This window comes from Phoenix dactylifera, chromosome 7, assembly GCF_009389715.1.
Source record: "Phoenix dactylifera cultivar Barhee BC4 chromosome 7, palm_55x_up_171113_PBpolish2nd_filt_p, whole genome shotgun sequence".
NCBI classification, from domain to species: Eukaryota; Viridiplantae; Streptophyta; class Magnoliopsida; order Arecales; family Arecaceae; genus Phoenix; species Phoenix dactylifera.
The window spans coordinates 13,504,849-13,608,531 of record NC_052398.1 but is presented as its reverse complement, the minus strand read 5'-3'; the positions used below and the strand labels follow the sequence as shown (position 1 = coordinate 13,608,531).

Below are 103,683 nucleotides of genomic sequence, written 5' to 3'. Positions count from 1 at the left end.
ATCATTAAATTTGTATTGCAATTCTTGTAGGTTTGAATTATTTTTAAGAATGAGAGATTTTTGTGGTTTTTTATCAAAATAATATTTTGGAGTCAGAGCTAAGTACATAGGAATTGGATAACTAATGTTCGTACATCGATTACTTAAATAGGGCGAGGATATATTTGGTGAAGCCGAAACCATGGCAAGCTTACCAAAACATCATTTTATATCATTTCAGTTGATATCTAAAGTGTCGATATAATAATCTAATATCTATCATATATAACTAAAATAAAGATTCAATTTGTATAGAGTTTGCCATGCGAACATCAGTTATTAATACAATTAGAGGTACAATTCTTTATTTTAGACTATTTAATAATATCATTGATATGATTCTTTATTTTGAATAATAAATAGGATTTTATTTAATACAGTTCACTCTACTGTATATCTAAAATAACTGATTATTCATCAAACTCCTTACTCCTGATTGGAACTAGTCATATACATCATTTTTTTATTTTGCTCTTAATAGATTTATAAAATTTTAATACCTTCAATCTTGATAAATAAATTTCATATGTATGACAAATGAATATCTTGTAAACACATTATTTAAGGTCATAATAGTTGGTTTCGATGTCAATGACAAGTGCTATTATCATGTAAAAGGTGATTAAAAAGTACTATAATTATTTATTATTATTATTATATAACTATAATAATAGTTATTATAATATTTAAAAATGTTATAATATAAATATATCTTTTATATAATAATAGTTGTCATTTGCTTTTAGATCTAAGCCTCCAATGACTACTTATTAATAGATCTGTTATAAATGAGTATAATCAAGTGATAGATAATAAAGTATATTATTATTATCAATATTAAATATCAATTATATACATACTAATGATATTTATATGATTAATATAAATATAATTGATGCTTGAATATATTATCTAGCTAAAATAGATAAATTTTATACTTATCTAAATCAATGTTACTATAACTTTTTGCCCCATTATTATTAAAACTAATTACTTAACAAGCAACAAAAATTTTGTGAAGTAGAGATGTCCATGGAGGCCAACAACCCGCTAACACAATCCAGAGATCGCCTAAAAATAAAAAAGAATTTGCTTATTTTAAGAGTTATATGAATTACTGTTTTTATAAAAAAATAAAGAAAAAAAAAAAATTTTGGGGGAAAGAGAGGGATCGGGAGAACACGTCATTACATACTTGATTTGGCCGAACCTCTTTATTAATTAGGTTACACGCGTTACGCCTTGTAGAAGCAGTGAGCTGCAACTACATGGTGGGGCCGGAAAATCTCGACCACTCCTGGGTGGGGGTGCAGAAGATGGTGCCGTTTCTGGTGCCGTAACCGAACGCTTCCCTTCTTTGTAAAATCCGGCGGGCCGTAATAATACAACCGGAGCAGGGCTTTTCAGTCAAAAGAAAAAAAATCCAGCCGTTCACTTACAAACGAACGGTCGAATCCAATCTAAAAGTTCGCATCCGGGGGGCTTTTGAAGCCCTTCCGGGCCTTCTGTTCGCTCTCCGACCCTTCCATCTCCATTCCTTCACTCTCTCTTCTGGCTCGAAGGGTTGATCCTTACGGATGGCCAAGGGGAAGAGAGAGAGGAGGATACTCGCGTTCACGGGTGCCGCGGCGCTCGTGGCCGTCGGCCTAAATCTCCTCATCTCAGCCATCAAGGCGCAGAAATCGAGGAAGAAGATAGGTGCTCTATTCTTCCCTTTCTTGAAATCTATCCCATCATCCTTTCTCATATTTATACATCTCTTTCCGTTTGTTTCTTGGAGAATGCGTGCATTTTTTATTTTCAGTTTTGCAAGGTTTGATTGATGTTAGATTCCCTGCTTATGTATGGGATTTTGGAGTATTATAAGTTTACTTGTGGGTTTTTCTAAGAACTTCAAGATGGCATTATGTTTTTGTTTCAAGATTTCATTTTTGTGCGTTTTACAATAATTAGGGCTGCTGGTTTTGGGTTCTACGATGATGGGTTTACAGTTGGTGAGAATGCTAACGATAAGGCACAAGAATTGTATGGAGAACCTAATGTCCAAAGCAGAACAAGTCAAAAGTCTTTGCAACAAATTGCAGGTTTTGAATCATGAAAGAATTCTAAAAATGATGCTGATTTGAAGAGCTCAGAACTCAAAAAAGAAAATCCTAGGTTTGAAATAATTTCAAGATTTAAAACCTTTGAAGCAACATACAAACTTTAGACTGAATCGAAATTTGAAAGACGAAGAAATCGTAAACTTTAAAAACTGATTGGTGTTTTATATAGTTTTAAAACTGTTTCAGTCAAAAAGACAAAGTAAGGGGTTGTCTCAGGGCAGGGAGCACACACGGTATCCTTTCCGGCGCTTTCCATCAAAAAAGGGCACTCCTCTCGTACTAGCTTCCGTCTTCTTATCTCTACTTCTGTCTCTTACCCAATTCTTCCATTTACATTTCTACTTGAACCAGAGGCGGGACCTATTTCATTTTGGGGGTTATCAAATGATACATAGTGCAATATGGTCAGAACGGGGTATGTATTATGTATATAATTACAGTAAGAAAAATATATATATCCCGCAAACAAAGGAAACAGGGGAGTCCAATCAACAAATCTTTTTCCTCTCCTTTTCTATCCAATTGGTCTTCTACTTCATCAACTACTCCCATGGGAAGAGGTATGACCATTACTACCTGTAAATTTTTTTTTAAGCAAGGACATACAGCTCAACATTGTTCATTTAGATTGAATCCTGCTTTTACCGGTCCCTAATCTGCCTCTTAAAGCCAATATTAGCACGGATCGTACGGAAATGTAACTCACTATTCAAACAACTATTCAGAGTGCCTAGAGCTCCTTGTAAGGCTTGTTGAAAAACTCGGCGCAGGCAGCCCTCTACCATCCATCCCATTGCATTCCTCTCGTAGAGTACTGTACCATAAGCATTGCTTCTTGCTTTGCTATGAGAGTGAAAGCTGCTCAGAAAGGTCTGTTTAGTGAGAGGCTATGCCTGTGAGGTTCCTCATTGGCCTTGGTGCAGGTCACCTCCTTCTAAGGAACCCAGACTAGTCCTACCTCTGCTTCTAACTTAAGGAAGTAGCTAGCCGCTGTTGCTATGCCGTGTTTGACGATTGTTGCTAGAATGAATAGCCAAATCAAGGGAATGAATAAAAGTTTTTTCCGGGTATAAAAGAGTTTTCAGTTCTGATTTATACTACGTACGAGGCATAAATTTTTGTTACCACGAGATGTATTGGCTGCTGCGGATCATTTGATCGGAATGAAATTTGGAATGGGTACACTTGACGATATGAATCACTTGAAAAATAAACGTATTCGTTCTGTAGCAGACCTGTTACAGGATCAATTCAGATTGGCTCTTGTTCGTTTAGAAAATGCGGTTCGAGGAACTATATGTCGAATAGTCAATGTTCAAACACTTTCTGCTTCTGCGGAACTGAATGATAGGTAGTTTTCTTTCTTTAAAAAGTGAGTCGGCTCAGCCTAACTGAAATAACAACACGAGATCCCAATCTTCTTACCAACCACAATTCTCTCAATAGTGGAAGTATATTTTCGAGTGGAACGTGCCCAACAGCCCTTCCTATCTGATATAAAAGGATCCCATGATCCTGAACCGATCTTACCTGGGATCGCAAATCCCAAGTTTGTCTATGAAGAGCTGATCTAATTGTATTTTTTTCTGCGCTATTTGTTTACACCCATTAGTTTGTAAGGGTTTCAATGCAGACTTTGATCCTAATCCATCAGTGCCGTAGATAAATGGGTCATTAGAAGGATTTACTCGGTAAAGCAGTCTCTCAGACGGGAACGAAGGGACTAAAAAATTTGTAATAAGTAATCTTTATCTTTACTATTAGGTTTAGAATTGGCCATTCAAAAGAAAACATTCCTTCAAGAACACAAGACATAATTCAAGACATGGAAAGATTACTTTAGAGGGAAATTATAGCTTTTGTAAAAGATGATTTTGTTTAGGAAAAGAGAGGTGCTCTATCCTTTCCTTTCTTGAAATCTATACCATCATCCTTTCTATATTTATACATCTTTTTCCGTTTGTTTCTTGGAGAATGCGTGCATTTTTATTTTCAGTTTTGCAAGGTTTCATTGATGTTAGAATCCCTGCTTATGTATGGGATTTTGGAGTATCATAAGTTTACTTGTGGGTTTTTCCAAGAACTTCAAGATGGCATTATGTTTTTGTTTCAAGATTTCATTTTTGTGCGTTTTACAATAATTAGGACTGCTGATTTTGGGTTCTATGATGATGGGTTTACAGTTGGTGAGAATGTTAACGAGGTAAGGCACAAGACTTGTATGGAGAACCTAAATTCCAAAGCAGAACAAGTCAAAAGTCTTTGCAACAAATTGCAGGTTTTGAATCATGAAAGAATTTTAAAACTGATGCCGATTTGAAGAGCTCAGAACTCAAAAAAGAAAATCCTAGGTTTGAAATAATTTCAAGATTTAAAACCTTTGAAGCAACATATGAACTCTAGACCGAATCAAAATTTGAAAGACGAAGAAATCCTAAACTTTAAAAACTGATTGGTGTTTTATATAATTTTAGAACGACTATTTGGTATAGAATTGGCTATTCAAAAGAAAACATTCCTTCAAGAACACAAGACATAATTCAAGACATGGAAAGATTACTTAAGAGGGAAATCATAGCTTTTGTAAAAGATGATTTAGTTTAGGAATACAAAACAATGCACACTCATATGAAACAGAAACATCAACCAGTTTAAATCCAAAGTTACATAGAACGTTTTATTTACAATTTTGAAATTGCTGGTTTTGAAAACTATCGTGTTTTCATATTTCAGTTTATCTCAAAACCTAATTTTTAAGGTTTAAAAAACACCATGTTTTAAATTCTAAGACAAGGAGGATAGTCACTTACCTTATGAGGCCAATAGAATCCTCAAGACCCTGTCCAAGTTCCTCCTTCTCCCTCTTCTTCCTCTTCTCACTCTCCTTCCTTTTCTGTCCTCTCTCTTAGCTTGTCCCCCTGCCTCTATTTATTTTTATTACTATTTCCATTTGTTTAAGATATTACATATAAATAAGGAAGTACTACCCATTCAAGTTCAACAAAAATTCCTTCAGGAGTAGAAGTTGGTTGCTCAGTTTTAGTTCAAACTTCAAATTTTTAGCATCGGGTCAAGATTTCAACTTTAGAATACTAAGCTATTTCTTAAAATCCAAAAGTCAGGTATATAAGTCTTATAGATTAGTCCTTAAGGTATATTATAGGGCTGAAAATGGATTGGATACTAGTATGTCCATATCCATAATTGTTTTATTTGACAAATACAAATATGGATACGGATGTTAGTCGGATGCAAAAATTTATATCCATATTTATTTTAAATGGATACGGATACAGGTCGGATAGTTGTCTATCCATATCCATTTCCATTTGTCTTTGACGGTTGTGGATACGGATGCGGATATTAGTCAGATGCTCAAATTTCTATCTATATCCGGATAGTTTCGGATACGAAAACCGATTCAAACGGATATTATCCGATCTACTTTCACCCTAGTATATCACATATTTCAGTACCGTTCAGCACTTAGTACATTGATAGAAGGTTTATATTTCAATTTTACACACATCCATATATCTATATATATGTGTCTAAGTTCAAGAGGGCTATTACACTCGAGGCCTCTTGTCATGAACTTTGGTGAGTAATAGGGCTTGCACAAGGTTATGCCCATGAATCACGAGTTATGGACCACAATATTATCATATTACTGCATTATCAAATCAAATCAACTTATTTCCCTGTTAGATACTTTTAATCAAAAAAATTGGGTTAGTTAAATAAGCTTTGTAGAACTAAAGGTGGGGAGACACCATTTGCCAATTTTGCTTAAGAGAACATGATTTTCAAGGGAAGCCCTCATATGAAATATCACATCAAAAACACAAATGTGTACTATAGTCTATAAGATCCATAGTTCTATAGTCTTACTAATTCTGAGATAGATGCTGGTCAATTTTGATGCCTTTTCTCTGCAAATTTCACTTTTGAACTAGTCTGTAATAATCTGTGAAGCACACCTTCTTGCTCATCACTGTACTTCCTGTATATGAAGAAGATAAATGATTTATCAACTTATTTATTGTGCATGACAATATATTGGAATAGTGACCACCAGATGATGGATTGTTATGTCATATCTGACATTATTAATTGATTATGTGGTAAAGTGAAATGAAGAAAATTGGGTTTGCAATGGCTGAATTTTTTGTGCTGCTCTAGTTCAATATTCAGTGTTTTAACCTGCAGTGTGGGAGAGTCCAGTTTATTCTTTATAAAAGATGCTCTAAGTCAACCTATGCTATGTGATATTAATTTAATATTTTTAGTGTCAGTTTTAATACTTGTTTGACATTTGAAAATTTTGGGCTGATATGGTTCTTCTGGTTATATAAATCATAATGATTCCTTTTGTTTTGTATTATGGCAGATGTTCTGGGATCAAGGGTCCGAGTCAATCTTTCTGCATCTGAAATTCACAGATTAAGTGACCAAATCATTTCTAAATCAAAAGAAATTCATGATTTAGTTGCTTCAGTTCCCCTTGAGAAAGTATGTGCTTGGTTTAAATATTTTTTTCATGCTGGTAATCATATGCAATGTAGTGACCTTTCCAGAATTTTGAAATCCATTCTTCATAAGTCATTATTCCTTTTTGTGAGTTTGTTTTAATCATGTGGAGAAATTAATTGTTCATCTTTTTGTATTTTAAATTCCTTCCATGTTGCTGCAATATATTTTATCCTATGCCTTTACTTATGACAAGGTTTTTTTTTTCACTTGATGTACTATTTTGAACTGTAATTATCTATTAGAGTGCATTCTAGATGGCCTTTTTGTGATAAGTGGTATTCTTGAGCCATATCTGATGCGTAAGCCCAAGCTTGAAATATGAACCCTATGGAATGGGCTCTCTTCATGTGCATATTTGACAGGCTAGACTCCAGCGGGGTCAACTTAGGACTTGAAAATTATTTAAACCATGTGGTTTGGCTGTCTAAATTCTGGCTCCATTCATTCCTATGAAGGTTGATTACCAGAATCACTTTAGAGTTCTCCTTGGTGAAGTTTATGCATAATCAGCTAAAAGTTTCTTTTCCATATGTTAATAATTTCATGCCTTGATGTTGATTTGTACATGTATAATCTTTAATGATATGTATGCAAACATGATAACTTGCATCCAAACAAATCGTTGACCATCAGATTGGGGAATGAGTGGGCTGCTTGGAGACTAGTTTCCAATTCCATGCCCAGTCTACCTTTGAAAACATTGTTGATAATTATGCATGCAAAATAAGCTTCTAATGATACTTTTTATTTTCTAAACAATATCTCGTGCAGGTTACATATGCAAATGTTATCTCACCTTTGGCAGAACTAGAAACTTACCTATTTCCTTTGGTGCAATCCTGTGTGTTTCCAAGAATGGTGTCTACTTCAAGTGATGTTCGCAAAGCCAGTACTGAAGCTGAGAAGCGATTAGATTTACACTTTCTGATGTGCAGGTCCAGTATTTTACCCTCTTCTTTTTTACCTATCTGCATGAATTAATTCTTAGTATGCCTCAGCTTGTCAGTCATGCTTTAAGGGATTGGGCCCTCCTATGCTGCCTCACATGTTTCTAGACATTATACTAGAGTAGCTACATGTTTTGTCATTCATCATTTTTGTGTAGGCCAACCCGTTATGTCTTACTATTTCCCTCTGTATGCAATGTCATTTTTCCTAGAGACTGACTGCCCATTATTTTTCTACAATCTTTGTGATCTAACTTGGGCTTAGGTTGTGTCACTCTCACATGATTGCAGTAAACATTGTATGATATATGAACTTTTGCTTTATGTTTACTTATTCTGTTATGGATTTGGAATAATAAGTTCTGTATTAAAAAAATGCTAATAGTAAATTTCTTGTCATGCAATCTATATGCCTTGTTGTATTTATAACTCTTTACTGTTATTTTTGATATACATGTTTTTTTCTTAAATAAAGGTTTGGAACAATATAACAAAGAAGGCCTCTGAGTTGTCTGGATGAAACAAAATAAAAATCATAATAAATAACTCATTACATATTCATGCATCTAAAATTGTGTTCTAAATTTCTAAACTAAATATGTTGGCTTTCCTTGCCAGAAAAGTAAGAATTCTATTCTTTAGAAACTTCTGCTAGTCAGGAGCTCAGTTTTCTGAATTTGTTTTGGTTGCACCTATGGTATAGATCTTTATTGTTTCATGCAAGGTGACCAGAAAGCGTGAGGATGTATATCATGCTGTCAAGGCATTTGCTGATAGAGGGGAATGGCTAGGCTCTGAAGCAAAAAGATACATTCAATGCTTGGTATAGAATTTCTGACAAATCCTTATGATACTTTTGCTAGCTAAATACAATGCTGTATACTTACCTGTCATATTTAAAGGATGGATCACTTAATTTTATCTTTTAAGAGATGGGATATCTATCCAATTTATCTTTTTACCAAGTCATTTTATGAACTGTCAGTATTTTTTTGTTTTGATTAATTTGCCTACAATAGCTTTTGCAAGGAAAACAAGAACATATATAACAAATTCCTATGTAGATGTGACAAGTATAGTTGATTGTTGTTGTGATTGTGAATCTTCTTATGGTATCTTGTCAAAGTTCACTATCATTGCTGAGCGCAATATGAAACAACTGTTTCATTTTTTATGTATCCTCTTTTTAATTTGATTTGTAATTGTCTATGATCTTCCTGTATAATTTGAATCTTTGGATATACATTGGCAGAATAATAATAAATTTCTTTCTTTATATGAATATTAATATTATACAATTAAAGTAAGTACCCGTCATTTAAAATAAGGTTGCTTGCTCTGTAAGGGTGTTAGATGTCAAGAAGCTGTTTGTATATGAAGGGAGGAAAATGGAATTGGATATGTTTACTTAGATTTGCTTCTTTTTTCCCGGTTATATAAATGTAAACTAGTAATACTTAAGAGCGAAAATTTTTAATTGATTTACAGAAACCATAGACGAACTTGATTTTTTGGCATAATCTTTACTATAGATGTATAATTCTCTTAGGTCCCATCTGCATATGATATGTTCATACTCCAGAACATTGGTTGTTGCAGTTGTGTCCTGGTATAAAATGTTTTTGGTATGTTGATCCTCTGGAACAATGAGTTTCACTGGTGTTTCTGAGTCCAGGCTGAAGCATCTCACCTAGTTGTCTTGGAGGATACCATCATGTTTAACAAAATTAACATTGTCTCGGTGCAAAAGTTCTATAACATTTCAACATGAAACCCATTCTTTCAAAATAATTTAAAAGGTTTCACCATTGACCTTTTATTCAACTTCTGCGATTCATCTATTTATAAATGTTTTTTTTTTTACTTCAACTAACCAAGTGTTGAAGTCTTATTTGTATCCACCTCAGACCCATTATTGCGTACTGCGCCCTGCCATGAGCTGGTAGAGCAGGGGCCTGTACACATTAGTATTGGGCGAAATTGGCCTGTATGACACCGTATCGAATAGTATCAAGACATACTGACCACATACGTTTGGTATATTTTTTTAAATTTTTTCTAGTTTGTACTGAGGTGTGCCACCAGTCGAGGATTATACCTTACAGGGCAACAACGGATTAACTATCTGTATGGTCAACAATGAATGTGCAATTCCCTATGTAGACGCTAGTGTACATATCAGGTTATATGCAAGGAGAATGTATGTTTCAATCATTCCCATAACCATACTAACTACTAATTCTAGTCAAATCCATATTATAAGTGTCTATATCTATCTGGATCCAAAATACCAATATCCAAGAATTCTTTTCTAAATTATCCTCTCAATGTTTGAGTGAAATTTATAGTACTAGTATTTGCAGATCTGACTGATTTTTGCTGTCCTCAGTCCATTGTTTCAGATGATAATTCTGTTGACCAACCTGTGTTTCCCATCTAGAAAACTACCTCCTTTCCAAGGGAATATTTTGTTGGACCTTTTGATTTAAATTTGTTCTCCAAGAAAGCTGGGGGAGAGTCAAAGCTGTTTCCTTGTTCTAGCCCCAGCTGCTGGCTTAGATGTTCAAGAACTGGCTGGAGGGGAAGACCTTACCATGGAAAGATATGTACCTATATAGGCCCTTTCCGGGACAGCAAGAAATTCACCAGGCACAGGTGGAAAATACACCCCTTATTGCTAATTGAATTATAAGCAGGAAAACCCCAAACTTGCCTACTTGACTGTCTTGCTAACCATGTCGCCTTGAGGCTTCTTTGAATTGAATAAAGTGAAAGAAGGTTTCTATATCCCGAAGGCCGATGACACTTGAGGGCTTAGACCACAGGAACTCATCTTTTTTTAGCTTAAAGATAGGCCTTCTCGCTCGAGCCTTTTTTGGTGCATCTAAGACTGATAATCAGAGTGATGGGAAAGAATGGCACAGTCATTCTGATTCTCGCTTTCTTTCCCGCACGGGGATTCGTCCGATAGATCTGACCGCTAGCCTTCCTTTTTGATTCAGAGGAATTTCTCTCTTCGTCTTGATGCCTGCTATCTTCCTAAACAGGAGAGAAAAGAAAGAAAGCCCCAACCTCTTCCTTCCTATACTCAGAGTCATCTTCAAAGGTATCCCAACACCGGCCCCATCTCTTAATCAATCCGCTACGCACCTTAAGCGCTAGAAGGAATCCGGAAGGAGGTGAATCCCTTAGAAGTTTCGATCTTCCCCCAGCCTTGCTATCGAGAGTGAAACTTTATCCAACTCTTGAATACCATTAGTGGAAAGCAGCAACGAGAGCAGCAGGTAATTGATTAAGGAAGCAAGAACTATTAGGCAACGAGGGGCGTAGCGCTTATCGTTTCAAAGGCGATTTCTCTTTCGAGATGCGAAGAAGAGTAAGGGTAAGGCAAGCAAGGAACTGATTGACCTACATATGCACATTCCTATTGGGATAACTTCATATGAATATGCCTCTACAATCTGGAAAGACTAATGCGTCAATAAGTGAGAGCGGCTCAGAAGGGGTTGAGAACGTGATGAATTCTAGTGACAACAATATTATCCACATACATGCCGAGTTTAGTTGTATTCTTTCTATTTGGATCTAAGAGTATAATCATTTTGCCATCCAGCTAGTCTTTTTAGCTTTTTAAAATGGGCCTGATTAGACTGTCTTTATACGCAAGTTGCCTATGCTGATTTATAGTCCTTTATATCATTCCTTGAAAATTGGTGAATGGCCAGATAGATGCCATCTTATGATTGCTACAATGTGGAAATGCATGTTTTTCACAAATATTTGATTAAAGCATGTGGCACATTAGTCTTTAGAGTTAACACCAAGGCATGCCAAATTGTGCCAAATCGGACCGGTCGGGGACCGGCATGATTCCGACTATATATTCAATGCGCTCCTCCCTTGGCTCATAAACATTAAGAGTAAGCGAGAGAGCACCCCTCTGGCTCGAAAAAGAGCGCGAGTGGGCGCCTCCTGCTTGCGAGCATTGCGCCCCCCTCCCGATGGTCCGCCCTCCCACCGATGGTAGGTCCCTCCCTCTTCCTACCCCCTCGCTCCCTCCCTTTTTCTTTCTCTCGCTTGTGTGTGCTTGGGTTAGGGTTGGCTGAGGCGGCCCTCTACCTTCCTCCCTCTCTTCCTCCCTCTCCCCCTTCCTTTCCCTCTCTATGAAAAAGGGAACGAACTAGTCTCTACATTTTTTTTTAATTTTTGAATTTTGAATTGAAGTTGGCAAACCATATATCAACTTCAGTTCAAAATTTGAAAATAAAAAAAAGTCCAAAACGGACCGGAACGATACAATATAGATCCGTACTGTACCGTCGGCTGACCAGTATGGGTTCCAGTACCGATTTGGCGGACCTTGGTTAATACCTAAATCTATTATCCCCTAGTTGTCTATATAGTTGCATGGAGAAATCTGTTGCTTTTAAAAGAATGAAAAGTAATGATTTGTATTATGTCATACATGCTATAACTTGGGGTGGTTGTTAGGAAATTGGTGGTTTCATGCACTACTTGCTTATGGTTGGGGTTATTAGTGGGCAGGATATGGACATAGCAAGTTGTAGAAATAAGCTCTAGTCCAGTCCTATAACAGTGTGTAAATGGGCATTGTGCCATAGAGTAGTTACTTGGGCGTATATGCATATTTTCATGTAATTGTATATGATGTGTTTATATGTGCATTTCTGTGTATATGTTTGTTTGTATGTATCTGTGCATGTGCATATATATTTAAAGTTAGTAAAAGCTACCACATCTTTGTATTTCGTCTTGAAATGTTGGTTTATTCCCGCTTCTTGAAATTATCCTAAGCTCATGCTTGATTAAATTTGATTTTCAATCTTGCATTTGGAGGTAGGAAAAATGCTCAACTTAAGGTTCAATCCATTAATTTAGATTTTTTTGGTTTTTTGACTGAAGCATAAAGAATATGGTTTTTCTTACATAGAAGTAATTATTTATGTTAAGGGAATATAGATGCATGGTTTTTCAACAAATTTATACCTTCTTGGTTCAAACAAAGCTAGATTTAGTTGATTTAGCACTTGAAATGTCAGTCTTCATATATCATGACAGCTAACTTCTTGGCCACTATGGTATACCCATGTTAGCTGCATTTTGCAACTATCTATTGCAACACCCCCAACATAGGTCGTGCTTGCCTTAATGGACATCAATTCCTATGGCTGATGCTATCATGAGGCCCGAACCGAGTTGAACCGTCCTGTGCCATCCATTTTTGACTTTTATCACCCAGTCGGTATTGTGGTTTGGAATGAGAAAAAAATGTTGATAACATGGTATGAGATGCATACTATTTCATACCAACCATACGATACCAAATCAGTATTGTACTGGTACAGTTTGCAGTACCGGTTTTCTGGAACTTGGGTACCGACATTTAAAACATTGCTTCTAGTAGCTAGTTTATCAATGCTCCTCAGCTTGTTAACTATATAACTTTTCTAGATTCTTTGCTACCTCCATTGCTCCGTCACTTTGCTTCACTTATCACACTTTTCAGTAGCTGCATGCCATCATTGATGTGTAGGGGGACTATTAACTTGTCTACGCTTTTCTTATAGTGTCCAATATCTTCTAGGATAGAGAAACATTTAATATTCCAGAGCTTTTTGTCGTGATTTAAGGATTGGAGTGTGAGTCATACTTTTGGTAGCTTAAAAGTCAGGCTGTCCTTTAAGAGCATTTCGCTGGACTTCTTTATTTATTTTGTGTGCTATTGCCACTCATTACCAGCATTTGACCTAACAAAGGTTGTTCAGTTGTTGGCTATTAATATTTGTTCTTTTGCATTTTTGAGTTCATAACTAGTATATGTTCATTGATGTAACTCAACAGTGTTCTTTAGCTCTAAGAATTCATTGTAGATACAAGGACAGAAATCATTCTTGATAATCAAATGATATATGCTGGCATCTTTTTCTATTTTCGGTTATCTGATGTCAGCAATAGGCTCATATTTATAATTTTCATACTGATTCTACGTTGTCCAGTGACAGGTTAGAGAATTTGAACGGAATGGTGTTAACCTGACTATGAGCAAGAGGAAGGAAATGGAGAAATTAAGATCACAAATAGATGAACTAAGTTTGCGGTATATTCAAAACCTAAATGGTGATAATAGTTTCATTCCCTTTAGTGAGCCAGAGCTAGCTGGGATGCCTCCCCAGTTCATCGAGGTTAGCTTTCAGACATTCTATCATCTTGTGGAGTTCATTTTGCTATTCATTCCATATCTATTAGCTTCACATTTGTTTTCCTTGTGCATCATTCATAATCAGATTGTTCTGCCAAACTTTCTCTTTATACTGGTAATAGAATATGTGTTTTGGGTTACATGGATTGGATGGAAGTAATTAAAAAAACAGTTGCATGGCATAACATGCTTGTTGCTTCAAAAGCATATATCAATTGTAAGTATGTTTCTTTGAAGTGTATAATTGTATGCTTCTTTAGCAAATATGATACAGTTAATACTAGTATAGGTGTGTTGCATGATGTGGTGATTTAAGATGACCAGAAAAGTATTGTATGCATCTATGCACATTGGCTAAGTATTAATTTGTTTGTCATGTATATTTGTCTACATAGTTGTATCCTTGAAGGCTTATGCATGGATAAAATTTCAGTCCATCTAGGGGGTGTTCTTGAATTGATCCATCAACCGAAGAATTTGGATTATTTCAATCTGTTCTAACAATCCAATGTTTCAATAACATGGCAACTCAGGTTGGTTTTGTTAAGCACTAAAGATCGGTTGTCCACTCTCATAGCCTGGTTTGCTGGACCTCATGGGAGAGAATAAGGGTGAGTTTGGTGATTGGGGTTCTTGCGAGATCCCTAAGCCCAAAGATCTCAACCTCTCACGATTGTCCTGGTGGTCATTGGGTGTTGAAGAAAGGTGGGTGGAAGAGTTGGAAAATTGGGAGATGGAGTTGGAGTAAAAGGCATGCTACATCTTATTAGGTTGTGGTCATGGAAAAATGTTGAGGAACAAAGATCATGAAAACTGAATGGATGGTGTTTTCTCGTTCCAACTTTAGGGACAGTAAAGGGAGAGTATTTCAGGGGGCTCTTATCATTTGGCAATGGCAAGTTGGCCATGAGGCTGGTGGGGATGGTTGGGCGATCCATGTGGATGCTGGGAAAGGTTTGTTTAAGAGATAAGGTTAGGTTTTCCTTGTTCCAAGGATGGGGACAATGAAATATATATTGCCCCTTAGAGAGTGCTCTTATCATTTGTCCATAGTGGATTCATTGATGGGCAGTGGATTGTTGGTGGTTCAGTGGGTGTACCTTCTCACCGTTGCTAGCTGGAATTTTCCATTTAGGATGGTGCACCTGCTTCTGGATCTCATTGGACGCTCGTCCCCACACTGGCTTTCTAAGTGTTTTTTTACCAATTTTCTTAAGAGACCCGCATCCTCGTACCCGCGCCCACGCGCTTTTGGTAACTAAGAGCAGGAAGCTTTCATTTAGGGTGGTGCACCGAAACATGGACAGGACTTGCTTCCTAAGTGTTTTAATACTATTTTTTCAAGAACCCTGGTTCCACATATCAGCACCTAACTTGCCTCCTGGTTCCACATACCAGCACGTAACATGCCTCTAGTAATTAAGTTCTCACCATGAAAAAGGCTTGATCCGCCTTGATGGTTTGGGAAGAACTCATTGGAGGATTTCTTAGTAGCTAGTTCTTTCCTTTATTACATAGGATAGCACCCACCGCTTTACCTTAATCTAAAGGAGATATTTGTAATAATTTAGAATTTTAGATTATATATAAACGTATCATTATATGATGCATGTATTACTTGGACTGGGTCGTTTTTGAATTTGATTGATTCTCATTTAGAATTACAATTTACCCTATCTAAGGCACTTCACTATATGAGAGATTGTCAAACTATAACCTTACCTTTCTAGATCTATGAAGGTCTAGCAACTAATTTAAGTAGGAATTTAGAGATAGAACTAAACTAGAGACACTTTCCATGAGATTGGAAGGAAAAGGAGTGATACTCCATTATTGCTTTCCTATTAAAACCTCTAAAGGAAAAACTAGGGGGGCAAGATGCTATGCTATGAATAGAAGCTAACTGCTATGCAAAAAAGACACTAAAGACTAATAAAAACCTATCTACATAAAGAGGAGAAACTTCCTTGAGATGCCAAATCCCATGGCTGTAGTTTTCTTCGTCTTGTTGACACCTTGTTCTTTGCTAGGCATCCAAATCAAAGAACTTTTAAATTTTATTCACCTTTGTCGGGTGATCCTTCACTTCTCTTGCACTTATTGCCCTAAGCTACTACTTTGGAATGCAATTGTTTGATGTCTTGGAGTTGGGGATGAAGGAGTATTTATAAGAGGTTCTTAGGGGTTCTTTATGCTTGAATACTTGATGTTGGACTAAAGAAAGAAAATTCATGAAAAATAGAGGATTGACTTATTTAGATAAGATTTGTCTAAAAGTACGCTGGACAATAGGCCAAATGCTGTACAAATATTCGATACTAACATATTCTGGTCCCTTCCTTTTTGCGTTATGGCATTGCCATTCCCTTTGGCAGCCCTGAACTTAATTTGAAAGCCATAGTTCAACCCAGACGAAGGAGGCTCACTACTTCAATTGAGATAATAGAAAATTATTTCGTTTTTTAGTTTTAGTTGGAACCTTAAGTGGTTCTCAAAAAAAAAAAAGTAGTGACATAGTAGTCCTCTTCATGTCGCATTATTCAATTTTTTTTTGTCTTGGGATGTAATAGAAATGTTCTAAAATATTCTAGATATCCAATACCTATTATTAATAACCAAACCGAAGTATTCTTACTTCTCCGTTGTTCTAGAATGACCCTCACAAAATGCGGATACTAATTTGTCAAGAATCAATTAGATTGAAGCTATAATATCATTATTGGCTGGAATCGAAATATCTGCGAGGTCTGGGTCACAATTTGTATTTGATTAAACAAATTGTCAGAATCTCCAAAATGGCACATTCTTGAAGAGCCGAATATTCTTCTTGCTAATCAATGATGATGAAATATGGAGATATGTATGAAATATAGATTTTATATGTATCTAGTTCTGCCATTTCTTTGGTTCTTGCTTGTGATAGGCGATGAAAACTCATCAAGTAAAGATCTTGGAGAAGTGTGAATCAATGGGTTTTAATAATTCATGAAAGATATTGCCATATTCACACATTTCAATTATATGCAAAATCTATGAACCTTTTTTTATCAATAAGATAGACCCTTGTTGTGAGTTGTTTTATGCCATAAATAAACAAGGACACTCAAAAAATCTGTTGGGCAAGCGGATTCACATCTCTTACAACCTACACGGTCCTTGGTTCTTGGTGTAGAAACAATTTGCTTAGCTTTGCATCTGTCCCAAGGTATCATTTCCAATACATTTGTGGGGCAGGTTTATACACATTGAGTGCAACTTATACTTGTATCATAAATTTGTACTAATTGTGACATTGGATCTAAAATACTTGGCCTCTAGGTCCTGAAACAAGGTTAGAATTCTAGCTCTTCGGAGGTGGTATCTCACTGATGGCTCGAGCCCTACTGGAAGGAGACCTTTGGGGTACTTGTTGATAATTTAGGTCCGGTATATACTCGCACAAGATCTCCTATTCATAAATTTGGATGCTTGGATCTCTCGAGTGAATAGAAAGTTAGATCTACATCGGACCTCACCTGAATCACCCCATCTATCTTCCCAAGGATTAGTTTGGTTTCAAAACTCACTCTTTTTTATGAAGAGTATTAAAGGATCAGAAAAAAATTGGTCCGGATCTACTGAGGGAATCGTTTGGAAGATCCAAAACTAAAAATGTTAGATACCTGTGACTCGATTGGTGAAAGTTTTCCTTTGGAAGATCCAAAACTAAAAATGTTAGATATCTATGACTCGACTCATGAAAGTTTCCCTTTGGAAGATCCAAAACTAAAAATGTTAGATATTTGTGACTCGATTAGTGAAAGTTTCCCTCTACAAAAATTATGTGCCCCCCCCCCCCCAAAATATATATATATATATATATTTTTATTGTGAATGAACGAGATATGGAATGCTGCCAAGATATCAATATCTTTGGTTTCGTAGTTTGGAGTATGATAAGTCAACTTGTAATCTTTAACACCAGCTTTAAGTTCGATACTTTAGTCTTTGTTTGTGATTCTCATTTCATAAAATTGATTGGATTCATTCTCGATAGTTATCTCCAGGTTTCCAGTTAAAAATAACATCGATGAAGACATTTTGGGTGATAGCGACATTACTGTTTAGTATGGGGAGTCAATAATTAGGACTTGAAAAGGGCTTTGCCCTTCATGTGCTAGAGTCCTTGGGACTCTTTCCCATACCATTTGGACGGCAAAGGTCTTTCGACCCAAATAACAAAATGCAAATTTTCCTTTTTTACCCAAAAAATACAAAATGCAACTTGACTATGGGAATACATAAATGATATGTCATTTTAAGGAGTCATACATTGGAATTAAGGTGTATGACATAAGTTGACACTTGTTAAGTCTTTAGTAGAATGTCAAAAGTCGAGGTGTCTACAACTGTCAACATGCTGATGTTTCACGCTTCTGCTAGTAACAAAATTCTTTCTGCCCTTTGTATGGATCACTGTGGCTTGTAATTAGAGCTCATGATTCTCTATCGTCATCTTTTATATTAATTATACTGGTATTAGTAGTCATGAGAGAAACAGTAATTGAGTTGGTGCTTAAGACCCTTTCTTTTTGAGGGAAAGGTAGGGAGCGTCACCTAGCAGAATTACCAAGATTCAATACTTGGAAACAAATTTCCAAGGTTAGATTGAGGTGACATACTCTATTGATTTGTGTACTGTTCTATAGCTATAAGATACTATTGTTGGTATACCTCTTGGTAACATATTATACTGAATCTACTAACTTGGTACTATATCTCACCTTTACTGTGGTGGCACCAGTAGTGTGAATAGTACCCTACTGGTCCATACTGGTATTGGTACTTAAGACTTTAAACCTTGCTCCCAAACCTCATTAGCGCTTCTGTTAGGTCCAACTAGTTTTCCTCTTTTCAGATTTTTACTTCTTATCTTAGAAACTCTAATTCTACATGTATACTTGACATTTCTATCCTTAATAGAAACAATAAGGCATCCTAAATTATTTACATGGCTTTCATTGAATAGGTTATCAAACTAACTCCTCCATCTTTCTTTGATCTTGTTCTCCTTGACCAAATCTTTTTGGTTTTCATCTTTGATGCAATCAACCTGAGTCAAGTCTTTAATTTTTCTCTCTTAGTCTCACAATCTTATAGATATCTTTTTTGCCATGCTTCATTTTGAGCTTGCGATATAACTCTTCATACTTTTTGAATCTAACCTCTCGTATCCCTTTCTTAACTTCCTTCTTTGCCATCTTATAGCTTTCATATACTTGTCTATTCCTATATTTAGTTTGTCTTCTATTGTACTCTCTTTTAGCCTTAATCCCCAACCGAGCTTTCTCATTTCATCACGAAGTTTCCTTACTGAATGACCCTTTTCCTTTTGGTTCTCCTAATATCTCTGTAGCCACTTTCTTGATATTATTAGCTCTCTCTTCCCACCTAGTATTGATTTCCTCATCTAAATCCCATTTTCTTTCCTTCAACATTCTATCGTTAGAAGCTATTTGTTTCTCTCCTTGCAAATTCCACTACCTAGTCCCAATTCCTTTTTTTTATTCATTCTCTTTCATTTCATAATACACACAACAAAAACTACCACTCTATGTTGGCTAGTTAAACTATCACTTGGTATAACTGTGCAATCTATTTGACTAATATTATACCCACTTGTAAAAGTTAGCAAATGATGAGAACCTTTCTTTTTAAAGCAAGTGTTATTTAATTCTAGGTCATTTGCTATTGCAAACTCCAATATAGTCTTTTCTTCCTTATTTCTATCCCCAAAATCATAACGTCCATGCACCCTTTCAAAACCTACATTATATTTTCTCATATACCTATTCATATGCTTTTCCTTAAATATTTCTTCTCTACTAAAAATGTCTTGAAGTCTATCTATGTCCACCCAAAAGCATTGGTTTGTAGCATCATCCGATCCTACTTAAAGGAGCATAACCACGATGATATTAATAGACTCTTGTCCCAACACTAATTTTATCAAGATTATTCTATCTCCTACTCTCTTAATATCTAAACTCTTATTTGCAAAATTTCTACTGTATTTTTATTCCTATCTTTCCTAGTATGAACCCATCTTATTAGCTTCCTTTGCATTTTCTGTGATTCACTTAGTCTCTTGGAGGCAACCTATGTAAATTCTCCTCCTAATTATTGTATTTATTAGTTCCATCAAATCCCCTGTCAACTATCCTATATTTCAAGTTACTAATCGTATCATACTTTCTTGGACTAACTTCTTTACCTACATCTATCCATTAAAGTGTTCATACTTTTGCCTACTTCCTATTACATTTGGGCGCTAAGATGGCATGTCGCTCTTGAGGAATGCCCTAGTTAATCCTTGCTCACTTTCTACTTTACCCGGCATTCAATGTAGTGTGTCGCTAGTAGGGGACGCCCCAATGGTTTTCTTAGTTGGATTCATATTCATAGGATATGACCATGGTTCACCGTACCGATATATATTGCCCCGTACCAAAAGTACCGACACTTTACCAGCATGGTACTGGTACTAAGACGGCGAATCTTTAGTATGACTGTAGTTATATGCTGGCCGTCAACCTACTATAATTCTCCTTTATCTGGTTTTGAGAATGGCTATGTACAGAACATAGGCGAAGTTTCTTAATTTTATAGCTCTTATGTTTCTTAGTTTGATATTGCTGTATCATATTTCATTGTTTGTTATAAGAAGTATAAATCAATGTCTAGAACTGCAGTCTGCAGCAGATCAGGAAATAGGCTGTTAGATATATTATATATTCATATATCTTCTGTTTTTTGAACCTTCTGCCAATTGTTGCAAATGAACATACTTATTCTTATAGTGTCAACTTAATCTTCTATTTATTCTTCATTTTCATTTTTCATGCATGTATTGTCTATCATTTGATAAAGTTATCTTTCTTTATATTTTCTATCATTTATTTATTATTTTCTTATTCAGAGTCTAGAAAAAACTGATAGCGCAAAACTGAAGGTTTTCTTGAAAAGTTATCATGTTACTCCAATACTTGAGCACTGTAAGGTAACATTTTAAGTTTAAGTGCTGTTCCTTTTGGTATCTCACAGTGTTCTCCGTTTTAGATCTGCAATTTTTGACTAGATATGTTACTTTGGATTACATAATTATAAGATCATGTGATGCCATTGATTGATCTTATTATGGCCTACAAAGTAAGTGCATTATCATTTTCCTAGATTGTTGTTCTGGTTACTTGCTGCAGTGTCCAGAAATCACATATTGACTCCTTTTCTAATAGCATACCTCCTTGGCTTTATGGTTATTTCCTGGTTAACTTTCCACGTAAGCAATCAAAACCAAAATGCCATAGTTTTGCTAGAAGCAGTCCAAAATAGGGGCCATTTTCGGAGTTTTCACCCAAACTAGCTTATAACCCAACTTAAGTGTATGTTTGAATTCTGTATGCTAATCTTTTGCAATTGCTTTGATTCTTTAAATGACACGAATAATTTTCTCTGTATTAAACTGGGCTTGTTATTTGAGCAGACTGTAAAAGCATTGCAATGTTAGATTATAGAGAGATTTAGAGGAAAGCAAGCCTTTTGACATAAAGTCTGTCTGTGCTATAACTCATATCTCATTAGTGTTTAAATTACTTTGTTAGATTGCTCTATTTGTTTGATATTTATTTTGATAATAAATTGATGATTTCAACATGATAATAAATGTTTTGGTGCCCCCCCCCCCCCCCCCCCCCCCCCCCCCTAAAAAAAAAAAAAAAGAGGTTTCTTTTCTGATTTTTTTATTATTTTTAAACTCAAGCTGCTTAAATGAATGTTGAATCATTGAAGCTGCTGAGACTGAAATTCGTTTGCTGCAGTTGAAATCAAAATTGGAGCCAAGTTTTCAAAGCTTGGATTGTAGAGTGATGGCCTGGCCTATTACTGTGTGAGACTTGGCCTAGCTGTTTTTACATGACTTTTTCAAAGCTTATATATGTTTATGGTGTCCATAATAGTCAGGGAGAATCTGGTTGAGATAATTCATTCAGAAAGTAACAGAAAAAATTGCTAGATTATTCGATTTATCCCGTGAAGTTGTCCCGCTAAAATTTGTTGGTAGTCTATCTTAACCTTCTGTAGTTGGTGCATAACCTTGTATTCAAGGACTCAGGTGCTGGTCTGTATGGCTCCATTCAGTATGGATATCAGGCATGGTAGAACCATTTGTAACTTTGTATCGTGCTTATTGATTTGTACCACCAGTGCCAATTTAGAGTAACCTACTCTTTTTTTAGGTTTGGAAGAATATTTAATAACAGGTCCCTTAGCATGTGACCTACACAACATGATGAGAACTCATTAGCTGAATAAAATGTCCTGTAGAAGTGCTGTAATTTGCAAAGTATATTATCTCTTACAAATGTATTATACGTGCTCTTTTTTTATCATCAAGTATTTCTCTCTCCTTTTTTTTCTTTTTCTACTTTCCTTAATTGTGTGATTTCTCATTTTTTTAAACTAATGCAAATACTGGAATGCTTTGCTTGCTATTTAGAATACTCAGATCATGATTGATGAGGCATTTGGTACCTCATAAATTGAAAGCCTGTTGATTTTTGTTGAATACTATGTTTAACATGTATTATATACATACATACATAGCTTTTGTTTGTGCCATTTAGAATACTCAGTCATGGTTGATGAGGCATTTGGTACCTCATAAATTGAAGGCCTGCTGTTTGTTAAATACTCTGTTTAACATGTATTATATCTATACATACATACATGCATGTATGTATGTATAGATATAATACATGTTAAACAGAGTATTTAACAAGTGCTAAATATATATAAAGTCCTTCCTTCTTCAATTATTTACTCAAAGTAAATCTTACTGCTGAACTACTAGAATCTAAGTAGCAAGTGTTGGAATGAATCAACTATTCTCATTGACGAATGTAGCATCGTGTATATAATTTCTTTGAGAAGAAGATGAGCAAGGACCATTGGAATTCAGTGAGATCATGAATTGTGGTTAAGGTGGGTCACTGGTATGAGTGGTGTTATTATGAAGGTGATGAAAGTTTCAATCTGCTTCTATAGTATCCTTTCTTGGTGTTGAGATTTTGTTTTCCATTTTCTTTAAAATTTCAGAGAAAAGATAGGCGTACATTCTGGGCATAACCTCATTTTATGTTGGTCAAATTTCTGGAGATGTTTGGAATGGAGTTGGTGACAACTTTTCTTAGTGTAGATACAAAAAACTCTGTGATTTAGTTTTGTCTTAGCTTTTGATTGTGGAAATCATTATAACCATGAGAAAGTACTTAGGCTTTTTCATGATTGTTAACATGGAATATCACAAGTTTTGAGTAAGCAGCACATTTGGGCTTCTTAGTTTTTCTCCTTCCCTTAAACCTTCTATTTTCTCAACCAAAACAATAACATTTTGCTAAGAGAGGGCATAATTTCTTTTAGACCAAGCTTGAAGAGTATGGTTGTAGGGTTGCATGACTAGTATAGATTAGACAGATTGGTGGGCAGGGTGGCAGTTGCTCCCATCATGGGTATTTTAATCTTATGAGATCTTGTTGTCTTGAAATTTGTATCAATTTCTTGGTCTACTACTTGAACTTTGTGATTTAAATTAAAGCTTTTCATACTAGGTTTCTTTTCAATAGTCTATTGGATGTAGGATACAAGTGAGGAGTTCATATTTTTAAGGTGCCCAAAGATAACTGGCAAGTAGTGACCTTCTATTTGTGTACTTGGAGTTATGATGCAAGGATTTCTGAACCATTCAGGGTCTGTTTGGGTAATCTAGTAGGATTGGGCTGAATTGTCTTCTGGATTCATGGATTGAACTGCCTATTTGAGCATGGATCATATAAACCCAACACCTCCCAGCTCGAATCCTGTGGGAAGAGAAAAAGGATCTCCTTGGGTCTTTTTTTTTCTTCTTTCAGACCAACAGCCCCACAGGCTGGGATTTAGGTTGGGACGTGAACAGGCCCTTAGAAGATGCAAACTGAGCGGCCAATAGGCTTAATTCCTGCAGGATGTTGCTGCAAGAGCATCGAAACAGGCCGTCGATGATTGTGTTAACGATCTCACTGTATTAGGTGCACTAGTCTGAGGTTTGTCTTATTCACTTTTCACATAGAATCTTTTCAAATCTAGTAGAATTTTTGGGGTCACTCTCTGGTTGCATGAGGTTTAATTGTGGTTATAATTTTTTTTTTTGAGGAAATAATTTAGGTTTTAGTATTCATGGTAAGTCCTTCTCATTCCTGAAGTTGCTTTTCACAAGAATTCAGCACCTGTTAAAAAAGGGTGGATGTTAAGCTGAAAGATGGTCTTTATATGATCTCATTTCTGACTGATTATACATGATTTTTTAAATATAATGAGAGAAAACTCGTTGCACAATGTTGCAACACCTTGATGGGGTGCAAAAATTACCTTATCCAATATTAGAAACTCACTCATGTATTCCAGAACCAATCACTTCTAATCAGATGGTAGTGAACTCACACCTGATTATTATACCAGGAGCAATCCCTATCAGGTGCTTGTTCAACTTAGCATCCAGCTATCTATTGTTGATTCTTTGTGAGCCATTCCATCCATGATGAGGGTAGTGTAGATTGGTTTGGTAGTTTCTGGTGTTTATTACAATCTTTCAAGTGCTGGACATTTTAGCAGAATGGTTGCAAGGGAAACTAAGAAGGTTGATTCACAAACAAGGTTAGTATAAGGGGGAATGTTTTGTGTCTCTGTAGAACAAAATATAATTATGCTTAACAAATTCTGGAGTTGGAGAGAAAATTGCACATATCCTTTTAAAATGTTTGATGCATGAGAATTTTCTGTGGGGAAACGGTTGAAGATTGCTTAGCTGAAAGAGGAAGGATATGCAAAATGCTTCCATCTAATGTCATTGTTGAACAAATGTGATGAGGATCAAGATTTTAGAACATTTCAGTACCTTGTTTATTTAGAATGCTTATTGTAGATCTGCTATTTTTCATCAATTCATTCCGATCATTGAGTTAGATCTTGAAGGGGTGGAGTTGATATTTTGTTTGATATTGATAAGGCCTAAGATGGAGACTCTTTTTTTTCTTCACTTTTCTAAGTCAAACATTTTGGATTTGCATTATGGGTGATGCTATCAAGTCTCTGCTGAGATCTGTAATGGTGTGTTGGTTACGAGGAGGTTTAATATGAATTTGATCACTTTAATCTTTATAAAAAAATCAAGTGTTTCTCTAGGGGATTTTTGTTGAACTTATTGTCTAAACAGCACTTACAACTTGATGACCAAAATTCTTGCTTGCAGGCTCGGTACAGTCTAGATCCAGCTTGCATTTAATTGTTCTCAGAGACTCTTCTTGATGTCTTCCTCTTGGCCCACAGATGTAGGACAGTCTACAGTAGGAGTCTATAGGGTCTAGGAAAGCAAGGCCGAAACCTATAGGCTGCTGTAAAATTCAAAATCAGTCCTGAGTTTTGCTTAAAATTGAACTATGAAAGGTGGAGTTTCAACACAAAATTGGTAATGGGCGAAGTAATGAATCTAGAGAATATGAAACTGGGCTCAATGGGGGAACAAGACAGTTTGGAGGTGCTTAGCAGTAGAGTTAGTGCCTTGCTGTCTATCGGAAATCAGATCTGGTTTTCATAGCAATGAACTAGCAAAGTTTTCTATAGAAAGAAGATTGATTATATAGGATGTACCGATGTAGCCTAAGGATTTGGAAACTAGGGTTTAAGTGATGAGCTAAGATCTAAAATAAAGAAATAAAAGGTTTGAGAGGGGCTGTTAAACAATCGATCTATGCAGTAAAATTTATGACTAGTTGATGGACTGGCTATTTAGGTATCAAGAACAACAATTTGGGATCAATAGAGAATAAGAAAAAAAGGAAATAGACGTAAAGAAAAAAGAACTAAAAGAAAATACAGATTGTCATGAAAAGAACAAATGGAAAAAATGGATGATATCGGACTTACTCCAGGACCTTGGAATCACACCTAGGGTTGCAAGCCTCATGATTGTTCTGCAGCATCAGATAATAGGTGAAAAAGAAAACTCTGAAATTTCATTTCATATTCTGCATCAAAACTTGATTAACTCCCATATTTAAAGTAAAAGAAAACCGAAAGTACTTTTCAACTCACTAAAATACCCCTCATGATACGTGGTTACTGTAGCATAAACAGTAACATGTGCAGTGCCTTTCTAGTAACGTTCTGATAAATGAAATCTGAGACCTTTTGATCTCAGCTCTTGATGTAAATTAACCCACAGAAAACTAAGAATAAACAGAAATAAATTAAAAAAAATATAGGAAATTGATAAGTAAACTAATTCTAATAAAAATTCTTAAGTTGCTGCACTATGATGCATTATGGCGCAATCTTAGCGGGAAATGGAAAAAGGATGATTTGATCGATGAGAGGTTGTCTTTCAAACATCAACACGCAAATAGAAGAAAACCGGATTGAAAAATCTTTCACTTGGTGAATGAAATTCTAGCGAAAAGAGTTGTGTTAATATCTCAAAGGCTGCTCTTGCAATGTATTATGCGCATATTTATAGTACATGATACCCTAACACTAATTCGAGCACTAAACCCAATACAAAATCATACTTGAAGTAGGACTCGACAATAAGAAAACATACTATAATTATTCTGTTACAAATATGGAGACCTAGCTAAAATTTGATAATGTCTCTAATGAAAAATTTATAAGAATTTTTATAATGTACTGCAGTTTTCACCTGCGAATCCACTGCCTCCTTTGACGCTTGGCATGGTTTAGTTGGTTATAGTACTTGTTGGTTGCACCTTGTGTTGCATCACTACATCATCCACCAGAGTAGAAAAACTGAGCTTGATATGTAATTTAATTTTTAAAAGTTTTATGATCATCACACGTGGTCATCTTTGTTACACATGGCGGAAAATTGAGCTTCCATTTTTTAGGCATTCTAAGGCATATGTTTGTTTTTGAATAGTAAAATCACCTGGTTTTGTTAAAGGGATATCCTTGGCTTATTTTTGTTATCTTTTCTTGTCATTAAAATGGTTTTGTCTGGGATGTCATAAAGTGCTTAAGATTTTGGTCTTATGAAAAGATTTTGATCAATAGGAAAAGTCCAATTATTACTTGCAATACTGTAGGCAATGCTCTGGTGCTTCATTTTACTAAAATGTTTCAGTGTAAATCTCTTAGTAATCCTCACCTGGTTCTGAATTCTAATAGTCATCAGGTAATTTTTTAACTCTTCATCTGGGTTATTGTGAATTTCTAAAATTTCAATTGAAGGTTCAGATTTGGGACGATTTTTGCCTTTGTTATAATCTCCTCTTGTTCATTAAGCTTTTAGTATCAGATTACTGTTTCATCTAGAATATGGAATAGATTTGCTGTTTCGTATTCACTTGTTACTTCTACTTTTACCTTTATTTCTTGCAGATAGGGTCCACCAGAAAGTTGGTAGCTGTGACTTATGGCCAGAGATGTGGAAAAGAAAATCTTGATATCTTAGAAAATTTGGTAATGCTTTGCTAGCTGAGGAAACCTTAGACCATAGTTTTTCTAATACATGTAGAGTAAATATAACTGTACATCTATACAGCTTATAATGTATTCATTAGAGCTCGCATGAATCTTTCTTATACAATTATACTACATAATTATGATAGAGGAATACTTGCATAGCTAGAGAATTAGTCTACAAATGATTATCATCTACCATGGTAGCCTCTGTAAGGTTCTGTCTCTTTGGCATCTTCCTTAAAATGACAGTTTTATGAATGCTTGAATTTTATAATGGTGAAAAGGATTCTTGCTTCTTGCATGTGGTCAATACAGAACTTGAATGTCGAGAATCAGTAGTTACCAAAAAAAATGTCGAGAATCAGTGATATTTATGATGAACACGCCATTGGCCACTTTTTCTATATTTTTGGAGTATTCTACCTGTTGTCCTCTGTAATTGATGCAATGAAGGATATGGTTTGCTTCTACGACATACTGTTATTCATCATTATCAATGTGACAAGATACTAATGGTTACGATAAAGTTTTCTTTATGATGTGTATTTTTATTGAATGTCTAGAGCAAGGAAATATAATTGAAGCAATGAAGGATATGGTTTGCTTCGACAACATACTGTTATTCATCATTATCAATGTGAAGATAAAGTTTTCTTTATGATGTGTATTTTTATTGAATGTCTAGAGCAAGGAATCATGTTTCGATAGTACTGGAATGTCCCGCTAATATATGGGTTCCCACACAATAGTCCAAATAAAGTTGGTCCTGATTGGATGACGTAGGCCTGATATTGATTATCTGAGCCATTGGATGTGATCTACTATCTCTAAATTGCTTATCCAAAAAAATATGTGATTGAGATCCTTAACTACTGGATCCATATGCTATGCATAGGCTAGGGATCACCAAATCACTTGACAGTAAGCCGTTAAGAGATGGTAAATTACATCCAATGGCTCGGATCATCAATACCTGGCCCTCGATTGTCTGGTTAGGACCAACCTTATTTTGGCTGTTGTGTGGGTGCCTCCATATTAGCTGATATATATATATATATCGGACACTTTTCAGACAGAAGTCGTCATTTTTATGTTTAGAGGTCGTTCTGCAAGGGGAGCTCGCTCGATTCGATCGGGGAGAAAGCACACACGCCAAAAGCGAAGGCAGCTCTCTGGGTCCCTACCGACGCTGGGGTGCGAAAGCATGGGGAGCGAATAGGATTAGATACCCTGGTAGTCCATGCCGTAAACCCGGTGCTTGGATCTTACCCGGTGTAAATATACTTCTTTCTATTCCCTTGTCAGCTTATATATATATATATATATATATATATATATATATATATATATATATATATATATATATATATATATGCGCGCATGTACGTACATATGTATTTATATGTATATGTGTATATCTGTATGTGTATGTAGGGATACATTTACTTGTTTGTGGTCTTTGAGGTGTTATAAATGATCTTTACAGGAAGTTAGCCTAACCATAGGAAGCCATAGCATGGATGGTATAAAGGAAGTCAGACCATCTTGGTGTTGCTAATATATTTCCACTAATGTTGGCAAAGGTGGCCGTGCATCATGTCTTTTGTGTAACTTAGAGTGCCATCTTGTTGGTGAAGTATTTTCCTTGAGAATTTCATTTGACAAGGTGACCCACCTGCTGTGCGCTTCATGGTGAATACTTGCTATTAATGTTTGCACGTGTTACATGCTCCATATTTGTCTTGGTTGATCATGTTATTATTATTATCATCATTATATTGCTTATTACCCATAATTTCTGTTTCTATTACTTTGTTGGTTTTTGCCTTCTCAAAAGTTGTTTCATGAGTCTCAAACAAGGTCCGTCGTACCGGTACCGGTCGGCGTACCGGTGGCGGCCCGGACCGGTACGAAACCGGTCCCGTACCGGTGGCATACCGGTCCGTACCGGTGGCGTACTGGTGGCGTACCGGTCCGAACCGGTCCCGTACCGGTTCTTCAACAATAAATTACCGGTACCGGTCCCAGGCCGGACCGGTATGTACCGGCCCGTACCGGCCGGTACGGACCGGTACGGCAGACCATGGTCTCAAAGTTATGTGACTACCTGAAAATACTTGAAGCACGCATCATTGTGCCCTAGTTTTATTACATAGAGCTTCGTCTCTCACTGATTTAATTATTGATTTTATCCTTGTTTTGAACAGTTAGTTGGAATATCAGTGAAATTGCCATCAATTTCCAAAATTAACAAAAAAATGATAAAGATAACTCTAGAATAAAGGATATTGACATGACTTTCAAAATATAAATGCAATCACATTCATGGTACTGGTTTTATGCAGGTTGCCTTTCAGTTTTTGCATAATAGATGCATGACCACATACCAAAGAAGTAACAGTTATTCTCCTTTTTACCTAGTGAAACATTATAAAGTGGGATTGACATTACATTATTTTTCTTATGATCAGGTCCAACTGCGGCACAAATGTGCTCGGTTGCTTGGCTACTCTAACTATGCAGATTTTGCTATCGAACCTAGAATGGCAAGGACATCATCGAAGGTTTCTTCTGTATATGGTTCTCTAGCTATTTGATTGCTTTCTTCAATCAACCTCTGATTTTAAGTTAAAATAGGTTATATTAGCATGTTTTCTTTACTATAGTTTCCTAAAAAAGTTTTGTGGCTATAATTTGATGCATTTCCTGGAGTTAGTATAGCTTATAAAGTTAACTATTCAATGGAATACTGATTGAGATGGGATTGTCATTTGCAGTTAGGACATGGCAATCTTGGTAAGTAGGGAGATTCCATCTTTATAGATGTCTGAAACTAGATGCATGTATCTGTGAAAAACTTTGTTCCAATCAAAGGATATAGTCTTCTGTTAGGAAGGAAAAATGGTGGATTCATGTGGTCAACATGAAGGGGCTTTTTGGTTGACTGTAGTTCCACTTGCATGCGATGGATCTTGCAGCAAGTAGAATGCTGCAGTTTTATTTGCAGATCCCTGTTTGGTCTGTCTAAAATTGCAGTTGCAGGAACTATTGTCTCCTGTTTGGATGCCTGCAACTGCAATTGACAACAACAAGAGCAGTTGCTGTTTTTGGTTGTCAAATGCCAAAAGAGGTGCTGTAACCCCGAGAATGACCTGGTATTTACCTCCTTTGGAGGCAACAAACTTCTAATAATTTTACGTTACTGCTAAAATATGGCTATATTTTTATGATATATTTCTAATTACAATATATGGTTTATTTCTATAATATTGTGTATTAACAAAGTATTATATCATTATAACATTAATACAATCATCATATGTTAGAGTTTAGAATTGTTGCAATACTACATGTTATCTTATCAATGTAATATATAATTGGGTTATTATAACATATTTGTTACTATATAATAACTCGTAAATTGTAAATATAATAGTAAAGAAAATGTGAATATTCTCTATATTAATTACAAATATTTAATAATAGAATGATGTTGCATAACAATATTATTGATATTATTTAGCTAATTGCAGTAAAAGTAATAACATGATGATATGACATAATAATAATATTCTAGTAGTATTATATTTTCACTGTAATACTACTAGAATATTATGTATAATATTGTAGCAACATTGATAATTTTGTTATATTAGGTTATATAATATTTATTTGTTATTATATAATATTGTAGTACTTTTAATGAACATGATAATCTAGAAGTCTTATCAAATATCGATATTATATATTATATATTGCATTGTGATTTGTGAATATTATATTTATTATTATATTATATTACTATTCGACACCTAAAATTGTATAGTACCGTTATAGTTGCATATATAACTACATATTCACTGTGGTTATTATATTATATACTACATTTCAAATTAAGTTTAGCTGAATCGGTATCAGGATCCATGTCGATCGGCTACCGGTTTAGTACGGGGTGTTCACCCTAGTTCAACAAACCGTTTTCAAGCCTTTGGAGATATTGAAAGAGGGGCGGGACTTGAACCAATTCGAACTTGTTCCAATCGGTGCGAACCGCTCAGTTTGCACTGGTTCTGCTCCGTTAACACCGGTTCGGCGTGGTTCAAGCTATTTTCAAAAAAAAGTGCCGAACTGTGCCAGTTCCATGTCAGTTCAGTTCGGTACGGGTTGAATTGGGCAGTTCGGCCTGGTTCGGCAGACCATGTTATAAATATGATATTATGATGTAATATTATTATACCGTATTGCTTATTTAGTATAATATATTCTTACATATTAGTGCAATAATATAATGTTTTTGCATCTAGTAATATTGGATGGCGTACTTAAAAATAGATGAGGGGTGAGGCCATGATAGCATGGTAATGCTAGTCAGGCCCAACTCCTAAGGCAAGTTCACAATCAGTGGCTATAAGCACACTAGCGACCAAATTTAGCCATGATCGAAGGACCAAAGTACCAAACATTGCAAGTCAGTTGCTGACTTGCAGGTAACCAAACATCTGCTAGTTTCTTGCAACAAGCTGACTTGTAGACTAGCCTACCTAGTTGCAGGGCACTGAGCATCCCCTAAATGAGTGCCTGACTAACAACTATGGAACTTTATCTCATTTATAATGAGTTACTAAAGAAGACTGAATAAGTTGAACTCAAGTTTTTTTTTTTTTTTTTTTGGGGGGGGGGGGGGGGGGGGGGCAATCGGTTCTGATTAATAACCTACTTTGCCCCCAATCGAAGATGATTTGCTTGATAAGTCACTACAAGGTATCCAATTTGACTCTGTTCATATCATAGGCTTTGCTAGAGGAAGAATAGCTTTGATGTAGGAGAGGCTGATACAGGACAACTTAGGGTTGGCCTGCATTGCGTAAGATGACCGTAGGAATAGGATAGCTTAGGGTTTAAAGAACAGGATAGCTTGCTGTCCAACTCCTGAGAAGAGGGCAGCGAGGTACTGATTTTAGTTTGTCAGACAAAAAGAGGTTATATAAGTGAAAGAAGGTATGAGGGTTGAGATCTAGGGCTTCTATGACTTGAAATCAATGGTCCAGATGATGTTCAAATCAAAAATAGGTGGACAGAGATGCAAAACTAGTTAACCTAGCAGCAGGTTGCACTAAAAGCATGCAAATAACGTCAATCTAGCATATGAATAATCACATAAATGGTCTAACAGTGATCGGATCAAATAATATATGTGATCGACAATATTGTATTCTTCAATTAGAGAAAGATGAATAATCTGCTGTTGTGTAGATAATAACAACAGCAAATAAATCGTAAACAAAAGAATTCAGAGGAGAGAATTAGTAAGGATGAGAGACAGATGAACAGGAAAACACAAAACAGAATAAGAAGTAATTGAGAAAGAGATCAAACAGACAAAGAAAGAAAGAACGGGGGGTAAGGGGGAAGCCCAACCTGACTCCTAGAAGCTCTTCTTTTGTTCAAAATATTTCTAAGTACATTTTTTTTGGATGCCTAAAGCGGTCCCGTAAATATGCAACCACCCAAAATTTCATAGTCATTAGACTCAGTTACATCGGCAAATAAAATCTATCAAAATCCCTTTAACTAACCAACTAACAAAAAAATAAATGACACAATAGCGATCATTGTTTATGCTATATGTGTGAATAATACCAGCCCCTTGCTATCTTCCAAATTATTCTGAAAACACCATATTCAAAACTAGAAATCAAAAGCTAATCAATCAGTGATAAATCCAGGGCCGTTGGATGAAGTTCCAGCTGTGCTTTGCTTCAGTGAGGTTCCTTGTAGTAGGGTGAGATCCTTAAAGACGTCTGTTGCTGCCCAACTTTGTGATCTCAGCCCTTTGTTGGCTTGAACAGAGATCTGATTGCTTTCATGGCTGCCTTCTGTAGCCACTGAGCTCCCTGGGCATCAATAGCTGATCTTAAATGGTTGCTGCATCACAGTCAATGGAAGAATGGAATATAGAAGGTCTGTTTTCAATAATAATGTTTTTGTAGAAAATAGGAAATGGATGACTATTATCTAGCCTGGGGTTTTGCCATTGAACAATTAAAATCAAGAGCTTGCTGGAATATTCTGGGAAAAATCTGATGTTGTATAACATAGAAAAAATCTGTGGGAAATAAAATATGCTTTTGATCAGAATGATTAGAAGAGGGACAAGTTACAACCAGAGAAAAGAGAGATGAAAGAATAGAGAACAGTTAAGTGAAGGGAAACGATAGTATCGGACTAGGCCTGCACCTCTATTGTGGAATCGCACCAAAAGAGGAAAAGAACCATCACTCATTCATATTCTGCATAAAGATCTGATTACCGTAATTCAATTCCCATATTTAAGGTACAAGAAAACCTTACTACTTTTACACTCCCTAATATACCCCTCATAATATGCCCAGTTACTGTTAGCATGAATTTATTGCATGAACAGTACTATAACAAAAATCAGGCCAATTAAGCTCTAAAATTGTTCAATCTTAGCCCTTGATTCAATATCATGCAGTAAAAACTAAAAAACAACCAATAAATGAAAAATACAATATAGTGACAACAAAATTTGAAATTAAGAGAAATCCGTAAGCCCCATTGTCCTTATATGCATCATGACATGATAGGATCTCCATCAATCTTGGCTTGCATTTTGTTTTGTAGAATGAATTCAAGGCGTGATTACGTAATACTTAGTTGTCGATTCTTAACAAGTATCAATTTTGAGGCGTTACTTTGTAATGTTCTTTTGCTGTATAGTGGGGTGAGTCATGATTGGGAAAGGTATTAAACTGGTTTTGATCTTTGAATGAAAAATTCCTTGGTGGCAGAAGATATGCCTGGCAGGTAAGTGGATTCATAGATTGATTTAAGGTGGAATGTACGTAGCCATCATCCTATTTTAGTCCGTTTTTTTGTTAAGTCCTTTAATTTGAAATGATGTTTGAAGTCCTAGTTATTTTCTTATTTTGCCAAGTCATTTAAGGTCCCAACCAAAAGTGGGTTGAGTTGGAGCTGAAAATATTGCATAAACATTCAAATTTGTCTGGATTAGCTGTTGTTTTTTATGTTTTCTACTCTATGGGACACCCAATTGAAATTGATGTCTCTCTATCTTTTTCCCTCTTTTTCTTTCTTTCCTTTATTGTTGTTTAGTGCAAAGCAGTTCATGTTACTTTCTATATTTTGTAATCTATGACATCCAGTTGCTGCATCTTTCTATATTGCGAATGAGACTTTGCAGCCATTAAAAGATTTTCTTTAAATGAGCAAATTTTATTGAAACACCGAACACCCATCTACATGTTAGTGTAGTATTATGCTTCAGATTGGTCGTACAGTATCAACCACCAATCTGCTAATCTCCACATTTTGCCATTCCATGATGTAACATTGATTTTTTCCGTTCTTTTTATTGTTAAAAGTAACTTTTAGCACGGGATATATATGCTATTGCCATTTTCTTGAATTGATGTTGACATATGTGTATTCCATGTGACATGAATACTATATTTCTCAAAATGATATCTTATAGATTTTCTGCTTGTGACAGTGATACATTTAGATGTCAATTGTGCGTATACTCCCAGTCATGTTATATAGGTGGTATCACAATATATTTTATGTCTTGTACTGATTTTATTGCTCAAACTCTGATGTGAGAATTTGGTTGCTTTTTAGTTCTGTTAATTTAGCAAAGAATAGAAATTTAATGGAAATTTCTTGTAACATTCAGGTTTTTGAATTTTTAGAGGATGTCTCTGTCAAAGTAAGCAACCTGGCAACTAGAGAGCTTAATGTACTTGGGGATTTAAAGGTTGGCATCGACTGTTCTATACTACTGCTGTTTTCTTTTTGTTCATGGAATTATAACTACACATCTTTTGGTGGCTCAGAGAAAGGAGGAAGGGGATTCTCCCTTTGGAATGGAAGATCTGCTATATTACATGAGAAGGGTGGAAGAAGAACAACTTGATCTAGACCTTGGAGAAGTTAAACAATATTTTCCTGTCAACTTAGTTCTGTCTGGCATTTTCAAGATATTTCAAGATCTGTTTGGTATTATCGTATTTCTTAAAGCAATTTTTGAACTCAAACGATTCTTGCAGGATGAAATAGGTTGATTGTGCTCTAGAAAATAGAAAATAAATTTGTTAACATTCTTGTTCTTTACATGACTATGTTTTGTAGGTTTAAAATTTGAGGAAATTAAAGATGTTGATGTCTGGCATGAAACTGTCTGCCTGTACTCTGTTCTGGATTATAGTTCTAGCGAGCTTTTGGGGTATTTTTACCTTGATATTTTTTCCAGGTTTCTTCTCTTTCTCCTGCTGCAATCTTTGCCTTTTGTTTCAATCGGCAGAATTAATCAATTGAGAGCTGAAAATTGCTATTCTTTGCTTCTTAGAGAAGGAAAATTTGCTCATACTTGTGTTCTGCCACTTCAAAATGGCTGCTTGTCTTCTAATGACACACATCAGGTAACTAGCCTTTGACATACAACAGTAATTTAAAGTATGGTGTCTCTGTAAATATTTGTTTATCTCAATCTTTAGTTATGTTTTTCAATTTCATGGAACTCTACCTTTTGGTTGATTTAGTCATGTAGGATTTATTTGCAAAAAAATATACTTTGGCAATACGTGCAATATTTGTATTTCCTCTGTCATAAGTTGGTCCTAACAAGCAAGTATTTGAAGTTGTTTTATTGGTTTGAGACTTCATTTTGTGGTTCTTCATTGAAGTGTGTGCATCACCTTTGCTTTTTGTAGCTTCATGTTGTGTCTAATTCAATTGAAGTTAAGACAACTATTTCCTGTGCAATGAAGATGGAATACTGTAACTTGATGTATTGGACATGTTTTTAAGATTGGTCTTGATTGTCATCGTGAAAGAAAATGTATGTAGATGTAGAGTTGGCTATTGCAATATGCTGTATTTCAATAGATCTTGTGCTTCATTTTAAGTGTACAATTTTGTTCTTTCTGATCAAAATTAATTATTTAGACCATTCTTTCCAATGAAGAATTGTATCATCTTATTGAATCACATTTAATTTTTTTTGTTTCCTTTTGGCTGAGTAGATTCCAGTTGTGCTATTAATATCTCAATATCCAAAACAAATAGATGGGAAACCAGTGCTGTTGAGGTTCTCCGAAGTTGTTAGTCTTTGCCATGAGTTTAGCCATGTGGTATGTTGATCTTTGTTAACGTTGCCTTTTATCTAAATGTTAAATTTTATTTACATATTTGATATATCTGTAATCATTGTTGCTGTATTTTTCAATGCTATTCTTAATTTTTGTATGGTTTGCAGTAATGCCTTTATCAATTTATTGGCCATTTTCCAGATATGCATGCCATCATTGAGCTTTATTGTCCATCTCGAATTAATACCTAATGTGTATGCCATTTTATCTATTTCCAAAAAAGATGCTAGATGTCATCAGAAAAAGTTCATGAAGAGAAGCTGGAATAATGACGTTTCTTTGAACGTACTATTTTTGAAACTAGGATGTAATAATGAATTACTTTAAATGTGTAATCCTCATGGATTTGTATCTATTGGTCTTAGCCAGTTCCTTTTGGCTTTTGTTATTTTAATCCTTTTTGTGAAATGAATTGTGATGCATTTATGAAATTGCGTGTCTAAATCTATAACTTCTCCCTCTACCATTTTTTGAGCAGTCACTTGTTTGCTCTTTAGAGTATAGAGAAATGATTTAGACTTGTTATACTAGTCTTTGCAACAATTTAAAACTTATTGATGGAAGCAATAGTTTCTTGTGTAACTACTTAATAGCTCATTTAAAGTCTAGATGGACGTATAAGCCATTGGCATCCATATAAAAACTATAATGTTGAACTTAAAAAGAATTCCATGAAATTGAGTGTTCTTGATGGCTTGCTATACTGATCCATACTAACCAATATGGGTCCTACCATACTGTCCTGTATGGGCATATACCGTACCATATTGGTAGGGTACCGAGACTCGGTATGCTCCTGTATTTAGTATTGGTACCAAGTTATGTATAGTATTGATTCTCAGTACAAGATGTATCAGTTGGGTACCGGTAAATGTTCTGGTGTCGATACTGCAAACATTGGTTTTCTCTATATATAGCTATGCTTATCATTTTTAGTAAACAAATATTGCATGACGTGACTCACCAATACTATCGTTAAGTGGCAGGTGAACCAAACCAACAACAAATAAGTTGTCTCAAGCAAGATGGTGGTGTTTGTTTAGCATTTTGATAAGCTTTTGTGAACTTACTAGTTGATAAAAACTCGTAAGTGATAAATTTTTTTAATAATGTTGCAACTTCACTCAACATTTGTGGAGCAAGCTTTTGGCCAACTTTAACTTTTAAAGCCTTCTTGAGACTTTCCAATCACTTCGGACTTGATGGAGATCTTCCAACATCCCTAATAACATCTAAGGGGCATCTTTGACCAATTATGTGCTACTTTCCTTTGGACTTGCTCGAAAGAGAGAAATGCAAGATTTTTTCCTGAACAAGACTACTTTAGACAAGGGAATTATATGCATTAGCCTAACTCTTTTCGAGGACTGGTCAATGTTGTGTAGGGAAAAGCTGCTTCTGCGTTTCTTTAAAGTTTTGATGTATTTTCTCTTCTTTTGTATTAGACAAAATCTAATCCTCGTCTTCTTTCTTCCATATTCCATGTGTAATTCTCTCTTCCTTTGAAAAAGTATAGGTGGCTTTGCCTCCATTTTCCTTGAAAAAATAAAAGCATTGTGTGCATGGCATACTAAGGCATGGCACCTCTACTGTGTTAGTGCATTCCTGTGATTGGTGTAAATGGAAGGTTGTATACATTATTTTATTACATATTTTAGACATTTATATGCAAAATTGAGGAATTTATTTGCAATAGCTACTTTTGATAATGGAGATTTACCTCAAGAAGTTGATTTGTGGTTCCATTTTGTCAAAAAACTAGTTCAGTGCCTGGAAGATATTGATGGCTTATCAGATCAAAAATGGTGTGATGGAAGAAAAATTTGATTCTGATTTTCAGTTTCTTCCAGGGAATATTGTGAGGGACGCTCATAGGCATGTGTTCCTTGGGGAGGTCTTTGGTACTTGTTTGAACGTAAGGTATTCTCTTAATAATCTAGTCACATAGTAGTTACTTAGTATGGTGATCCTTCTTACTATTGGAGCTGGATCAAAATTTAACACCTACATAATCTTCATACTTAATAAACCGAGACAAAATTTAATTGGGTATTTATATGGAAATGAAAAATAAATTCTCGTTGGGTATTATAACCGTTGTGACCGCTAATAATTAAACTATACCTCCATCTGAATTAAGTTATGTTGGGTGTGGAGCATCAACTAACACGAGTAATGTTGATAGATTTAAACAGGTCAGATTTCATGATCATATTCTAACAAACGATATCCGAAGGGATCTAAAGACATTAGCAACAGTCAACGTTTATTTTCCCTCTATTTTTCCCTTTCATTGGACTTGAAAATGATTACCTACATGTTATCAAAATTTTGGCAGCTGCAATGTATGATCATCTTCTGTTGAGGTTGTTACATTTGTCTGAGGCACCACATTAATCCCTCATTCTTGTAATACTTATCCATGACATTTAGCTGAGTCATGGAAGAATTAAATGAATAGGTCATACTAGATGACCGGCACTGTGTAAAAATACTTAACAAAAAAGAAGTACATTCCATGCTAATTCTTAATTTATATTTCTATGATAATATTGAACTTGATCATTCTACTTTCTTTCAAGTATTCTTTTCTCTATGCTGGAACCTTATTCCTCTTGATATCCAATAGCTACAAGTAGGATGAAGCATGCATTGCATAATGAACTATACTGAAAAATTCTAGCTGAAGATGTCAGTTGGGGGAATGACCACTACTTTCGGTTTTTGAGCTAGTAATACTCCACATAAGATGGATCATTTTCATTGTTTCCCTAAGCTTATTTGTCATCTTAATGCTAGACCAGAATCAAGGGGACAGGTTGTTACAGCCACTTTGACATTATGTATGCGACAAAAGAAGGTGAGATGTCTAAGTGCTTTTGCTTTTGAATCAGCATGATTATTTGTTTAGTGCATGGTTGCTAAACACATTGCTCTTGTTGCTGAGTCGGCCTTAGTATTCTCTACAGCAGTTATGTTTTATATCAGTGGTACCTTTCTAAATTAGCTGTTGTGGATGCTTGTCTTTCGCATAAATTTAACTTCTAGAGTCTTCATCATTTGAAATGGTGTTATAGCAAAAGATCTGCAGTTAGAATTTTAAATTCTGTTGTTAATATTCATGGCTGATGTATCTGTTGTGCATCTAAGCATTTGCTTTCTATATTGACCTTCTAAACTTAGGTATTGCATGAGCCTTGAATCGAGAAGCATGTGAATATTCAGATTTCAGTGTATCACACTTTGTATATCAATTATATATTGTTTCCAATTGTTGATTTTGATTGCTGCCTTGTTTATGTTGTTTGACTTACAATTAATGGCACATATACCATGACAATTTCTCAGGTCCATCATATATGCAGTCGAGCGACTTTTTCTAGGTTTTCTGCACTACGGGTCGAAGATGACTTTGTTGAAATTCCTGCTCATGTTCTTGAGAACTGGTAATTTTTGTTGGTGCCAATATTCTTTATATTGGTTCAATTGAATGTACTTCATGCTTAAAAAAGATTTTTCTCATAGGTGTTATGAGAGCATCTCCCTGAAAATGATGTCTGGTTTCCATCAGGTGACACATTTTACCCTTTCTTTTTCTTGAAATCCATAAATTTTGGCCTTTCATTTAATGTTTCATGCTCCTATTAAATGGTTGTACAAAAACTATCATTCCTTTGTAATTTCTATTGATCTGCTACTGGCATTTACACTCTTGACAATATAATGGACACAACACTCAAAATCCTTGGAATGACTTCAAGTTGAAGCGCATATTGATTAGTCTGATGTCCATATATTTTTCCTAATCATGGAAATATCAAGTTTATCATTTTCCACTTTTTTAGTTTTTAAACGAGATCGATAGGCCAATAAGGATTCACAAGTTGACCCCAAATAACTGGAACAGGGGATTTTTTTTAATTCATGGTTTGTTGACTTCAGTTTTAGCATAGTCAATGCATTTTTTTCTTTTTCTAGGGAAATATTGGAAAGTTACAAAGAAAATCTACCAATTTTATCTAGATTTTCAAATACTGTTTTGGGCTATCTTAATTTTTCATAGGCCAATCTTTCCTACTATTTTACCATAATTTTGCCTGAAACTAGAATTTAAATCCTTTTAAGTTGATTTGATGTCGAGATTAAATTACAATGGTTTCATGTGCAGTTTCTATATTAATGTCTACCTAAAATGTTCATTGTCTTCTAATTGATGTATTATTCCTTCCATCTTCCAAGATTTTTTCTCAGAGGTAACAAACGGTTGTAGAAATCTTATAATCATGGCCATGAGAATGCGTGTGGTGGGTGAGGATGATAATGAAATCCATGGAAGGTTAGACATCTAGTTGCTTATTAAGAATGGGAGTAGGATATTGATGAAGAAGAAAAACATTTATCGGTATCTGTAGTATATAGCCTCTAATGAATATTCCTCGATCCTTTCAAAATTCAGAATTTAGCATTCAGACTTTTGTCTACCATTTTGCCCTTCTGCTTTTCCTTAAATCCTACATGAGTCCATCCAACCAGGCACAATTGGCGCGAACTTGAGATTTGGGAAAGAATAAAAAACAACCATGCGATTCACATCTGCTGCCGGGCAAATGCATGTTCCCTATCCGGACTTGTGTGCATGGTATAGCTTCAGATTCATTTGCAATGATGGCCGTGCTCAAAGTGTGTGATCTCTTACAGGTGCTTAAAGTGTAAACTAAAGAGTGTGATCTCTTACAGGTGCTTAAAGTGTAAACTAAGATTCCGATTAGAGTTGGTGTGAATGATGAAGATGCATTCACTTGTCCACTTCCTTTCGCTCCTCTTTCCCTTTCTTGTTTGTCTGCTCTCTCTCTGATTTCTGGAAGCTGACTCTGTTTTCTCTAATAGTTCTTGCATATTCATCTTTCTATAGCTGCTATTGAATATGCATAGATTTGTTTAGTCTTTTGGTTTGAGAGACGTCATGCTGGGTGTGGGTAGAGTAGGGTTGTTGCCTCTTCCTGAGAGCTGGTGGATTAGGGTTGGGGCCTGTGCCTCTCCCTCCATGGCATGGAGCTGGTGGCTATGTTTTGTGTAGGGGGCTAGGGTGTGCATGAGTGCATGCTGCCCTTGGGCAGGCACTGAGGTTGATTGGGTTGTGCACTATGGATGGTCATGGTGATGAGTTCTTCTTTTGGTCCTTTAGCCCATCTGGTCTGTCGATATTTTCGGCATTTGGGCGGGGCGGTCCATGCATTGTGGTGGAGCACGCCTGCCACTATGTTAGAATTGGTATGTGGCTTACTTGCTGCCTGTTTGATGGAATGCTTTTGTTATTTTTTGCTTTTTCCATTTTCCTTTTTTTTTTTTTGCCGACAATGTCATGAGTGTTGGGCATTGCCGCTAGTCTAGCTGTGGTTGATGCTAGTTGTTTTTACCGATAGCTGAGGTATAGGAGTTGGTGTCTTGGAAGATGTGCTGTGTTCTAGGCATGTGATGGTTGAGCGGCTTCTTGGGTGCTCCCATTGCCATCCTTCTGGCCTTGGTTCTGGGATGGTGCTGAGATTTATGATGAGACTGCTATGCGTTTTCCATTTTGGGTTTTGGTTGTCCCATTGCTTGCTTGGTAAAATTCTTTTGGGGTACTGCTGGTTTTCAGTTGGTTTCTTTCTTCCTTTGGTTCCCCCACTTGTCTTTTCTCTTTTCATTTGGGGGGGTGGGGGATTTGGGGGGGGGGGGTGATAATGCTGTCATGTTGGATGCTGAGGTTTCAAGTTGTGGTGGTGAGGCCTGTTTTGGGTGGTTCACTCTGCCTGTTAGGTGTTCAATCAGATGTTTTGAATAGTTTTCTTTTTTTATTTCTTTTTTTCCTTTTTTGGCCAGTGATATTGTTACTCGGATCTACTGTTGCCCTTCGTGGTTTTTGTTGTCATTCATTTCGTTTGATGTAGGGGTTTGGAGTTTTATCCTATTTCATCTGCCTGGTTTTCTTTTTCTAGTATTACATAGATAAGCATAAATAACCTGAATCCTTGCTTTTACTGCCGGAAAAAACTTTGATACGAAAATAGTAAGTACAGCTTAGTCCTTCTATTTGTTTAGTATTAATTTCAAACTTTCTTTTTAACCATAAGCAAGCCTCTTACACCAATCTATAGTGTTAATTCTTAAGAAGATCCCATCTTTCACGAATGCGTTCAAATAGAAGTCCACACTGAGTTAAAGGGCTTGGTAAGGTAAGTTTATTCACCACAAATAGACAGACAGTGAAATTCATACAACAAAATCGGTACAATCTTGTATAGGTTTAGTCATGTATTTGTTTTTCCTTTCCGGAAGAAAATTTAGTGTAATTCTTTAGGTTACGAGTGTATGGCTAATCTCATATTATTTCATGGTAGCAGGAACCTTATTCGTTTGTTACTTAGACCATGTTTGGGGGAGCTGTTGGCAGTAGAGTTGTTGGAAGTAGAGCTGTTGGAAGTAGAGCTGTCTGAAGTAGAGCTGTTATAAAAAGTTGTTTGCTGTTTGGTAACTACATTCGTAAAGTGCTGTGGTACTTTGTTTTGTGTTTGGTAAATAAACTGAGAAAGTACTTTTATATGACAAAATTATCATAAAGGACATTGCATAGTATTATACAACATAACATAATAAAACATAACATAAATTAATACATAAATATACGATATAATATAATATTATTGTAATATAAAATAATATTATGTTAATATAGCATAATAGTAATATAATTATTAGAGTAAATTAATATTTGGTAATATAACATAATATTAAATTATTTAACATAACATATTAATGTATTATGATATAATGTAATATATATTATATTTATAGTATAATACAATAATAAAAGTATAAAATATTATAATTATTAGTATAAATTAATTTCTCATAATATAACATAATATTAAATTATTTAAAATAACATATTAATGTTATAATGTAATGTAGTATAATACAATATTTATAGTATAATACAATAATAAAGGTATAAAATATCATAATTATTATTATAAATTAATTTTCCATAATATAACATAATATTAAATTATTTAAAATAACATATTAATGTATTATAATGTAATATAGTATGATATTTATAGTATAATATAATAATAAAGGTATAAAATATTATAATTATTAGTATAAATTAATTTTTCATAATATAACATAATATTAAATTATTTAACATAACATATTAATGTATTATGATATAATATAATATGATATTATATTTATAGTATAATACAAAAATAAAGGTATACAATATTATAATTATTAGTATAAATAGTTTTCCATAATAATTTTTCGTAATTTTTCATAAAATAATTTTCCGCGGTCCAGGGGCTCTTCTTCGTGGTCCACGCTCGAGGAGGACCTCAGCGTGGGCCGCGAGGTTGATGATAAAAAAAAAAACAATAGATTGATTTTGGAAGGTATGGAAAAGGATTAAAATTTTTTTCTTCTAAAATGTGGTTCAAGAGATGCATACAAAAATTGAAAAGAAAAATACCTTTTCTTACGGAAAGGAGTCTGACGGCTTGGGTTCTTGGCTCCAGCAGATTTTTAGGTTTATAAAGAGATAAACTATGTAATTATGTTATTTTAATATGGGCATTTTTGTCAAAAATACAGCTTTCCGAAAAAGCTGAAACAGCTTCCTCCCAAAAGCTCCAAATTGGAGCTTCCTCCCAAAAGCTGTTTTCAGCTTCCCGCAAAAGCTGAAACATCTTTTTGAAAAAATTACCAAACAGTTTTTCATCTAAAAGTACTTTTGGAGGGCCAAAAAGTGCTTTATGGCCCTCCAAAAGCTCCCCCAAACAGGGCCTTACTCCATTTCAGAATTTCTTTCTTGATCATCAACAAGTTCCTGATGCTTTAAAATTCCTATTGAATTGAAGCATTTCTAATAGAATTACTAGCCATCAAAATCAACCCAACATACAGTATTGATTAGAGTTTGTACTGTTCTCATTTCCTGTGTTTTGAGATAAACATATCTCTTGTCTTGCATGCAGTTCTGTATCATATTCTCTTTGAAAGTTGTTGCATGCTTTTCATTGTACCATAAATAGTTCTTTGATTTTGCAATTGAGGTTATATGTGAACTGAAATGTTTCGAAAGGAACTCAGGGGAAACGTTTACAAAGAGAGATAATGTTCACATTCTTTATCCGTCTAAGCATATGACATATAAATGCACAGCTCATTTATATATATAGTCAGTGCATCTTACAGACTATATGACAATGCAAGTTACTTCTTAATCAACCGATTTATGAGATTTTATTTGAACCTATGTCAACAAGATTGTGTTGCACTTGTGCTATGCAGGATATCACAAAATCTGTCACAAGTGAGATGTGTAAATCCCTCAAGAGAAGGAGAGAGATGTTTTCTGGCCTTAAACTAAAGCAAGAAATTCTTCTTTGTAAGTGTTGTAACACTTTTGCATATGATATCGAGGATATCTCAATACTGTCACAGATGGGATGGGTCAATCATTACAGAGTAGGCGAGAATTTTTTAGGCCTAGAAAGTTGATTTTCTCTGCTTCTAAAATTTAATCTTTATTGCGAGTACATAGAATTAAAATACTAATGACTGCTAGAACGTGCATTTCTTTCATCTGATTTTGTTTACCAATTCTTTCGATCCAGAGTTTATTTATAGTCTTTATCGAAGTAATTATATTTTCTAATTTTTCTTTTTGTTGCCTCTGCGAGTTTTATAATCTTGAAGCTTGTAAATCATGGCTAGTGTAATTTACCTAACATGTCGTTGAATAGTACTGGTCCAGCATATCGAGTTGACCATGTCCAAAATCATAGCATATGCACATATATTGTTTGTTAATCCTATTTTTTGTATCACTGTGTTGTTGATGCCATATTCTCTTGAACTTTCATAAGTTCCTTGAGGAGTCCACCCCCCACTTTCCATTATGCTCTCCTCAAATACTTTTTTTCTTCCAAGGAAGATGTAAAAGCCAATGCTGGATTATGAATCAACAGCCATTATTCCAATTAGGTGAAATCGTTATTTTTCTACTTTAGTATTGTGGTGATAATTTGATTTTTACTCAGGTGTTAATCTAGCTTTCCATAGCTAGACAATGCATATTGAAATAAAACACCACATGCTATGTCTTCTTAGCAATTCTCCCAGTTAGCTTATCAACTTCTTTGATGACGCACTACAATGTGCTTTTTATATCAACTGGTCACATTTTCGACCCATTTATCTGTTGTTACTGTAATGGTATTATTGCGAGATGGCCTATAAATAGTTAGATTTGCTTTCTTATAAGTACCCTTTTGTTTCAGGGTTTAAGGCCTATTGTAAACAATACTTCTAGGATTTGCTTCCCATGACAGTGGATTAGCTGTTTTATTTCAACATTCTGACATTATCTTGTTTATACCGAAGATGAAATCATGATGTAAGATATGGAAACATCAAAAGTAGCTGAAAATCTCTTCCACTGCCCTTATCAGGCCTGGTTGATCAAATTATACATTCAAGTGAGAATGTGGACATAGTAGAGTTACTCAAGCATCTCCATCCTAAGGTATAGATCGATCTGCTTCTGTGTTGGGTGTATGTCTTTTCTGTTGCACTATATTGGCTGCTTCTTTCTAGGTAATGTTAGGAATACCGTTGTTGGAAGGGACCAACCCAGCATCATGTTTCCCTCGCATTGCTATTGGTTATGAAGCTGTCTGTTATAGTTACATCTGGAGTGAGGTTTGTGTTAATTTACATCTGTATGCAATTTAATGTTTAGCCATGTTTATCTTCTATTTGAAACTGATAGGAAATGACAATGTACTGCTGATTATATAGGTTTTTGCTGCCGATATATTTGCTTCGAAATTTCAAGATGATTTGCTAAACAAGTATGCAGGATTGCAGTTCAGGAATAAGGTAATAGACTCTTCTATATTTTTTTTGTTGAATCAAATTTGGAATAACTGTGTTTTGCCACCATGTTTTTGGTGACACCATTCTACGCTTTGTTGGATCTAATAAATGAATTACTTTTGAGAGAATTAACAGATCATGTTTTGTTTGGTGAGGTCAATAATCTGATTCCACCAATTAAACGTGCATGGGTTCTTTCTTTTAATTAATACAATCTGTAATTGAAGCAGTGGACTTGAAGCATTTATTGCGTACCATCATCATATGATGCAACATGCTGAATATGTAACTCCTTGCAATCTCAAAAGAGCCTGAGATGTAGACACCATATTCTCAGCTGTTTTTTCAGGTCTCAAGTCTTAAATTTAGCATTTTGAAACTTTTTCTCTGCATTCAAAATTTGAAAAATATGGGACAATTCAGACCTAACCTTCATCAAGTATAAGGTCTTGGATAAATACGAACATAAATAACATAGTGCTAGAAATTATGCACCAAAAGTTTCTGTTAAATCCAACATGTGGGCATCCTGAAAGAGATGTACTGAGCCGTTCTTTCAAGAAGGATTCTATGATGATATCAAAGTTCGCAAGATTAGTCATACACAGAAGAATCAAGTTTGGAGGAGCATTTTAGTGTGAAGGGGTCGCTAAAATGATGCTTGCTTTTGTTTTATCGTTAACACATTAGCAAATTTATCAAATGTGTCAATTTATTCTGTGATTGGATGATGCATGATGCGGGCATGATATTAAGTCTTTCAGATACTACAATGGTTTGTACAGTCCCTAAGGCCATCCGACAGCTTGCTCGTGGTACAAACCAGTACATGCTAATGATACTGTTAGTTATCGGAAAACACACTAGGTTTGCTCACCTTGTTCTCTGTACCAGATTATTCTGTATTTCATATTCTGGTTCGAAATGTGCATGCATGTGTCTACATGCATGTGGGTTTTGAGTCCCAATTATTTTCTTGGAAACTAGTGCACTGTGGATGCTTAACTTTATTCTTGCATATTCTCCAGTCTTGCTAATATTTATGCTATGCAGGTATTAGCCCCAGGAGGAGCTAAGGAACCCCTTGAGATTCTATCAGATTATCTTGGAAGAGAACCATCAATTCAGTCATTTGTTGAATGCAAAAGCAAGAATGATTTATAAAAGGGCATCTTACTTAATTGTGGAACAAAAATCATTCTAGAACCATATGTTACATTCATATATTTGTGCTAGGATAAAAGAAGTTTTGCACAGAGTATTTTCAATTTATTGGTTTGGAGTATTATTTTGCAAATATTTGCTAATCTTTTTATTGGCATCAAGCAAAAGACATAAACTACAAACCAAACAGAAGAACAAAAGGGGTTGACGAATTGTCTTGATGAGATAGCCCGTATCAAGGTGAAGACATGCTGCTGTTGATTCGGCAATTCTGAAAAGATTGACCAGGACCCTGGAAAAAAAATATATATGCTCTAGATTTTGTTGGTATTGGAATGGACACCACTGACTTGTTTGTGGATGAGATTGTCTCCAACTGAGCCAGGGAAAACAGTGTGGTGTGAATGCACTTGGTTGTGGTCATGTGGATCAGACATCTGCTGGTTGGAGATGTAGGAGCATGCAACATTTAAGTGGTTGCTGTGAAGACAAATATCTCTGGACCGACTAGCTGTAGAACAAGACACCTGAGCATGGCACAGGAAGAGTTCTATTCTTATCTTTTGGTTGGTTTATGTGATCATTACGTCTTTGGGTGCATGTCAATGGACATTCCAACTCTCTCTGGAAGACTTGTTGAAACATGCGAGTAGCATCAGATTCTTGAGCTTTCTATTCAAAGATGCTGACCGTTTATATGCACCTTGTTTTATGTAGTTGCTGCTTTTGGGTGCAAATATGCTTCCTGATTTTTATTCTAGATGAAGATTTATCTCCAAGCGAGGTTAATGCCTATATCTAAGAGTATCGTTGCACATTAAACTTGCTTAGTTAGCTAGCTGTGCTTAACTGTGTTTTATATGCGACTGCCTTAATTGCTAAATTAGAAGCATCTGCAAAAAAAAAAAAAAAAAAAAATTGCATGTCTTGATAAACTGAAAATATTTTATCATCATACTCATAATGAATCAAAATTAAAATTGATATTAAATAAATCAATAAGGAAAATGCTTAGTGGAACATCTTGTGGGATAGTTCTAATGAGACAACTGATGTGGTGTGTTTTTTGGTCGGAATGAGATCATAGCTGAGCCAAACATGAAATTTTGTTAACCTAGTTTGTGTTGCTAATGCAAAAAAAACATGCCATGTTGGCTATTCTCATTCTACTTTCACCTTATTGAGAATTTGATATTGATTGAATAATAAAACTGTTGTATCAAAAATAATAAAACTGTTGTTCTACGATCTGTCCAGCACATTTAAACCAAAAAAAAGAAGGAAAGGAAAAGAACCCATCTGATCATAAAAAATAAAAAGGAAAAATCATTTAAGATAATTGGCTCAAGACACTTCAATCTGAAGCCACTTTATAGAGTCAATGGTTGGCCATGATCCCTTTATTTCCTCTTCGGTCCTGGCATCCATCCTTGACCTGGTTAACAGTTTATACTGACCCAAACAAAAAAATACAGCTCGGCAGAATGTTTCCAGAATGAAGTAACATCGAAGTATAATACCCATGAATCTTGGAATGGTCAAAGTTTTAGTTGGTGGTTGATCTTTCTAACATTTTGTGAGGAAGACAAGGCTACGGTTCTTATCCCTCCAGATGCGACAGCTCTTTTATGTCGGCAAAAGGGAACGATTTGTTCCACGAGGTGCAGAGTGGCAAGCTGAAAGGCCAACGCATGGTAAGATGAAAGGCCAACGCATGCTTGCAGGCGCTTTGAAGTTGGAAGTAGGGGGATGAAAGCAATGGGTGCAATTGTAGTAGTACGTCTGGCGACTCACTCTTTTCACTCCAATATTGTGAGAAAATGATGTGTCCTGCAGACATTAATTGTCCTGAAGAATTCTATCTTCATGATGCTTTCATTCAGAGGATTTCTTTTAGTCAATTGATGGAAGACTTCCCTCAAAGGAAAAGAAGAAAAAAAGAAGAAAAAAGAAGAAGTTTTCTTGCTTCATAGAATTTCTAACTCACTCCGTGGAGCTATTATTAACCATATCTCGGTTTCCACAATCCAACCCCATGGTTGAGAGATTTTAGTTGGACTTTGTGAGGAGGCCTGCTGCCCTGGTCAGATGTGGGAAGCCGTGTTGCAAGGACCGTTGGACTTGAATTCGAATGAGGATGATTGGTCTAGTTGTGACTTGACTCGGTGGCAAAGACCAAAGGCACCGCATCATTTGACTCCTTCCTTCCTTATCAGTTGGAAACTTCATGATCTATGGTGACCCATTTTTTTGACATACGTTGAGCTCATCTTTAATTTCTGTATAACAGTTTGGTTAATCCCAGCAGCATAGATTAAGATTTACAAGTGATACAAGAAGATGAAGGACATTAAATTAGGTCCCAAGTGAGCTTGTAATGAACTTAGATTTATTAAATCAGCTCGTACGTAATGGGTGTGAATGCGGCCAACAAAATAAAAAAAAAAGAGGTCATACAATAACCCAGGCACGGACCCGTAGTTGGCCCAAAAAAAATCTTTAAAATGGTGAGTTGCAAAGAAGGCAATCCAGTCTGCGATATCGTATATATTCCTGTAAATACACGTGGTCTAATAAGAGCTACACTCTTCCAATAGTATACGAATGTCGAAGCGGTATTTTTCAAAAAAAATACTATCAAATATATATATATATATATATTTTAAAAAATTAGCTATAGATAATATATATATAATTATATATAAGACAGTATAATATATCTAAATAATAGAAAAACAGAAAAGGAAGAAGACATTTTCCAAGCCATGTGTCTGACCATACATATATCAGGATGATATCTAAATAAACAAATAAAAATATGATGATGATTGTTATTGGTAGGAGTAGTTTAATTAAGCATACAAATACCAAGTGAAGGGAGAGAATCTTCCTTTGGTTCCGGGTACTTTCCCTTCCAACTGCTCGAGCCGAGGAGAGGGGGGTCGTCTTCTTCTTCTTCTCCCCATCTCGAAGCAAGGAGATCCGGCAGCCTATCAACGGAGAGAGAGCGGGAGACCGCTTCGTAGGTATCGAAAGAAACCCCCTTTTCCTCCTCTTTTCCGCATCGGATTCCTCCGTCGATAGGGAAAAAAAAGCTCTTTTTTGATCATTCTTTGGCTTTTCTCCGTCTTTGACTTCGACCTATTGGGTAATTCTTTTCAATTTTCTCCTTAAAAAAATTCAATCTTGATCGTTCTAGAACGTTTTGGTTCCTCGATTTCGCCCGAAACCCGTCGATTTGGAGGCGGAAGATTTCGGCTTTAGATTCTGCTGGGCTTTAATTTGGATCGATCTTGTTTTCTGGGTTGCGGGTGGGATCATTTTTGTTGGGTTATAAAGAAGAGGAGAGGAAGATAAGAAGTAAAAAGTAGCAGCCTTGATCATTTTTGCCTTGAAATAAAAGCGAACTCTGTGGAATGGCCTGAATTTTTGTTCGTTTTTTGATCTGTGCCTTATGATGCTTCCCTGTATCTGGAAATCTCTCTTTTTTGGGTGCTGGTTTTTCTGAAAAACTGTGTCTTTAGATGAGAACGAGCATCTTTTCTCTTGGTGTGGAAACTGACTTCAGAATGGAAGACAGGTTCCTTCAAAAAATTTTAGCTTTTGGGTGCTGGTGAAGATCTTTTGCGCTGGAATTGGTGAATATTTGGCATCATAGAAGCATTTTCCTATAAGAGGATTCTAAGTTCTTGAAGTAGTCCTTTTTTCCCAGTTTGGTTGCCTTAGTTAAAGCATGATTAAACAAATACTAGGGCGGCTTCCTCGGAAGCCGTCAAAGTCTGCGGATAATCGGGATTCGAGTGGTGGATCAACTCCTTCATTGCCAAATGCTTCTACCAGTTCAAGAAGTGGGGATTTGTTGAATAGTAGTGTGACAGATCTGAACAGTCAGGTTCTTCCTGGCTTGAATCCGGGGTTAAATCATGGAAGCAGATACCCTCCAGCAGTTAGCTTGAGGCTAAATGGCAATTTAGTCTCCCCCCCATATGAAGCATTGCCAAGCTTTAGGGATGTCCCAAGCTCTGAAAAGCAGAACTTATTCATAAAAAAATTGAACTTGTGTTGTGTTGTGTTTGACTTCACTGACCCAACAAAGAATTTGAGAGAGAAGGATATCAAGCGACAGACATTGTTAGAGCTTGTTGACTATGTTACTTCAGCAAACGGGAAATTTCCTGAGAATGTCATCCAAGAGACTATCAGGATGGTATCAATAAACTTGTTCAGGGCCCTCACTTCCCCTTCCAGAGAGAATAAGGTTTTGGAAGCCTTTGATTTGGAAGAGGAAGAGCCTGTAATGGACCCAGCATGGCAACACTTGCAAATTGTTTATGAGTGCTTTTTAAGGTTTGTTGCATCTCCTGAGACTGATGCCAAGTTGGCTAAAAGATACATAGATCATTCCTTTATTCTTAGGCTACTTGATCTCTTCGATTCTGAAGACCCCAGAGAGAGGGAGTACTTGAAGACGATACTTCACCGTATCTATGGAAAATTTATGGTGCACCGCCCATTCATCAGGAAAGCTATTAACAACATCTTCTATCGTTTTATCTTTGAAACAGAAAAGTTCAATGGGATTGCAGAGCTTTTGGAGATTTTGGGAAGCATCATCAACGGATTTGCTCTGCCACTGAAGGAAGAGCATAAATTGTTCCTTGTTCGAGCATTAATCCCCCTTCACAAGCCAAAGTGCATAGCCATGTACCATCAACAATTATCATACTGCATCACTCAGTTTGTTGAGAAGGACTGCAAGCTTGCGGATACTGTTATAAGGGGTCTGTTGAAATACTGGCCCATCACAAATAGTTCAAAAGAAGTAATGTTCTTGGGGGAGCTGGAGGAGGTCCTTGAGGCAACTCAGCCTGCAGAATTTCAGCGATGTATGGTTCCACTTTTCCGCCAGCTTGCCCGCTGCTTGAATAGTTCACACTTCCAGGTAACATGCATAGCAAAGTTCCAATTTGAACTGGAAATAATTTAACTCTTATCTACTCGTTTTGCCCAGAAACATCTTTCCTGCTTCTGAATTTTCTTTCTTTATTGTGTATGCTTCTTTTGTGCTTAGTAGACATGAATTCCTTTACCTTAAAAAATAGTTTCCTTATTGTTCAAGAGGTTTGAGAGCAATGAACTATTTTAATTTGATTCTGTGTTTATGCAGAACTTTTTCTTTTGTTCAACATTCAATGCCATCTGAATAGCTATAGTTGTATGGGACTTGTAATGTACCTGTGATGTCTAAATCAGGTTGGTTTTTGGGATGAATTATCTTTATCGGGGATATTTTACTCATATAGAATGTCTTAGTTTAATTATAAAGTGCATAAACAAACAAGACTGTTTCTCTAGGAAGTTGGAACATTTCGAAATAATGTTATTATGGTTCACAATGTTTTATTGGCTTAACATGTTACCATTCTCAATACGTTAAAGTTTAAATGCATGTTTTGAGTGCAAAATGCCTATTAAATCATCTTGTCCCATCTCTGATTGCATTTGCTGCCGATATGTTTTTTGTTTTAAATCTTTTCTCTGAGTTTTAAATGACTGCATGTTGGCGAGCGTGCTTTTTCACTCAGATCAAAATTTGTGCCTTAGAGATTAATTTGAAGTCCCAGTAGATCTTTTCTTTTTCCACAGTGTGGACACTCATGTTAAAGTAGAGAAATCTTAGAGAGTTGCTTTTGAGTTGCACGACCCAAATTGCATGACGGAAGAAGGAAGTCTCCTCAATTGCCAAGTGGCTTCCCAAGCTTTCACGGAAAGCCTCCACTCTATCAATGCCTTGGCCAGGAACTAAGCACTAACTCAAATTGTTGACTGTAAATTGAGAGTCGCTCTTATAGCATTTTCAAACTTTAAAAATATGTGCATATGTATATATGTGTATATGTGTACATATACATATACACATGTGTGTGTGTGTGTACATATACCGGATGTGTTTATGTGTCCATATACATACTTACAACTGCATGCTCATACTACATAAGTACATATATATGCGTGTATGCATGCATATATGTAGACAAACTTGATACAAATTGTGTGGTGCTGCAGAAATACTCTGGGAATGATAGATTGGTAACAAATACCATCATGTTCTGATGATATGAGTATGCTAATAATGATTGTGTTGCACTGGATATGGAGAGGGGCTTAAATTTGTCTCAGGTTTGAAAAAAAGATAGAATGACCAAGACCAAAGATAGAATGACCAAAGACTACTGAAATGGATGCTACTAGATAGGATTTCATTTGGGTTGCTAGAGGTACAAGACCAAGATTTGTAAGTACTCTTGTTGGCTATGGTTTATTGTATTTAAATATAATTTGACCAATCTGAAAGTCACAATTCAAAGTTCATAGTAGTATCCATTGCAGCTAAGCGATACAAAATTCTCGCTTTCAAGTTGGTTGGTTGACAGATAAAATGGTGTGGGATCCATCTTCAATTAAATAATTGATTAGAAAGATTATTTATGATTAAAATATAATGAAATGGAATCTTGTTTTCTTACATCTGATTGATATGGATAAGAAAACTTCTTTGCTTCACTGCAAATTTATTTAAGTAGCTTGGATTAATTGCAATAGTCCATTTCTTTGATCCTCGTCAATTATAAACAGATCAGGTTTATATATTCTTATTAGCCTATTCCACATATATATGAGAAATATTTTCTTGGGCGGTTCAAACTCTCAGTTGTATTCACTAAATCTCTCCATGTACAATGTTGATTCTTTCCTTTATCTGCACAATTCGCTTTACAAGAAGATACTGCTTATTATCTCTCAATCCTCTCTCCTTACTTTGCTTTGTTCTATTGTATCGCCCAGATGACTTTATCCACTTTTATAACCTCTTGGGATTCCTTATTGGTCTATGTACTAGATCCACTTATATATTCAATCAGCTTTAGCAGTTGAATTTTTCACTTGAATCTCGTCAGTATTTCATCTCATGTATGCCTTATTAGAGCAGGCATAGTGAGGCTTACCACCATATATATCATCCAATTCATGTCATATTAAAGCACATAAGGTCAGGCTTGCCACCATAGCTGTCCTTTTATCCCCTTTGGGAAAAAAGTTATCCTGAGTAACCTTCTTTACTTAAGGGCAAACTTTTGGAGAAGCTGATTTTGCATCTAAACAAACTAACCCAAGGAATGGGTAAGCCATTTCCTGGTTGCTACCTCCCAGCTTGCGACAATATGCTTTTAAAAGTCATCTTTACCCACGTAAAATGTCTCACCGGCCTGCTTGATATACCAATAGGATTAGTAATTGAGATCCAAGGTCATGTTATGATGCAATGGAAGGTTGCAACTTAGGTTTTTCTTCATATGTAATTTTAGTTATTAATTCGGTATGTATTCCTTTCATTTCTGTTTATTTATTTTTCAGAGGGTTATTTTGAATCAGGGAGTTAGATTAAAAATCTCAGATTTTAATTGTTTGCTTGATGAGATACATTAATGTAGCAGTACTGTTCATGCTACAGGTAACCATGAACAGTAACCAAAAATTATGAGGATTGTTTAGGGAGTTAAAAATTCTACTTAGGATTTTATTTTCCTTTAAATATGATTTTGTGTAATCAGTTTTTCTTTATATAGGAAAATTATAGGTTCTCTTTTCTCCAGTGGTTTAGTGCTGTAGAACAAGCGTGATGCTTGCGGCCTTGGGCGTAATTCCCAAGTCTCAGAATTAGTCCATTTCAATCTTCTTTTTCTGTCTGTTCCCTTTGTATGCTTCTCACTCTATTTCGCCTTGTTTCCTTTCTTTTGCTTTATTTCTCTCTGCAGCCACTAGCACCCGATCAAATCTGGTCAGGTCTAGTGAACTGCTATTAGATCTGGGCCCATCAGGCTCTAAAAAAGCCTTTTTGCTAGAAAGTCTGTTTGCTGCAGACTATCTTCCAACAGATTGTTGGTTGATTGGCAGAAAATAAGTCCTAACTAACTTCCTATATAACCTAAGCTGGAATCACCAAATGTATAAATTATTATTGCTTTGCAGAAATGACTCCGTGCATACCATATCTGAAATATATCAGTTTTTGTTCACTTGTTGGCTTTCTAAACCAACGACTCTCATTTTTCATCAATATTATTCCAAGACTTGGCTTCCACCTTCCTTCCAAAACCCTATTTTGTCCTCTTACACAGGCTGTCCTGCATCTGTTGGTGATTTAGGGTTAGATATGCCTTTAGATTTATAATTTTGTTCTAATTTCTCCTAATTTTGGAAGTAGTTATTCGTTTGGTTTCATATCCGTAACTTAAGAATTTGAGATTCGCGATTTGGATGCTCATTTTAGGTCAAATTATATAATATTGGGGTGCAGAGAGGATGCATTGTTTGGATGGGTTAGGTGCATCGAACAAGGTCATTAGAAGCAAGTTTTCATGGTTTGAAAGGGGCAAAATGGGATCGGTAACAAGGTTTGTCATTTTGATACTGGATCCTGTACTGGTACAATGCTAGTATAGTATTGGTACACTCGGTACGGGGTCAGTTTGGCATACCGATTCTCGATAGGGACCCCCATACCGAGTCTCGGTCCAGTACAGATACAATATGGTATGCTCAATACAGGGCGATATGGGTTGGTACAATAAACCATGATTGGTGATAAATTTTGTGTTTGTTTTCTATAGTCATGAGTTTGGTTTAATCACTAGAATTAGTTTAGGTAATTTAATGTTTGAGACAGCATCTTGCTATTGATGGTTCAAATCATCATGAAAGGTATAGTAGGGTTTAGTTCATCCTTGAGAGCCCAGATCTGTTGAAGTTGATGGCATTTCTATTCTTTTTCGTTGTTGCCTTTTGCTCTTGAGGAATCATCCCCTGATCACGGATTTCAATCCCAGCAGATTTGTGATTTCTCGGCTGGTTGTGCTTGTAGCATGATCGTTCTGCCCAATGTGATCATGGCTGGTTGTGATTGTGGCATGTGTCGTGAATGTCTCAGACATAGAGCCTTATTTATTATTTTAATCCAAAAAAGTATTTTTAATATGAAAAATTTTATGATAAACAAAAAATTCTGATTTCTATGGCATTGGGTAAATTATCTTTAAATCTACAACATATTATGAAATCATGCCAAAATACTCCCCTCATTTTTTTCCTTTTTTTGCCTTTTTAAAGCTTCAAAAAAAAAAAAAAAGATGGGAGAGGGAAGGAAAGAGGGAGATTTACATGCTTAGAGTTAGATTTCGGATGAAATCAACAATGATCGACCTTTCTCTGGCTTTTCTTGCTAGAAAATGGGGGAAAAAAAGGTGTGGGAGGGTTGAGAAGGCACGAGAGGCCTTCTCAGTGGCTCCCCGCAAGTATTAAGGGTGGAGCTAGCCTCAACCGGTCCGAACTATCCTGAACTGAATATAACTGGGTGGTTCTAGTCTGTTCGTGTCAGTTCAGGTCAGTTTGGGACAGAACTGCAATCCTTGGCTGGGAGGATATCAAAGGAAGCACGGAATTGCGCGACTTTCTATAGGGTGGGGTGTTTGCCTTAGGATCTTATGTTTAAAAGATGGGCCTCATGTTTTCACTGTTTTAAGAATCTGGCTTTGAATGTTCAACTATGAAATTTTTTTTATATATAGTAGATCATACTTTGACATAGATGTGCAATCTATCAAAATTGTACCGCAAGTTTTAAAAATAGCCTGAAAATTTAAAGTAATTATAGTTTTACACATTGTACAGATCGAAAGTAACAAATTGAGTTAGAGGAAATCCAAAATCAAAATGGAGGGATGGATGTAGTTCGAATTGCAGATTTTCCAGAAAAAGGGCTTGTTTCATATAGTCAAAGAAATTTATAATAATGAACGATCCTACTATTACAAAATAAATAATGGAAATTTCCAATTTATTTCCTTAGTCAGGTAATGTAGTTGTCTCCATGTTAGTCTTGACAGTAATGACTATGATTATTGGACAAACAATAAAAAAGTGGGAACTATTCATCGAAAATGAAATAATAAACACATCCCGGCACACCCACTATTCAGAATTTATGATTATTATAACTTGGGCGAGATGGGAGCTATGCTACCCAAGGCTATAAGGCAGAAGAAGTAATTTGCACTTTGTTGTCATATTTCTATCAGAAGTGAACTGAATCTCAATGTGTAGCAACCCTATTTGGTTCGTGACTCACAAATTAGGATTATACAAAGTTTTGAATCATTTGAACATTTAGAATGTTGCAGAGACTATTAATTATACTGTTGCAAAAGTATCATAACAAGAAAAGAATTGTCAATGTAATATGAGCATGAGGGAACTTACTGTAGGTAAAAATGTGATGAAGTTTCAACAGAAATTATTGGGCCTTTAGTAATAATAATGATACTATAGGACACTCGTGCAAGCATCCACATGCATGTTATGTTGATTGTAAGGCCGTAGGTGAATTTATTGTAGGTAAAAGAAGGGTGAAAGTTTTCAGCTGAAAGCATTAAGTCTTAAAAAACACTAGGGTTTGGGTGTGTAGAATTGGTCGACACAATGAAACGTTAGCAATTTCTATGATCAACCTCTTTTGGCTCACGAATCTCACTAGACATTGGACTCACAAATCACAAACTTATTATCTGTTTATCCCCATGTGAATCCATCATATGACGGGACTACCGGTGTAGGGCTCCCTCCAACTTTGCATTAAATATATGTAAATATATGATGCAGTGAACAATATAAGATCCAGTTAGACCTCATCACTAGTCAGGTTCTCTCTTTTATTTTAGGTGTTTAACAATATTTTCTTTCTTACATGTGTGTTTGCATGGTCTCAACTCCTAAAAATAGGATACTATATCATAACACTTATCTCAAAGAGTATGTGTACATGTATATCCATATTTTTGAAATTTATATTACCTACTTGGAGGAAAAATCTGATGCTGTTTTTCTCAGAGTATGATGATGGAGGACAAGAGAGAGATTGCATATGATTTATGGAAAAAAAATCATCTTATTAACCTACAAATTTAATGAGTCTTACAAGCTCAAGTGACCTGTCAAAAGGATGATGGTCCAAATGAGTACATGATCTCAAGAGCATCCTTTTGTTGTATTTTGACTAGATTCATTGTGTTCATAAGTTTGTTTTGCAACCTTTTGAGGATTTTGGTTAGCAAAAGGACTAATAGAGAACTTCAGACACCAGATACTTTTAGATTTGTTTTTAGGAGATGGAATAATTGTCCTTTTCATTGAGGGAAACCCAGAAAATTCCTACTGGTATCATTTCTAGCACCAATATCAGGATGCGTGACGCTAATAAGTTAACCAGGGTAACAAATCTATCACTATCAAGTATGAGTACATATGGAATTGCACTTTCTATTTTTGATTGCCTATTGGAAGCTGATGAAGTTTCATGATTCATACTACTGCTTTGAGATAAATAAGAATGATAAAATATATTGTGAGTTTTGTTGAGAACTTGTAATTTACTAAGAAAATTAATGCTTATGGTGATAAAGGTGAACAAGCTTTTACATGGCTACTTGAAATTCGAAATGCATGGGTATTCATATATCCTATCTTTCATTTGAAAATTAAAATTTTCATGTGACATGCATTTGAACAAATTTTTGGGGACCATGATGATGTGCTTTACTTGTTTCCTTGCAAACAGCTTGTTAATAAAATTATGCAGGAAGCTTCTTGTGGTCCTTTTGCAGGTTGCAGAGAGAGCGTTATTTTTATGGAACAATGATCATATTGAAAACTTAATCAAACAAAACTGTAAGGCGATTTTACCAATCATCTTTCCTGCTTTGGAGAGAAATACAAAGTCTCACTGGAACCAAGCTGTTCAGAGCCTCACGCTAAATGTTCGCAAGATATTTTCTGATCATGATCCTGGGCTATTCACGGAGTGCTTGAAGAAGTTTGAAGAAGATGAATCTAAAGAAAAGGAGATTAAGTCAAAACGTGAAGCTGCATGGAAGCGCCTAGAAGAAATTGCCACTTCGAAAGCTGCGAGTAATGAGGCTGTTCTTGTTTCCCATATCATGCCCCATCAAGTCTCTTCTGGTTAAAACCGTCTATTTGGTAGCTCAATATATCCAGTCATCTGACAACATTATGATCATGGAAACGGGTAATATTGAATACCTATGGATTGTTGCTCACCCTTTGCTTCTGAATTCTTTGGGTTGCCAGGTCCTCAGAGATCCATGAACACTGTACAGGGTTAAACTGTATATAGGAGGTATGAAGGATGTGTAGCAACAAAAATGTCAAAAACTTGTTGGAGATTACAACTGTTCGACAACCACAGGAGAACAGAACACCACCTGTCAGTTTCGGCATTCTGGTTGACATGCAAAAGGGCGTTATATTCCAAATTTGCGGATGACTGCTTTACCTTTCTTTTCAGATTTTGGTTATGATTTGTTGGAATATTAATTAGAGCAGTCCTCATTTATTGATGGTTGTCTCTTTTTCCAAGCAATTGATCCTAGATGAATGCAACATTTCTTTAGCATGAGTCATGAATACAATTATCATCACTTCTCCTTTCTTTCTTTCTTTCTTTCTTTCTTTCTTTTTAATGAAATGAACCAAGAGCACCTTTATTCCATGGATCTAAGTTTATGCGAAATGCTGCTTAACATGGACACTGAACAAATAATACTACTGGAAGCATGGAAATTTCTTTTTCCTTGCTATGCCATTTTGGCAGTATTCAGCAACTTTTATAGGGGTTTCAGGATTGAAAATATCAATTAATTGTAGAGAAGTTGAAGTTACCACCTTCCTCTGAGGTGAGCACTTTATCTGCTTATGTTTCTTCATTATCCAGCAATTGCTAATTTCTACTCCATGGCCTGGATAAACAGTCCCTGCAAGGGATGAAGTTTATTATATTGGTCAATGCATACCAAAGATATGTCCACATACAAATGTAGCAGCGATTATGAGTGAAATCTACACCTCCCTTGTAAGCACTGCATTATCTATATTCTGTGTATTTGCTTCTGTAAGTCTTGTGCATACTTTCCCCCAATTTTTGAGGAACAGCTTGCATTTGATCATCTGCATTATTGCCAAAACTATACTCATGACTGCTTCACAATCGCTAGGATGAGAATATCACTACAAAGAAATGAAGCAGCGATGACAACTAGTCTGCATTAAAGATGGTGATAAGAAGCATGAGGTAACACCACTTGTGAGATTGGACTAGTTTGTCAGTGGGTATGCGAGGATGACCCTTAGATGTATGTGATGCATCGATCCGCCAAAGTTAACCTGGGAGCCCTAGGAGTCGTCCCTTTCTCTTCTTCAGACCATGAGATGACCTCTCAAGTATAATCTACCATATCGTTCCGTACTATTTAGTATGAGGCATATCGTTTCGTAGCAGATGTGAATTGATACAAAACTCAAGTTCGGATTGGTACAAACTTTATACTATTATGTATTGAGATGTACCATGTTGTATCGAGATATATATTGATTCATACTGACGCATATTGAGATAAAGTTAAAAATATGGGGAATTCTAGTTCAAATAAGAAGTGATTAAAACTAGGAGGAGCACGGCGGGTGTACTCGAGATAGAGATTTACCTTGTTGCATGGCATTAAGGTTGGAAATAGGCTCGGGTCGGGCCAACTTCGGCTCGGATTTCAGGCTAAGTCCGAAAAAGTTCTAAGTGGATTTGGGTTTAAATATTGAACCCATTTATATTTTGGGCCGGACTCGGGTATGTCACTTGCCCAACCCGAGCCTGAGCCCGAGCATGACCCAAAACAAAGTCTAAATTTAGGCCCGAATCAATTTGTTTTTGTATATTGTTATTTAGAGAGAATAATGAGAAAGTAAAGAACAAATTAAAATGGGTTTAGCTGAGAATAATACATCATGTATCATTTACTTTTATTATAGAAGAGAGCCTAATTTTTAACTAGCTCGTTTTCTTATGAAGTAATATTATGAAATATTAAACTTCAATTAGATTCAAGCCGAACCTATTTTTGGCCCAAATGAGTAATTCAGGCCGGGCTCGGGCCTAGACTTGGGTTGGGTTCGGGTCTAGATTATTCAAAAATTTTCGGACCTAAACCAGGCCCAAAGCCTGAAAAAAAATTTGGACCAAACTTCGATAGGGCCATGGCCCGGCCCAGCTTGGCCCATTTTCAGCCCTGGATGGCATTGGTTGCCATCTTGTTGTTCACTCTTTGAGGGGGTAGCTTGGGATTGGATCAGAGCCTTGAGCCTTTTTTTATAGGGAAGGAGACTGGGAAAGTGATTTTATAGGCAAAAGGATCACCCGGAAGATGGATGAAGGTGCACACGTGTATAACTCTTCTAGGTGATCTATGAAAGGCAAATAATTATGAAGGAGGATTCTCACAAATTTAGTGAAATAGTTTCCTTCCAATTGGTGAAGGTGAGGTGCATCTACACATCATATATTATGGAAGGTTCATAGAAAGAATAAAATAATCATATAATATGTTTTCTAGATTTTGTGAAATAAATGCCATAAAACCATGAAAAGTTATTATTATTATTATTATTATTATTATTATTATTATTGCTTAATGTCGCTTACAATTTAAAGATCATGACTTGTAACCAAAAATATTTTCGATTCATTCCTCGAATCCGATAGGGAATAGGCATTACCATGTTTAAAACAAACTACAAGTGTGGATAAAATTTACACAGGGTTAAAGTAGAATCAGGTAAAGTGTGTTTGTTAAATGGTTTTCAAAACAAGTGGATATAAAGAATATAGAGAGTTTTCCTTCAGTAGCCCGTTACTCAGCTGGTTAGCACCACTCCTGCCCTTCTTGATTGAATGTGCTTCTATGCCTCTTTAAAGGCTTGAAGCTTTCATGTATAGTCCAATTAAATCTGCATGGCTTAAATTCTAAAATTGACATATAGGCACTTATAGTTAGAATAATTTATCATTTTATGTTTTTGTTCAAAAAATTTTCATGTTAACTTTATCAAAGGTATCTGGTTGCTAATTTATTCCTTAAGGGGGGAGGGGGAAAAAAACGAGGAGAAGAGAGCATGCATATCCAGCAAAATTTATTAAAATTATATATAAGAACAGTTAACAGGTAGGTTAACTTAAACGAATTATACTTAGAATAACTAAAGCTTGTACCTACATGACATGAAGAGCATATATGCAAATTTTAGAGTTTTGGAAGGATAAGTGAACTTTTGAAAGGCATATATGCAAAAATTTCATAAACATGCATGACATGTATCTAAACCATATTCATACCGTTCACACCGGATGCATGCAAAAAATTTTATGCCCATAACTTGAATTACTTTTGAATACCCTATTTGTGGCAATTATCGATCTTCTAGAAAATTTTGTTCAAAATTTTAACATACTTTGTAAATGTTGGCCATATGGCATTTAAGCAATGGTGATAAAATCTCTGGTTCTTAGATCTTAAAAGTATTGATAGTCACATGCTTCACAAGTATTGATGGATCACAACATTTCATTTTTCAATAGAATTATAAACATCCACCAAATTCTCCCTCCCTTAGAATTAGTGGTGGCAAGCAGGTTGGGTTGGATCTGCAGGTCGGATAAGAAAATTCCAAACCAGAACCTGATTTGTTTATTAAATAGGTCAAAATTTGAAATCTGAATCTGCCATATTTAATAAACAAGTAACCTGACTCAACTCATTGAATTTGTTTAATAAATAGGTAATCTGTTTGACCTATTAACTTGTATAACTTATTAACCTGTATAACCTATATAGCATGTTAACCTATTTACTAAGCAGATGACCTACTTAACCCAACCCAATCAGATTATTAAATGGCTCTAACGGGTTGAACGGGTCAAGAGGCTAGAACCTGAATCCGACCCAATTTTTAAACACTTTAGATGGGTCAATCTGTTTATGATCCGAATCTATTTAGCCCATATTGAAATCTGCTTATTGCAGATCGAACACGGATCAGGTTGATCGGCCTCATAATATTATGGTGATCCTATCTTGATTAATTTAGTATATCCATGTGTCATGTTAAGCTAATAAGATCATATAATCCATCAAATAATACCTTTTGATCACCTATAGAAATCATGGTGGACAGCTAGAAAATCCAATCTGATTAACTTATGCACTGCACATCTCAAGTGCCACCATGTTCAATTGTGTTTATCTCAACTATAACTCTCTCCCTCCCCATCATCATTGTCACCATCAACCTCCCTATCATAATTGAAAATTTTTAATTTGATTTCAAAAACTCAACAAGGCTTGAATTCATGATGAAGCTCATGCTGTACAATTGACAAATAAGAAAAAGGCCAACATGATTTCCTTCACCGAGTCAATCTTAATGGTCACAGTGTCCAAAACGCCGAGCGAGCGAGGGAGAACAAGGAGAATGGACGCTCTAGCCGCGCTCGGGAGAAGCCCCTGCGCTCTGCCCAAAGCCCCTCTTTCTCCGACCCATGGCGCCGCCACCTCCTTCACCGGCGGGACACGAAGCCTCGCCCTCCCCTCTCACCGCCACCTCGCCGCGCTCCCGCCGTCGCCGTTCCTCTCCCTCTCTTCTGCCCCTGCCCGTGCCAAATCGCGCGCCCGGAGGACCAGAACCCGTATTTTTCTTCCCCACCTCGTGGCCGCCATGGTATGTTCTTCCTCTCCTTTGTACGCCTTGGATTCAATGAAAAATAAAATGAACCGCCTGAAAGAAGGAGCAAGATCTTATCTTTTTGTTGTTTTTTATCTCAAATTCTGAAATTCCACTCGGGGATAAGCACAAGTTTTGTTTTTTATCCCTGTTCTGATGCTTTCTTCGAATTTGTTTTTGTGCAGGAAGAGGTTGAGGAGACTTATGTCATGGTAAAACCCGACGGCGTTCAACGTGGACTGGTATGAGTCTTATTCTTGTATTTTTTATGGAGATTTTGTTTTCTTGTTTCTATTTTATTTGTTATTAGTTGATCTCTGGTTTTATGTAAATATTCGGTTTGATGGATATAGGTCGGAGAAATTATTTCTCGGTTTGAGAAGAAGGGATTTTTGCTGAAAGGCTTGAAGCTTTTCCAATGCTCCAAGGAGTTAGCTGAGGTTTGCTTCCCAAACTGCTGCTAGCTTCACTAATGTATAATGAAACATTTCTGTTTTTTTCCCTCGCATATGAAATAAAAGTATTATTATGTGCTTGAATGGAAAATAACATTTATATAAGAAATAAGAAGAGAGAGATAGTATTGCCACTTTTTCTTATTCATTTGAATGAAACAATTGTTGCTGGAAGCAATTTCACGTTCAAGAAGTTAATTTATTAGAAAAGAGGATAGTCCAGAGTCCAAATTCTGGATTCTGCTGACCTGACTAAAGATAGAAGTGTTCGCATGGACAGAATGATTCGTTAAAGTTAGGTGCACTAATATAGATAACACGGATCCCCTACCGTAATGTGAGTCCCTTCTGTTCTATTTCTCTTCAGTTAGAAGTATTCATTTTGTCTTTTTTTTTTTTTGCCAAGCTGAATTTGTATATTGAGAAACCACTTTTTAAAGGTTTCGTTAAAATGAAATTAGGAGCATAATATTTTCCTTTTTTACCTTTTGTCTGTGTATTTGTTTTGATGCAAGAATACATTATGATAGAATGAGATTATCCTTGTTGGATTGTTATTAATAGAATTGTAGAAGCACATCCTTTTTTTCTAGGATTGGATGCTTGTCTGACAGTTCTTAGTCTAAAATATAAATTTCACTTCCAGCAGGAAGTAAACACAAAGTGGATTTTTATGAGAGTAGTTTGGGATAGACTAGGATGGTTGTTTTGTTATAATCAAGAATTGATTAAGTCTGATGAGTAGTGCCTCCCATTCTGTTGTTTTTGTATCAATCTAGCTCTATAACTAACATAAGTGATATGAGTAGAAAAATATTCATGTTGAAGACCTAAAGATAAAAGAAAGGTTCATCTTGAAAGCTGAAGGACAAAGGTAAGGGTGCAAATATGGTGAAGGAAGGCCATAGTTTTAGTGATTGGAGGTTTTATGATTCGATTTTTGATGTATATAATTCTTTCTTTGCAAGTTTTAGGTGTTGTAATGAGGTTATCACTATATTGTATGCTTGGTTATGTTTATGCATGTTTTCACTTGTTTGTATGTTACCTAAGAAAAGGAACTGAAGGATTGTAGTAAGTACTGTATAGTCATTTTCTGATGTGTGTTTGATGGACAGGAGCATTACAAGGATCTCAAGGGCAAGACTTTCTTTCCTAAGCTGATAGACTACATCACTTCTGGCCCCGTTGTTTGTATGGTATATATCTTGGCATTTACCTCTAGATGCGTATACATATACTATATTATATGTACTTATATATTTATTTCTGTGATGCATAGAAATAAGAATTCATAAAGGTAATGTGCATCATTTGAATTACACAAATCATATTAATATATTTCCTCTTCTCTATTTGTTTTCATGTTCCTTTGGTTACATGAAAGGCTTGGGAGGGTGTTGGTGTTGTTGCATCTGCTCGTAAGCTTATAGGAGCAACAAATCCTCTTCAAGCTGAACCGGGCACCATACGAGGTGATCTGTCAGTTCAAATGGGAAGGTTGCATTCCTTTACCCTTTTTCCATTAAAATTATTCTCTAATGCACCTAAAGTATTTCTTTTGTCATCTTGTGTGCCAAGAAGAGGGCTTTACTGTGATCTTTTGCAGGAATGTTGTTCATGGAAGTGATAGCCCTGAGAATGGCAAGCGTGAAATTGGTAATGCCATACAACTTTTTTAAGTGGCCCTATATCATAAGATTGAAAGCAAGCCCCAAGGGTGCTATTTTTTTTTCTTATTTAGTTTTCTCATTTTATTTTTAAGGTGCCATTGATTACTTGGTTCTATATTCTAATAGAATTAAATGTAAGATTGATGGGGACATCAGAGCCCTTCATTTAGATGATCCTGAGCCTCCGGGTTGAGTCAGACCCGGATTGGGTCTATTTGAGTCTGAATCATTTTCTTTTATTGCATTATTTGCTTTTGTCTTAGTCAAGTCAATTTGGTCAGTTGTTTTGTTATTAGACTAGTCAATTGGGTTTATGTAATTGGGTCAATATGTAAGGTCTATATAAAGACCACCCCTCTCATGTATGAGGGATTGATGATTGAATGAAAAAACTCTAGCCTTCTTCCTCCTCTTCTTCTTCTTCCTCCTCCTCTTCTCTTCTTCCTGCGTCTCTATAACCTCTTCTTCCTTCTCCCTTCCTTCTTCTTTCTCCTCCTCTTTTCCTGCAGTGTCCGTCATCAAAGATTTGGTCAATTCTTTTCAATGAACATAATTATTAACTAAGAGTCCTTGTGTTTGTAAACTCCACATACATACTTCTTAATCACATATGGAGCTCGAGTTTTTCTTTTCAATCTGTGTTCACTTCACATGTAACATGTAGTAAGTCGAGATATTCCATCACTTGTTACTAAAGTCATCATGCTCAACCATCAACCAGATCTTGAAGTTTCTATGACAGTTTTCCATTTTTGTCGGTGCTTCGAAGTTTTAAGTGTAGGCCAAAATGGATCAATTTCGGCCTTGACCAAATCAAAACTAAACTGGTAAACCCTTGGTTCAGGTTTCAGTCAGCTGCAGCGGTTTTGGCCGGAACTGATTGGTTCTGGTCAAATTTCAGTCTTTTAAAGGAGTTTCATTTATAAATTCAAAATTTGTTATGGGTTGCATGAAAACGTCATTAAACATTGCATTATGGATATTAAAATTGAATAACCTAACTAAAAAATGGTTGAAAAAATTATATGAAAAGTACGTATATTTGTACAGTTGAGCGGTAGCAAGTTAAGTTTTCATTCACAATTTAATATATGAAGCATTATGTCTGAAGCTCTGCCTTAATTGTTAGAGTTGAGCGGCTTGATTGTAAGTATGCGAACATCCTCTTAAATAGTAAGAAATTATATGTAAACAAGAGTAAAAAGACAGAAGCGTATAAAGATAGGGGTGTTTGTGTGCATATGTGTGAGCATGCTTGGAAACTGAAATTTTAATATTTCCATGGCAATGTTGTGGTGAAATCTCATTGTAAAAGTCCCACTCATGCATAGGCTCTTTCCGTTATCTGTAATTTTTTCTATCTTGACCACAATCCTTGATAGGATAAAGCTTATAGATTTTTCCGAATATTTGCATAATGAAAAGGGGAAAAAATCACTTGTTGCATTTGAAGAATATTTAGTTTATTGCATGCACGCTGCCTTTTGTCAATCCCTCAACAAAAGGTAGCATGTGTTGTTTAGATATGAGAAATAGAATACCTATGTTTTCAGTAAGTTAACTAGTCACTGAACTGTAGACTGCATCTTGAGTCAGTAAACTTAGTTGGCATTCATTATAATGCTATAGTACTGAGTTATTCATTGCGGTGGGTCATTATATGTGTGAGATTTCTTTCATTGTCAAGTCTCTAACCCTGCTTTTGCTCATTTTCTACAGCCCTATGGTTCAAAGAAGGTGAAATATGTTCATGGGTACCAGTTCAAGCACCTTGGCTCAGAGAGTAACTTTGTATCCTTTGCTTCAAGAAGCAATTTGTGGGGCTAGGTAGCTTCATTCTTTAGAATCATTTCTCCAAGGTCAGTTTATTTCTTTCAGACATTGTTTCCTGCAATTCCATCCTGCGGATTGTATGAACGCGAGCTATAACCACCTCAAGGAGAGCACGAGATAATAAATCTTTCAATTCCATGCTTCTTCTTCATCAGCCGTGTCATTGCATTAGCTCAAGCAAGACGTCAAGGTAATTGAAACCATGATTTTCCCCTTGGAGACAACTTGGTCTCGTCTTCATGCTGTGATGACACTGCTGCATGCTTGAATTATTCCTCTGTATTTTGAAGTTATGACATTCCTCAGCGATTCAACTTAAACTTTCTTCTTTGCACCACCTTACTTTATCTCATTCTGATCAGCCATGAACTCTAACAAAGGCATTTGAGGTCAGATCATGTTTCGTTATGACTAGCAGTCAATTTGCTCAATATCTTCTTTTCTCCCTTCCACAAGCTAAAGTAGCAATTCAACTCAATGCCATTAAAATTTTCAACATGTCTAAACTGTTTTATAGTCAATATTAGACAGGGCACAATGGAGGAAAGGGTGATATAGGTGATGCTGAAGGCATTCTGCCTTGCTTTGTGCTGACAGGAGCTGTAATTAATGTGGTTTAGATGTACTTTGCATCACACATAATGATCTGTTATTACTATGATTTGAAGTGTACCATCTAGGCTTGCCATGCAAATCTCAAGGTATCTCTATAGTATTACTAGAGGGACCATGATGTGGACTTCTGTTTTTGTCCAAACTTCACCTTGACACCCTTGTCCACAACCTCCTAACTACCATGACAGCCTTAAAATTTTTAAGCAGCATCCAGAAAAGCAGCTAATAAGCAAAGACATTAAAATCTTAACCAAGACAAGGCCAGACATTCATCTATTTCTTTACGACAGAAAGATTTAGAAAATAAAACAAGTGAAAACACAAAGGTACAGAAGTGTAGTGTTTGCGTACGACCTAGGCTATGCTGATGATAAAATCTTGATAAGCATGTATAGCTGATAGGCATGAACTGGGTTCTGAGTATGACCTCTCACAAGCTTCTCTATGCAAGCTACACATTAATAGATTCAGCTATAAGCCTTAATGCAGTTTTGGAGTCCTAATATGATGCATAAGATAAGGCAAGTTAAAAGGCAAAAAATTTTATGTTCCTACCTAGGGTGATGGCATTAACCTCTTTCCGCTATAAAAGTAATATGAGTATACTAGAAAAACAAAAACAATGACCATAAACACCACATGAACAAGAGATCAAAAATTTTCATGAGGAAAACCAAATATCTCATAGATTAACCATCCATTATCTCAAATAATGAAATTGAAATATACTTTCATGGCCAAATTCAAAGGCACAGCAACATTAAAGAGTACCTCCTAAATGTTAAAAAATATCTGCACCTCAGAGAGTAGATTTTAACAAGCCACAACAAGGAGAACCCACTTAACTAAATTTCACCTACTAATCCACTGTCCAAAAATACTAAAGCCCTTGCATGTACTATTGAATGTAGCTTCGCAAATGTGACAAACACCATTCCTTGTCTACTCTCTTCTCTTCAAGAGATAAAGATTAGACTGTGTTGGAGCTTTTCCAAGGGGGAGTTGAGAATCGCTAAACTTAATTTTCCATAGCTTCTAGAAGGAGGTAAAGCCTATCCAACTTTGTATTTTTTTGACTTTTGATATCAGTATCTTTCTTGACATTGAATCAAGGTGAACATTCATTTTTAAAGATAACAGGCTGGAGACTCATATCCACCTTCTTTTTAGAAAGCTTCATGGACTGCCCACATTTCTGAGAAGCAATATTATGACACTTGAGATAGCTTTTGTCCTCGCCACAACTTAAGATTCAATATTAAGTATTCTAACAATACTATTATTCCGAGAATAATGAGTCTGCCCTACAGCAATCAACAACAATCAAATAGAGGGGGTCACTATATACAGGGAGTCAATGCATAAGGAGGAAGAGAGAAAAGGACTAGGCATGAGGTAGGTAGAAATTATTGGAGCAACAACATCAAACCCACTAATCAAAATAAATAAAGGCTCAACCTAGGTCTTTTATATGTCACAAACTTTAGCAAACCCAGGATGGCCAATTATTTTGATTTCCATCTCCTTCCTTGGATTCATCGGATGCCTAACTTGTTCATATAATTGTTATTGTTGGGAGAAAAAATTGTAGTCTCAACTAAATAAAGTTACTCTATGATAGCTCTGTTTTCTTGTTTAGATGCATTTTATTTATTCAAGTTAATGGCTAAATTGATTAAGTTGTGTCTATATATTTTTTAGTTAAGATTGGGTTCAAATTCTGACTTGATTTAAGGTAAGGTTGAGTTAAAATTTGAGTAACCCATCCAACTCACCTATAAGATGCTTCATTCTCAACCCAGTTGGACCAAAATCTAATTCATTTTCCTCTTTATCCATCCCAACATGAGGATGACCTGTGCTATGAATATTATCTAATGCAACCAAACCAACCTTGTATTTAATGGATCTCAAAAGTTAAATTCTAAGTTGATTGTAACAATTATTGTATTGGATACTAAAGTTGCCCCAAACTAGACCAAGCCAACCTAACAGATCTCAAAGCACACCAAACTGTTTCATTTGTCCACCTGCATGGATCTCAAAGTGACCATTGTGTGATTCAACGGTGGATTCACACGTAGGAGGGTTATTCCTTCTTTCCTGCAAAAGATGCAATCCCTGTCCATTTATTCGTGCCTCAAGCTTGCATGACCACCACCCAAATTTGGGTCTAAGAGGTAAAGTATGCTATTTGCCAACTAAGCTGACTTTTCATGGCTCACCTTTCTTGCAAGTAAAAGGTCGTTTTGCTTTGATATTCATCATTCATTCATAGAGGGCTGGTGCTAGGTTGAAAGCTAATTATAAAACAATTAAAGCCTGCAGCAGGCTAAACCCTTCTGCTATAAGTTTAGGGGAATCCTCCATTATTCCTTCAAAAAGGTCAACAAAAAAAAAAGGTGAGCGGAGAGGCTTGTCCAAGTGGCAAGAGTTGATACCATCAAAGCATGCACTTAATTTAAATACCTAATTTTATCCAATATCTCTCCGATAGCACAACTTCATATTCTCTTGCATAGATACTGCTAATGAATAATGTTCTTAGCAACTTACGAAAAAATAATGTTCGTAACACCACCACCACCATGTATCTTCGCAGCTTGATTTAGCAAGGACCGATCTAAATTCTGTTAAGTAATTCTAGTAGCTGTTGGTGCCTATAGATTATCTCCTGTTTATCTAAAGATGGTGTCAGCTTTGCAGCAAGTCATGCATAGTGGAGTCTTTCAATTAAGTCCCATGGAGCCCCACACACCACCCCTGGGAGGTCAAGTTTTTGCTATTTGTAAAGCTGTCAATCCAGCGCCTGACAGGAGTAAGATAATTTCTCAACAGAAAACAGCAAGATAAATAGTCAAGATAGATAATAATCAGTCGCAATGCAGTGCCTTCAGGAACAATATTGCTGCTAATAATGATATCAAAAGAACCCTCCATTATGTCATGAACACATGCAACAAATTTGCAATAAGCAGTAGAGCCATTGTAAGCATGCTTCCATTAGTTTTAGTTTTGATGGAGAATTTTTATCTTGATCAACTAAATATTAAATTCTACTTGTATAATAGTTCAATGTTAAATGTTGATTAATAGTATAAGATTATTATCTTAATAGAGGATGACTCTGACCATTACAAAGTCCATGACTTTGAGCTGTAGTCATTATTTTTACATTGACAGCCTGTCAAATCGCAAGATATCTTTTTCATAAAACACCCAAATATGTTTTCATCACCTTCCAACTTATATGCAAATATTCCTGTAAGCTCGACAAAAGCTCCATCGACCGCCAAATCTTTGTTCGGATAATACAACTTTCGCCACTTGTGGTAAGAGCTAGGGTTTAATTCCGAACAACACTTCGACCCCATATGTCTAAATCTCTGGTTCTGCAAGCAGTGGCTGGATCTGCCTAAGGGCTTGGCTCCGACTTAGATGGACAGAAAGTGGAATATAGTCCCTTCTAATTTAATAAAAGAAGCTCGAGGCATGAATAATGCTAAATGGCTTACACCTAGAGGCAACAATTTTTTTTTCTTTTAATGAGAACACCCAAAGGCAACATTGACATAGAAGTTTCTGAAAAATAAAATACTTGCATGAAGACACCATTAAGACTGCCGGAATATTGCTTAGTTAATTTGTTCACATGCAACCAAACAACTTGCAGGTAGCTGACAAATACTACAGAGGCCACAGCTCAGGTAAAGCTCAGGTAAGCAATCTTCTCCTTCTCTCTAGTCTATAGCCTTTCCCCTCTCAAAGTCATTGCAGTATCCCCACACTTCTACCAAGTGCTGGCTGGCTGGCTAAATGTCATACCTTAGTCCTGATCAGACTAACTCTATTCATTCTCTTCCATGCACCTCCGTCATTAGCTGAAATTAAAGTTCTCTATTATCATATTATTCTGATCAAAATATTCATGTTTAGATGTAGTTTACTCTAAAATACTAACATGTTCTATTTCAAGATCAAGAAGATAAAGCTGAGCTCTTCAATTAAGGTCTGAAGAAGGAGATTAGCTCGGATTATATTTTTGAAGCCTTCATGGACCTTATGGTCTCACCAATCACTTAAAGTAGATGTTCATGAGCAGCTCAGGTTTGGCTGAAATTGAATAAGGTATGCTCAGTCTTGGCTCAAAATTTATTCAGCTGGGATTCAAGCTCAGCTCAATTATAATTCAAGCCAAGCTTGAGCATGGCCTAGCTCACTCAGACTCTGTTTCTTTGCTTGCACACACCTCTCTGTCACCGGATTATAATTAAAAAATGACAGGCTGCATTAAGAACCATTAGGACAAATTCATCTTTATAGTTTGCTTAATCCTTGGCTTGTTGTCGTCCCTATATGCTAATAAACCACCCCTTTTAGCAACATAGAAGAATAGGACACTAAAAACAGGACAAGGCTATGGTGACGGTAAGCGATCGCATAATATTTGAGCAAGAATACATAGGCTCAACAAGCACATGCCAAACGTTATAAACTAATCAATCATGAGCATCAAAATCCACCATTATCAGTATCTTGTGACCCTTCGACGACATGAGAATAGTAAACCAACTACTAAAGTCCAAGCATTGGAAAAGTGGTTGTTGTGCCTAGTTCTGCAGTTTATTCTCAACAGAGCCTTCCTAGCTGTGGGTCCATTAAATGCTTCATGTTTTTATATGAGAATTTGACCATGAATCCTATTAGATGACTTAAAGACAGAGGCACTGAACATAAATAAAATGATGGTGAGGTTTGATGCTGAACGCGTCGCACCAGATAAGTATTCTCTTAATACCGACAAGAGAAAGGTGATAAAGGTGACAAGAGAAAGGAAAAATTATGGCTGATAAGGTTAGTTTTCTAGATGGAATATATCTTAAAGGCAAAACAATGCTCTTTACCTTTCATCTAAGAAAGATCGAGTGGTTCGTTCTTTCCTTCTTTCTTTTTTCTTGAATATTTCTAAAGCTCCAGATTCTTCAAAGACCACATCAGGGAAGGTATAACATCCTTATCTGACAGCCTTTCTTTTGGATAGAAAGGTCCTTTGAGAACAAGTTGGTAAACAAAAACAAAATAGAGGATAAGTACAACATCTTTCATCTTTATCAGGGTAGTTGATGTTTGATGACTATAAGCTAGCCAGATTAATCAAAACCTTAAAATGAGAAAAACAGAGAAAAGACATGACCATAACCAGTGAAATGGAATACAAAAACCCAAGCCTTCCTTCCATCAGTTAATCCCTTCCAAACTTTATCATTATAAGGTATTGTATTATGTCTCTATCTACAAAAGAATGATTTACCTCTCATCTATAAATGCAGAAGTGGTAAAATAACAGAAACATCAATGAAACCCAAAAAGAATCAAACAGTAATCAATCTTCAATAGTTTACCTAAGTCCTTTGCTCTCTCTCTCTCTCATTTTTCTTTTGTTCTGCATTCTCTGTATGGATGTGATGAATCAAATACAGCTCTTCTCCCAGCTATCATGGAAGAAGGCCAGTGTTGGGGTCACTGAAAACCCTCAACACCCAATCCCTAAGCCCGGCGTCGCGAACCTCGCAGAATCGGCTCGGCCAATCTGGAGGCTCGACGGCCTTCGTCCCCAGTCCGGGAGCCCGGTCCTTGGAACCAACATTCTCCTCATCCTGCCAGTCTGCAACATAGGTCGCCACCCTCCTGTAGAACTTCTCCTTGAACACCTCCCACACTTGATACTTGTAGTGGTTAATCACCATAACTCCCCTGTCCATGTTCACATACCTCATCCCATCTCTCAGATGGAAATGATGAACCACATTGATCAAAGAAGGATTCAGTGCCTCCGGCCGAACAATCGATTTGTGGCGCTCGGGGGTGTTCATCCTGCAAGTGTAGCCCACCATCACACCCTCCGACGGTATCGACTTCCTCCCTGAAGGTCCGAAGCTATGGCAAGCAGTCCGCAGCTCGCCGACCCATGGCTTGCTTGAGTAATTCCGGAGCACATCGTGCAGTCTCGTTTTGCTCGGAAGGTACAAGAATTCATCGACGTCGATGAATCCAACCCATTCGCAGTGACCGCGGGCTCGGAGGGCGCAATGTGCGAAGCCTGCCTCCTGTGTCTTGATCCAGGGCCATGAGTGGCGTGTTATGTTGTAATTTGAAGATGATGCCAGGGAATGGATCACCTGCTCGATGCCATCATCGCTGTTGTTGTCGTAGATGAACCAGCGCTGGACCCCAATCCGGGAGTGGTAAAGGATCCACTCATGGAGGAATCGAGCTTGGTTCCGCACCATGGTGCACACGCACATGGAGTGCTCCTTCTTGCTCCGGTCTCGGGGGGACAAGATGGTCTCGGGGCGAGCAACAGAGGGGAGGGTGAAGCTGCCGCGGCCCTTGGACTTGACGGAGACCAATGGGGGGGCACGGTTGGACTGGCGGCGGCGGTGGCGGAGGAGGACGCTGCCGGGGGTCTTGCAGCGAATTATCTCCTGGGCGGCGGAGAGGACGGCGGAGGTGAGGAGGTACCGGGGCTTGAAGAAATTCCAGCCGAAGATGCACTCGTAGCGGGAGGGGTCGGAAAGGCGGGTGGGGCGGAGGTTGAGGCCTTTGGCGAAGACGATGGTGGAATTGTCGCGGGGATCGAAGACGGCGGCGTAGGCGAGGTGGTCCCAGAGGTGGGGGCGGACTGGGGGGAGGTCGAGGGAGAGGGAGGGGAAGGGGGAAAGAGAGATGGAGAAGCCGCTGGGGGCGAGGGGGCAGCGGACGAGGAGGGGGTCGGGGGAGGAGGAGGAGGAGGAGGAGATAGGGGGGAGGTGGAGGTCGGGGCGCCCGCCGCCGCCGCCGCCGCCGCCTGGGGTGATGGAGAGGGAGGAAGAGTAGTAGAGGCAGAGGAGGTCGGAAATGGGGAGGGAAGGGGGGGATTTGAGGAAGAGGAGGACTTGGTCGGGGAAGGAGATTGCTTCTTGAATCTGGAGGGAAGGGAAGGCGGCGGCGGGGTCTCGCCGGGAGATGGGGAGCTCGCCGGAAACGGCATTCATGGCCGGGGACTGCCACGTGGACATCAGCACCGGGCGGAATGACACTGCCGGATTTCAGAGCAAGATTCACCATTACAAACTTCAAAAAAAAAAAAAATAAAGCAGCCCTCAAAACTCAAGAAAAAAAAGAAGGCAAATGCCAATTTGAGAGTTTGCGAAGAAAACATGGATTTTGAAAGCAAATTGCGAGTGTCTGAACTGCGAAGATTTGAATCAAATTTCAAAATTGGTATCATCCGGAATTCAAATGGCAGGTCATTCAAAAAATTAGAAAAAAAAGAGAACTAGATCTATCTCAAATTTTATTTTTTTTCAAAAAAAAGAGAAAACAACGTAAAGCTACACGGGTTTCAACCAGTTCTCCTTGAAGAACCATTAATTCCTAAATATAATATGCATTTATGGATCTCAAGCCACGAGCTTCTTGCAGAATTATTAAAATTCGAACACAATCTAGAACACTCACCAAAAACAAAAAATCCATTTTTTTTACATTCCTTTCGCTTAAATTTCTCGAATCTCGGGACTAACGTTATATTGGATGGAGCAGGGAGTACCTCCGAAAAGGCGGACCGTGGAGAAGGCGACGGCGGCGAAGAGGGCGAAGCAAAAGAAAACGAAAAGGGCGAACCAGAGGGAGGAGCTGGACGGCGGCGACGGCGCCCGGGGTGAGCCCCTCCACGCTGCCCCTGCTCTTCTCCTCCTGTCCTTCATGGCCTCCTCCCTCCCCCTACTTCCGGCAACTACGGCGGCGGAGCACCAGATCCGACCCTTTCCCCTCCACCCTCCAGCTCATATTCCAAATGCTCAACACCCCAATTCTCTTCCTCTTCCTATTGTGAGTGAGCAAGGGAGAGAGACAGAGTGAGAGAGAGATCGAGGTGCGTCGAGGCTGTTGGATTTGGACTGAGGGAGCAGAGAGAAAGAAAGAGAGAGAGGGAGACGAAGACAGAGTGGTGTCGTCGGGTTTATAATTAAGTGGTGGTTACGACAAGAAGAACGAGAAGAGGGAGTCGGTATGAAATCTATTACGAGATCTAACATGAATATAACTATAAATCTACAGCTTGGTAATTTACCCACGTCTTTGACTAATTTTCCGAAAATGTTACGTCGTGTTTCTCCTACTATTCCACGTAATCGGTCAGCGTTGGCCTTCGCCTTTGCTTTTGGGGTTTGGTACGGAAAAGGCCTCTTTCCTTCTCGGAAATTGCATCCACTTCTTATCGGGAGCACGCGTTTCCCATAGGTTCAGCGTTTTCCCCGTATCATGACAAGGGAAACGGAGTGTTTTTGGATCCAAAAGTCAGAGATTCCTGGCATTCTGTCCGTGTGAAACAAAAGCGCGCAATTGATCAGGAATTCAGGGTAGAATTTATAATGCAGTTTGATCCAGTTGGGATTTTTCTTTTCTGTTTACCATGAAAAAAAAAAAGAAGAGATCCAATCAGCCTATCATAGCAATTCGTATTTTATGATGACTCCTAATGTGCAAAAATCTCATGCCACACATGCAACTGCATGCTGTGCACGTAAACATGTTTAATCATGGACTGCAATACACTGCATGGATGGCCATGATTCGTTGATTGATCCTCCGATACAAGCATAAAATAGAGAGGACCTGAACTCCTTCAATCTCATTATTTGTAGTTATTTTATTTAATTATTTGTTGATCATCGAATCGAATAATGCAACCATAGCGCTAGGGGAAAGGGTTGTATCTTTAGCGCGAAAGAAGGATACGCCTTTTTTTTTGCATAGATCTCAAAACATTTTGAACTCTATTATTTATTTATCTGCATAGATTTTAAAGTAACCTAATAATAAATTTCTAAATATCAATCTTTCTTTTCGTAAAGGATACAACTCCAATTTTTAATACCAACTTGAATGATTGTGAAATCAAGCTCAATACTGTATAGTATTATAATGATATAAATAAATGTAGTTGAAAAGGACCCATGATTAGGACATCTTAACTTAAAGTAGACATCATAATGGATATTTGTCTAACTCTTCTTACTTAATGAAACCATTATATGGTTAATACTTCTTGTATAACATGCTATTTCGCTATTCATGTCTGAATAAAGTTATTTTTTTGAATCCAAATCTCCATGTTATAATCAAAGACAGTATTTCATGAGACAATTAAATAATTTTTTTTTAATAATTACGGTACATTATTTCCTGTTTCAACGGCTAATAACTGCCATCGTTTCCCCGGCCGTTTCACGTTGGGTACCGTCCTTCTCTATTATTTATTTCTTTACCTGGAGTACCGCCGCATTCATGGTTAAAACTTTCTTTATTCACTGCCCACGGGTCCACCGTCCATCGGCGCTGTCCAATGGATGGATGGTCCTGATCAAACCACAAAAACTTGCCCCCATCGAGACAAAATAATAAAAATTCCACCGATCGACGGCGAGGAAGCTTCAGGCCGTGAGCTGTGGGCCGTCGCCAAAGAGTTTTTTATTTTTTTTGGTGAATACAGCCTCCTTTGACTGTTGCCTGACACCTAACGCTGTAGAGATCGTGCCGTTATTCTGCGGGGCCCACCGGCCCAGGCCAGCCTTGCGATGACCGTGTGGCCGGCAACCCGGTGGAACAGTTCACGCGGCCCACGAGCTTCAATTTAAAAGTTTTCTCCTTTTTCTTTTTTGTTTTTTTTATTATTGGTAGCTGCCACCTCACCGACGAAGTGGCCCCCACTGGAAATGGTGCCCGCAGAGCCACCGGGGCCAAGTAAAAAGTGGGTACAGTAAGTACTGTGGTGCAGGATAAATGAAAGAAAAGATTATGAAGATGTTCCTTCAAATTTGAATGGTTTTTACTTAAATGTCCCTTCAAAATGTTCCATCCCCCAATCATCTATTCGCATGCACAAATTTCAAAGAGCTTCATCCTTTGTTATCCATCCGCCTACATAGATCTCAAAGCGCTTTATTTGTGATCCATTTGCCTGCACAGATCTCAAACAACTTCATCCATGATTTATTCTTCTGTATAAATTTCAAAGTGCTCCATCCTTTTTAAGATCCGTTCGTCCATACAAATTTCAAAATACTCCATCTTCTATCATCCATCCACTTGCATATATCTTTAAGCTCCATATCCTATATCATTCATCGGCCTGCATAGATCTTAAAGTGCTCCACCATCTATAATCTACCTACTTGCGCAAATCTCAAAGCGCTCCATTTTCTATCATCCATTCGTCTACATATATCTCAAATCATTTTATTATCTATTATTCATCTATCTACACAAATATCAAAATACTTCATTCTCTATCATTCCTCCGTCTGCACGATTTTCAAAGTGCTCTATCCTTTATCATTCATCTGTCTGCACAAAATCTCAAAGCACTCCATCCTTTATCATCCGCCCATTTGCATGGATTTCATAGCACTCTATTCTCTATTATCCATTCGCATGCACATATCTCAAAACACTCTATCTACTGTCATTTATCTGCCTGCAAAGATCTAAGAGCACTCCATCATTTGTTATTATCTACCTGCACAGATTTCAAAGCACTCCATCCTTTATTATTCATCTATTTGTGTGGATCTTAAAAGGCTCCGTTCTTTATCAACCACCCATATGCACACATCACAAAGCGCGGGAAGGGCAGTTTTAATATTTTATAAAACATTAGTTATCATACGATCATTGTACGATAATATTTTGTAATGGAAGTAGATGGCCAGACCATGTTACAACGAATTTAAAGTTTTGATGGCTAATTAATATTTTTTAAAATATTTGAGATCTAAATGTAGATGGTCCGAGGAATATCTCTATATTTTTCCTCAAATGAAAATGATGAATGGATTGAAATTAGATCGGCCTGGGACTCGGCTGGGAAACGGTCCCCTTCACCAACTAGCAAATCTTGGGTTGGGTTGTGTTTACCCTGCATTTTAATCTATAGCCATGAGCTCTTTGTACCTTAGTTTTCTAGCATAATATTATACTCTTGGAGAACCTTGTAGGTCCAAAATGACCATTTCCATTGTAATCAATTTCGTCGAAGATTTTTCTTAACTATGAGTTATTATTCTCTTTATTATTTTTATTATTTGCGTAATTCTCGTTCTATTAGAAATTGGGAAGTTATCATACTGAGACGAGATCAACCTCACTTAATTTAACCAAACTTCTTGATCAATCTGCTCTATTTGGCATGCCAGCGATCCGATTGGCCATAATTTAGCTTCTCACAAATATATTTTAGTTTAGTTTAGAAATATATATAGATAATTTAGTCTTAACTAAATATTTCTAGTGAAACTTTTTGAAGGATTTTTTTCCCATCTTGGCATCCTATGAACTTCTTCAGTACTCTCAGTTTCCAAAGAAGTTTAGTTTTTCTTGACTATTTTAACTACATGCTGATGCAACAGGCTTTTATTTCTTTTCCACATACCCATCATTCCGAAGGCAAGTAAATCTTATTCTTTATTGATGGCCAAGCTCACAAGGACAAAACATTTTCAAAATCTTGATCTCCAATTTCAAGTTATTCTAAGGCGTTAAATTCCATTAATTTACTTCCAGGGGCATCTTCCATTATTTTACTTCCAATGGTATCTAGGATCTAGAGAGAGAGATCTAGATGAAATGGGAGGAGCAATAGCCAGTGAATTCATACTCAATTTCAAGAAAGCCTGCAACCTGGATGCTAGTGTAATTGATAGAGTGATCTAATTCAAGCCATACAAAGCTCATGAGATGCTTGCTTAATATGCTGGTAATGCTTGCTTACTTAAAGATGCCAACATCAATAAAATTATTAGATACAACTCATACATTTCCAACCACTTTTTAACGATATCATATGGTTTATCATTAATTATTGTCAAAAAATGATAAAAATTACTAACCTGTTATTCCCAAAAAAAAAAAAAAAAACCTTCACAGAAATTATTTTATATCACATTAGTGTTTGATACTAAACAAATAAGAATTTATTTGGTGTAATTCTCCCACATCACCATGAGAGGACTCCATATCTACTTACAGAGTCTGGTTACAAATGATAAGCAAAATCATGTAGCCACAACCATGGATCACGTTGTTATGGCAACTATTTGAATTACAACTTAGTTTTTATCTCTTTATCTCTAGCACACCTGCCTGTTCAAGGATTTATTGCAGGTAGCATGGATTTTCTCATGAAATTATGGCGATTCACTTTGATACAACATGAATGAACATCAGATGCTAAGCATTAGAAATGAATGCAACAGATTCAAAACACCCTCAATTTCCAAGTTTTCCAATATCAATATACTCATAAATTGGACAGGATGTTGGAGAGAGAAGCCCTTGATTTGGAGAGCATAGATTCTATCAGGTGCAAATCATGCAAAAAGAGAGGGGCAAAGTAACATTGTTTTATGTCAGTCTATAGGAAAAAGGAACGAGGTAGAATGGGTTCTTCAAAGCAAACAAATAAATAAATCATTAACACATAAGATAGTGAGCAAAGTTAAAGATTGGACCTCCATCACAACTATGAGATTGGACTTCAAACTCACAAAAATGAGCAGCATAAAGATCAGATCCAGAACAGGAGTACACACCGCACAGTCTCCTACCGAAAAATAGGGAGGTGTGGCTCCAATTCAATAGGGAAGTTCTCCTTCAGGAAGTTCCCAATTGTCTTCTTCCTCTTCATTCTTTTTCATTGGTGCCTCTTGCTCATCTTTGGGGGCATATTTTGGCTGAAAACGTCTACCAATATGCAAGAGAAAAACAATAAGAGGGTGAGATCAGCAATACAAAAAGACTATCACTAAATCTTGTAATAAACCACAAAATTCATTGCAAGTATTTTTTTAAAGTAATTTTATCCTTTTAAATATCCAAGCAACTGCCAGTCAAATGACCTAACAGAATGAATAGATTGTTTACAAAGGCAAGCATATTAATAGAACCTTATTTAAAATCATCTTGGAAGATTGATATGATTCAACTATTTAGCTATAAAATCCAACTATCCATCTGAAAGGAATGGATCAACAAATAACTAAATCCACTTACCTACATGACAGGGAGAAATTCCATGACAACTGCAACTCCCTAAATTCCACCAAATAAAAGAAGAGCCCATAGAAAAATTTTCTTTTTGGAGGCAGAATGAAAAATTTTAAGCATTCATTTTTTAGTTCATCATGGCCATGTCATAATGATAACCTTTTCATTAAAAGAAATTGGACCAAGAAGTGAAATCCATACATCCATCAGAAAGAGATGGCTCACAAAGAACATACTCACAACAGTCAATGAGAATAACCCAAAAAATCTGAAACCCCAAGACCCCCAGAGAAGAAATACATGGCTGGGGAAAATATCGTAAACCAATTTTAAGTTTCTCTCTGGATAGAGATAACAAAAATAGTAAAAGACTCTCTTCGAATGAAGACCAAGAACTCAGATAAACTTCGTTTTAATTGTTAATGAGCAATTTACATGTTTGGTAATAAGATCCACCTGAGGAAGAAAAAAAATCCACCTTCCCACCAGAAAAGAATTGAAGAATAAAGGAACCACTCAAAAATCCCAAAACCACCAACATCCAAAGAAAAATAACAAAGAACTAAGAAAATTATCATCTAAGAATCCTATGTTCAGTCTCTGGAATACTGATAACAGAAGGTGTCAAAATCTCTCTTTGATAAAAAAGAAAGAACTTAAAGAAACCAACTTTAGATTACTTTGGAGCAATTCATATTGATGACCTGTTTAGTAATAGAAATCCACGAAAGCCAAAAGATAATTCCCATGAAAAACCTGAAAATCTTAGGGAAAGTAAAAAGGGAAAACCTAGAAAACCCCACAAATCCTAAAACCTCATGAACATTACAGAAGACCGGATAACCAAGACAAATATAATCACCAAAGTTACCAATTCCTAATTTCAGTCTGGAATTAATACCATGGGCAGTCCATAAATGTTTAGCAATAAAATCCAATTAGACAAAATAATCCACCTAAAGAGACTAAATCCCTTAGCAAAAGAAAAAGGGGGAAAGCCCAGAAATTTCCCAAACCCTAAAACGTCACAAGACATTCATAGCAGAACAGATAACCAAGAACGATATGATAATTTGGAATGATAAATCTACCATAAAATGCAGTAAAGATTTTATTTTGAATGCAGAAGCGTCGAACACAAACAATCTCAGAATCAAATGAAAAAAAAAATCAGAAGAAATGGAGCAAACCTCTTTGGAGCCTCTCGGGCCTTGCGCTTCTTCTCCTCCCGGGTGTTCTCGAACCATCTGCGCCGCTTGCACTCCTGGACGACCCCAGCCTTGATCACCTCTCGCCGGAACCGTCGTAAAAGCACCTCCTCCGGCTCGTCCTCCCCCACCACCAGCTGGACGTTATAGTATCCCCCTTTGGCGAACATCACGTTGGCCCAAGCCAAAGAAGGGAAGCAGCTCCTCAAAACTCCTCCACACCCCGGCGCTGCCTCCGTGCGAGAATGGAGAGCCGGGAGGAATCCACTCTCTTTGTTCCTCGAGAGCCTCCGCCATGGGAGATTGGTAGTAGCAGGAGGAGAGAAAGATGGTTCTTTTTTTGCGGGGAGGGGAAGGGAGGGTAAGAAGGAGAGGAGGTTGCAGAGAGAAGCAGGCATGGCGACGGTGGTCAGGCTAAGAGTTGCAGCATGGCTTCAGCCGCCGCTCTGGTCGTCTTCTTTTCTCTAATTTCGGACATGAGAATTGAGAGAAGACTTTGGGGAGATCCTCCGGGGCAAAATGGGGTGGGGCTGGGGCAGTCTTGATGAAATATACAGTGCTTGGGTGAATCCAACATGTCAAATTTTTAATAATAATATTAAAAAATATAAAATTTTTGTTTAAAAACACTATTAAATTTAAAAACTTAAATTTATGAAACGAGTTAGATTTATTTATATTTTTTATATGGTGTTCTGATTTTTATTATTTTATTGAGCAATTTTTCAAGACCATTTAGCTCTATCAAATAGTGCAAATCAAATCATCCTTAGTAACAATTTGATCTGAGTTCAAGATGAACCTCGTCAAATTGCATTTAGGTTGTTTTTAACTTTTTCATAATTATTTTAAAAATCACTTATTATTTTAGAAAAATTCTAGGAACTTTTAACTAGTAGAGGAGTTAGATCCAGACTTGTGGACCTGAATCTTAGTGGTAGAAATAGAGATGTTGTACCCCACACTTAGAATCCTACTTTCGAAATTGAGATGGACTAGGTTATACTTCATGTAGCCAGATCCAAATCTAGTCAGACATCCAAACAGCACCAAAAATGCTAGTTTGTTGCTTTCTCTCTCTCTCCCAACCTTGCAAAAGTAAGTACTAAAATTCTAGAATATACATTAACCTCAAAATCATAAATATCTAATTTGTAGAAATAAATATAAATATTGTAGAAATAAATAAAAAAATTTGGCCACCCTCGAGTGATGGACTGCATCATAGTAAATAGCAGAAAAGTTTGGAAAAAGTAAATATTAAGTACTTGAAAATAAATACTACCCTGTTGGAAGTACATGCCAACTTTATGAAAATATATACTAAGATGCCCACGATAAATACCAACCCCATATAATATAATTAACGTATAGTCTACGAAATAAACACAAACATTATAAAAGCAAACATAAAAAGATCTGGTTTGGGACGGAGGAGAGGGGGAGAAAGGGAGACGTGTTCTGACGAATGGGCACAGTCATGGACAGCGTGTCACATTCTATCCTATTAAGGCATCAGTGTTGTGATCAATAAAAGAGGAAAAAGATATGAGTGTTATTCTATCCTATTTATGCTTTTTTTCTTCTTTTTTTTTTGATATAACGATGAGGGACTGCTATTAATAGCTGATTTCCAAGCTTCAAGATATGTACCAATCCAATGATGGCGAGGAAGTTATCTATAATTGCATCAGATTCTAAAAACACAATTGCATCAGATTATTTTCTACTTAGTCAAGAAAAATCCCTTCCTGAAATCAACAGGCACAAAGATCTTGGTCTTATTTTTTTACTCCTGCATAGCTACGTCAAAACCAGCTTGCTACTGTACCAAAATAAAAGAAACCAAAAAAAAAAAGCTTGCTTGTTTTTCTTTTTTTAATTTTAACCTTTCTTACGAGAAAAAAATGATTAGAGTCATAAAAATCCAATCTACAAGGTTTAAATATTTTTATGAGCCAAGAATTATATTTTAAAAATTTCTTATCCATGCATCAAGTCGCCCAAAAAACCTCCAACGAAGAACAACTGGGACTACATTTGGATATTCTTTATGCTTGATTGGGTTGGGTTCAACCAACTGGGGTCAAGGCTAGATATCAGCCCACAAGCCCAAAGGCCAATCTTTTAACTTAGTGTTGTGGGGGCCGCGCGAACGCGTACCCCTCTACCACAAATTATGACGTCCACTCTCCCACTTGGGGAGATGGTAGGCCAGGGCTCCCACCAAGTGCAATGTGGGCCCCGGGCCTAGGCCATGAGCCTTATTGTTCACCCATAGACCCCGTCCAGGTAAGTATGGAGCACCCGTTCCCCTGGTTCCCATTTTAAACTCGCTTGCGCCGGCTAGTCCCTTTCTCTATCCGATGTGGGACTAAAAAAGCTACCACCGCTCTCCGCTTGCAAAGGTTAGAATCCGTCCTGGCCGCCAGCCCCGCGGCAGTCGTTAGAAAATGGCGTTACAGAGGGCGTTGTCCTCAGTAGCACCACCAAGATCTGACATGAGATCTAGAGCGGGGAATCACTCTTCGATGATCCAAAACCAACACTCCCATGGAGAGGAGGAGGAAGAAAAAAAAAGTATGTGAGAGAGAATTTCGCTCATGCTTTTATTCAAATTTGTTCTGTTCTGAAACATGAATAATATTAGAAGATTGTCCGGGGTAAAAGAAGATGAAGAAGAAGCAGGATGCCACATCAGCTGTCCCTTGCTTCCATCCATGTTTGTGTGTGGATCAAAAAAAAAAAAAAGGTATGTGAGAGAGAATTTCTCTCATGTTTTATTGAAATTTGTTCTGTGCTGGAACATGAAAAATATTAGAAGATTGTCAAGGGGTAAAAGAAGAAGAAGAAGAAGAAGAAGAAGAAGAGACCAGTTGCTTCAGTGAAATGGTGCCATATGTGTTTTCTTAGGTATAACCAAGTTAACCCGGATGAGATGCCTCAGCTTGGTCCATTCCACTCGCCATATAATTGCAGTTGTCATATAACAAAGATGATTGTCCAAGCATATGGCATTCAATTAGTTTTCATATTGTTCACAAACTGAAGCATAGTATCAAATACACAATTTTCTGTCTCCTTCTTGGCATCTTGTTCTTCTCCATGCCTCTGTTCTGATAACATGCATTCTTGATGTCTCTAAGCCATTTAATTGCACAATTGAAGCTCCGAGCTAATGATGAAATATCGAAGAACATATCTATCATCTTTCTTACAGCATATCTATCATCTTAATCTTCCTGCAGCTAGCAAACATTTGGTGCCGGCTGTAATTTAAGAGGAGATGAAGTCGAGGAATTCAGGATCCCTCGCCACCTTCTCCATCTCCTCTGCTCTCAACCACAACCAAACCTCCATTCCATCCCCATCCTTGGTATCTACTAGTATACAAACATCCTTCATATCACGGATCCCACATCCCAACCACTCTGGCTCTCCCCATCCAAAGTCAGTCTGATACCAAGGCATCCTGCACCAACTACTAAATATCCAAGTCTCGCTCTCCCCCACCACCACTCCATCCATCCCATCCCTCCCCAGCCACTTCTCCTCAGCTTTCCTCCTTACATACTCTTCATCCACCTTTCTCACCCCATTCCTCAGAGCCTCCTCCAAGAGCCCCTGCCCGCCTCCATCATCGCACCCATCTCCTACGGCCAACTTCCCCACCGCGGCCACGCTGATCCACATATTCCCGAAGGATTCATCCGACAAAGGTGGCGATAGCTTCCTGCGCAGGTTCACGGAGTGCTTAGCGACCGGTCGCTTCTTCCCTCGCGCTCGCACGAGGCACCGCAAGACGAGCGCCGACACCGCCTCGACGCGCGTCGGCGCATGCACTCGGTCGTAGCTGCCGCCTCTCAGCCTCGCTATCGCTCTCGAGCTCATCACGAACCTCCTTATAGCTGCAGCAGGTTGCCCGCTCGCGGGCTGTGCTCGCTTCGGTGCTTGGTCGATGAACTGAGGCCGAGGAGGGAACGTGGCCATGGAGTCGAACCGGGGAGCGGGGCGCAAGTCGAGTCCGCGGGCGACGTCGGCCCAGCGGTTGAGGAACATGGCCATGGAGGCGCCGTCGGCGATGAGGTGGGACATGGACAAGCCTAGCGCGAAGCCACGACGTTCGAACCAAGTGAGCTGCACCGCAAGAGGGGATCACCATATCGGAAGTCGCTTGCTCTGATCGGTAGGAGCTCGCTGAATTGGTCGATCGGAGGTTGGAGGAGGACCGAGTCGAGCTCGGCCTCTGCTCGGGCTTGGATGAACTCCACACCCTCATCATTGCACTCGACGTAGAGAGTGTTATCATCCTTGGATTCTTTGATCCTTCCAGCTAATGGATAGAAGCATGTCAAGGTTTTGGAGAGGGATGACTTCAGTTGAGTGAGTGCTTGTGGTGGATTCTTGGAGTAGAAGAGGAGGAGGTGGTTGTAGATTTGAGGTGCTATTTGGTCGAGGAGAGAGAGTTGTAGGGAGTGGAGGTTTTGGGGAGTTGGGGAGGATGGTTTGATGGTTTCTTTGGAGATAACTTGGACCTTCTTCAGCATGGTCGGAGAAATGTTTTGAGGGCTGCGGTCTATGGTGGTGTTTATTTGAGCGGTGGCCAAAGTGTTGCTTTTATCTGAATGGCTGCCGAGGGGGGATTTGCGGAGGAGACGTCTTCCGTTGTTGTTTTTGGACTTGGAATTGTGGTTTCGGGGCACCTGCTTTCACTTTCGTGACTCCTTCACTTGTCAAGATTCTTGTAGACCAAGCAAATGCCGTTCTAATTTCTAAATCAAGCCGCAGCCATGTTTTCATACTTCACCATCCACCATTTTGATCACAATTGGGGCTGCAAATGGAGCTGCAAATGGGTCGAGTGGGTCCAAGTCCATATTGACCCGAATGCAACCTGAATTGGATTTGGGTCTAAAGTTTAGATCCAGGTCTGCCCATTACATGATGGATTTGGGTGGGACCGGATCTAGATACTATCCAACCTAGATCCATAATCCATTAAAGGATCAAGTCTAAATTTCAGCTACCTATCGATCGATCAGGTCGGTTCAAGATCCAAATAGTATGAAATTATAAAATTTATTGGGTCTATAAGTCATGCACAGATTGAATATGGAACGATTATAGGATTTGGACATCCAATAGATCCACATGTCAATAATTTTTATAAGTGCCAATAATTACAACCTATAGGTCTTATTGATTTGATCTTATATGTCCATAATCTTTTCAAACCTTTTCTTTGCTCATCAAAAACTCTCATCAGCTTCGAAAATTGTCCAACTCTCTCTTTTGGGACCATGTTCTCTTAGTCTCTCTCTTGATCTAGGACTTCAACTCCCTGCCAACATTGAAACTCTAATCCCCTTTGTTAAAGAGAACATTCCCAAAACGAAGCAAGTTAATTTATAGGATGCTGGAAATTGAACAACAATAGACTTTACTGAGGCCACACACTGTGGATTCAATTCTCTTTTCTTCCGGATACTTTTGCCACAACTTACAATGAGGAAATCCCTGTCCTAACAAAGGCACTCCAAGAGCTACTTTTCTCTCTCTCAAAAGAAGCCATTTAAAAGCATGGATTAGCTGACAATTAGTAAAGCTCAAGATGCAGAAATGCATGATAGCCTTATCAGCACGTATCATTATGTAATGCTAATATAAATCAAGCATAACAAGCATCAGAATGACATGGATATACTGGACAAATAGGAGTACTCCCCTTCTATATCATAATTAAATGATTGTAAGCATATAGAAAAGAGGTCCAAAGATACAGTACATCTTTCATTCTTCCTTCAAGTTATCATGGATATAGTTGTAGATAGACAAGAATAATTCCCAAGAATACTTGTGCACAACTGGGGATGGAACAAAAGTATATGTGAACTCAAGATATTGGCTATATCAGTTTCGCAGGTGCGCACTTCTAATGGATAAGATGGTCTCTGTTCATCTGCCACATAGTTGCGTGTATTTTTTGTCAATCAGATGAGCTATTGGCTTTCAAGTTCAGCCTCTTTCTAATATAATTGAGTTGCCAATGATTCCTATTACTTCGAACAGGAAAACATTTTTAAAAATTAAATATAATCTTGGTACAGTGACTCGTGACGAAATAAGGTGAGAGATACTGATCTTTGGTTACATAGAATGTTGATCTTTAAATGCATTGTGTTACCACCAGAAACCCGACCTAATGGAGTTAGGCGATCTGGCGAACAGATATTGGTGAGCTAGGCTGTACGATATGAGACTTACAAAAAAAAAAAAAAAAAAAAATCGAGGATTGCTGGAACATATCTGATAGAGGACTTTCTGAATAGCACTGAGATAAGAGCGAGGTTAAGTTCTCTTCTTTACCTAGGGTCCCTTGGCCTGGTTTATATAGAGAAGAGGGTGAGAGTCCGTCGTGATTTGGTCGCATGATTTTCGGACAAGCTGTTATACTTTTTCTTTATCTACCACCCAGAGCGGTTACACCCTTTCTTATTTGGTGTGTCGAGGTCATGCTAAATTGTAACCGCCCGCACTATATGCTCGGAGGTTAACTCAGCCATTGATTCTGCATGCTATGTGTCACCTAGCTATTGGTCGGCCCAAGCTGGCAGACAAGATTTTAAAGGGCGACGAATCCGAGCTGTATCCCATTGTGAAGAATCCCCAAGGAACAATTGCAATGAGAAACACCTAAACGGATCTTCTTTACACTCTGAATGGTAGAAATACACCTGTGGATTTATATGTGGATGCTTGTGAATTTGAAATTACCAGTATGACAAGCATGGCTATGTGTCCAATGAAGTGCAATGTATGATCCATGCAATAAAATAACACTTTAGACATAGTCATTTTCAAGCGTTAAAGATGTATAATACTCAGCATCCTTAAATATTTCAAGTATACACAATCACAATTTTATCTGTAGTACAACCATTACCTGAATAAGTGGTTAGATCAAACATTTCAATCCACCCACCAGGATGCTGACCCTATGTTGCTCATCCCCCACCAAAGGAACCAAAATAGGAACATACGAAAGAGCAATATCCTTCTTGAACAGTGGTCCATTTGAAGAACAGATATGAAAAGAGTGATTAGGAAAAAAGATACTCATCTATGATAGGATCATCAACTGGGTCATACAAATAATCCCTGTTAAATTCCAAGCCATCATACCAGTTACCATGAACTTCGGTTACTAATGTTGAATCATGGTACTGAAAAATCTCCATGCTATTGAGCCCTACATTCTCAAAGCAACCAATGCCCTGAAGAGAACAAAACTGCAAGTCCTCAGGCGAAGAAACCAAATCCGTCTCATTTTTAAGACTCAATTCTCGTGATGGAGGTGTCGAAACAACTCCATGTTTGATTGTAGTAGTAATCTTTTATATTTGTTGGTCCATCTATTCGAATGCTACTCCATAGTCCTGAGTATTGCTTGATCCACTGTCAACTTGAACAGACAGGGTGTCAGTCATACAAGACAGTGGTGATGCAGTTTTAGTGTGGCTGCTCCTGTGATTTGTATGCACTGGTTTGAATTCAGAAAGACCAGACATATCATTCTCAGTATTGCATGTCAACGAGATGACTGATGGAGGGGTATCAAGATGATACAAAACCTGATGTTCTTGATCAGGCTTGGGCAGACATGAGTAGTCTTCTAACAAACTACAACGTTCATGGTCATGTTTCGGGTACTGCATAAATTGCATAACTGGAATACCTCCACTCCATGACTGCTGCCTTGATATAGCTGGCTCCAGTGACTTCTTTCCAGCACCCAGCATCATATCCTTGGAAGGAAGCAGTACACCTAACCGAGATACACTGATGACCTTCTGAGAGTCAGGAATATCGCATACTAAAGCTTGTTTTGCTACCTGTAACTTGCAAAGACGAAATGCTCTTAAAGTCATCTGCACGGGCATCTGAGAACATTTCTTGAGCTTGGATTTTTTGAGCTGTGAATGTATATTTTGAAGATGCACCATTTTGTTGCATCTGTGTCGAGCTATGCATGTCGAAGTTTCCTGTGACATCCTCGCAGCTGAAATCAGAATGCATATTTCCACTGAAAGTTCCCCCCTCATTCTGCTTCTGCAATCTCCTCAAGTAGAGACGGTATTTCTGCACGGTGAATATGGTCAGGACATTTCATTTACTTTTTTGAGATGCAATTGTGTAAATATATTAGAAAAGAAGATGACACTAACATCTCAAATTAAGAAACTAAATATTAGAAGTTGTTCCAGTTAAGCAGAATATAAGTCATACTCAGACCATCAGTTCATACCCGATCAGATATTAGACATTCTCAGAAATATAGTAACAAAGGAAAAAAGAAATGAATATTTTTCATTAATAAAGATACAGAATCTCTCTTTCCTTATACTATGATAGTTGAAATATGACTCTGATCTGATGATCAACAATCACCTCAAGTACATGACTCTGTATACTTATGGTTGTCTGGGAATGGTCCAAGAGGTACATGCTGCACATGGTCAACTCCCACAGACTAACATTCTCAACTCTCTATTCAGCCCAGAAGGAAAGAACCTCCCACAATCATCAAGATGTATAAATCTACAAATTTCCCCCCTCCCTGTCGTCCCATATGTTCTACTTCATTGTGCGAGTGTTTTGGATTGAGTTATAAAGTATGTCTGTATTAGTATCATCAAACTTAATATTGAAGACATGGGTCAAATGTTAATGTCATGCAGCCTTGCAAGCATTAAAGTGTATATAAAATGACCAATTTTATGCTTTTCAAGTGTGATGTTACACAGGTACAAGTATGCTCATGAGTTTTTTCTATACTTACTATCTTGCCCATTTTATATTACTAGAAACTTGACACATGCAATGCACACTTGGAGGAAAAAAACTATAAACTTAGGAGTGGTCATTTGAATAGTCATAAAGTAAGAAGATACAAGTAAAACCATTCTTTATTTCCCAAAAGTGATTCTCAACTGAGGATTTGATCTGAAAATCTATCCATACAGCACTTTGTGGTATTAAAGACTGATTATTAAGTGGCAGGATCGCTTATTAGGAATTAGATTGAAACAGAAAATTAAATCAGTTTTAAAAAATGAGTCTTAACAGGTAGGTTTTGATTTGGAAACATCTATCCACATGTATTAGCTTTGATTAGGAGGAACTATTTTTTTTAATAGGATTGATTTTAAAAATTAGGTATTAGAAAGGTGTTTTAGCTGAGCAGGAATCTTTTAAGAGAGAACAATTTGCCAGCCCAAATCAAAGATAGATAGAGGTAGAAGTAGAGGTAGCATGCTTGGAGACGGGATTACAGTTTCTTTTTCCATTTTCCTGAGTAGCTTGAAATCTTTTAAGTATTTTGATTTTTAAACTTATTTTCATCCCAATATTTATTCACACAAAATTAGAGATAGAGATAGAAGCCAAGGAGTGAACATGGAGATGGGTGATGAGATCACATTTTTTTCTTTTTAATAGCTGGTATTATTTAAGTGGGACAAGTTATGTACTAAGGAAAGTAGGACAAAATTTTTAAGGAAGATTTACCATGGAGTATGTTATTTGCAAATGTTATAGTGTTTCATGATGAGAAAAGAAGAAGATTAAAAGCTAAATTGGATTTATGGCAGAAAGCCGTTGAGGATAAGGGCTTAAAAATCAGTAAATAAAGATGATATATGAAGTGCAGTTCTAGCGAAAACGAAAACAAAGATAAGGCCTCGATTAAAATTGATGGAGAATAAATGTCATCAAGTGATCCGTTTCACTATTTAAGATCTATCGTACAAAATAATGGAGATAGATGAAGATATGTGTAATAGAACTAGAGCTGGTTGGTTGAAGTGTAGAGGTATTTTCGGCATATTATGTGATCGATAAATACTCTGGCGACTTAATAGGAAATTTTTTTGGAACAACAATAACGCTTTCAACTTTTTATACTCAGAGTGCTTCACAATAAAGAGGATCCAAATGAACAAATTGGAATTTAGTCTAAATGAGAACATCAAAATGGATATGTGATAAAACTAGAAGTATAAAGTGAGAAATAAGTATATCAAAGTAGCTACAAGAAGCTGTGAAAACTAAGGACAAAATAATAGAGAATAAATTGAGACGTTAAGGTCATGTATAATGAGTATGAACAGTTGAGGAGGTTCCAATAAGAGGGGTATTTTATTTGTGTGGAAGAATATAACAGGAGGGGGAGACCAAAGTAACATGAATGGAGATTGTGAGAAAAGATATGGAAAAGATTGAATGACATCAGGTGACTATAAATGAGAATGCTCGGCAAATTAGAATCCACAAAACCAACTCCCAAATGATTAGGACAAGGCTGGACTGTGATGATTATGGTTATTTGCTGGAAGAAAAAGTAGTTACTTTACTATATAATTTGCATATATACACATACATTCAAATCAATGTTCAATAATTCGGTTTTGTCTTCTGTTTTGGCAGTTTTGGATCCAGTTTTGTTAATTCAATCTGAAACTTAAAATAATTTAAGATTGAAAAATCAGAAAATAAATAAAAGTAAAAAATAAAAATTGTCATCATCTTAAAGTACATGTATTGTTAGTATTTTTTTGTATTTATCATTTCAATGTTTTTGCATTGAGACAACCAAAGTATTATATTTTAAATTAATAACTAAAAGTTTAAAGTATAATGTATCATTTCTTGTGTGCTGAGAATCTACCATATGACAATCAAGCTATACCTATCGGATTTGTATTTCATTGTAGCCAACCCTATGTTGAAAAATTAACTTGCCTCTAAATCGCTTAACAATGCTGTAGTGCTTCCAAACCTTCCCAAAACTCAGAAAATTTAAGTTCAAACTAGAAAAAAAAGCTTCATGACATTTATAAAATGAAGATAAGGCAAAAATTTGGCACAAACAAATTATTTATAAAGTTTAGTTGGACCTATCGTTTAGTCTCACCCAAAACTCCAAACTGGACCAACTTCTGGATCGATCTCAACTGAAACCAACGCATTTTAATATCAACTTTGAGGTTTCAGGGGAATCTTTGAACCATAGTTCAAGTATTTGCGCGAGCCTTCCTATATAAGCCACACAAACATGCAATTTACCTGTCTATCTCTATATCAATGTGTTTGTTTCATTCAATGCTTAGGAGTTTCTGGCGCTGCTCAACAGGAAAAGCAGTTAGAAAACTATGGTGAAAAATATGGAACGTCAATAAATATGAATGACTCTGCTGACATTGTAACATACGAGGTTATGTTTATCCAGATTGGACAACTCTTTCTGACAATTTAAAAATGGTTACTGAAAGAGATGTTACCTGTAGGTGGCTGGCAACATTTTCCCTTGTTAATCCGGGAACATTCATCAAGTCAAGTATTTTCTTTGGACCAACTTCTGCAAGTACAGATAAATAATCATGGACTTATAAACATCTTTGAGTTAAAATTTAAAAAACAAGTCCTAATGATAAAAGAAACATTTTCAGTTTATCAAGAAACTGCTCGAGAGCAATTATAAAATCTCAAGTTCTACTCTGCATAGACTTCAAGAAAATGGAGAGTGCTTGAGAGGGTCACAGAAGTTAGCTAGCTGATACTCACTATCAAATCCTATTTGGTTCACAGCATTCACAAATTTCTGATGAAGATCCACAGACCAAATTACTCGAGCTTTCTTAACAGTTGCAGGATCACTAAATTCTTGATCAGAATGTTCTTGATTGTCCCCATCTTTTCGTTTTCTCACATAATTTATATCAGCTCCACTAAATAAATGCCTGTCTTCAAAATCATCAGATCCATTTTTCATGATTTGAATATTCTCGTTGATATAATGACCTTCAATCTCTTTCACCTCATGCATTTTCTTTCTATAAACATGTTGCCATATATTTCTTAGCTCCTTCATTCTCACGGGCTTAAGAAGGTAATCACAGGCACCATGTTGAACACCTTTCATTACCCTACTTGTTTCCCCATCTATAGACATCACTGCAAACATTTGCAAAGCATGGTCATTGAAGCTTAATGTACATATGAGTCAGATTAGCTTAGCAAAGTAAAGGGAAAAAGCAGCATGCTGCACTATGGTCAGAAAGCTTCAAATATGGATAAAGATAACTGACTGATAACAGGCAGATCCATTTCTAGCCCAACATGTTCAAGAAGCTTGAAACCATCCATGTCAGGCATATTGACATCACTAATTACAATGTCAAAATGATCTTTTCTTTCACGAAGCATCTCCAAAGCATCTCTTGCTAAGCCACATGTAGTAACTGCAGTATGCAAGAAGCATTCAAAAAATTTGCATCATGAGTTATGAGCATTATCCATATTGTAGGAATGCATATAGGTTTATGAGTTTTTAATTAAATAAAATGGCCAAAGAATATTTGATGTCAACATTTCAAGATGACCAAAAGAGAGACATCAAAGAGTAAATAGAGAACAGCATTCACCTAATGAAGCCTATACTGGATTCCAATATATGATTCTAAATGAATACATGTGTAACGATCTTAAACTTAAAAATATATACATAGAAATAAAAACATCTTGGGAAAAGTTGACAATAAGGTCAAAAAAATGAATCTCCCTATGGATTGGATACTGTAATTTTTGTACAAATAAAAGGTAAAGATGTTATACTGGCAGTGGAAAGTATAGGAGCTCCCATGAGACATTAACAAGGATAAAGTGATAGTTTTCATAGGAAGACTAGAGAATGGCTTTCTATCATAAGCAGATTTTTCGACAAACTGTTATAACTTTGGTAAGTGCATTGTCATCATGCAAAGATCATTTATGTCAAATATGTACGTTACAATACTAATACTGGACAAAATTCTTTATAAAAGCTTTTTGCTTTTTTTGGATTTTTTTTTTAAATGAGAGATTAGGTAGGGCCCTTCAAGCTAATCCGAAATGGAAATATATTCAGTGCAAGTGCAGCAACCTTCAAGCTAAGTGCTGTTGACACTTCCAAAGAATGATTTGAACTTCTGGCATCTATATTAAATCCAACATCCAAAGTTCAAAAAAGCCACTGGAACTATTTGACATTGTATGCTCGTAGTTCTGTAAAGTTTAGATTCACCCTAACTTGAAAGAATTATCAGCATATATATATATATATAATAACTTGCATTGAAAACCATGCAAAGATAAAATCTTAAGAACTTCTGAAACACTGGACTTTTCCAAATTGCCAGCCAGTAAAGTTATCGTATTGGACTGTGTGAGAACATATTAGAGGAATATAGAATGATTCATCTTAATTATCCTGTTGCATAAATCTTTTAGCGAGAAAGGTTGCCCACATAACTGGCAACATTCGGTCAATTCAAGACCAATGTTTCTTTGAGCAGTAAAATGAAGAACAATAACTAAAATTCTCATTGACTTTTGCAAGCCATGTATTGTAAATGTGGTGACAGACTCTCGTCATCGCACTTGAATTAATCTCATCATTATGCGACAAAGCACTTATTATAAAATTAAAATGAGAAGAAAAGGTTATCGACCTAACTTGGTTTACTACGTTTTAGATTTACTAAAATCTCTGTTTTAACTATTAAATATGAAAAAATGTTCATATGATCTGTGTTCTGTGGAAACTCTTTCATGTTCAGCGACAAGGATATGTGCTTCCAAGTCATGTATAAAGAGCTCCTTGCAGTCGCAAGAAATCAATTATAATCTTATGGATTCCATTAAATATTGAAGTCTCCAACAAAGCAGCAATCTGGAACACAATAGAAAGTATATATTCATGCACCTACATGCATAAGTATATATTCATATCTAAACAGAGAGTAACATGTTTTAAAATATATATTCCTTATAGCTACATCCAGAAAGTGTATCATAAAATAATATCCACTCTACATGAAAATTTAAAAACAATGATTAAAACAGGGCCTTGAGATGGCCCATTTACCATGTCCTACGACCAGTTATATAAACATATATTCCTTTGCAAAATAGAAATCATATTATGCATATAAATTATTATTTGTACTTTGGTTAGCAACTAGAGAACTTCCTTAAAAATAACATGAGTTTTTTCCCCTGCCATGCTCCCTTACATGATGTTCATAAACTGCTAGATCCTGTCAGACAGCAAGTTTAATTAACACCCTGATAACCTATAAGGATCCCTCACTTCCAGACTGTGTTGAGAAAATATCAACATACTTCCACCCCATCAAGATTGTATGAATGGAATGAAGACCCTTAAAACAAAATTTATAAGATCTTCCAACTCTAGCATACAATCAGAGCACGCACAAAGTTACAAGCTAAAAACACCTATCGCACATATAATCACAAGATACCCCTAAACAAGGTCCTATCTCAGTATGCATAAATAAATTAGACACAGTAGAAATGAATAAACAACATGGTGATCGAAGCAAGATCTTCTTACTTAATTAAACAACAAAAAGTCCGCCTTTTAGTAAGAAAATTCCAAACGGAGATAAAACCATTCCTAACGACCTAGCTAGCAGAACAAACAATTATAGATATCACAAAAAGCTCCGACCTTTGGAAGTACTCAGAACTGATAATATTAAGCAAAGAAAAGAGAGAGCATGTAGAAGGAACCCATCAAAGACGGGATCAAACTACCTTCATAAGAGCACTTTCGGAGCATTTTTTCAAGAATTTTTAGCCAGGTGGGATCGTCGTCGACTACCAGAACTCGAAGACCGACCGGAAAAGCTTCGGTCCGAGTAGAAGCCGAGGGATTCGCCATAGTTATGGGGGCGTCTTCCTTGGAAGAAAATCAGCTGAGGGCGGAGGGTTTGGGTCTTGGAGAAGGACTTGGGAGGTTCTTTGGGTGGCGGTCTTCTCCGATAAATGGTCTGGTTTTGAGCGAAAAGAGGTTGTCCAAGAATTAGGATCTTTTTCCTATCGAATATTGGCGCGCCCGTTGGTTTCTAACTGTCCCTCTACCTTGGATTAGGTTAAGTTGCTCTTTTTCCATAAAATACAAATATAATGGACAAACATTGTTCTAGCACCATGCAACATAGATGTCATAGTGAGAAACTCAAGATATCAGGGAATTTCCTAATGCAACATATAACATGATTTATGCTTCTATATATATATATATATATATATATATGGTATTGAGGATGATGCGAATAGGAGCAAGAACTTCGTAAAAGGGAGCTTCATGTTGGGTTTTGATTTTTAGAGTGGGCATGCCGATGCGAACAAAGCTAGAATCTAGGATTTGATATTGCGGTTGGAAGTTTTTCTATCAGTACGAATAATTCAAGAACTATTGATCGAGGATGAAAACTAGGAAATTAATATGTCGGTGCGAATATTCTCGAATCAAGAATCATGAAGTGCAGTGGTCAATGAAAGTTGCACAAGTGAGAACAATATGTTCAATATCTTCGAACACCAGGATACGAAATCGATGGATGAGATAATGATCCCTCATTAGCTAATGAAGTTAGCGAATTCAATTGAAAGTGAAAGGCTATCTAGGAAGAGTGAATAGTTATTTCGTTCTCCAGAGAGGAGTATAAGATTAGTGGCTTCCTCTGTGCTAGATTTTCTAAAGAGAAGCCTATTCTTGAATGTGCTCAAAAGCTTTAAAGGGAAAACAAACATCTCAAGATAAAGCAGAACAAATTTTAGTGTAGGTTATCAATGGAAATTCAAACTCGAGGTCTCTAAATGGTTTCAATAGGTAAGGTAGGTATTTCCACCACTAGGATGGAAACTAGATTTTCATTCGAAAGGACTACCACACTTACGGCTTCACAAGGAAAACATAAGAGAATCCTCAGATATGGAAGACATGTCAGAAACTATTTTTGAGGTCAATCGTAGCAAATATTTATGATTCGATCGGGAGAAGAAAGTAATTCTTAACTCGCTTAACTCGAATCTCTCAAAAAATTTAGAACAAAGTAGAAATTTAATGAAAGTATAGTGTAGGTCCCCTTTTCTTTAATTAATGAATCACAAACTGAGATACATAGCCTCTCTTTATGCTAATGAGATCTGTACTTGCACAATTCAGAACCGATTTCACTTCTAGTTAAAAGAGGACATGGCTTTTTCGAAATAGATATAACTAGTGAAAATAATAATAAAAATCTAAAATCTTATAAGACATAGATATCGACTTCTACATCGATTTTTTTTTAGTCATTTTGCCTAATTTTTTTCAGATTGAAAGATATGTCTAGTAAAAATTTTGCCCAAAAAGAAAAAATTTTGCTTTAATTGGTCCATTTTGGAGCCCAAAAGATGGAATTTGGTCCTAACTACTCGGTGTATTATACCCTTTAGGAGGTGATGCCATATTGGAGGTCTCAAAAAGTTATGGTCTCCAAATATTTGGCAATGTGATTCGGCTTCCTAATATAGCGAATATTGCTTCTAGATCCTATCTAGTCCTTGATATGAACCCTGTCCACATCAAGTCTGGTAATTCTTCTAGATGAAGGCCCCCTACTTAGGGGATTTACCTTCTATTAAATCAAAATTGGAGATGGAGAAATGCATGCTTTCCTATATTGCGACTAAATAGTTTTGCTTGCAAGCTAACCCTTCCAGCTGATCCAAAAAGACTCAATCCTTACATGCTTGGTTTTTATGACCTTTCTCTAATAGCATTTCGTGCTTTATCCATACATCCTCGATAGTTGGTAGCATCCATTTCTAGCCTTGGTCTTCTTTTCACCTAGATCTAGGCGACTCACTTACCCTGCTTATGCATTCAAACTCTATGGCAAGGTTTCTCCTTGCCACCTTTTCTCATTGACGATAGTGATGGAAACTTCCCTCAATCTCGATCTCGATTAATCAATCGATGGAACTGAGGGGCGAGAGCTTAGCCTCCCATAAGTGATATCAACTTCTCATATGATCATCAACACGAATTTATTGCAGGCATTAATGTCGCTTCACCTAAACAACAATCACAATGTCCACATTATATTGTGTTTTGGAAGCATTAATCACAAATTCCTTTCCATCCTTTACAAATTAATACTTTCTCTATCACCTATAGAAGACAACATCTTGATCCTAAAAGTACAAATTTTCAAGGATAACTCAGCATACATCCAAAGAAACTACTTCTCAAATCATCTTGCTAATGTACCTCTCAATTATGATTAATTTAAAGGTACACTGTTACACTCGACATTCTTTGTGAATCCAATCGAGAGGGTACAAGATGAATGAGGCTTGGTCTGCAACTCTAGCTACTAAACCAAACTTTCAGAGTATCAGCCATACTTGGATCTTTAAGTTAAAGAGTTTTGCTCATACTTCTGGGTCTGCCTTAGTTGTTACCTCGAGTTTTCTTGCCATCATGTTTAATTTTAAGTCTATTTACTTAAGCTCAGATGGCTTGTCAATCTTAGCTACATTGGGGACCACCTTTCCTTTTTTTCTAGAATCTTTGTCCTTCGACTTCTTTCTCTCCATCTACAACTTGGTATGAAGCTTCCAACACTTCTCCTTAGTATTTCCACTAATGCTACAGTAGTCGTAATAATTTTTCTAAGTCATGTTGACTTGCTTCTTGCACTGCTTCCTCTCTTGGTTTAGCTTTTTCTTATCCTTTTTGAACTTATCACTCTTCTTGCCTTCCATAGGACGGTCCTCCTCGATTTCCATTGCCTTCATACTAGCTTTTCTGATATCTTCAACTTTTTAAAAACTTTCAACTCCTTTTGGATACTCTTATGGGGACCTCCAATATACTTTATGAAGCTTATGTGATCATCGATGAAGATTCCGAGTGAGGTACTTTGCTTGTGGAACACGATAGTGCAGATAGATTGATCATACTTCCACCATCAATATTACCACTTAATCCACTGATCTTCTTTTTGGTCGATTGGATAGAATTGCTTCTTGATTAAGCCTTTCAATTTACTTCATGATTAATTAAAGATGTTTCTCATGTACAAATTACATCAGATAAGGGCATGGTTGGAAGCTTGAGGCAAGCAGAAACAATCTTCTAAACCCTTGGTGTATTGATAGATAGTGAAGTAGATCTCTTATTGGTCTACCCAACTATCCAATTTCTCTGCATCGACAGTTTCATCATATACAGGGATCTCATTCAAGCTTTGACTTTGAAATGTTGAAGAGAAGGATTTGCAATGTCTACAAGTTGCTCATCCTTCTCACTAGGTGGTAGATCCTCATTTCCAAACATGGAGGACACTTTTGCTACATGAATTAATGATACTTGTGGTGAAAGTGTCGCCAATCAATATATGATCTCGGAGAGTTGGACAATTTTTTTCTCCAATTGCATATGATGTCCCTTCATCTCATCATCCACTTAAGGTAGAAGTTGTAGTGATACTCATTTTTATCCTTCGATATACTTTAAATACTGATAGCTCTTTTGTTTGCACATTCGGAACATAAACCAAGGTCTTACTTTGATACGTTATAAACTCAAGTGATCTTTTTGTATAATTACTTAAAACAACTCAACATATTTGTTCTTCTAATAATGTCAAGCCATTATATTAAAAATATAAGATGCTTGGCACATCATCTCCAATAGACATAATCAAGTTAAACTAAAAATCATCAGTAACATTCTTGATTTTTCTTTATCAACAATAGTTAATCATGGTTTGGAGTTTGGACCCTTATTTCATTATAAATTATTACTAAGACTTGCTTCCTCCTTCTCACTGAGGATCCAAGTAGGTATATGTTTAATTCTACATCAGCTATATACTATGTACATTTTGGGTACTTATTCAAGATCAAAGAATCCAAAAAACATCTTTTAGCTATCATGTTCAAAAAAAGATCGCCGTCCAATCAACTAGTCCCTCCTTCTTCTTCTTCTTTTTTGTTTTTAATTAGGAGTCAAACCATCTACTAAAGTCTTCTTCTGATTATCATAATCTCTATCCCTTATTTGCTTGTATATATGCTAATACTCATTTGTACTCATTCAAGTCCATACGTGCTACTCTTTATCTTCTGTAAACTAGGATTTTCCAAGACCCCAAAGTTTTACCTGGGGAACAAGGAATGTTATAGGGCAAAGAGTCCAGGTGAGAAGCTGCTTATGGAAATTATATAAAACATTGTAGTGGGGATATGGAATGTCTAATTGTTAAATCAGCACTCATAAAATCCATCACTTGGTGGATTCCCTCATAATTCAAAGCATTTGATGGATGTACCTAGGGAAAAAGCTTAGCTCTTGTTTATTATTCACAAATGAATGGCCTCCAGCATGCACAATTTAGTGGAGAGGCCACAAGCTCCCACAAGACTACAGGGAGGCCAGACAGCACAAAGCTTTCTAACCAATGAACTAGGTAGATTCCTCCTTATCCACTCCTTTAATTTGCATCTTTATGAACCACCTTCATGTGGATTTCTTTTTCTTTTGATGACTGAGTCATATCACAAGGTACATTTATGCATTGACCCAAAACATTGGCTCTTGAGTCTAACGCAATTCTTTAATTTGCAATCTTTTTAATGAAATGACAGTCAGTGGTCAATCTCAGTATACTAATTGCTACATGATGATAGGAGCTCAGCAAATATGGTCCACAACTAAGCCTAATGAGCAATCAGCTGTAAAGTATTTGAAACATGATAGGATTAATTCTCGAAGTCTTTTGTGATGAAGTGACAGAGCCACAGGGTTTGCCTTTTGAGTGTGGGGCTAAAAAAGAAATGTCCATGATCATGTTACTTTGATTAAAGAAACCTAGGTAAAGAGAGGATGGTAAGGTTGGGGCTGAAGGGGATTGGGAAGAAGAAATCATGGTTCTTAGCTTGAAGTATATAGCTTCATTTAAATAACCAAAAGCAGGAATACTTCTTCTTTGCCCCATTTGATACTTTCATGTGGGAATGCATTGCTTTTAAACCAGTGAGCAAGTGATTGAATTATTTATGCCCACCCTGCACCATGAGCTCTATGGATCACCTGTATAGAAATTTTCCAAGTCATTCAAAGAATATGCCAATGTTTAATGCTCAACAACCATTGTTCTTAGTTGCATTGCATCTCATCAAAGAACCATGAATGGATTGGGCAGAAAGAATTATCTAAATTAGCTATAGCATGATAAAATCTTGTCCCTTTGATGGTCCAAAGGGAATATCTCCAATTCAATTAACTTCAACATGTAACTACCTTGAAACTTCCCCCAACTTTTAAGAGTGATTAGTTAATTTCATTGCAACCTTTGAGACAAACATCTGGGGGACCAAGAAATACTTCATTGTACTATTAATATAGCAACTAAAATGTTCACAATGTTCAATAGGTGCTTTTTATGGTAATGTTCCACATACTCAGACTCGACTAGTTTATGCCCCCCTCTCGCTCCAAATCTTAAGAAAGCTAAATAATTCGCTTCCATCCATATTTTTGGAGTTTATTTTAACAGCCTCTATGG

At 36.7% G+C, this 103,683-nt stretch overlaps 7 protein-coding genes and 1 non-coding gene across 13 annotated transcripts; 3 read left to right on the top strand and 5 right to left on the bottom strand.

The window, feature by feature from the left end:
- The first annotated feature begins 1,525 nt into the window (after window positions 1-1,525).
- Window positions 1,526-48,408, top strand: LOC103713620 (probable thimet oligopeptidase). 2 transcript variants are annotated; one of them, XM_039128349.1, is made up of 20 exons: window positions 1,528-1,737; window positions 6,535-6,656; window positions 7,449-7,612; window positions 8,357-8,447; window positions 13,648-13,827; window positions 20,803-20,883; window positions 27,309-27,389; window positions 29,864-29,956; window positions 35,110-35,190; window positions 35,270-35,432; window positions 35,565-35,685; window positions 35,782-35,854; window positions 36,458-36,565; window positions 39,932-40,029; window positions 40,109-40,154; window positions 44,918-45,014; window positions 46,081-46,154; window positions 46,226-46,330; window positions 46,430-46,510; window positions 47,561-48,408. In XM_039128349.1, the coding sequence occupies exons 1-20, from the start codon at window positions 1,617-1,619 to the stop codon at window positions 47,669-47,671; spliced, it is 2,091 nt and encodes a 696-aa protein (XP_038984277.1). In that variant the 5' UTR covers window positions 1,528-1,616; the 3' UTR covers window positions 47,672-48,408. The 2 variants fall into 2 exon arrangements, 1 of the variants encoding a protein (XP_038984277.1); XR_005512587.1 differs by lacking the exon at window positions 47,561-48,408 and having other exon boundaries at window positions 1,526-1,737; window positions 46,013-46,154; window positions 46,430-46,516.
- Window positions 48,409-50,537: 2,129 nt separating this feature from the next.
- LOC103712535 (serine/threonine protein phosphatase 2A 57 kDa regulatory subunit B' theta isoform-like) lies at window positions 50,538-60,240 on the top strand. Of its 5 annotated transcripts, XR_005512586.1 has the most exons (4): window positions 50,545-50,697; window positions 51,252-52,613; window positions 59,389-59,810; window positions 59,902-60,240. XR_005512586.1 is itself a non-coding variant. In XM_026806946.2 (3 exons), exons 2-3 carry the CDS (start codon window positions 51,405-51,407, stop codon window positions 59,421-59,423), a joined length of 1,269 nt encoding a protein of 422 aa, XP_026662747.1. In that variant the 5' UTR covers window positions 50,538-50,697; window positions 51,252-51,404; the 3' UTR covers window positions 59,424-60,237. The 5 variants fall into 5 exon arrangements, 4 of the variants coding, with proteins under 4 accessions (XP_026662747.1, XP_038984276.1, XP_008797311.1 ...); XM_026806946.2 differs by having other exon boundaries at window positions 50,538-50,697; window positions 59,364-60,237; XM_039128348.1 differs by lacking the exons at window positions 59,389-59,810; window positions 59,902-60,240 and adding an exon at window positions 52,839-55,288 and having other exon boundaries at window positions 50,538-50,697.
- A 3,770-nt stretch (window positions 60,241-64,010) lies between these two features.
- Window positions 64,011-68,646, top strand: LOC103712527 (nucleoside diphosphate kinase 2, chloroplastic-like). Its single transcript, XM_008799077.3, has 7 exons — window positions 64,011-64,345; window positions 64,534-64,590; window positions 64,702-64,788; window positions 65,922-66,002; window positions 66,191-66,303; window positions 66,413-66,462; window positions 68,196-68,646. The coding sequence occupies exons 1-7, from the start codon at window positions 64,025-64,027 to the stop codon at window positions 68,261-68,263; spliced, it is 777 nt and encodes a 258-aa protein (XP_008797299.3). The 5' UTR covers window positions 64,011-64,024; the 3' UTR covers window positions 68,264-68,646.
- Window positions 68,647-74,092: 5,446 nt separating this feature from the next.
- On the bottom strand, window positions 74,093-77,148 carry LOC103713611 (glycosyltransferase family 92 protein Os08g0121900-like). Its single transcript, XM_017844078.3, has 2 exons — window positions 76,516-77,148; window positions 74,093-76,002 (listed from the first exon to the last, which is right to left on the bottom strand). The coding sequence occupies exons 1-2, from the start codon at window positions 76,670-76,672 to the stop codon at window positions 74,420-74,422; spliced, it is 1,740 nt and encodes a 579-aa protein (XP_017699567.2). The 5' UTR covers window positions 76,673-77,148; the 3' UTR covers window positions 74,093-74,419.
- A 4,135-nt stretch (window positions 77,149-81,283) lies between these two features.
- On the bottom strand, window positions 81,284-83,757 carry LOC103712519 (30S ribosomal protein S21, chloroplastic-like). Its single transcript, XM_008799064.4, has 2 exons — window positions 83,201-83,757; window positions 81,284-81,707 (listed from the first exon to the last, which is right to left on the bottom strand). The coding sequence occupies exons 1-2, from the start codon at window positions 83,614-83,616 to the stop codon at window positions 81,599-81,601; spliced, it is 525 nt and encodes a 174-aa protein (XP_008797286.2). The 5' UTR covers window positions 83,617-83,757; the 3' UTR covers window positions 81,284-81,598.
- Window positions 83,758-85,358: 1,601 nt separating this feature from the next.
- Window positions 85,359-85,518, bottom strand: LOC113463177. The gene has a single exon (XR_003386933.2). It is a non-coding gene; the product is annotated as a U1 spliceosomal RNA (small nuclear RNA).
- A 429-nt stretch (window positions 85,519-85,947) lies between these two features.
- Window positions 85,948-87,995, bottom strand: LOC103712513 (salutaridinol 7-O-acetyltransferase-like). Its single transcript, XM_008799053.4, is given in 2 exon segments — window positions 85,948-87,322; window positions 87,325-87,995. Coding segments are annotated over 2 exon segments (1,269 nt in total). The 5' UTR covers window positions 87,766-87,995; the 3' UTR covers window positions 85,948-86,494.
- Window positions 87,996-90,072: 2,077 nt separating this feature from the next.
- On the bottom strand, window positions 90,073-98,213 carry LOC103712502 (two-component response regulator ORR26). The gene is given in 6 exon segments (XM_008799043.4): window positions 90,073-91,104; window positions 91,106-91,357; window positions 94,558-94,634; window positions 94,841-95,230; window positions 95,365-95,517; window positions 97,874-98,213. Coding segments are annotated over 6 exon segments (1,473 nt in total). The 5' UTR covers window positions 98,001-98,213; the 3' UTR covers window positions 90,073-90,630.
- Window positions 98,214-103,683: the final 5,470 nt, after the last annotated feature.

Bases quoted from the DNA above. Each gene is read 5' to 3' on its own strand.
- LOC103713620 (XM_039128349.1), top strand. From the start codon at position 1,617: ATGGCCAAGGGGAAGAGAGAGAGGAGGATACTCGCGTTCACGGGTGCC. The intron at 35,433-35,564 runs GTATTATCGTAT...TATGTTTTGTAG, and splicing joins GATATTTCAAGATCTGTTTG to GTTTAAAATTTGAGGAAATT. The intron at 40,030-40,108 runs GTAATTTTTGTT...TTTTTCTCATAG, and splicing joins GCTCATGTTCTTGAGAACTG to GTGTTATGAGAGCATCTCCC.
- LOC103712535 (XM_008799089.4), top strand. From the start codon at position 51,405: ATGATTAAACAAATACTAGGGCGGCTTCCTCGGAAGCCGTCAAAGTCT. The intron at 52,614-59,388 runs GTAACATGCATA...GTCCTTTTGCAG, and splicing joins TGAATAGTTCACACTTCCAG to GTTGCAGAGAGAGCGTTATT.
- LOC103712527 (XM_008799077.3), top strand. From the start codon at position 64,025: ATGATTTCCTTCACCGAGTCAATCTTAATGGTCACAGTGTCCAAAACG. The intron at 64,591-64,701 runs GTATGAGTCTTA...TGATGGATATAG, and splicing joins ACGGCGTTCAACGTGGACTG to GTCGGAGAAATTATTTCTCG. The intron at 66,003-66,190 runs GTATATATCTTG...GTTACATGAAAG, and splicing joins CTGGCCCCGTTGTTTGTATG to GCTTGGGAGGGTGTTGGTGT.
- LOC103713611 (XM_017844078.3), bottom strand. From the start codon at position 76,672: ATGAAGGACAGGAGGAGAAGAGCAGGGGCAGCGTGGAGGGGCTCACCC. The intron at 76,003-76,515 runs GTACTCCCTGCT...GAAATCCGGCAG, and splicing joins CACGGTCCGCCTTTTCGGAG to TGTCATTCCGCCCGGTGCTG.
- LOC103712519 (XM_008799064.4), bottom strand. From the start codon at position 83,616: ATGCCTGCTTCTCTCTGCAACCTCCTCTCCTTCTTACCCTCCCTTCCC. The intron at 81,708-83,200 runs GTTTGCTCCATT...GCATATTGGTAG, and splicing joins GCCCGAGAGGCTCCAAAGAG to ACGTTTTCAGCCAAAATATG.